At 42.6% G+C, this 125,375-nt stretch overlaps 1 protein-coding gene across 1 annotated transcript; it reads right to left on the bottom strand.

Moving 5' to 3' along the window:
* Positions 1–29,070: 29,070 nt before the first annotated feature.
* On the bottom strand, positions 29,071–101,781 carry timp2a (TIMP metallopeptidase inhibitor 2a). Its single transcript, XM_078225663.1, has 5 exons — positions 101,415–101,781; positions 50,927–51,027; positions 43,894–44,002; positions 40,852–40,976; positions 29,071–32,729 (listed from the first exon to the last, which is right to left on the bottom strand). Exons 1-5 carry the CDS (start codon positions 101,542–101,544, stop codon positions 32,532–32,534), a joined length of 663 nt encoding a protein of 220 aa, XP_078081789.1. The 5' UTR covers positions 101,545–101,781; the 3' UTR covers positions 29,071–32,531.
* Positions 101,782–125,375: the final 23,594 nt, after the last annotated feature.

Below are 125,375 nucleotides of genomic sequence, written 5' to 3'. Positions count from 1 at the left end.
CTACAAATTCTGGCCTTTTGTGCATCTCCAATTTTTCATGGCTCCACCATTCGTGCTGTATGATGCACAGATCCCAAGCTCTGGAATTCCATCCTTACACCTGAGAACCTGAAAGTATCCCCCTTCATGATGTTTACACCATCCAATATTTCAGACTTCCTCCTCAACTATGTCTGCATGGTCCCTCTCTTTTATGATTTTGTCATTAATAACCACACCCACATCCACACCTAAATAGACTTTTTGGATCTTCAATCACCCCTACTCTTTCCTTCATTATCCTCTTGTTTCTTCTGAATTGTTACAGACAGGAGAGAAGTTAATTTAAACAATCCTGATGTCTCCTTTTGCCACCTGTCTGTAAACAGAAAGGTGCTTTAATTTCCTTCCCCCTTTATAAGCAGTGGCATATTTCACAGCTCCTCAGTTTTGGTGCGATCCCATTTTCTATGAATAATTTCATAGCAAACTTGAGACAGGATGAATGCAAAGAGTTAGTTTATTTGCATACACTGAAACACAAGAGTGTTGCAACAGCCACTGTGCACTCATACAGTAAAGAGGGATGGAGAAAAGAAAGATTTACAGGGCAAAAACCACAGAGAAAGAAATTATTGTTTCATATGAATCCAGAGTTTGGAATCAAAGTCCAATCCTTCATGGATGCTGGCAGGTTAAAAACCGATGCTGTATAATTCACTTTTCCGGTGGAGTTGACTTCACATGAGGAGATAGGCATGCTTAGATGGATTAGTCTTGTTGGCAATAGTACAGAGGCTCTAGTTGAAAAATGTAAATGGGGCCAGGTATTCGATCTGGGCACTGCTCCCTTTTCTGTGCTGCCACATGTAGATGTCAAAATGGCAGACTGCGTTTTGCAGTATAACAAGGCAATATAACAGGTTCTACCAGCCAGAGGTTCATGTCACATGACTCCCACCTCTTCACAGTGTCTTTGACAAAGGGTGTGTATGTCCCGTCTGGGTTTCTGAGATGGTTAAATGTTCCAAACATTAGGACTTGAAAGGAAGGTTGCGGAGTACTTTATTCTCGCATACAAATAGGCTCCAGTTGGCCAAGCCTTACTTATGAAATGTAGATGGCCTTTGTAAAGTTCTCATTGAATTTGGTCACTGCAGCCCAGTGGGATCATTATGTCTAAGAGATAATGAGGTGCAATTTTCTGTGATACTGTCACGGTAGCTCCTTTTGTTCAAGGGTCACAGACAGGCATAGCTTCAGCTAGTTTAAAAGGTCTTTGGCCATTTTTTAAAAATAGTTAAAATATCTATGAAGGTATCTTTCTATATATATTTTATAAAAATATATAGTGTGGGGTCTTAGGCCCCTGACATTAATTATAATTAATCTTTTCTTAATTTTACCTGCCAATATTTTTTCAAGCCCACTCTTTGCTCTCTTAACTTCCTTTTCAATTTCACTCTTGCATGTTCTAAACTTCTCTAGACTTTCTGTATTTCTCCATTTGACCTTTTTTGCCTTATCCTACTCTGTATGCTCTTCAACTTCGGTGGGGGTGTTCATTTAGAATTTCATTCTTTTTCTTCCTGGGAACATGATTATTCTGAACCCTCTATTTTCAGCTCGAAGACCTTCTACTGCTCCGACACTGATTTACTTCAAAGTGATAGATGATAGAATCCCTACAGTACAGAAAGAGATCATTCGGCCCATCGCGTCTGCACTGACCACAATCCCACCCAGGCCCTACCCCTATTTCCCTACAGATTTAACCGCTAATCCCTCTAACCTACGCATCTCAGGACACTAAGGGGCAATTTTAGCATGGCCAATCGACCTAACCCGCACATCTTTGGACTGTGGGAGGAAACCGGAGCACCCGGAGGAAACCCACGCAGACACGAGGAGAATGTGCAAACTCCACACAGACAGTGTGGGAATCGAACCCAGGTCCCTGGAGCTGTGAAGCAGCAGTGCTAACCACTGTGCTACCGTGCCGCCCAGTAGCTGCTTCTCATCTCCTTTTGCTAAATAACATCTCACCTTAGTAAAATTGTCCTTGTCACAATATTCTTTCATTAAAAGTGAAATACTGCAGATGCTTGGAGATCAGAAGTAACAACAGATATTGCTGGTAAAAATTCAGCAGGTCTGGCATCTGTGGAGAGAGGAAGAGAGTTAATGCTTCAACTCCAATTGATTCTTCTTTGGAACTGAAGGGTGCTAGAAATGTGATGGGTTTTATAATGTTTTAAAAGGTGGGGAAGCGGTGTCGGTGGAACAAAATAGAAAGTCAGGTTAGAGGATAGAGGAGGTTAAATACTAAAGATGTTGTGGAACAAAAGGCAAAGAGAGTAGTAATAGTGGTAGTGTCACAATGTCAGCTGATATTACTACTTGACGAGAAGTTCCCAGAATGGAACCCTGTCTCAATAGATTATAACTTTTTTTTCAGAAACGTGGACAATCAGAGTCACAGGACAGCTGATTAGCTTTTTACAAAATAATAAAATATTTATTAAACATGAAGAATGGTCATAATACAATACAACTTCACCCCACCTATATCATCACAGATGTACACAGATTTTTAAGAATTACAGAAGTCACAGAATATATCCTATACTATATTGTTTTCGGTAAGTACACAGGTCAACTGTAGTCAGGCACACCCCAATTTAAAACTAAGTGGCAGACGCCACCCAGTGCAACTTTGGTGGATTTCCCATCAAATCTCCCCAGATGTTTCTCACACTGTGAGCCAACTGGTCTCACTGGAACCCACTGGATTTCACACGAGCGTTTCCAAACTCCACTCTTGACAACTGGGACATTCCATACCAACCATCCTCTCCTTCATTTTCTCCAGTTTGCTTTGAAGTTCAAGAACCTCATTGTTCTTTTCTTGACAACGTTCCAACAGTTAATTCGTTTTGCTTTTCAATTCCACGTTCAATCCATTATTCTGATTTACCAGCAATTCCTTTTCCTGTTCAAGTCATTTTCCACAATATGTCATAGATACTTCTGATGCTTTAAGTTCGTCAATTTTTTACTGAAGATCAACCTTTGCTAAGTTTGCTTTTACAAGTTTTTCATTTAGACATTTCAAGTCTTCAGTCAAGTGTTCCACTTTCTATGATTGATTCTCAATTGTCTCACTAATTCTCTTTTCTCATTAGCAAATTTCTCTTTCATACATGAAATTGAAGATTTTCCTTCAATTGCTTGTTATGTGCAATAAGTGTCTCATTTTTGTCAACAGTAGTTTTCAAAAGTTGGTTAAGAGCAAAATGATCAACTGTCTGCTGCAATACAGTTGTCCCCACATTACTGCCCCCACATACCAAATCATTATCCAGAATGAGATCTACGCTCAATAGGTGATTTAGGAATAATTCCCACCGTAAAAATTCCATTCACAAGTTTACTTATGAAATCAATTTGACATAAAGAAACAGGTTCATCCTTTTCATTAATATCATGTATTAATAGTTTTATGAAAGCAAAAAAGTATCTGGAATACAAATTGTATCAGCCACCATCAATGGCTGATCTGCTCACGAATCTCTCAAAATTTTAATTTGTTTACTTATTTTGTTGGATGAGTAAGAGGACACTTGCCCCTTTGAAACAAAATGTCCAGAGTATCTAACAACCTGACTTCCTTCACCAGTACTCAGAGCTACCTTGAGATGTAACCCCTTTCTCACAGATTATGAGGAAGCACTTTTCATCTATACCACGGCTACAGTTTTAACATTTCCTTTCCTGATGCTACCTTTCCTGCTACTGCAATTATCTCCCATTTAATATGTCCCACCTTGTAACAATGGAAACACTTAGGCCTCTGAATGTCACTTCCACCTTCAGCACTTTCCTTTCTGATCTGAGATGACATTTCTTCACCAATTCCTATTTTCCCTGACTACTTATTTTCCTTTCACCTTCCCACCTTCTATCCTTCTCCAATTTATAAGAATGAAAAAGGTATGGTTTTATGGATCAGTTCATAATTACCTGCCAGTTTTGCAGCCTGTCTAGCGGTTTTAACTTTATGTTCCTCAACATGAGGTCTAATAATCGAAGGAAGTGAATCTTTAAATTCTCCTACAAAAATCACCTCTCTTAGGGCTTTGTATGTTCCCTCTATCTTTACCCCTGTATCCAATGATCAAAATTATTTTGCTTTGCCCTCTCAAATTCGATATAGGTTTGTCCACACTGTTTTCTTGCATTTTGAAATTTCTGCCTGTAATCTCAGAAACCAACTCATATGCACTAAGGATATTATTTACTTCACCATACTTTACTGATACCTCTTCTACCAACAACGCATACATTTCACTAGCCCTACCTACCAGTCTACTTTATAATAGCAATATCCAAATTCTTTCTGGCCAGTTCATCTGTTAATCACCTTTTCAAAATAAATAAAGAATACTTCCACATCACTTTCCTCAAATTTTGGGAGAGCTTGTATGAATTTAAACATGTCCCCACTGGGTTCTTCTCTAGAAATAAGTCCTTCCTAAACTTCCGTGTCTCTTCCTTAACTGCCAGCATTTTAAGCTGAATCATATCAATCTGAAAGATGGAATTTCTCTGCGAGGAATCCAGAACAACAGCATCCACTCAATCGCCAGGCAGGAATGGTCCCTTCCTATTGGGGAACACTTCAGCAGTCAAGGGCATTCAGCCTCCGATCTTCATGTAAACATTCTCCAAGGTGGCCTTCAAGACATATGACAAAACAGAATCACCAAGCAGAAACAGATAGCCAAGTTCCGCATGCATGAGGATGGCCTCAACTGGGATCTTGGGTTCATGTCACACTACATGTAACCCCCACCATTTGGCCTGGGCTTGCAAAATCCTACTAACTGTCCTGGCTTGAGACAATTCACACCTCTTTAACCTGTGATTATCCCTCTTTCCACATGCACTGTCTGTACTTGGAAAGACTTGATTACCTGTAAAGACTCACATTCTAATCATTATCTTGCAATTGTGTATTTGCCTATATATGCGATGTTTGTGAACTTACCTCTCCACTCACCTGATGAAGGAGCAGTGCTCCGAAAGCTCGTGTTTCCAAGTAAACCTGTTGGGCTTTAACCTGTTGTGTGTTAGACCTCTTAGTGTGCCTACCCCAGTCCATCGGCGGCATCTCCACATCATATCTACTAACCAGCTTTTGATCCTCTCTTCTTTCTCTCACTTTTCTTTTTCCTCCATTCCAGTTTCGTCATTTCTATTTCTTTCTGAAAAGTGTTCTCTTTTTCCTTTTCCTCTCCCTTTCTTTTTCCCTTGCTTCCATCACAAGTTTTTCATTTGCAACTGGAGTCCAGCCAATTCATTTGCCTCAGCTTTTGGAGAACGTGAGTCTCTCTGGTATCCCTTGCAATTTCAAATGTTTCACTGCACTTTGAATGTCAACTTTCCTTTCCCCTGCAGGTAATCGTAATTGCAAATTATCTGCCAATTCCATTTACTGACTCTTGATTTCTTTCTGTAAACCAGTCGGAGTTACATCTTCCATCTTTAGGAAACACTTAGCAATTTCCAATGGCATTTTTGATTCTAAACTGTACAATATATCTCACTGCACCTCTAATTCTTATGTCCAGCACTTCAGAGCTGCCACATACTCATTTTCTTTTAAGGATTCACAGATCCCAATTTATAACAATAAATCCCTAGCCAGTTTTTACTATTTGACATCCAGTAACTTGCTTTCCACTTTTAAAAATTTCCCAATTAATTATTCCTACTCAGTGTCCAATAACCCGTTCTCCATGTTTTGAATCCACTGGTTCAAGAGACCATAACTTTTACTTTTTGTTTCAGAAACATGGATGACCAGAGTCACAGGACGGCAAATTAGTTTTTACAAAAGAATAAAACATTTATTGAAAATGAAAGGAATGACTATAATACAATACTCCTCTATCCCACCCATATCTTCATAAATGTACACAGATGTTTCAAGGATAACACCAGTTACATAATATACCTTGTACCATATTGTTCTTGGGAAGTACACAATCCCTGTAAACCAATGGACCAATTGTGGTCAGGCAAACCCCACTCTGAAAACAAGTGGCAGGCGTAACCCCAAAACAACTTCAGTGGATTTCTCCCAAATACTTTTCATCCTGTGAGCCAACAGGTCACACTGTAACCCTGGCTTCCACACAAGTGCTACTCTCAAAAAGACACAGCTTAGAATCTTCTTCAAAACAACACTTTCTCTTGGATGTTTCACCATGGATCCACTTCCACAATTTCAATCCCCTTTCTGTGTTCCTCTGCCTTCAATTGCCACATATGTTCAAGCTTCCATACAATCTCAGCCATGCCAACAGAACACCGCTGCTTCACAGGCCGTATCAAGGTCACCAACCATAGGATTCTTTCTGATCTCCGCCCTCTCCACTTTAAAACTGATTACTGCAGCTGTCTCTTTGACTCTCTACTGTTTACATGAACTTCACCCACCAGGACTCTGTTCAAATTCTTGTTCTGTGTTGCGTTGACCTCAATCTTCCTAAGACATTCTTTTTGTCTCAATTCCCTGGTTTCCAGAACTATCTGTTCTTTCACTTTTTGTACTGGCTTTCTGCATCTTACTCCATTATTCTGCCTCTGCAGTTCTTTGAGAGATGTTTCCTCTCCAGCTACCTGGCTCCAACTGCCTTGGTTCCAGTTTAAAATTAAACTCAAAAGGACTTCCTAACTTCAAGTGGTCCCTGGTTGCTAAGCAACTGTCTACTCTTTCTTTAAGCTCTGTTTACTTTCACATCGTAAACTCCCTAATCACAATACAGGCACAGTTTGAAATGAAACCCAAACCCACAGATGTGCAAGCACCTTTGCTTAACATGAACCTAACTAAAGTTTTAACCCATTGAGCCATACCTCATTTCTAATATACAAATTAGAATATAGATTACTTAAAACTATTTCTGTTACCTGGCAATTGTAAAGAAACAAAGCATTGATCTATAATAGATGTTACAGGTCAGCAATGTCTGAAAATAAAAACGTAGAAACCATCACAAACTCAGACTTGCAGGGGGTAATGAAAATAGGGGACAGAGTTCATGGTCTGAAGTTGTTGAACTCAATATTTAGTCCAAAAGTACCTAAATAGAAGATGAGGTGTTGTTCCTCCAGTTTGCATAGGCAGCGGGTAGAAATTTGAGTATGAGAGTAAGATGGTGAATTGAAGTGGCAAACTGGAGGAAGGTCAGGGTCATGCTTGCAGAATGAGCAGAGGTGTTCCATATAGTGGTCACCCAGTCTGTGTTTGGTCTCCCCAATGTAGAGGAGACTGCATTGTGAATAGCAAATACAATAGACTAAATTGAAAGTACAAATAAATTGCTGCATGAGCCCTAGTGATGGCTGTGGTTTTGTGGGGTATGTAGAGCATTCTTTGTTCCACTTCTACTCAGGCCCCTCTCCACAACTTTTGTTCTGGTGTGTGGATGACTGTATCAGTGCCACTTCCTTCTCTCAGCCAGAACTGGAAAATTAATCAATTCTGCTTCCAAATTCACCCCTTCCCTCACTTTCACATGGTCCATCTCCAACACTTTGCTTCCATTCCTTGACTTCTCAGTCTCCAACTTGAGATAGAAAATTTACCAATATTCATTACAAGCCCACCGACTCCTGCAGTTAACTCGGCTACACTTCCTTGCATCCTGCTTCCTGCAAGGACTCCATTCTATTTCTCCCAGTTTCTCTGTCACCTCTGTTCTGGTGATGATACCTTCCATCACAGCATTTACAACATGTCTTCCTTCCATTCTGCCCCTTCCCCACCGTGATTGTAAGGGTCCTCAACCATGTCTGGCCAATTTCCCATACTTCTGCCCTCATCCTTATCCCTCCATGCCAGAACCACAGTAGGGTTGGGCCTTGTCCTCACCCTCCACCTATGAGCCTCTGTGTTCAAGGGATCACCTTCTACCATTTCTGCCACTCCGGTATGATGCCACTATCAAACATCTTCCCCTCCCCATCAGCATTCTGAAGATACTATTCCCTCCAATGATACCCTGGTCCATTCCTCTATGAACTGTCTCCTTACTGTCCAAAACCCAAAACACTCATCCCAAGTGAATCAATGATATACGCCTTTCAAACTAGTCTGCCGTATTTGCTGCTCACAATGTTGTCTCCTCTACGTTGGGGAGACCAAAGACAGGATTGGGTGACTACTTTGGGAACACCTGTGCTCAGGCCACAAACATGACCCCACCTTCAGGTCGCTTGTAATTAATTTCACCATTCTCCTTTCATGCTCTCATTTCTGTTCTCAGCCTACTGTAATGTTCCAGTGAAGTCCAATGCAAGCTGGAGGAATAATACCTCATCTTCCATTAGGACTCAACACTAAGTTGAACAAATTCAGACCAGGAACTCTGTCCTACATTTTAAATTTACATTACCCCCTGTGATGATACCGTATTATTGATATATTTTATGTTTCTATAGAATGTTTATGGTTGTGTTTTTTTCCTCAAGGCAGTCGGTATGTCTGGGAGAATGCAGCAGATTCTGGGAAACAGGATAACAACCCTGTTGTGTTTACTTAGAATAGTGCGAATTGCATTTTGTTCATAAATGAGCAAAGATCCCTGGGGTATTTTTTTTAATTAAAGGAGTGGCTTTAGGTATACAGGGTCATGTGATGTAGTTAATGGGAGGATCTAGGTTGTAGAAGAGGAAAACATCTTTCTGTGTTCAGCTGCTGGAGGGGGCTGTTAAAGGTAGAAGCCTACAAGCTGCTCTCACTCTCTGTAAAAATTCTCTGGAAACTTTACGGTTGTTACCCAAGTTGTGATTGCCAACTATATTTAAAATGTGCTTTAAGTCTATAAGAAAAATATTGTCTAATTGGAACTGGAGGGGAGGCGATGGCCTAGTGGCATTATCACCAGACCATTAATCCAGAAACTCAGCTACTGTTCTGGAGACCCGGGTTCAAATCCCACCACAGCAGTTGGTGGAATTTGAATTCAATAAAGAAAATCTGGAATTAAGAATCTACTGATGACCATGAAACCATTGTCGATTGTTGGAAAAACCCATCTGGTTCACTAATGTCCTTTAGGGAAGGAAATCTGCCGTCCTTACCTGATCTGGCCTACATGCGTCTCCAGAGCCACAGCATTTAACTGCCTGCCTAGGGCAACTAGGGATGGGCAATAAATGCTGGCCAGCCAGTGACGCTCGTGTTTCATTCAAATAAAGAAAAAAAATAGTAACAAGTTAGAAATTATAATTGTTTCCTTTCATCTTAAGTATTGTCCAATTGTTAAAAATTAAGCTACTTCATTTTGTTGCAGTTATTTGTACACTGTCATGAATAAAGCTTGTTTTGATAAAAATCAACCTAATTTGTCAGTGGAATCACACCTGGAGTGAAGCATCCTATCCTCATAGTTATGTCAAAATAGAAAAATTGTAGGGGTCTAGTTTGGCTTCATTATATACCTTGAGGTTCTGGCCTGGCACTCTAACAGCCCACCCTGACCCACATTCTGTCACTGCCCCCACCCCCAAGTCCCAGTTTGTATCTAGTCACCTTTTAGCTTTCAGACAGTGCTACCTTTTTTCGACTATTAACACCTATTGTAGACCAATACTTTGTTTCTTTACTACTACCATTACCATTCCCATTGCCTTGTATTCCATTGATATCTTTGGTATTTAATCTCTCTCCCGCTCTAAACTATCCTGGCCTCCCACATTGTTCTGTCTGACATTCCTACCCCCTTTTTCAACAGCAGAAAACCCATCACATTTTTACTCCTCTTTAATTCTGAAGAGTCATATTGGACTCGAAACATTAACTCTGTTTCTCCCTCCGCAGATACTAACTGACCTGCTGAGTTTTTCCAGCACTTTGTTTCTAAATTATATAAATTTTTAAATTGTCTTTGTCCTTTCCCATAATTATAATTATAATTGAATTACGATCACTATCACCACAAAAATATTTTCTCACTGATAGCCCTTCTATCCGTCCAGCTTCCTTTCCTAAAACTAAATCCAGAACTGCTCCTTCAAAAAAATGTTCTCCTGAATGGAGTTTAAGAAGTTCACACTATATTTATAGAAACACATTTTTAATTCATTCATGGGATGTGTGCCTGGCTGGCTAGGCCAAACAACATTTATTGCCCATCCCTAATTGTCCTCAAGAAAGTGGTGGTGAGATGCCAGGCTTTAGAGCTACTGGCCCTCTGGTTGGACTGGCAGAATTTCCATCCCATCCACCGTCCTTTATTGGACGGTGAGACCAGAAGCAGCTAAATAGGAGGTCACCTCTGGAAAAATGGCTGTGTCAGCTCCACTGCCAGCAAGTGGGCTTTCCTAAAGTCCTGTTTAAAAGATTTCTATAAAGTCCTGTCCAATAAGTTCCTGACAGAAGAACGCATTTCCGGTTATAAAAGGCCAGTTGCTACTGGGGTTGGGTTTATGAGAAGTTGTAAGCTACTATACTCTCCTGACAGCTTGCTTGGATTATTTAACGATAATCAGGTAACAGCTTCCCAGGATTTTCCATGCATTGAAGGTTTTTCTCTGTTTTCCAGGAGAAGATGCAGTTTGTGGAATGCATTGTACGTCAAAACTTGTTCTTTCTGGTTTAACATGTCATATCTAGCTACCACTCAGCAATGTGATGAGATCAGGAGGTAAATAAATCCAAAACTGATTGTTGAATATTTATTACTATAATAAGTGTTTGTGTTTTTGCTTCATACTATGCAAATATAAAGCAAAATCACCACCCGATGCATGCAAATTCTGGAAAGTATTTTTCCATGCTGATGAACACCAATAATCAGCCTGCCTCGAATCATCACATCTTGGACTACATTTGTACAGTGCCTTTACCACATGTACAAGGTATTGTACATGTGTTAAAGGCACTTAACCTATAACACATCGTTAATATGTTAAACCATTAACCATGGTGCTTCATGGCACCATGAAGCACCATGGTGCTTCACAAATACAAGTAAGGGAACGAACACAATGACAGGAGGAGAGACATTAAGAGGGTGACTGAAAGTCTGCTCAAACAGATGGATAGCGAGAAGACTCTCAAGATGGAAAGGAAGATGACAAAGTTTAGATTGGAAGTTCAAAATGGTAGCTGAAACCTCTGTTGCCAATGAGGGGAGATAAACAGGCCATAATCAGAGGCTATCAAGTGGGAGGGAGATTTGGGAAGTGTGTACGATTAGAGGAGATTGTAAAGATAAGGTGGAGTACAGTGAAATGGAGTTGGAGACCAGGGCAAGAATTTTAATTTAACATGAAGAACCAGTGCTGACCAAAGAGGCACAGGGATAGGGTTTGGGTGGGATTGTTGTCGGTGCAGACTCGATGGGCCGAATGGCCTCCTTCGGCACTGTAGGGTTTCTATGGTTAATGGGTGAACATTCCGTATTCCATCTAAAGTGCTAAGTAGCAGAACTTTGGACAAAGTGAAGTTTATGGAGTGTGGAATGGGAGGTCAGAGTCAAATCTAGAGAGCCAACAGTAACCACCTATAAAATGTCTTTATTATAGTAAAGGTGCTTGAGAAAGTTGGGTCTAACAGTCCCAGCAGTGGAAGAGTTAAGGTACAGGTTGAAGTGGATGGTGTTGCAGATGTGGAAGTAAGCAATCTTCATAATTAGTGGAAGGATTAAAACAAAGCAGGAAATAGATTAAAGGTAATTGGCAAAAGAAGCGATGGAGACAGGAGGAAAATCATTTTCGTGCAGCAAGTGGTTGGCATTTGGAATGCACTGCCTGAGAGTGTGGTGGAAGCAGGTTCAATCGAGGCGTTCAAGAGGGAATTGGATTATCTAAAAAAGAATGTGCAGGACTATGGGAAGAAGGCCAGGGAGTAGTACTAGGTAAATTGCTCTCTCAAAGCCAGCGCAGACACAACAGACTAATGGCCTCCTTCTATACTATAACCACTCCATTATTGATACATGAGGTTTAAAGCTCTGCTCAGGGTTCAAATGCATGTTGAAATTCTGAATGGACAGGTTCAGCATGAGAAAATGGCCATGGAGAAGGATGTACTCAGTAGTAAAGGAGCAGACTTTCTGATATGTGCCTCAGACAATGGATTCAATCTTCCCAATGCTGGAATTTTCAAACTAGAAGCCTGTGACCAGCGATGTGCCTCAGGTATTGGTGCTGGGTCCACTGTTATTTGTCATTTATATTAATGATTTGGATGAGAATTTAGGAGGCACAGTTAATAAGTTTGCAGATGACACCAAGATTGGTGGCAAAGTGGATTGTGAAGAAGGTTATCTAGAGTTGTAAAGGGATCTTTATCAATTGGGCCAGTGGGCCGATGAATAGCAGATGGAGTTTAATTTAGATAAGTGTGAGGTGATGCATTTTGGTAGATTGAATCAGGGCAGGACCTGCTCAGTTAATGGTAGGGCACTGGGGAGAGTTACAGAACAAAGAAATCAGGTTCATGGCTCCTTGAAAGTGGAGTCACAGATGGACAGGATGATGAAGAAGGCATTTGGTATGCTTGGTTCCATTGGTCAGAGCATTGAATACAGGAATTGGGACATCTTGTTGAAGTAGTAAGGCCACACTTGGAATACTGTACAGTTTTGGTCACCCTAAGAAAGGATATTATTAAACTAGGAAGAGTGCAGAAAAGATTTACTAGGATGCTACCGGGACATGATGGTTTGAGTTATAAGGAGAGGCTAGATAAACTGGGACTTTTTTCCCTGGAGCATAGGAGGCTTAGGGGTGATCTTATAGAGGTCTATAAAATAGTGAGGGGCATAGATCAGCTAGATAGTCAACATCTTTTCACAAAGGTAGGGAAGTCTAAAACTAGAGGCTATAGGTTTAAGGAGAGAGGGGAGAGATACAAAAGGGCCCAGAGGGGCACTTTTTTCACACAGAGGCTGGTGAGTGTCTGGAACAAGCTGCCAGACGCAGTAGTAGAGGCGGGTACAATTTTGTCTTTTAAAAAGCATTTAGACACTTACATGGGTAAGATGGGTATAGAGGGATATGGGCCAAATGCGGATAATTGGGACTAACTTAGTGAAAAAAACTGGGCGGCATGGACAAGTTGAGCCGAAGGGCCTGTTTCCATGTTGTAAACCTCTATGACTCTATGAAGTGCAGAAAGTAGTGAATCATCCATAGTTTGATGCAAGTTGAGCAGTCTGACAACATGGGTGCAGTCAAAAATGCAGAGAAGCATTAGAAAAGTAGAACTGGGTATTATCATCGTGCCAACAGATTATATTACTCAGTGGCAGCTGTGTATACAAGAAATCCAAGGGATGTTGGAGGTGACACTACCCGGGACACAGGAGAAGTCAGTGCTGGTAATGCATTGCTGGATTTGGCGTTGAACAGAAAGAAAAGCAGAGGCATTGGAGGACTATGGTGTGGTCAGCAATATAGAATCATATGGAGAGGATAAGAAAAGTTAGTAAATCCATCCTTGAGTCATAGCTTATGTCATTCATGACTTTGGTTGGTACTGTCCTCAGAAGATGGAAATCAGACTTCTAAGATTCTACCAAGGAATTACAGGCGTGATAGAGACAAGGTTAATTTTGGGGATGCTGGAAATTGGACTGAAGTTGGCAATGAAGGAGGAATTTTATTGTGAAGGGTGTAATGAAAATGGTTTTGAAGGGGAGAGAGAAATGATACTGAAGCAGACTAATGATGTCCACTCATATTGGTCCCAGGAAAAGGAACTGAGTAGGTGTTGTGTGGAGAGCAGGATGGAGATTTTATGTATGAGATGAATTTGGAGGGCACAGCAGGAACATGGGGAGGAGCTGTAGCAAGACTAGGATCAGAGCTTTTCATCGGTTAAATACAGCGAGAAAGCTGAGTGAAGTGGGTTGAGAGTAGAAAGCAGAGGCAGCTACAAAGATAACCCAATCTACAGATTTATTTTATATGTAATGAGACTGAAAGGTTGGAAGGTGTCAAGACCTTACAAAGAACACAGAGGTAATTGGTGCAAGGAAGCAGAGTAGTTTTAAGTGACCTATGCTTGTATTGTTGGATATTATTAGATATTAGAAATAAGTTTAATAATAGAAGTAAGTTTAATTTAGTATTTCTGTGTAAGAAAAGGTAAAACTCTATTTATTCATTTGCGGGATGTTGGCCTCACTGGCTTGCCTGCATTTATCGTCCATCCCTACCTGCCCTTGAAACTGAGTAGTTTATTAGGCCATTTCAGAGGGCAGTTGAAAGCCGGCCACATTGCCGTGGCTCTGGAGTCATGTAGGCCAGACAAGGTAAGGCAGCTGAAAAGGTGGTGGAAGCACATTGAGTAACATCTTTTAAAGGGGACTTGGAGATATATTTGAAAAAGGAAAGATTTGGAGGGCTCTGGGCAAAGAGGGACTGATTGGATCATTCTATCAAAGAGTCAGTGTAGGCTCAATGGGCTGAATAGCCCCAACAAAAACAGCTTTTATTTATATAACACCTTCATTGTATTTAAATGCCCCAAGGCATTCATAGGAGCACTAACAAATTGACACTGAGCCACATAAAGAGATATTAGGGCAGAGCATCAAGATGAGCACTTGAAACGCCATAGCATGCAAGGCTAAGGAACAAGGAAAATGGGATTAGATTAGATAGATGCTTGATTCCCCGCGCAGACATATTGAGCTGAAGAGCCTCCTTCTGAGCTGTAAAACTCGATGACCGAAAGCTTGGTTAAAGAGGTAGGTTTTAAGGAGCATCAAAGGAGGAAAGAGAGGTAGAGAAGTGAATAGATTTAAAGAGGAAATTCCACAACTTTATTCCAAGACATGGCCACGAATGGCAGAGCAACTAAAATCGGAGCTGCTCAAGCAGCCAAATTTAACAGAGCACCAATAATTCATGGCTGTGGGGCTAGAGGAGATTAGAGAGATGGAGAGGACCAACATGGAGGGATCTAAAAAAAAGGATGAGAATTTTAACATTAAGATGTGGTTAAATGGGAGTCAATGTAGTTCCACAAGCACAGGGGTGATGGTGAACAAGACTTGGTGTAGGTTAAGACAGAGTTTTGAATAACATCAAGTTTACAGAGGGTCAAGCTACCCTCTATTCTGTATGAAACTACAAAAAGACATCTAAGACATACTCTCTTCCACTTTCTTCTGTCGGGGAAAAAGGTACAAAAGTCCTAGGTCATGTGCCAACCGACTCAAGAACAGCTTCTTCCCTGCTGGCATCAGATTTTTGAATGGACCTATCTTATATTAAGTTGATCTTTCTCTACACCCTAGCTATGCCTTTTTGAGGTGGCACTGTAGCATAGTGGTTAGCACTGCTGCCTCACGGTGCCAGGGACCCAGGTTCAATTCCAGCCTCAGTCACTGTCTGTGTGGAGTTAGCACTTTCTCCCGTTTCTGTGTGGGTTTCCTCCGGGTTCTCCGGTTTTCCCCCACAGTCCAAAGGTGTGTGAGTTAGTTGATTGGCCATGCTAAATTGACCCTAGTGTCAGGGGGATTAGCAGGGTAAATGTGTGGGGTTACGGGAATAGGACCTAGGTGGGATTGTGGTCAGTACAGACTCGATGGGCCAAATGGTCTCCTTCTGTACTGTAGGGATTCAATGTCTGTAACACTACATTCTGCACCCTTTCCTTTCCTTCTCTATGAATGGTATGCGTTGTCTCTAGCATGCAAGGAACAATACATGTGACAATAATAAATCAGATCAAAAAGGAGTTGGTTGGGGAAGTGGAGGGAGTTGAGGTTTCCTTTGTATTGATCTTATTAAGTCACAAACCCTGGCACAGCTTGCCAAGATTGATCCACATCTCATTGATGCCTAAGCTAATCGTTTGCAATGTACTCAAATTTCAACCTCTCTGAAAGCGAAACTACACTGGGTCTAAGCCTGGTGAGAGGCAGCAACTCATTTAATTTCCGATGAGGAATTTAGCAGGTGGACAGTATTCACTCAAATTTTGCAATCAATAATAAACAAAATACTTCCAGACATCCTTGTTAAATTAAAGAAAGCAAGTGCTTATACTACAACCGAACAACTAGAAACAGACACAGCAGAAATATGTATTCATTTCTTGTAGGCAAAAGCTGGACATACCCAGCATGTTCCAACATCTGCAGAGAAACAGAGGTCAATCAATGGACATTTGAAGAATAGGGCAAGGGGTTTTACATTTGAAACATTGACCCATAACTGATCTACAATTCCCACAAATGTATTCCCAAACTTTCCTGTTGTTATTTTCAGAGTTCCAGAAGCTGCAGCATTATTTATTTGCATCATGTCCTTCATGTGGTCAGGTCTCAAGACCTCTTTCGACATTCATGGGTTGAAAATTTAGGAGGGAGCAACTAGAACACAGCGTGAATCAGAACAGGAAGATTGAAAACATAACCATTTATTTAACTTCGGGCCAACAAACTTGTTCCCTCAAACTTTCACCCCCGTTTCTGAACAAGCAGATTAATTTGAAAAGGGGAAAAAATAGGAGTTCAAAAATACCTGTTCTTGATTTGGCCAGGACAAGATCTATAAAAACAACTTAAACCACGTGAAAAATTACAGAATACAGCCAGCCACATGGGTGAAATCAACCATTCCCAACTCAGTCGAAGGTAGGGCGCAATGTTACATCGCCACCTTTCTTGGAGATGCAAGAAGGAGGATTCAATGCAGCTCTCAGCTTCAAAACAGGAAAATTCAAGTTTCAACAGCAATGACTCTTGGAAAGTAATTGTTATACTGACATGAATTGTACATGTGTGCAGTTTTTAATAAATTATACACATGTAGGTGGTCATATTTTAAATCACAACAATGTGTTTAGTCTTCAGAGCAAATTGAAGTGAGCATGGCATCAATGGTTGCAGCACATAATTAACAAAAAAAAACTGGCTTGAGTTCTCTGCTTTTGCAACAGAATTAGAACATAAAATCTGAATGCACTGCTCTCAAATTGCCTTCAACAACAGTTAGATCATCTTAAGTGCATTTCCCCATACCCAATTGCTTTGCACTGGCTTAGCAGAAAATTGGAATCTGCATAAAATGACTTTAAGACAGAAGGAGCCCATTCTCCCCATCTGATTTAATACTGATTCTACAAGAGCAATTCAGCTCATCTCACTTCCCTCTCCTTTCCCCGCAAATTGTGGCTTTTATTTCATATTGCCTTTGTTCTTTCTATCAAAATGTACCACTTCATGCTTCTGTGTTAAATTTTATCTGCTACTTGTCTGCCCAACCATTCCACCAGCCTGTCCATGTCCTCTTGAAGACTATTACTTTCCTCATCACAGTTCACAATACTTCGAAATTTTGTGTCAAAAAACAAAGAACAATACAGCACAGGGACAGGCCCTTTGGCCCACCAAGCCTGCGCCGATCAGGTTGTCCTATCTCAACTAACCGCTTGTATCCCTCTATTCCCCGCCTGTTCATGTGTCTAACCAGATAAATGTCACTAATGTGCCTGCCTCAACCACCTCACTTGGCAGTGCATTCCAGGCCGCCACCACCCTCTGTGTAAAAACTTTCCCCGCACATCTCCACTGAACCTTTCCCCCTTTACCTTGAACTTGTGCCCTCTTGTAATTGTCATTTCTGCCCTGGGAAAAAGCTTCCAACTGTTCCCCTTACCAATGCCCCATATAATTTTAGAAACTTCTATCAGTTTGCCCCTCAGCCTCTGTCTTTCCAGGGAGAACAACCCCAGTTTTAAATAAAGTTAATTTATTAGTCACAAGTAAGGCTTACATTAACACTGCAATGAAATCACTGTGAAATTCCCCGAGTCGCCACACTCCAACACCTGTTTGAGTCAATGCACCTAACCAGCACATCTTTCAGACTGTGGGAGGAAACCGGAGCACCTGGAGGAAACCCACACAGACACGGGGACCACGTGTAATCTCCACACACACAGTGACCCAAGCCAGGAATTGAACCTGGGTCCCTGACATTGTGAGGCAGCAGTGCTGACCATTGTACCACTGTGCCGCCCATTTATTCAATCACTCCTCACGGCTAATACCCTCCGTACCAGGCAACATCCTAGTAAACCTTTTCTGTACTCCCTCCAAAGCCTCTACATATAATCTGGAAATTTAGAAGTCATGTTATGTAGTTTTGTCAAGTTTGTTAAAGTAAGGGCAACACTAGTTATTGCAGCCTAACAAAGTAGTTGCATCTTGGGCCAGATCATCTGGTCCCAGATAGTCAGAGAGTGGATGTTTCCGAAGATACATATTGGGAACTGTAGTAGTGATCACCTTTAAGGGGTGAGATTTTGATGGGTCATGTGACCCATTTGGCCAATCGGACTGAAGCATGCGAATCCTGGGGTTGAGTGCGGGCTCTCTTAGGCAGTCTGAAGACTGGAATTGAAGTAATCAATAGCATCTTTCTCACTCTCTGTAAATACTTATTCCTGCTAGTAAATGGTTCTTTAGTTGCTCCACTTGGTTGTTGCCACTCTTTCCAAGATATTACATTTAGTGAAGAGGATTGGGGAACTTTCCATTTTTCATGGAGAACAGCAAAGCAGATCTTGTGTACCAGTCGTTGGAAGCGCATCTATTCAGCAGACAGTGAGTTATCATAATGCCTCAATTCGGAAAGCTTGAGCCATTCAACCCTAATTTGAGTCCAAAAGACATGCTGGTTAGGTGCATTGACCATGCTAAATTCTCCCTCAGTGTACCCGAACAGGTGTGGAATGTAGCAACTAGTGGATTTTCACAGTAACTTCATTGCAGTGTTAATGTAATCTTACTTGTGACACTAATAAATAAAGCTAAACTTAATACACTCTGTTGAAATAGATGCAGGATCATTAGTTTTCTGTTGGTGGCACTACTGAGCTATTCTGCGTAAGCTTTCCCCTGTCATTAATAGGAATTTTGTGTGGTGCTGCAGGAGTCACGCAAGTAGTCAGCAGATCCTGCCTCAGGAAAAATTCATTCTTTTCCACAAAAATTTGCTCTAACCCAAAATTTTTCTTTTCAGCAATTCATATTTCCTGTGGCATGCTTAACCAAAATTTATTACAGAGGATTAATGCAACCAGAGAAGCTAGGAAAGCTGAACAAACATACTACTCAATGTTAAAAACTGTTTCTAGATATCGTTTATGTATTGCAATTAAAGCTGTATTTACTTTGTTAGAGTTAGCACATTAAAATGGGTTGTATTCTTACAACAAAACTGTGTGGAGTTTTCACATTCTCCCCCTGTCTGCGTGGGTTTCCTCCGGGTGCTCCAGTTTCCTCCCACAGTCCAAAGCTGTGCGGGTTAGGTTGATTGGCCATGCTAAATTGGCCCTTAGTGTCAGGGGATTAACAGGGTAAACATGTGGGGTTACGGGAATAGGGCCTTGGTAGGATTATGGTTGGTGCAGACTTGATAGGCTGAATGACCTCCTTCTGCACTGTAGGGATTCTATGATTCTATTCTATGAAAATGAATGAAGTCTGACAGGTCTGCAACAGTTTAGTCAGCCTTTTTAAAAAGGTTCCTTTGAATTATTTTGAAGCAAGTATTGCAACTTACTTATTCTCCTTCCAATCAAAGCAACAGTGGATTATCAATAGCATTAGCCAGTCTGCTGAATTCTGTTTCATCTATTATTCAATTGTATATAACGGGTGGCACAGTGGTTAGTACTGCTGCCTCACAGCACCAGGGACCCGTGTTGAATTCCGGCCTTGGATGGCTGTGTGGAGTTTGCACATACTCCCTGTGTCTGTGTTGGTTTCCTCCGGGTGCTCCAGTTTCCTGCTACAGTCTAAAGATGTGCGGGTTCGGTTGATTGGCTATGCTCAATTGCCCCTTTGTGTCAGGGAGATTAGCGGGGTAAACACGTGAGGTTACGGGGATAGGGGATGGGTGGGATTGTTGTCGGTGCAGGTGTGATGGGCTGAATGGCCTCTTTTTGCACTGTAGGGATTCTATACGCAGCTATAAAATTATTTTCCAACTGAAAGAAGTTTGACCTTAGTCTAATTTTATACAGGTTAACAACATATCTCTGTCTCTTTCTGAAAACCTGTCATTTTCAGTCGTTCAAGCAGTTTTGCCGTTTTAGTCATCTAATTTGAACCCTCAACATACTGTACTAAAATTGAAAATGGGATTTAATGTTCAGTATAGCTGGGAGTTCCATGTTTTGAGCAAACAGCAGGAGGCTGGAAGTGAGATGTATTGTGTGTGCAGCAGTTCAGCTTTCTGGCTGTAGCTGTGCTCTGATTATTTCTGAGGCAGGATGATGAATTGTGGGCTTCAATCAAGAGGTTAAATGCTCTGTTGAAAACCTACTCTGTAGGCAAAGATTCAGGTCATACAGTAGTGAGTCATCAGAGAAATACTTATGGGGCAAGATGCACAATTACCTACAACAGACAGAGATAATATTGATAGACATTTGCCCAGTTGGCCAGGGGTATGTAATGGTACAACACTTGCATCAATGGATGGTTGAAACCATTGTATATGCACATAATCTAAGTTAAATATTTTAAACTGTAGAAAAGGATCAAAATCAAAATCCTCAATATAATCGAAGGGCTAGATCACTTTGTAGAAAGTGGAATTACCTTAGCTAGCTGTAATGGACATTTACCTTGAGGTAATTCTAGCCAAGAAAACAATCTTTGAGAATTCAAAACAATAATTTTGGAGGTGGAAAAATGACAGCTGAGTCAGGAAATCACTGAAGGGCCAAGAATTATATACATAATAAAACATGGAATTTTAATTTTAAAATCATTTTTTCAGACTACACAGTGCTGAACTGCAAATGAAGATGAAATAGTGGAGTAGAATTTTCACTCGGTTTATGTTAGTAATAACACAATCTGAGAAGAACTGCCAAACCAGTGCAAAAGAGCAAGGAGTTTTTTTTTTATTCATTCGTGGGTCGTGGGTGTTGCTGGCTGGTCAGCATTTATTGCCCATCCCTAGTTGTCCTTGTTCAGAGGGCAGTTGAGAGTCAATCACATTGCTGTGGCTGTGGAGTCACATGTAGGACAGACCAGGTAAGGAACCAGGTTAGGTTCCCTAAAGGACATTAGTGAACCAGATGGGTATTCCCAACAATCGACAATGGTTTCACGGTCATCAGTAAATTCTTAATTCCAGATTTCTTAATTGAATTCAAATTCCACCATCTGCCGTGGCAGGATTTGAACCTGGGTCCCCAGAACATGAGCTGAGTTTCTAGATTAACAGTCCAGTGATTATACCACTAGGCCATCGCAATTTGAAACATCACAAGTTACACTTAAAAACATTTCTGTTTGTGTTTTCTATGAGCTCTTACACTGCTTCAAGATTGACCACCTGGGATCAAACATCACCCACATGGCCATATCCACAGGTCAAAATTGTGAGATTTGCACTGGTTAAACATTCATTTTCTTGGACATATAGGCACATTTTAAAAGACTTTCATAAACAAGTACTTAGTTTACCAAGAAACTGTCTGGTATACACTAGTGAAACTATGAAAATAAAACTACAATGATCCATATGGGGCGGCATGGTGGCACAGTGGTTAGCACTGCTGCTTCACACTGCTAGGGATCTGGATTCGATTCCCGGCTTGGGTCACTGTTTGTGCGGAGTCTGCATGTTCTCCCTATGTCTGCATGGGTTTCCTCTGGATGCTCTGGTTACCTCCCACAGTCCAAAAAATGTGCTGGTTTGTTGCATTGCCCATGCTAAATTCTCCAAATAGGTGCCGGAGTGTGACAACTAGGGGATTTTCACAGTAACTTCATTGTAGTGTTAATGTAAGCCCACTTATGACACTAATAAATAGACTTAAAAATGTAAGGCTTTCCCAATGATTTGAAATGAGCTATGTCATGGCTCGGGGCCTGAACACACCAAGTCATCAATCGCCCAAGAATTTCAGGAGTAGGTGCCAACATAAGAAGTCAAATATTTTCCTCAGTTCCAGAATATTCTAATGTAACATGTTGAAATATAGTACTTCTTTCAGAAGCTTGGCATTTGCTTTCCTAGGAACAAAGAACTACTTCAAAGACTGTTCCAAATGTCAAGTGGTAGATTAACAAATTTAATTTTTTTTTTCGAACCATAGCAATGATGCAGCATAGAAGGGAAGCACTTGGCTCATCTTGTCCATGCTGACCCAAAGACACCCAGGTGTCCTTTCTAATCCCATCTTCTGACACATGGCTCATAGCCCTGCAACTTACAGAACTTAAAGTGCAGATCCAGGTACTTTTAGGGTCTCTGTCTCCACTACCAACTCAAGCAGCGAATTCCAGACACCCATCACCCTCTGCATAAAAATGTTATTCCTCAAGCCCCCTCTAAACCTTCTGCCACTGAGCTTGAATCTATGACCCGTGGTTTTTGAACTCTCTGCCAAGGAAAACAGGTTGATGGAAAGAATCAATTTTGCTTTACTTCACTACACAGTTGGATTGATTCCTGGAAGAGTTTGTGATGATGCAAAAGAAATTTTATTGGTGACCATGTGAAATTTCCTGATAACACCTACCCCATGGCGTTTATATTCAGGAAAACAAACAGACTTATTTTTTGATACTTTTTTTGCTGCATGGAGGGGGTTGCAAGACATTGGCTGCCATTCTCCCATCCCGCTGCGCTAATTTTTTAATGCAGCGGGCCGGGGGAATCCCACGGTGCCCGATTTGTGGGGTTTGTGCAAGTGTTCGTGCCCCACTTGCGTCTCCCAATGTTGGATTTCCGGTGTTGTCTGCTAGGTATCTCCCTGCTGGAAATTGGCAGGGAGATGCCTCGATCATTTAAATAGTCATTTTAATATTATTTGAATATGATTAGCGGGCCCTGGACTGAAGTCTCTGGATCCACGAGTGTCTCCCACCCTGCTAGATTATTTCACTCCAGCGGGGATTACACTAGCTTCCCACTTTCAGGGAGCAAGTAGCCCGACCCCGCTGGAGTGAGAGGGGGGGCAATCAGGGCCCCCTAGCGGGTCAGGCTGCAGGGGGGTTGCCCCCTGGCCATTGGCATCTTGGCAGTGTCAGCCTTTGCCCCTTGGCACATGCCCAAGGAGCAAAGTGCCAATGCCCAGGGGGTACCTTGGCACTGCCCATTGGGTGGGGCAGGGCATGGGGGGGGGGAGGGCGATCGGTTGGGGTGTGGGCGGGGGCTCTGCTGCCACCATGCATAGGGATCAATGGAGGAAGGAGGGAGGCCAGCGATCAAGTCAGGGGTCAGCATGGGGGGGCAGTCAGCCTGCTGAGGGGTGTAGGCACTGCAGGAGGGGGATAATTGTCAGCGGGGGAGGAGTGCGGGAGGAGGCTGGGGCTGGAGATCATGGCGGGCTGGGGGATTGGGGGTCGGGGCTGGGCCTGGGAATGGTCAGGGGGCCAGCCATTGGGCTGTGGGAGGGAGAATAGCCAGTGTTGCAGCGGGGGGTGCGGGGCTAGCCAGCAATTGAGCTGGCCAGCAATCGGTAGTCTGTCAGTGCGGGGCCACTGCGCATGCGCCGGTCTCAGCTCTGATAGATTGGCACATGCGCAGTAGCCCGCACATCGTGCTAATTTCAGCTTCTGCCCACTGAAATTTAATGATATTCACGCTGGTGGCCTCTGCAGTGCACCGAGTGTGGGAGATTCTTGTCTGAACTCCCACTGAAAAAACCAACATGAATTACTCCAATTTTCATGCCAATTCGACACTTAGAAATATTTTGGGGAGAATTCCACCCATTCTGTCTGAAGTTTGAATTTTGCAAGGAACATAATTTTTGTAAACTAGCAATTGTAAATAAAGTAAAGCGTAGCAGGGAATCCCTCCAATATGCCCAAGAAAATAGCCAGAGAAAGTAAAAGGACTTCAGGATATTTTCATTGATTCAAGTACTTTAAAACTGAATTTAGTTCTATTGAACAATTTGGCACTAATACAAAGCTCCCAAGAATTTAGAGAGTAGGTGCCAGAATAAGAAGTCAAAATTTTTTCTCAGTTCCAGAATATTCTAATGTAATATATCAAAATATAGTACTTCTTTCAAAAGGTTGGCATTTGCTTTCCTAGTTACAAAGAACTACTTCAAAGACTGTTCCAAATGTCAAGTGGTATATTAACAAAGGACAAAAGCAAAATGTCAACAGATGCTCCAAAAGCGGTCAACAGTGATAGAGGAAAATACAAAGAACTGCCCTGAATTTTCGGACAAGCGCAAGAAGCAGAAACTGCTGTCACAAGTTGTATAATTAGAAAAGCACAGGTTTAATATTCATAAAGTCTGAGATTAGAAATTACTTTTGGAATAATTTTGAACATTCCTGTTAATTTCTGTTAGTGATTTCACTTTGAGTGAGATTTGCACATTTGTATTTTTACAGAATCTTGTTCATTGTGAATTGATATCTCTTGAATCACTGAATAAACTAGATGAATTGTAAAAAATCCAACAAATTCTGCCATACTTTATTTCTTACCATGATGTGGAGATGCCGGTGTTGGACTGGGATGGGCACAGTAAGAAGTCTCACGACACCAGGTTGAAGTCCAAGAGGTTTATTTGGAAACACGAGCTTTCGGAGTGCTGCTCCTTCATCAGGTGAGCCACTCATCTGATGAAGGAGCAGCGCTCCGAAAGCTCATGATTCCAAATAAACCTGTTGGACTTTAACCTGGTGTTGTGTTATTTCTTACCAGGCCAAGATGTGAAACACCTACAAGGCAAAAAAGTCAACACAGCATAACAAGGAGTGTGGAATTCTCCCACTTTGGGACTTGGTCCTATGGTGGAAGCAGAAATGTGGTGTCTTTCCCACTACAGAGACCAGAGGGAAAACACATCATATTTTCCAGCCCAGACCTCATGAATTATGCACCCAGGGAGGCCTGATGGCATGTAGTCAGCCGTTGTATCTGGGTGCTATATTGAAAAGGCACCCAACATCATTGACTCACTATTGAAGAAATAAGATGGACCTCCTGAAAATGAAGATGGATCTCTAGGAACATTCTATGGTTTGAAGAAAGATCTCCTGAGAAAGAAGATGAACCTCTAAAAACATTCTGTGGCAGAAAGATGGACCTTCTCCAGGACACCAATTCTGGAAGGTGCACCTATAGACCCCTCCCCTCCCACCCCCCCCACCCACCCTCTGCTTTGGTGTTTTGGGATCCAAGGCTGCTGATGGCCTCCATCCTGAACTCTGGAAGTAGCCCTGCAAGTAGTCGGGTGAGTTCCAACATTGGCATGTCACATTGTCCCAGACATGTTTTGCACATGGGTTTGTTTTCCCACTGGCACCGTAGAAAATTAGGCATGGGTTGTTGGGCCTTCATTTGCATCCCAGAGCTGGATGCAAGTCACTTTCACGCTGACCTCCAGTGGATTTCCTGATCACGAACGGCTGGCACCCGCAGAAGATCCTGCGGGAAATTCATGCTGGTGTAAGCCTGACCCTTGGGCTTCCTGCTAAATTCCCCCTGACTGATATTGAACCCAGTGGCGGGGGCATGGGAGAATTCGCCTTTGGTAAAGTGCATAGACATCCATAAAGAAATGATAGTTTGAAATTCCAGAATGTCTGCCTGCGGAACAGAGTGAAACCCTACACACTCAAACTCCAAACTGGAAAATCTGTTCAATATTCCAAGGAAAGGGATATTTGCATTGAAAGTGCAGGCGTATCAACTCATCAGCACTTTCCTTCCAGAATCCACGTCAAAAATGAATTGAGATCCATCTAAGTGAATATTATATAAGCAATGGCATTAGTGGCTTTTGGATTCTGGTCTCACGCTGTCTACTGGTGACTCACCCAGAGGCAAATCAAAGATACTTCACATATGGGCCATGCTGGTTTTGTCTGAATGGTTTGATCTGGTATTGCTCATTTTAGGCCCGATAATTCACCATTGACGGGGACCTTTCTCTGTTGGAAGCTCAGATTAGGCAGTGGGATATACCACCCTGGACAGAAAATTGCAGGGTGGTATATCCCACTGCCTAATCTGAGCTTCCAACAGAGAAAGGTCCCCGTCAATGGTGAATTATCGGGCCTAAAATGAGCAATACCAGATCAAACCATTCAGACAAAACCAGCAGGGCCCATATGTGAAGTATCTTTGATTTGCCTCTGGGTGAGTCACCAGTAGACAGCGTGAGACCAGAATCCAAAAGCCACTAATGCCATTGCTTATATAATATTCACTTAGATGGATCTCAATTCATTTTTGACGTGGATTCTGGAAGGAAAGTGCTGATGAGTTGATACGCCTGCACTTTCAATGCAAATATCCCTTTCCTTGGAATATTGAACAGATTTTCCAGTTTGGAGTTTGAGTGTGTAGGGTTTCACTCTGTTCCGCAGGCAGACATTCTGGACAGGTGTTGTAATTAGATAAAAAACCCAACAGTACCACCAACTCAAACAGTTTCTAATATTAGAATAAGCGTAACTGCAGGGAGAGTTCTCTTGTTTGGCACTATTTGGGCAAATTTGATAGATTTGTGTAGAGCTCTAAAGCCCAAACTGCCTATTCTTCCCGTTAAAACAGCTTAGAGACAGGATACCCAAATTAGTCCCTTAATTCTGTCCTTTATCTTAAACAGAAAAGATATCGTTGCCTGCTGTATGAACACTAAACTGTCCATTATAAAATTATGATGCCAAATGTTCCATTTAATCCTATGTCCAGGGACACTTTTACAGAATACAAACAAAGAATTGTCGTGGAATATGCTGTGACAATTTTATGAGGAGTCCTATATCCTGTTAAACGTTCACCCGTGCCATTAGATTTACAGCAGTATTGACAACACGTGGCACGTTCTAGGAATCTTTAAGAATATTTGGTAGGAAACAAAACCTGTACTTGTATAAAGAAAAAAAAATGTTTCACTAATATTTTGTAATAAATCTTTATTTGATAATACTGTATTTTTCCATGAATTTGGTCCACATGGAATTTACTACATCAATTATACAGAGTAACAAATACATGCAGCAAATGTTTCTCATCATCCTTTTTTATGTGAACAGATCAAACAAATTGCAAGTCTCTGACTTTTTTTTCTAACAATCACTGCAAAACATCAAAGCCTTAAATTATGGAAGAATTTTCTGAACACATTACTTAAAAAGCATAGCTTTAAATGAATTATAAGTTAAACATTCTATTAATAAACCTTTAAAAAAGAATTACAGAAGAAATAGATCAAATCTTAGCATCTGGGCATTAAGTACAAAGATACTTCAAGAATGTAGAAAAATAACTTTTGGTATGTGGCATTCTATCCATAGTGTTAATAAAGCTAATTTTATACTCGTAATCCTAAAGAATACTAATTATGAAAGAAATATTCACGAGGTATTTACAAGGCAGTTGTACTAGTGATGAACAATGAAAATTTCAATGTTTTTAACATCAATCCAATTTTATTTTAAAAACTCTGAACTATCTGCCTGCAAATAATATCTCGAACTAAAAACTGTCATAAATCAAATTTGTGATTTATACTCCTCTAGAAGGAACTTAACCATCTCATTTCCAACACACGGTGAGCTGGATTTAATGCCGCTTTTTGCGATGGGAAACATGGCGGCCGAGCCCACTGAATTGTGGGAGAGGATGCATATCAGACTCCCCACTGCATGAAGACCTACTGCGATTAAATTGGAGATGGGATTGAGCCCATGGGGGAAACTCACCCACTCATGGCAGGATGTCAATTAGGTTCTTTTTTTGAATCAATTTACACCAATATCTCAGAATCCACCAGAATTTAGCCGTAGCTCAGGAATGAATCATAGATTAGAATCCCTCCAGTGTAGAAGGAAGTCATTCAGCCCATCAAGTTTGCACCAACTCTCCAAAGCAGCATCTTACGCAGGCCCACCCCTCCCTATCTCCATAACCCCACTCATTTATCATGTCTAATCCACCTAAACCTGCACATCTTTGGATTGTGGAGGAAACCAGAGCACTTGGAGGAAACCCACGCAGGCATGGGGAGAATGTGCAAAATCCACTAAGACAGTCACTCAAGGCTGGAACTGAACCCGAGTCCCTGGAGCTGTGAATGAGGCAGCAGTGCTAACCACTGTGCCATCATGACATGCAAGTGGCATGGATTTTCCAAACCTCCAGAAGGTTTCCCCTGTTAGGTGTGTCTTTGGTCTTCTCAGGGATCACTCTTTCAAAAGGTGCTTAGTGGCAAATCGAGAGACCTGGCATCAAGCAGGGGGGTGGTCACTGAAAACCATCCCCAAGCCCATGCTTCTGACTCATCTGCTTCCACTCCCTGCGACTCCCTACCTGCCCTCACTCTCCTGTTGGCCTGGGTCCCTTGTTGATCCTTTGCCTCTCCCTGGGTGGATTGCCAGCAGCAATCACCACTCCTGGTCGCACTGCCTATTGGAGAGCTGCCAGTTGCTGACTGATCAGCAAATCTGGGTGGGTTGGATTTCCTCACCCAGGGTCCCAAATCATGAGGAAAGCCTGATGCTGGTCAGTACTTACTCCGGGTGTGCCTCCCCCGAGATGCAATGCGAGTTTCTCACTCACCAGTTTCCAACTGCAGGATGAATACGCGTCAATTGTATTAAATCCAGCTGAGTGAGATAACCATATAATGCTGAGGACTGAATTCTACAGCAATTAAAAAGGAAGTACTTAATTTGCAATTCAAAATACATTTCTTTCCATTTCCAATCTGTTAAATAATGCTCTCACATTGTTTTTTGTAGGAACAGAAAATGTTGGAAACACTCAGTAGGCCCGGCCGTGTCTGTACAGCAAAGGTCATAGGGTCCAGGTCAGGGGATGTAATGGAACATCAAACGAACAGGAAGCCTACCTTCGTCTTCACAGAGTCAGAGGAGGCGATCTTACCAGCTCATCATGCTGGTCGATTGGCCTGGCGATCCAATAAGATTGCGAGAAAGGCAAAAAACCAGGTTCGCATCCGGTTTCTCGCCTCTGCAATCTTACCGGCCCTGATTTGCTGGAGTGGAGCGCAAGGTCGATTTAAATTCTAATTTTAATATTATTAGTGAGTCTGGGACACTATCGTTTGATTTGATTTATTATTATTGTCACATGTATTAGCATACAGTGAAAAGTATTGTTTCTTGCACGCTATACAGACAAAACATACCATTCATAGAGAAGGAAACGAGAGAGTGCAGAATGTTGTGTTACATAGCTGGGGTGTCAAGAAAGATCAACTTAATGCAAGGTAAGTCCATTCAAAAGTCTGACAGCAGCAGGGAAGAAGCTGTTCTTGAATCGGTTGGTACGTGACCTCAGACTTTTGTATATTTTTCCCGAAGGAAGAAGGTGGAAGAGAGAATGTCCAGGGTGTGTGGGGTCCTTAATTATGCTGGCTGCTTTGCCGAGGCAGTGGGAAGTGTAGACAGAGTCAATGGATGGGAGCCTGGGGGTTTGCATGATGGATTGGGCTACATTCATGACCTTTTTTAGATCCTTGCGGTCTTGGGCAGAGCAGGAGCCATACCAAGCTGTGATACAACCAGAAAGAATGCTTCCTATGGTGCATCTATTAAAGTTGGTAAGAATTGTAGCTGACATGCCAAATTTCCTTAGTCTTCTGAGAAAGTAGAGGTGTTGGTGAGCTTTCTTAACTTTGCCTTAATGGCCTCACCAGTGGAGGTCCTCACCGGGGAAGATGGCGTATGGTCCCTAGCAACGGGGACCTGAAGTGATGGCCTTGTTGGTGGGACCAGTGGCCATTGAGGCCCCCCAAGTGGTTAGAGGCGGGAGGGACAATGTCCTTCTGGCAGTGGCAGAGAGCAGGGCCCAAGGCCTAAAGGGGAGGCTGCATGTGGGAAGCTGCGCACTGTGCAGCCAGGGATCATTGGAGTGGCGTTTGTCTGTCCGGGTGGAGGGGGGGGGGGGAGTGCGCAATGGGGTATGTCTGGGGAAGTGACAATCTCCCAATGCACTGCATTTGTACTGCATTGGGAGATCAGACATATGTGCAATAGCGCACTCTGACCTCAGCAGCCGGCTTCCTGGCGTGAATAGACTTCATCCACTCCCCCTACTGGTGTGAATCATACTTTGCCTCTTCTTTTTCCTCTAGATAAGATAGCATCTGAGAGCTTGCCCAAAAAAATGGGTGCGATTCTCTCCTACGTTCATGCTCGTTCGACATTTAGAATCGTTTTGGTAATGATCCACCACAGAGAGTTTTACAGCACAAAAAGAGGTCCTTTGGCCCATTGCGTCAGTGCTGGCCATCAAGCATCTATCTATTCTAATCCCATTTTCCAGCACTTGGTCCATAGCCTTACGCTATGGCATTTCAAATGCTCATTGCCCAGCTGGTGAGTATTTCTCACATTTTCTATTTACATTTCAGATTTCCAGCACCTGCAATATTTTGCAACTTTCACATGCACCTGATCTCCCACTGTTAGGATAGTCAAAAATTCACACTAATAAAAATCTATTTAATTTTGATTATTGGCAATTCCACCAAAATATATTAGTGGTTTATTTCCCACATTTGCCATTAACACTATAATCATTTTGAGTATTGGGCTACGCAAAAAAAAAACTGGGATTTTGTAGATAAAGTCAAAGGAATATATTTCAGATAACTATTTTAAAAAATTATAATTCAGAAATTAACCTGGCAAGTAATTTATTGCATTAGGATGGAATTTAAACTTCCCAGGCAATGCTGTGCATGCGTGCGGTCAAGATGTCTGAAGGCTCCAGATACACAACAGCAGCATGCGTTTAAACATTCATTGCTGTTGGCCCGATTATTTTAAGACTATGCCCTATTCTTCTGGATCAGAAGAAAATAGCTTCACTTTAATTGAACGTACTGAATACTTCTATTGAAGAATATGTCTGCTTTCTTTGCAGATTATGCATTGGACTTTAACTCATTAACAATATTCAAGCAGTAAAATATTCAGAAATTATAAACTGCCTGCCTGTTAACAATTCCAATGGAAGAATTTCTCTCAACTGTTAATCAAGTATACAACAGACAAAGACCAATTTCCAGCATGGTAATTTTTGACAGCTAATTTTCATGAGGAAAACATATTTACGTAAAAACTAGAGGGAAAGGGGCAAATGGTAAATGTGGTGGATTAAACACTGGTTTTTGCCTCTGGGACCAGAGATCAAAGTTATTGATGGGATGCAAGTCTTTTTGTGAGGATCTTCGTTTGTGTGGTTAGAATGCGCGCTTAGCAGTCATGGGTCAAAAGAACAAAGCTGTTCTAACAATTGTGAAAATCGAAAACTTTGCTAGGAGAGGGAAGTAAAGCAAAAATGCCTCATTTGGTACAGCAAGCATTGCGCTGGAATCTTCTCCCTAAATCACTCTGCCTTGCCAGGCTCTCTCTCTCTCCTTTTTTCAAGACACTCCTCAAAAACAAATTTCCGATCAGCTGTCCTAAAATCTGCTTGTGAGATTCAGGGCAAGGTTTTATGGCCTCATCCCAAAACCATAAAATCCCACCCGAGGTCAACGGACCTTTCCATGGTCCGCCCCTCGCCTGCTCCGATTCCAGTGACGGGCGGGATGGTAAAATTCTGGCCTCACTGTTAAATTTTGATTAATAATGTTCCTTTGAAGTGCCTTGGGATGTTTTTTAGTATGTTACACATGCTATATAAATGCACATTGTTGTTGTGGGCTGGGACAAAAAAAAAGAGAAAGCTTTAATCTGGCGGCACATTACCTGCCCAGAGTGTTGGAAACAAATGCTTGGTGGCTAGAATTGGTTCCATTCCCAGTACAAACAGCTCTTGATGAACACAAAAATTTAAGAAAAAGAATTAAAGATGATCACAACACACTTTATACTTATGGCCTTAATGATAATCAATATCATGGCTCATAGTGGGTTAATATTTTACGATTGTAGATTATTGTGGCAACCATAATAAAAGAAAAAGAGTTATTACATTGCAAAAAGGAATAAATATTCAAACTCTTTCAGCATTGATTATCGTTCAGCTTGCAACATAAATTTCTATCATGCAAAGTCAAAAACTGCAATATTATGTTAAGTTATCATGGCAGACTTATTAAATCAGATCAAGAATAGAGTCTGCAATTCACAAAAACAACAGCACTTCCTAAATAAAATGGGAAAAAGTGTTATTTTTGGACATGAATGCAAATGCACTACTCTAGGCCTTCGAGGGTTAAAAATACTTAAAAATAATTGAGGAATCAATCCTCACTTTTAACACAGACTATACCAAATACTTTCAATGCTGCAGCCTTCTAAAACAAACAAAAGTGCATTTCAATTTCTAGCCAGAGAAATACACACTGTACAGCTGATGCTAAAATGCAAGATATAAGTATATGCCATGTTACATACAGGTATCACCAGACAGTAAGCAAACAGACCTGCTATATTGAGCAGAAAAAATTTGGGTTACATTTTTTCGGATTATAGACAACACTGTTTTACGTGAATTTTCTGTTGAATGGTGAGTTTGCTGTGATAAAGTTATGGATCCTCCACATCAAGGAACTCTTTCTTGGGTTGAGTAACACCTCTGTACCATGCACAGGAGTCATCACTCCTCTTAACGCAGGAATAATGCTTGGCCTGACGTCCGGAAATGCTTTTCTCGGTCACCCAGTCTGTCCACAGACATTCACTTCGAGAAGTGATGTAGCAAGGAATGGATGGACATCTGACAATCTAATGAGGAACAAAAGTAAACAGATTAGTGAGGAAATTACAGAAATCACAAAATCTTTACAAAGAATAAAGAACAAAGGTGGTGGAGGCGGGCACACTGGGAACGTTTAAGACTTATCTAGATAGCCACATGAATGGAGTGGGAATGGAGGGATACAAAAGAATGGTCTAGTTTGGACTAGGGAGCGGCGCGGGCTTGGAGGGCCGAAGGGCCTGTTCCTGGGCTGTATTGTTCTTTGTTCTTTGCTGCCTCACAGTATCAGGGACCCGGGTTCAATTCCTGGCTTGGGTCGCTGTCTGTGTGGAGTTTGCACATGCTCCCTGTGTATTTGTTTCCAGGTGCTCTGGTTTCCTCCCACAGTCCAAAGATGTGCAGGTTAGGTTCATGGACCAAGCTAAATTGTCCCTTAGTGTCCCAGGATATGTAGGTTACAGGGATTAGCAGGTAAATGTGTGGAGATCGGGCCTGGGTGGGATTGTTGTCAGTACAGACTCGATGGGCCTAATGGCTTCCTTCTGCACTGTAGGGTTTCTATGAATTCCCTTTTGAATACCTCAATTGAACCTGTCTCCAACCTGCTCTCAGGAAGGTCATTCCATATTTCAACCACCCTCGAGGTGAAAATAAATTTTTCTCACTTTACTTTTACTCTTAAAATGTAAATCAAATCCTTGGCGAAAGATTGGCAAGTTGACAATAACCTATTTATTTTATTGATGTGCATAGAGACTGGTTATATTGCTAGCAAAGGCAAATGAGGAGAAATTCCTTCTCCGAGGGTAGAGAATCTGTGGAATTCTTTACCACAGAGGGCTGTAGAGGCTGGATCATTAAGTTGAAGGCTGGGATAAACAGATTTTTAGTCAGTAAGGGAATCGAGGGTTGTGTGGATAACGCGGGAAAGCGGAATTGAGGATAATCATATCAGATGAGTGATGATCTCATTGAATAGTGGAGCAGGCTCGATGGGCCCAATGGCTTACTTCTGTTTCTACGTTTTATGGTCAATATTGAATTTAAGAAATCAGATAGATTATATGTCTCTGTGCTTGCTCTGCCATTCAATGCTATCATTGTCGATCTATATCAACTCCACTTTCCCCTACTCCTCTAGTCTTTAAACTTCTCCTGTACTGTTCACTCATTCTCTTGTCCCTTCTGGTGAAAGGACATTGATTTGAATGATCAACTTAGTTTTTCTCTCTCCACAAATACTGCTAACCCAATGCACATTTGCAACATTTTCTGCTTTTAAATGTTCTTGTTCAGAAGTGCCGCAGGGATCGGTACTGGGGCCTCAACTGTTTACCATTTACATAGATGATCTGGAGGAGGGGACTGAGTGTAGGGTATCAAAGTTTGCTGATGACACGAAGATGAGTGGGAAAGCGAATTGCGTGGAGGACGCGGAAAGTCTGCAGAGAGATTTGGATAGGCTGAGCGAGTGGGCAAGGATCTGGCAGATGGAATATAACATTGGCAAATGTGAGGTTTTCCACTTTGGAAGAAATAATAGTAAATTGGAATATTATTTAAATGGAGAAAAATTACATCATGCTACTGTGCAGAGGGACCTGGGGGTCCTTGTGCACGAATCGCAAAAACTCAGTCTGCAGGTGATCAAGAAGGCGAATGGAATGTTGGCCTTTATCGCGAAGGGGATAGTTTATAAAAGCAGGGAGGTCTTGCTGCAACTATACCATGCTCTGGTGAGGCCGCAACTGGAGTACTGTGTGCAGTTTTGGTCCCCTTATTTGTGAAAGGATATATTGGCCTTGGAGGGAGTTCAGAGAAGGTTCACCAGGTTGATACCAGAGGTGAGGGGTGTAGTTTATGAGGAGAGATTGAACAGATTGGGTCTGTACTCGTTGGAGTTTAGAAGGCTGAGGGGTGATCTTATAGAGACATATAAGATAATGAAAGGGCTGAATAGGGTAGAGGTAGAGAGATTCTTTCCACTTAGAAGGGAAACCAGAACTAGAGGGCACAGCCTCAAAATAAGTGGGGGCCGGTTCAGAACAGAGTTGAGGGGGAACTTCTTCTCTGAGGGTAGTGAATCTCTGGAATTCTCTGCCCATTGAAGTGGTGGAGGCTACCTTGTTGAATATGTTTAAATCACGGGTAGATAGATTTCTGATCGATAAGGGAATTAAGGGATATGGGGAGCAGGTGGGTAAGTGGAACTGATTCGCTTCAGATCAGCCATGATCTTGTTGAATGGCGGGGCAGGCTTGAGGGGCTAGATGGCCTACTCCTGCTCCTATTTCTTATGTTCTTATGGTTGTGTCAAGGTAAGAATTGTGAGGTCTTTGGGTTATAATAGACAGGCTGCCTATTGGACATGCTTACCACCCCTCACAATCATCAACCCACTGTAGGGGTCCTATATTCAGCAAAAGCTCTTAGGAGTAGGCCCCATAGACCTATATAATAGTGCACCCATGTTGAAATTTAGGCCACGCTACTGCTTATGACCTTTAAAAGGTAACTTTTATTGGTGCTGGTGGTGAGACTACAGGATCGCTGACCTTCAAACTTGTATGATTTGCAGAAGATGGACAGAACAAATCAAGCAGGATCTTCCAGGATAAATGTTAACTTGCATCAATCTATCATCCTTCATGCACTCAATATTTCATAGTCAATTAAAAAACTTCAGATATTAGTAAATTGTCAATCGACAAATACAGCACAGTAACACGAAAAATGGCCACAATATCATTTTTGATGGTGTTGGTGTTAAATGCTGGTTAGGATACTAGGAAAAGATGCCTGATGTCTGAATGTATAGGGCCTCCATTTAATAACTCATCAGGACCCCTGACAGTACAACACTGCTCTAAGTATTGTACCCAAGTGTCAGTTAAGATTAAGTACTCACCATCTGGTGCGAGGTTTGAACCTACAACCTTCTGATTCTGGTAAGAGTACTCCCACTGTGCCCATTAGAATGTCAGTAGCCCTAAAGGTTTATAACTTGACATTTAATAAGATGCGGGCACTTTAATGGCAGATGGAGAATAAAAAGCTTTCCAAAGATTGTAATGGGAATTAATGGGCATGAAAAATTTGTCAACCTTCCCAAAGACTGTGCGTGATAAATAAAATGCAGCTGGGAAAAAAAGTAAATAACAAAGTAAAAGAAGAAAAAATGAAATCTTCAGACCACTGGCATACTTGACATCCTAACCAGGGCCATACAGAGTAACACACCATAAATTCAACACAGGGGCTCATTAATACTTGGGTCTAAGGAGCCTGTGTCTTCGGGATCCATCCAAATATGGGCCTCCTGCCATCTTGAAGGGTATGGAGGGTTGTCATGTCTAACTGCCATTCACACAATAAATAATTCTAGCAGTTTTAACTGCAGAATGCATGGTCCATTCCTGACGCACAGGATGGACTACATGTTGTCTGTTACTACCATGCTCCAAATTACATGAGAAGATGGCATATAATACGATGTGTGACAGAAAATGTGTTTGAGTTTTTTTAAAATATAAGGTTTGCGGGGTTGGAGGGAGATTTTATGGAGCCTACAAGAGCAGGAAACATGGCATGTGGGGTGACTTAATTAGGCAGGACATGAAATCTTAATTTCCCGATGGTGGGTTGAGATGCAGAGATAGTCAGCGGTGTGTTTGCGACATGTCAAGCCACATTCCAGCCTATCGCTGTTCATTCTTCCAATACATTTGCATTCCATCAATACTCATTAGCTTAAAACTATTTTTAATTATGTGCCAACTTCAGGATTGGCACATGAGGATCTCATAGCACTCGGTTGACGTTTGTTTGAAGGTGGTTCTCACCAGTTGATGTTGTGCAGCCGTGTGTAAAGTCAGTGGTATTCCTTGTTCAACTCTATGGTACAAGACAAGGGAGAGGAGAATGACTCCTAACCAGCAAGGGTGAGTCAGTGATGAGGGGAGTTGTGGGGCTGAGCAGCGACGTCAGGGCAAAGATGAGTGAAGTGCCTGGTGTCCAGAATGTGGTGGGAACAGTCAGGCAAGGTCAGAAAATGAGGGGACCAGAGGGTGTTGTCAAGCTGTCCAAATGCATATCCATCTCAGGGTGCTGGCTGGCAGAGTCCTTACAGGGCTTTGAGTTCACCCACACCCATGGGGCAGCATGGTGGCTTAGCAGTGTTTAGCATTGCTGCCTTACAGCGCCAGGGACCCAGGTTCGATTCCTGGCTTGGATCAGTGTGGAGCTTGCACAGTTTCCCGTTCGTAGTAGGTTTCTTCCGGGTGCTCTGGTTTCTTCCTGCAGTCCAAGGATGTTGTGGGTAGGTGGATTGGCCATGATTTTACCCTTAGTGTCAGGGGGACTAGCTAGGATAAATGCATGGGGTTAAGGAGACAGGGCCAGGGTGGAATTGTGGTCAGTGCAGACATAAAGGGCCAAATGACCTTCTTCTGCACTGTAGGATTCTATGATTCTATTTCAATTATCCGCGCTGGCAGCAATCTCAGACAATGTCCTTCACAATGCATAGAAGGGAGGGCCAATTGAGCCTGCAAGTTCAGCCAAGCTCCATAAGACAATAAGACCATCAGACATTGGAGCAGAATTAGGCCACTCGGCCCATTGCGTCTGTTCCGCCATTCAATCATGGTTGATATTTTTCTCATACCCATTCTCCTGCCTTTTCCCCATATCCCCTGACCCCCTTATTAATCAAGAACCTATTTATCTCTGTCTTAAGAACACTCAATGACCTGGCCTCCACAGCCTTCTGTGGCAAAGAGTTCCACAGATTCACCATTCTGGCTGAAGAAATTCCTCCTCATCTCGGTTTTAAAGGATCGTCCCTTTAGTCTGAGGTTGTGCCCTCTGGTTCTAGTTTTTCCTACTAGTGGAAACATCCTCTCCATGTCCACTCTATCCAGGCCTTACAGCATCCTGTAAGTTTCAATAAGATCCCCCCTCATCCTTCTAAACTCCAACGAATACAGACCCAGAGTCCTCAACCGTTCCTCATACGACAAGCTCTTCATTCCAGGGATCATTCTTATGAACCTCCTCTGGACCCTTTCCAAGGCCAGCACATCCTTCCTTAGAAATGGGGCCCAAAGCTGCTCACAATATTCCAAATGGGGTCTGACCAGAGCTTTATATAGCCTCAGAGGTACATCCCTGCTCTTGTATTCTCGCCCTCTCGACATGAGTGCTAACATTACATTTGCCTTCCTAACTGCCAACTGAACCTACAAGTTAACCTTAAGAGAATCTTGAACAATGACTCCCAAGTACCTTTGTGTTTCTGATTTCCTAAGTATTTTCCCATTTAGAAAAGTCTATGCCTCCATTCCTCCTTCCAAAGTGCATAACCTCACACTTTTTCACATTGTATTCCATCTGCCACTTCTTTGCCCACTCTCCTAACCTGTCCAAGTCCTTCCGCATCCCCCCCCACTTCCTCAATACTACCTGTCCCTCTACATATCTTTGTATCATCTGCAAACTTAGCAACAGTGCCTTCAGTTCCTTCCTCCAAATCGTAATGTATACTGTGAAAAGTTGTGGTCCCAGCACTGACCCCTGAGGCACACCATTAGTCACCCGCTGCCATCCTGAGAAAGACCCTTTTATCCCCACTCTCTGCCTTCTGCCAGTCAACTAATCCTCTATCCATGCCAGGATCTTACCCTTAACACCATGGGCACTTAGCTTATTTAACAGTCTGATATGCGGCATCTTATCAAAGGCCTTCTGGAAATCTAAATAAATCACGTCCACTGGTTCTCCTTTATCTAACTTCTTTGTTACCTCCTCAAAGAACTCTAACAGATTTGTCAGACATGACCTCCCCTGCTCTTGTATTATCCAGACTGGCGAGTGCGAGACCTGACATTAGCATGAACATTCACTAAACAGAAATCACAAGATTGTTCCTTCCACAATCTAAGGTCATGTCTTGAATTGCCCTATAACCATCAATGTGTGCCAACACGAGGCATGCCAGTACATTTGGTTCTTTGACTAAGTTGGTCTCAACAATAGGAGATGCTCAGGAGAATATACAATGTAAATTACTTACAAGTGAAACTTAATTTTGGCAAATACCCGTGCCACCATTGTGCTCTCAAGTAATGGCAATGGAGTTGGGTAGGAAAGTTTTGGCTGCGATACACAGCCTCTCAGTTTCGCCAAGAAGTTGTTTTATAGTCCACTGGTAGCAGCAGCATCGTCAGCTGCCTGCGGATAAAAAACTTTAACTGTAATCTCCTGGGAAATGGCGAGAAAGAGAGCAAATGGCATACACTTTCAGTTGCGAGTGAATGGGAACAGCACACTGTTGACAAACCACCCCCCCTGCTCTAGGTGAACCTGTTTCTGTTGCCAGACTGCAATGATACTGAATTAACATTTCACATTGAGGCTTTGCAAATTGGCAGATGAGGGCAACAAGATTAATACATTCTGGTTATTCTAATAGGCTAAAAGGGCTGGGAGACCATACTTTAGAGAAGCATAGATTTGGAGGTGATCTGATTGAGATTTATAAGATGATTAGGAACATAGGAACAGGAGTAGGCCATTCAGCCCTTCAAGCCCGCTACACCATTCATTGAATCCCGGCAGTGCAGAAGGAGGCCATTCAGCCCATTAAGCCTGCACTGACAACAATCCCACCCAGGCCTCATCCCCGTAACCCCACACATTTACCCCGCTAATCCCCCAACACCAAGGGTCAATTTAGCATGGCCAATCAACCTAACCTGCACATCTTTGAAGCATCAATGATGCTGTTTCTCTCTCCACAGAAGCTGACAGATCTGCTGAGCATTTTCAGCACCTTTATTTTTATTTCACAATTTGGAGTTGTTCCTACACTGCACCCAATTAGCACTTATTCCAAAACAGTGATAGGGCAGGCAAAATTCTCCAGGTAGTGAATAATACATAAAACGCAACAAACTGGGTTTCAAGGATTAGCATGTTAGCACATTCTAAGAACCATTTCTGTTGCTTTTGATATTCTATACATATCATGCATAAAAGTCCTAAACCGAGGATTGTTTGGATGTAGTTGGCGCTTATATCAAGTATGTATCACAATTTCCTCTTTTTAGTCTTACTCTCCCAAAGTTGACAACCCCTCCTGGGATTTTCCAATTGGCAGGACCTGGCCTATCACATCTGACTGGCTATTCTAAATGGAATTTTCTCAGGTGTTACTGAAAAATAAGCAACAGTGGAAGTCCTGGATATTTCACCTTCTCTAAGCCAGGGATGCTGACGCTAATTGTAGCTTGATCTCAGCACTGGATCCGGTGAAAATTAACTGATTGCAGGTTATGGATTGAAGTTACAACCTGCCAGATTCATAAAGCTATTTTTGAAACCAAAAAAAGAAATCACTAAAGGGAAAGAGAATAGTGTGGAGAAAATATGGCTTTTGTTTCAACAAAAAGTAGGAAGATCCTACTTTTGATTCACAGTTTGTGTTGAATTAGCTGATGCCAGCATTGGAATGAATGACATTACTACAATCTACATTGCATTGTTCAAGTTACCCACCGAGTAACCAAGTAGCTACAGAACCCTGCTCATACTTCGTTACCAACCATTCTAATTTTAATGATGTGAGTTGCCGGCATTGGACTGGGGTAAGCACAGTAAGTAGTCTCACAACACCAGGTTAAAGTCCAACAGGTTTATTTGGTAGCACAAGCTTTCGGAGCGCTCCTCCTTTATCAGATGAGTGCAGGATTTGTATTAAGTCATCTTCACTTGTGGACATAGCATACAATTATCTTGCATTTTGCAATGATTTACAGTTTAGGTTTTTGAAAACTTGCACCAGGATTATTCACTGTCCCAGTGTACAATTCCATTTATCTGAACATATAAAGAATTATAGCCACTTACACATTTTCCACTTTACAGCAGGACAACTGAAGACAATGAGGCAATTAAGGCACCAATCTAACTGAAGACATACCAACTTTAAACTTGTTGCTTCATGATTCAATTCTCACCCAAATAATACTCATCTCAGCCCATATTCTTGATTATTATATAATTTAGAAACGTAGAAGATAGGAGCAGGAGGAAGCCATTTGGTCCTTCGAGCCTGCTCCACTATTCATCACGATTGTTTTCTCTTACCTTGCAATCACATCCCATTTGGTATCTCTGGTTCAAACTTTTCTTCTGTGTTGGAGTTAGCATGTCCCATTGCATAATAAAATCACAGAGTGTGATTAACATCTTTCCGTCTGTGCCTAGTTTGCCTGTGAATATACAAAAATAAACTTCTTCTTCACTGTTTACAATTTGTACAAACTATAAAATAATCAAGAAAAGATTGTTGAAAGGTTTTGAACTGGTCATGTTGCAAGAAACAGCTTGTTTTATGCACATTTAAACAAACAAGGCCTTGAATTGTTGATTATTTTTAAAATATTGAACACTGACTTCTTCATTCCTTTTTTCTTTTGCTTAACAAAGTCAGGGATCTCAATACTCGCGTCTCCACTTTTGCATCCTGTGTCTACATCAAGCTCTCGTGGGGACTCAGTGATCAATTCTAGATTAAGTTTAAGTTTATCTTCAATCCGCTCCACCAATTTGTCTCAAATTCAATTTCAGAACTGTACTCCCCACCATATGTTTTTAGCTGCTCTGAATACAAATGCTAATTTATCGACCTGCACTCAACCTTAACTGAACGGAGACTGGCCTGAATCATTTTACTCTTCCCAGCTGCAAGAAAGAAGGAACTTTTATCTCGTCAGTCTGGGATAAATTCAACCTAAAGTTTCAAAAGCGGAGCAATCCGCCTATTAAAAAGTAAAAAATCATGTTGCATAATTGAGATTTGGTACTATGGGATCAATCTCTTCCTCCCACTGAGTCCTATCTTTCACTTCCCGATGTCCAATGGAAAAGGTGATGAATGTAGGCATCAGTCATGTTGCATCTATACAAAACCTTGATTAGGCCACATTTGGAATATTGCGTGCAGTTCTGGTTGACACACTACCAGAAGGATGTGGAAGCTTTGGAGAGAGTGTAGAGAAGGTTCACCAGGATGTTGCCTGGTCTTGAGGGTGTTGGCTATGAGGAGAGGTTGAATAAACTAGGAACCAGAGTGGTGGGTGCCTGGATAACACTGCCAGAGGTGGTGGTGGAAGCAGGCACATTAGCAACATTTAAGAGGCATTTGGATGGGTCCCTGAATGGGAAGGGAATAGAGGGATACGGCCCGAGTAAGACAAAAGGTTTTGTTTTTAGTTTAGTTAGGACATCATGATTGGCACAGCCTTGGAGGGCCAAAGGCCCTGTTTCTGTGCTGTACTTTTCTTTGTTTAGTCACTTGCTTAATACAAGTATTGATTGCAGATTAAGTGATGCTGATGATGCTCCATGTGGGAGGATCTAGAAGTAAAGAAGTTCAGGGCTGTAGTGACCTTGAGTGTATGAGGCAATTTTGTGTCAAGCTATTGCAGTTGGTTGCTCATCTTCTTGAAGGATTTGAACATCACCTCCAGGTAATATACCAATTCTGACTTTGCTATATATCACCATTGTAACGATCCCTCAGACTAATCCTGGATCCAATAGCATTGTGGAAATATTTCAGTGATTCAAGAAGGGTCACTGCCATCTTTGAGGATGACTGGAGGTATTGGTCTTGCCATTGATATAGCTCGAGAGCAGCTGAGGATCCTGTTGAATGTGATGTTTGAGCAGTGACTTGAGGACTTATATTGCTATGGTTGGTGGCTGGATGCAGAAAGGGATGACATGGTAGTCAAAAATGGGGTTGACATTAAAGTGATACCAGGTGAATATATTCAGGAGCCTCATGCCAGTTTCTTACAGTCATTCTGTTTACCAGGAATTATGACTCCAGGAAAATTAGACGCATGGTAAATAGCAACAGTAACAGGGCAGAAGAAAAAAACATTTTATCTGAGTGCAAGAGGGGCAGTAATAGATATGAGACAAATGAGCATGACATACCTTGATGGCAGACCTCCTCATAGGAGTAATTGCAAGCAGAGAGAGAGAATGAGGGCATGAAAGACAGAGAGAGAGAGACAGAGGGGCATGGGAGACAGAAAGAAAGGGAATGAGAGACAGAGAGAGAGAGCCCCAAGAGTGAGAGGGGGGGCGTGGGAGAGAGTGAGAGCGGGAGGTGTGGGAGAGAGAGAGCGGGAGGTGTGGGAGAGAGAGAGGGAGAGAGAGAGAGGTGGGGGTGGAGGCGCGACAGAGAGAGAGAGAGGGAGAGGGATTTTACAGCCTCGCTCAACCAGAGACCAGAAAATCCCACCTGAGGTCAACAGACATTTCCATTTTCCGCCCCTTGCCCGCTCCAAATTCAATGGGGGCGGGGTGGTAGAAAGCCGGCGGGGAGGGGGCGTGGCAGAGCGAGCAAGAGGGCCGCGGCAGAGTGAGCGAGGGGGCCGCGGCAGAGCCCAGAGCGAGTAGATGGAGGCAGCAAATTTCCAATATTCAGTGTGCAGGGACATGGGTAGAAACTCAAGCTCAAATTTTTGAAAATTTAAAACAACACTTGAAGATTTGCCCAAGATGAGCAAGAGGGGGAACCTTCAGAGAAAGTCTCACCATCAAAGACAGTTCTGTTGTTAAGTTGCCAGGCTGGGAAAAGAAAAGAACGGAAGTAAACTTTGGTTCCAAAATCACTTTGGACTGGTTCTGGGATAAATTGAATGTTTACTTTTACTTTAGAGCCAAAGAACAACTTGACTCGAGATTTATGGTAATTTTAAATGTGAGATCTTCTGTAGTTTAAAGCATAAATTCCCTACTGAAATGGTGTTCCGTCAGTGATGCTTTTTGTTACATCGGAAATCATAAAACTTGAAATCTTATCATGTCATCTTTTCAGCTATTTCTCTTTAAAAGTGATCGTTCTCTATGAGATCATAACTACTTCCATTACCTTGCACCATTAAGACTAGAAAATTGCAACTGAGAGAACCGCAAATTAGAACACACAACCTACTTTCTTGGAGTCTCTAGTTAGGAGCAGGGTTCATTTATTCAAATACCTTAAAAAGAATTTTCAAAGTAAGGAGGCAGCTCACCACCACCTTCTCAAGGGCAACTATGGATGGGCATTAAATGCAGGCCAGCCAGCGACGCCCATGTCCCACAAATGAATAAAAAAACACACTATACCTGTAATTAGGTATTCTTTTTTTCCACTTGTTTCAAGCATGACTCCACATACTGCTGATGAAGTGGCAGTGAAAATATATTCAATATTGTGTTCTGGCCCTTTGAACATCTGTGAACAATAGAAGGGTCCTGTTAAAAATCAGTGTAACTCAAAATATTAAGAGGGCAAAATATGTTAGAACGTAGGCTACATCTTGTAAATAGTGGTGATAGGCTGTTTTTCCATTAAAAACACATCAGTTTAGATACTCAATGGATTATGGTTTAAATCAACAGTGAAATATTGTAGATGCTGGAAATACTCAGCAGGTCAGACAGCATCTGGGGAGAGAGAAACAGAGGCTTTCAGGTCAATAACCCTGATGAAAGGTTATTGACTTGAAACATTGGGTGAGATCTTCTGGTCCCGCCCACCACAGGAATTGTAACAAGCAGGACAGAAAATTCAGCAAACCATTTAAAGGTCTATTGAACTCGGGTGGGAATTTCCGGTCTTGGGGCACGCACAACGGAAAATCCTGCCCATTAACTTAATTTTTCTATCCAGAAATACTGCTTGACCTGCTGAGTATTTCCAAGATTTCAGTTTTTATTTTACAAAATGCTTTCTTCTTCCATTGACTTAAGTCACAAAAGGGGCAGAATTCTTCCCCAAAATTCTGAATTTGTGGGAAAACTGGAGTAATTCACCCTGTTTTTTTTTCAGTGGGAGTTCACACTAGAATCTCCCACACACTGTGCAATCCAGAGGCCCCCAGCGTGAATATCATTAGATTTCAGGGGGCCTAAAATATCATTTAAATACTAGTCCCACCTTCCTGTCAATTTCTGACACGGAGCAGACCACGCCAGAAAGACACTAGAGGGAACACTGCAAATTGCCCACCGTGCGATTCTCCCAGCCCACTGCGCTAATTTGTTAGCGCAACAGGATGGGAGAGTTGCCCCCAAGGTTTGTTGGTTGTGGTACTTAGTCTTCTGAACACTTCAAAATGTTAACTGAAGATTAATTTGTAATTTGAATTACAAATTGCCCATCCAGGTAAGCATTTTAAAAGATGGCCTGGGTGAATCGTTTCAATGGGGAATGAACTTCAATTGAGATTTTTATTGTTGATGTACCTCTAATGAATGCATTCAATTCAATGAGGTATAATAAAGCATTTGTGGACCATCAGTTAAGCTTATGTGCATGAAAACATGTATGACACACGGGCAGAATTTAAACAACTGGGAACAACTATTCAAGTAATTACGAAGAATATCTCTGCCAGTTTTAGAACAAATGGGGGAATGATCCATTTTATTAGTTGGGAACGAAACTAGGGTTGCAAAATGTGATTTTCTTTAATATCCATTTTCTAATGTTAGTGAGTCCTGTGTATCATCTTAATTATTACTGCCCATCTTAATGCTTTTGTTTTAGCCCTGAATATCCAGCATCACTAGGACAATTCCCACTATTAGATTAAGTTACAGGTATCAAAATGTATTAACTCCAGACTCTGCCATATGTGAATGATGGGTCTCTTGGTCATTCTCCAATGGAAATTACAAATTTCAGATGTAGTGGTACTCCAGAAGCTTTCTACACAGTACATTAGATTGAATTGAGTGAATAATCACCTTCAGATTAATCTCCATTATTGGTTGATATTCTGACCTCTAATTCCTTTCATTAAACTTTCCTCCTTGTTAATGAACTGCAACAGTGGCAAGTCAAATATTATTAACTTTCTATGGTTTCTGACCACAGGTTTTGCATAGAGGATGCAAGAAAAGACAAGTGAAATAATCGCCTAAATCGCAGGTATTTTAAATAATTAAATTTCAGGGAGACAACATGTCCTGCAGCAATAAAAATAAGTCAGTCCCATTAGAGATTTTGAGCATGGCATATACCCATCTTCTCATGACTGGCAAAGCATTAGTTCCAAATCAAAGATGATGGTTGTTTCTTCTGCAGCGATCCAAGAGGACTCAAATAAATTGCATCTGCTTCTCCTACTGTTTCAGGCACCTTCCAGATCATTGGTAGGACAATTATCTTTGCTATAAAGCACTTTGGAATGTCCTGGGTATGTGCAAAGAACTTCATTGATTATGTATTCATCAATTTATTTTTTAACTTCACGAATTGCTCCTGTACAGATATATAGCCCAAGATGGTAGGGATGTTTGATTGTGATCCAAGCACTTCTCCCCCATCCCCTTCCAAAGCTCATGCTTTCTTTTAGCCTTATAGGGCCCAATTAGGCAGCATGGTGACAGTGGTTAGCACTGTTGCCTCAGTGCCAGGGACCAGTGTTCAATTCTGGTCTCGGGTGACTGTCTGTGTGGAGTTTGCCTGTGTCTGTGTGGGTTTCCTCCGGGTGCTCCGGTTCCTCCCACAGTCCAAAGATGTGTGGATTTAGGTTGATTGGCCATGGTAAATTGCCCCATAATGTCAGGAGGACTAGCAGGGGAAATACATGGGGTTGGGGGGGGATAGGGCCTGGGTGGGATTGTGGTCGGTGCAGACGCGATGGGCCAAATGGCCTCCTTTTCCACTGTTGGGATTCTATGATAAAGAGATCGTAAATTGATGCTTGGGTGGCTCCTCTAGGTCTACTTGCTAGATAAGTAAAATTGTTAGAGACATGGGAACCATAAACTCAGATTGTACAGAGTGTTATTCACATTGATTGAAACAATGATCCAAATTGGGAAATCCAGTGCATATCAGGACACCACAACTTTTAATGGTACTGAACTCTGCCTAAAAGTGTTAGATGTAGATACAGCAGTGGCTTAGCACAACCTCTGTATTGTATGAAACCACAGCATTTTGCTTCAAAACAGAAATACACTTGAATTTTATTAACTACAACTGTCCCCATGTCCGTGCAGTGGTACAGTGAAAGCAAGGTGCCCTATGGAGACATAGGCCGGAATTCTCCAGCCGTTCACGCTGGTGGATTCTCTGGTCCCAGTGTCAATTTCTCCGTCCTCACTTAGTGGTGGCAGGGCTTGAACGGCAGGTAAATTCTGGCCATAGTATTTGGTGTGGCTAAGATCTCACAATTTAGTGCACGTCACCTATATCAGGCAGGTTAACATAACAAGGGCATTACATTCATCCGTACTGACTATTGGATTTCTTTCATTGGTAAAAAGATCGAGAATGTCCAAACGTGATTAACTTTGAGGCAGAATTGAGGCTGGGGAGAAGTCACCATTCTCATTAAAAGACATTCAGGAGTGTCTGCACATTGTTTTCAAAAGTACGGGAAGTGGGAAGTGCAGTTAATTTTTACATTCAAAATAGTGTCAATTAATTCCCTCATGATTCATTATTCAGTTGCACAACTCTCATGTCAGAAAGTAATAGAATTAGCAGGTAGGGCATCACGGAAATGTCAGGAGGACTAGCAGGGGAAATACATGGGGTTGGGGGGGATAGGGCCTGGGTGGGATTGGGGTCGGTGTATTCGTTGTGGTATAATAGCATTGTAAAGGTGCTGTGAGCTCTCAGTTGTCTCAGTAGAACCTTGAATACGACTGTATGCATCACCCAGACAAGCCATCCTCGGATACAGTTGTTCTCAGAATGCCAGCGAGTGCAGTGAAGTTGACGTGTTGAGGCTGCTGTTGACAGGATCTTCTGGTTTTCAATAGAAGCATTGTGAATTACCTGTAGTGAATTGAATCTTTGCCTGTTCATGAATGTTAGATGATTCAGACATCTAGAGTAGAATGCAGATGACATGTATGCCTCCCTGAGAAATCCAGTCATTTGGTAGAACTTTCTGATGATTTCCCGTTGCTGTCTGGATGTGATGGAAAAATGGATGATCTCTGTATCTCCACTAAAGTGCATACTGCTGACCTGTTGAATGGCTTTCATGCCTGTTCCTTGGCGGATGTTGCACAGCTCCCTTGTGCACCTTGAAATGTGCCAAAAAAATCAGATCATTTGATTAGACAGCCTTTCTGGCAGTGCAGCAAGCAGAAGATATTTGTAAAGGTTGTTGCAGAAATAGGCAATGGCAGCATTGGGAGTTCTTCCAAGAGGTCCTCAAAAGGACCCAGGCTGCATTTAGACACGTGATCAATGAGTAACTGAGCTGGATCCTCTGCAATATTGGCTTATTCTCCTTAGCATCACCTCCTTCTGTTGCTCATGCTCCTTCATAATGATGACATAGCGAGGTGTGCACAAAGGAAATCTCATATCTGCCTCGATTAAAGTTGTTGTGTCCATAGGGAAGGCTGGAGGCCAGAACCTGTGGAGGTCGAGTGGTATATGGTACTGTAGGGATGCAAATTCCAAAGGATGCCAGAATCAGCAAAGAAAGTCTGTGGACTCCAAAGTCCAATTTGCCCAGGTTGTTATTCAAAGCACCATTAGCTGATTGGTGCTTCTATGCAAAGTAGCCCTATAGGAGTTGGGCACTTGGGGTCTTAGCACTTCCAGGAAGAAAGCGGAAATTGGTGTTTGCACTATAACGTGTTGCTTTATTAAGCTAAAATGGTATAAATAGCGTTGGTCAAAGACTATGAAGAATTTCCATCCGGCTCCCTATTTGGTTTCACTGGAGAAGTTGATTTATGTTGACTCCATGAACATTGGACTCATTTCGATTGAGAATAGCTCAAATTATTGGAGTTGGGCTGTCAGATATGCAACATCACTTACCAAGTGTACAGTCTTCTAAGAACAAAATCCAAGTGTGAATTCCATTTGGAGAATTATTGGCTGGGGTTTTCTCCAATATTGGCAAAGCCTGATGTCAAGCAGGAAAGTGGTGTTAAGGCTGCTGGTGGCAATGGTGGCTTCCTCCACCATATAGTGTGGCACTTAGAAAGAAAAAAAAACCTGAAGTCACAGGTTCCATGACGCATCGCTGGGGGTGGCCTCCGATTTGCCACCCAGAGGGACATGTAAATCAAACATGTGGGGTGGGATTTTCTGGCCACGCTCACCCCGAAATTGGAAAATCCCGCCTGAGGTCAACGGACATTTGCATGGCCCGTGTCCTGCCTGCTACAATTCCCATGGCGGGTGGGACAGGAAAATTCCGCAGCCGATGTCTGATGGTAAAAGGCTACTCCAGCACTCAGCTAGCAAGCCAGGAAATAATCTTCACTTAGATGTACCCTTGGCACCCCCTGGCATCACCCAAGCACTACCCCTCTGAGCAATCACCTCCGAGTTCCCCTGGGAGTACTGCTTTCCAGGTGCAAGCCTTCAGAGACTGGATGTGCTTCAAACCGTTCTGATATCACGCCACCAAGGATGGAGTTTGATGTGGGGGGAGGGAGTCGATTCCGGTGTATAGTCCTGATAATTATATGTTCATTTATTATAATGAGGTTCCCAATGATAAATGTCAAGTAACATGGCCTGCCACTGATGAAGGAAGGGGATGATTGCTTCCTGATTTAACAGCATTGTGAAATGCGACTTTGGTCTTTGTGATATTTTCCACTTTGTGATATTTGCCCGAACTTGCCCCTGTGTGAACTGGAGTAGAAAATCCCAGCCATTTTTAAATTCTAATTAAATCAGAATATGCATCATTAGCCATTATGCAAAGTTTCTTTGGCTGTTTTATTCTTTCCTGTAAGAGCTGTTGCAAATATTGTGATTCATATGTTTCAGAATGTAAATTTTAGTTTCAAGAATATGACTGTTAGTTTGGACATTAAAGTGTTAAATGTAAAATAAATGAAAAATCCTGATTGGGAAACTGGTAATAACACAATTCAAACAAGCTGGAAGTTAATTACAATGAAAAGCTACACTGTGTTCATCTTATAACGTCAGAGCGTTATGGGCAGCATGGTAGCACAGTGGTTAGAACTGCTGCCTCAGTGCCAGGGACCAGAGTACGATTCTGGGCTTGGGTCACTGTCCCTGTGGAGTCTGCAAGTTCTCCCTGTGTGTTTCCTCTGGGTGCTCCGGTTTCCCCGCACAGTCTGAAAGACGTGCTGGTTAGGTGCATTAGCCGTGCTAAATTCTCCCTCAGTGCACCTGAACAGGCGCCAGAGTGTGGCGATTAGGGGATTTCCACAGTAACTTCATTGCAGTGTTAATGTAAGCCTACTTGTGACACTAATAAAATAAACTTTAAACCCAGAGGGACATGTAAACAGTTAATGCTGAATAAGTGATTTCTGGACCTCTTGGTAGAGCCAATAATTACAGGTCATGGTCACTTTCATTCAAACTTCTGGCAATGGAGCAAGACTATTGTTATATTCTGGAAAAAAACTCAATTCGAGGTAGAAATTATTTATATGGGTTGCAGAATCAAAGAGTTATGTTGAAGGTAAAATAATTCCTTTGCATTTCTGGTTGAATCATCCTAAAGCATGCCACACAGCCATTGAGATAGTGATTCAGGGTGGTGCCTTGGTGAGAAGGTTCTTTTGATTGCTGACGGAAGAAGCCAGTTCTATTAGGGAACAGGCAGAGGCAGTTACAACTTAGCTTTGGGAAAGACTGCATCTCACCGGATTGAAAGAGCCATCAGGATGTGACAGTCAGTTAAGCCTGCATGTCAAAGCTGTGGGAAGGTAGCTGGGTCTACCAGAAACTTGAGCAAGCAGCTAAGGCATCCAGACCCGTGAGGAGTGTTGCATAGCCAAAACACTAATGAAAGGACTTGCATGGAATCTTGCCTTGAGACATAGCTGGAATATGAAGGAGAAGTAAAGTAAATTCCAGAGGACTCGGTCATATCTTTGGGTTGGTCCCAGGAAAAGGGAATGAACCTTCAAGATTTGAGAGATCAGGGAACTCTTGCTGGAGTGGGGGGGAAGATAATGAGGTTCAGTCATAAAAGAACTGAGCTAATAGCACAAGTCTTTATAAGCTTTAGCATCAAGTTAATAGTGATTGCTTTGTTTCATTTCACTTTTTATACTGAATCAAGTTTCTTTGCTAAAAAATGTGATGTCTTGCGGCATAGTTCTGTCAGTTTATTCTTGGGTGTTTGGATTTCTTCTTTAAATGTTAATAGAATCTCTGAAAGGATTGTAACAATACCTTTATCTGTTTGATCTCATACTGGATCTTCTGGATGGGATTTCCATAGATGTCATTCCCAGAATTCACTTCTTTATTTGCAACCACTTTCGCCCTTATCACTGGTTTGAAACAAAAGAGATAAATGAATTAATTTCCAATAAAACAGCAAGTAGGAATATAGTTTAAATAATTGTAGAGTCAAAAGGAGCAATTTTCCACTTCTAATGATCAAGTAGAATTCATGGAAGAACTTTGAGAAAAACACTTTCATCTCAAGGGATAAGTATTGACATAATAAAAGGTGTAATTACACATGCACACAGTTCATGCCCATAATAGGCTCAAGTGGGGGGGGGGGTATTAATTTAGATTTGGCTGTGGGCCATGAGCGGATGGAGGAGCAGGGGATGCTGGATGCCAGCTCTGAATTGGTTGTGGATGGGGGGTGGGTGCAAGAGAAGTGCTGACTTCAATGGGCGTGGGGAGCGGAGCCCCTGAGACCTCTGTAGAGGGCTGGTGGGGGGAGGTTTATTCCTGTTATGATTGGGGCACCCTTTAAAGATGGTGCCCTGATCTCAATGCAGCCAGGCATTGCCAGCATGCTGCGGCCCCCCCAACTCCTTCATGCTGGTGTGAAACACACCCCCTTAAATTTTTTTTGGCAGAGTGTCTTAATAATTGGAGAGAAAACTGACTGGTTTCTCTGGAGAGAAACACATCAGCTTTCTCACCGGAAACGCTGACATTTTTTTGGCAGGATTCCCCCCAGTGACAGTGAATGAATGATGACTTAATTCTAAATCAGGATGGGCGCAGTATGCGGAACAAGGTAAATGAGCCTGTTGCGCACAATGAAATTGGCTGGTGCGATGTTGTGGGCATCACAGAGACGTGGCTGCAAGAGGGCGAGGGCTGGGATCTAAATATCCAAGGATATGTGACCTATTGGAAGGACAGGCAGGTGGGCAAAGGGGGCAGGGTTGCATTGTTAGTAAGGAAGTTAAATCGATAGCAAGAAGTGATATAGGATCAGAAAGCATAGAATCTCTATGGGTAGAGTGGAGGAGTCGTAAAGGTAAAAAGATCCCGATGGGAGTTATGTACAGGCCCCCTAGCAGTAGTCAGGATGTAGGGCAGAAAATAAATGGGATATGGGGGTGGGGCCTGGGTGGGATTGTGGTCGGTGCAGGCTTGATGGGCCGAATGGCCTCTTTCTGTACTGTAGGGTTGCTATGATTTCTATGATTTCTAAATCAGGAGATAGAAAAGGTGTATAAAAAAGGCAATATTACAATAATCATAGGGGATTTCAATATGCAGGTGGACTGGGAAAATCAGGTAGGTAGTGGATCCCAAGAAAAGGAATTTGTGGAATGTCTAAGAGATGGTTTTTTGGAGCAGCTTGTGACAGAGCCTACTAGGGAACAGGCTATCCTGGATTTGGTGATTTGTAATGAGGCAGACTTGATTAGTGAGCTTAAGGTGAAGGAACCCCTCGGGAGCAGTGACCACAATGATAGAATTTACCCTGCAGTTTGAGAGGGAGAAGCTGGAGTCAGATGTAACGGTATTACAATTAAATAAAGGTAACTACAAAGATATGGAGGAGCTGGCCAGAGTTGATTGGAAAGGGAGCCTAGCAGGGAAGACAGTGGAACAGCAATGGCAGGAGTTTGAAAGTTATTTCGGGAGACACAACAGAAATTCATCCCAAGGAGGAGGAAACATGCTAAGGGGAGGATGAGGCAAGTTAAAGACAGCATAAAAGCAAAAGAAAAAGCATACAAAGTGGCAAGGATTAGTGGGAAGCCTTTAAAATATGAGTGTAAGCTAGCTAGTAATATAAAAGATAGGAAGAGTTTTTTTCAATATATAAAAAAAAGGTAAGAGAGGCAAAAATAGCCATTGGACCACTGGAAAATGAGGCTGGAGAAGTAATAACAGGAAACAAAGCAATGGCAGAGGAACTGAATAGTTACTTTGCATCAGTCTTCACGGTGGAAGACACCAGTGGGATGCCAGAGCTCCAGGAGAGTCAGGGGGCACAGGTGAGTGTAGTGGCGATCACTAAAGGGAGAAGGTTCTGGGGAAACTGAAAGGTCTGAAGGTGGATAAATCACCTGGATCGGATGGACTACACCCCAGGGTTCTAAAAGAGATAGCTGAGGAAATTATAGAGGCATTGGTGGTGATCTTTCAGGAATCACCGGAGGCAGGGAGGGTACCAGAGGATTGGAAAGTAGCTAATGTAACACTGCTGTTTAAGGAGGGAGGGAGGCAGCAGATGGGAAATTATAGGCCGGTTAGCCTGACTTTGGTCATTGGCAAGATTTTAGAGTACATTATTAAAAATGAGATTGCAGAGTACTTGGAAGTGCATGATAAAGTAGGACTGAGCATGGCTTTGTCAAGGGGAGGTCATATCTGACAAATCTGTTAGAGTTCTTTGAGGTGGTAACAAGGAAGTTAGATAAAGGAGAGCCAGTGGACGTGATTTATTTAGATTTCCAGAAGGCCTTTGACAAAGTGCCACATAGGAGACTGTTAAATAAATTAAGTGCCCATGGTGTTAAGGGTAAGATTCTGGCATGGATAGAGGATTGGCTGACTGGCAGAAGGCAGAGAGTGGGATAAAGGGGTCTTTCTCAGGATGGCAGCCAGTGACTAGTGGTGTGCCTCAGGGGTCAGTGCTGGGACTGCAACTTTTCACAATATACATTAACAATTTGGAGGAAGGAACTGAAGGCACTGTTGCTAAGTTTGCAGATGACACAAAGATATGTCGAGGGACAGGTAGTATTGAGGAAGTGGGGGGGGCTGCAGAAGGACTTGGACAGGCTCGGAGAGGGGGCAAAGAAGTGGCAGATGGAATACAATGTGGAAAGGTGTGAGGCTATGAACTTTGGAAGGAGGAATGGAGGCAGAGACTATTTTCTAAATGGGAAAATGCTTAGGAAATCAGAAACAAAGGGACTTGGGAGTAATTGTTCAAGAGTCTCTTAAGGTTAACGTGCAGGTTCAGTTGGCAGTTAGGAAGGCAAATGCAATGTTGGCATTCATGTTGAGAGGGCTAGAATACAAGAGCAGGGATGTACTTCTGAGGCTGTACAAGGCTCTGGTTAGATCCCATCTGGAATATTGTGAGCAGTTTTGGACCCCATACCTAAGGAAGGATGTGGTGGCCTTGGAAAGAAGAGTTTGTCGTATGAGGAACTGTTGAGGACTCTGGGTCTGTACTCGGAGTTTAGAAGGATGAGGGGGGATCTTATTGAAACTTACAGGATACTGCAAGGCCTGGATAGAGTGGACATGGAGAGGATGCTTCCACTAGTAGGAAAAACTAGAACCAGAGGGCACAACCTCAGGCTAAAGGGACAATCCTTTAAAACCGAGATGAGGAAGAATTTCTTCAGCCAGAGAGTGGCGAATCTATGGAACTCTTTGCCGCGGAAGGCTGTGGAAGCCAGGTCATTGAGTGTCTTTAAGACAGACAGAGATAGATAGGTTCTTGATGAATAAGGGGATCAGGGGTTATGGGGAAAAGGCAGGAGAATGGGGATGAGAAAAAAAAAATCAGCCATGATTGAATGGCGGAGCAGACGCGATGGACTGAGTGGCCTAATTCTGCTCCTATGTGTGTGGCCTGGAGGGAATCTTGCAGGCGGTTGTGTTCCAATGTGTCTCCTACCCTTTCCTCCTAGGTGGTACAGGTCATGGGTTGGAAGTTGCTGTCAAAGAAGCCTTGGTGAGTGGCTGAAGGGCATTTTGCAGGTGGTGCACACTGTTGCCACTGTGTGTCAGTGGTGGATGGGGTGCTAATCAAGCAGGTTGCTTTGTCTTGGATGGCGTCGAGCTTCTTGAGTGTTGTTGGAGCTGCATTCATCCAAGCAAGTGGAGGGTATTCCATCCCACTCCTGATTTGTGATTTGGGTGGCATGGTGACAGTGGTTAGCATTGCTGCCTCACAGCGCCAGGGATCTGGGTTCAATTCTGGACTCAGGTCACTGTCTGTGTGGAGTTTACACATTCTCTATGTGTCTGCGTGGGTTTCCTCCGGGTGCTCCGGTTTCCTCCCACAGTTTAAAGATGTGCAGGTTAGTTTGATTGGCCATGCTAAATTGCCACTTATATCAGGGGAACTAGCCGGGCAAATACAGAGTTACGGAGATAGGGTCTGGTTGGGATTGTTGTCGGTGCAGGCTCGATGGGCTAAATAGGATCCCTACAGTGCAGAAGGAGGCTATGATTCGTTTCCGAAACCTGAAAACAAGCAGTTTACTGGGATTTTCTTCAGAAGTCTATTAAATGAATCTCTGTACCATTGTAATCTTGTCCAACACTTACGGCAGAGCTGATTTAAAAATCATAACTCCTGACAGACTACACAAGAGGAATTAAATTTTCCCTTTCAGTAGACAGCTGAATTGGATTGGTTAATAGCATCAACCAACAAGCAGGAATTGTCACAAACAAATATGTCCTTGAACTACTTACAGCAAACACTTTGACTCAGAGTAGAAAAAGGGAAAGCAACAGGAGTAGTGTAGGAACTGCTTGGAAATTTCTCAGAATCAAAGTATACTGTTCATCAAGGAAGGCTTTTGAAATACAGGAAAGACAGGAAGATAATAGAATCGCACTGTTCCACTTGGTAAAAGATTCTGCTGATCCATTGGCCTTCAGGGTCCTGAGATGTACCCATGCATATAACATTATGCATTGTTGTATTATGTGTATTCTATGATGAGCGTAGCACTGGTAGGAGTACAGAACTTCGGTGAAACCATTCTTCGAGATTATCGCATTTTACTGTTATTTTTATAGCCAGCTTTCTCCTCATACAAAGTAATTGGCTTTGCTCAAGTTTAAGATTTTTGTTTTAAATTGCAGTTTGTCACTCTCAAACAAACACAGTATGTAATTTAATTGCATTATTATAATTATTACAATTGTAAATCTCATTAGATTTTGTTAAACTATGCAATTACTGTTCAATTCTGCCTCATTACACAATACAAGATGCAAAACAGGTTGGTTCCACACACACTATTCTAGGAAACTGCAAAAAGCATTGTTAGAAAACTGAAAGTTCACTGAAAACAATAGCTGGAATTCTCCAATCTTGTATTCCCGCCACGACTGCCAGCAAGAACGGAGAATTTGGCGCTCAGCCAACTCTCCATTCACAGCAGCGGAACCGGAGAATCCCAGCCGCGGGTGAGAAACCATAGAAACCCTACAGTGCAGAAGGAGGCCATTCGGCCCATCGAGTCTGCACCGACCACAATCCCACCCAGGCCCTACCCCCACATATTTTACCCACTAATCCCTCTAACCTACGCATCCCAGGACTCTAAGGGGCAATTTTTTTAACCTGGCCAATCAACCTAACCCGCACATCTTTGGACTGTGGGAGGAAACCGGAGCACCCGGAGGAAACCCACGCAGACACGAGGAGAATGTGCAAACTCCACACAGTTAGAGAATCCCGGCCAATTTTTCAAATGAACCACTTTGAATGTTGAATACATCTTTCTGAAAGATAGAGTTTGTCAAGTTTCTCTCCTGCCTAATAATCCATTAAACTATTTTATTATTAAAAATGAAGCAACTCAGTAGCCTTCATGGGATAGATTTCATTGTTGCCAGGAAGGTGGTAAGCATTGTCTGGGCAAGTTTAGAGAGGAAAATCTGATGGTGTATGTCTCAAAGCCCTTACATTCATTTGATGAAAGGCAAATCTGGTAGATTGTGTTACTGTTGTACTAACCTCACCTTAGATTTGCCTATATGCCTAGGCAATGGTTATCCAACACTTGATGGCAATAATGAAAATCTACCCACTGTTACGATTCCAGCTGATGTCATTACTGAACAGTTAGGTCCCAGAAAGAAATCCTGGCTCAATAGACCATAACATTTTTAAGAGGCGTGGATGAACTGAGTCACAGGACTACCAAATAACTTAACAAAATAATAAAACATTTATTAAACATGAAAATATTGACTATGATACAATCCTCCTTCACTCCACCCATATCTTCACAGATCTTTTAAAGATAACAAAAGTTACAAAATATCTGACACTAATATTCTCAGTAAATACACAGTCCACGTAAACCTACAGGCCAACTATGGTCAGACACACCCTACCCTGAAACCAAGTGGCAAATTTCACCCAATATAACTGTTGTAGATTTCTCAAACCCTCCCAAGTACTTTTCACACTGAGTCAACTGGTCTCACTTCCGAATGAATGTTTCCAAACTCCATTCTCGAAAAACATGTCTTAGAGTCTTCCCCCAAACACTTTCTCTTGGATGCCTTTACCAAGAATCCACTTCCAAAGATTTCAGTCTCTCCTTTCAGTCTTCTTTATCTTGGATTGCCACATGTATTCAAGCTTCCACACAATCTCCCAGGTACACAGCCATGCCAACAGAAACCGCTGCTTCACAGACTGTATTAAGGGGTTACCCATGTTAGAATTGTTTTAGATATCTGGCTTTCGGTAGCCAGCTTCACCAAGTCTGCACCTTTCAGCTCTCTCTCTAACTAGAGGCCTCTCTCTGCCCCTTTAGGTTCATTACCTTATTCAGATTCCATTCTTCGTCCCTTTGACTTCAGTCTTCCTGGGAGTCTTACTTTCATCCCCTAGTATCTAGAACTATCGGTTCTTTAGCTTCTGGGGCTTGCTTTCTGCCCCTTACTCCTGCCTCGGTTTGAGAAAGCTGCTTTCTTCTCAGGTACCTGGTTCCACCTGAACCACAAGTGCTTATGCTTTTCAGTGTGGGCTCCTGGTTGTTAAGCAACAACCTAGCCTCTCTTTAAACCCTGTTCATTTTGAATGAAACAAAATCCTACAATCATTCAGACACCTGGAGGCAACTTTTACCATCCTGCCCACCACGAGAATTGGAGCAGGCGAGGGAGCAGACCATGGAAAGGTCTGTTGACCTCGGGTGGGATTTTCCGGTTCTGGGGTGAGCGAGGCTGGAAAATCCTGCCCCCTTTGTTTAACATGAGCTAACTGAAGTTTTAATCCTTTCTTATACAGAAACACAAATTAACCTTTCTTAAAACTATACCATATTTCTAATACCCACAAATATATGTATAGATTATTTAATCTACCTTTGTTTCCCGAGACCACCATGTCCCTGCCAAAAATATATCACACCAATATCATCTAATTAAATTGGTTTCCAGTTAATTGTCATTGGGCTCAATGGAGAATTAGCAATCTTCTTAACGCTGGGTGCCACTTCTAAATCTTAGCTCTATATATTGACTTTTATCATAGTAACATGTGGATTTATAAATAAAGGATGTCTTACAAAAGGTAACTATCAAATCATAGCGCAGGAGAAGATCATCACTGTAACACTAACTATTGCATAATTAAATTTGATTTTTTTTCAAAAGAAAGGCAAGGAATCTCTTGGCAAAATTCAAGCATATTAAGAATCATGCAAATTAAGAGAGATGTTCAGAAGATACAACAGCAAATTTCTTTAAGATGTGTCCCTAGTCTGATACTTCACAGGAGACTTAAATAAATTATGTAGAAGCAGGGTAGGAGGAGAAGGCTCTGTAGAATGTAATTCGATCTGTTGGGTTGAATGGCTAACTTCTGTGCTGTAAACTCCACGTCAAACTGGTTAACAAAATTTGTAAATTACACCGTGGGATTAAACGGAAAGATCACTGAAGGTATTTGTCTGAAACTGTTGTCTGCTATTTCAGTCAAGACAATAATTGATTTATCTCATCTGGATACTGCTGCCAGTAGATTGAGAAATTTCAGACCTCAAGTGTTCCAGTCTGGAATTTATGACTTATGAAGTATTGCATTCTGGAGAAGGAATAAATGAACAGTAATATAAACTGTGTTCACCAGTGAATAAAATGTAGATTTTTTAAACAATGCTATTCTGGCAGAAAGTGGCACTTGGGAAGCCATTTTTCATCTTTCTCCTCCTCCTTCTCCCCCCACCCCCAAAAAGGAACCACTATGACTCAATTTTTCACAATAACAGATTTGTTAAGTACGTGTTTCTGGGCAGCACTCCATGTAGCAGGATGGAGGCTACAAGATCTTGCTGCTGATATACTGTACACATATGTACCCATGGGGTTTTCCTCAACCTTTCCATAGGGCAGTACCTGAATTTTCCATTACAGTTTTTGGACAAGATCCAGACAACTGCTGATTTTACTAACTCTTTGTCCAACATCTAAATGCTGGAAAAATTCTAGTTTTTAAATTCTGCCCAATAAGAAGTAAAGCAACGTGATGACCTACTCGTACAAACATGAAGAGCGAAATGCAAGTCAGATTGCATTTCAAGGCCTCCTCACTATATTTTTTTCTATATCCCAACCAGTATTGATCTTCATTTAAAGGTCTAGTAAGTCACAATTTGAAGTTACAATCAGTTTTTGGAAACCAGAGTTTGAAGGTTTATCGCTTTAAAAACTGACTACATCGGGGACACAAATTGATCGATAGAGTTCATGTTGAAGAAGAAATTATTCAAAGGCTGGTGGATTAAATTAATTCGTCACTTTGCAGATTTTTCTGAGAATAGCATCTCTTGAAACCTTTTTAAATGCACTTAATTAAAATGATGTAATGCCTTTCATTTAATGGGTGCAATCTTACCAAAACAAAATCAGAAAAGTCTGAAAATCGCAGACGCACCAGTCTCCCACTCACCACCCCCCCCCCCCCCCCCCCCCCCCGCCCATTGAAAACACAGGTTGTCAGCATCAGGATCCTCCTGATGAGTCCCCCATCATGACCTCCTCCATGTCCCACCCTCTCCATAGCCCCCACTATGCCGATCACCCCATCCTTGCAGACCACCCCCCTGCAGAGCTCCCCCCTCTTGCATACCCCCTGTCATAGCCCCACACCCACTCTTGTCCCCCGTTTGGCACTGCCCTGGAACAGTTATGGTACTTGGTGGGCACTGACAAGGTGACAATGCTATGCCCAATGGGCACTACCCAGCCATGCCCCCGACCACTCAGGAGCTTCAATAGCCTCTGATCCCCTGGCATGGCCATGATGCCTAGTCTCCGTTTGTGGGGACCATGAGTGATTCCCATCAGCGAGAATCGTCTGTGAGGCCGGGAGCGGGCATGTGGGATGTGTTATCAGCTTCCCAATGGCAAAATAGGGCCGGGAAGATGGCGTTCTGCACTAGACTGGTTTGAGCCCGAAGTGAACCAAATTTTTGATCTCTTCCTGGCTCGCCATGCCAATTGACCAGTGCAGTGGGTCAGTAAGATCGCGCCCAATAATTTGGATGCTAGAGAGAAAATATAATTGTTTCACGTGTAAAGTGATGGAAACTTCACTAAACGATCGATTGGATCTTAACTTCAACCACCTGAGGTAATGAGTGTAACAGCATCACAAGAGAAGGCTGAGTGTAACCTTTCCATCGACATATTTTGTGCTATCTTCAAAAGGCTGGGCAACTGATGTCTGCCCAATTCAGTCTGCAGATCCTTTTAGTATGTAACACAAGATGTCTGGAGGCAGCCTGAGGGGCCTGCAAGGCTTCCTGTGATTCCCTGCCATTACTGGAGCCATGAACACTTGTGTGTTGGGGCTCCTGCTCCACAATGATAACTTGGAGGGCACCACCATAATTTATTTTTGAAGTCTTCAGAGGGTGCCCTCATGATGTCCCACCTCCAATGGCAGTGCTGACCTCCCTTGGTGGAGTTTACGGCCACCCAAGTCTCAGGCAGCGCAATTGGCTCTCCATCTTGGGCAACCTGCCCGTTATTCCTAATTGGACTGGGGCCCAAGAGGGGCAGGGTTAATCAGCTACCTCCAGGAAAATTGCGCAGGTGGGTGGAACAACTTGGCTGCCATCAGAGTTGTGACCTACAAATGGCCCTGATGTCCAACAACATTGAAGTTGAGAAGATTCCATGCAAAGTTTCTCAGATGTCCCATCTACAAATGGAATAGCATCTGAGCAAATTAATCCAGTTTGATGGCAACTTAAAAGTTAAGGTAAAGCATTATGATCTTTTCATTTTAGTAAATAAAGTATGTGCCTGTAATTCAAAAGGAATCCTGAGACTTCTGTTGGAAGTCAATTTAAAAAAGGTCCAATTTATTGAGCTGACATAGGGGGGCCAAAAATGGCAGAGTGTTGGTTCCAGCGATAGAAATGGCATATTGTGATATTACCACACTCTGCCACAAACAAAAACGGGTAGGTGTATTTCAACATGCCAACAAAGCCCGGCTGCACTGAGATCGGGACGCTGTGTTTAAAGGGTGCCCCGATTAAAGCAAAAAGTAACCATCACCCACCCCACCACAAGAGGTCTCAGGGGCTCCTCTCCAGGTTGGCACAGTGCCAATCTGTGCCAAGGAGCATTGCAAGGCCACTGCCTGGCTATGTTCCTCTCCCCTGGTGGCTATATTCAACTTTACATCCCCAGGGATATCCTCACGACAAGTTCACGTCACGTCAGCGCAGTTTCAACATTTGGCGGGCGGGAGGGGGGTGGTCAATATACAGCAAGTGTGGGGTTAATTGTTAGAATGTAACCCGTGACAACTTTGTATTGGATGTAATGTGATCAATGGCAACAAGATGTAAGGGTCAGCTGACCCAGTAAACCATAGAACCAATTACAGAATGATGTAATAGTCAGCTGACTCACTATAAATAAGAACCTGTGTAGAATTGTGTGAAGCTTGGCTTGGCCCAGGGCAAGGCCCCAAGTTTGGAGTAAAGATGTTTCTTTATTAAGCCCTCTTTGATTTATAAGTTGGAATAAGTTGCTCTATTGTTATTGTCTGCATTTGAAGAGTTACTTCTGATGTAACATTAATAACATGCAAATACATTGAAATGTATGTAAATCATATTCATGACCATAGTACAGCAGGTCATTGATGCAAAGCCTATTAATCTATCTCATGTGGAGAGAGAGAAATAGAGTTAACCTTTCAAATCCAATATGATTCTCCTTTGGAACAATTAGTTGTTCCTTTGTGTGACAGAAGTCTTACTTATGAAACTTGCTACTGGTAAAGTTGTCATGAAGAGGCAGTCTGTCATCGTGCAGTATGTTCAGACACGATTCCAGCATTTATTTGTGGTCTGATCTTTATAGTCTAGAAAATTGCTGCTGGTTACAGAGAACATTGAAATAGAAACTATCCCCATGCACCAATTTGACAGCAAGATTCTTACTGAGATTAAATTTTGGGTTAATGTTATTCTTGCTCTCTGGAATTCACTATATAAACTTGGAACCGTTAAAATATATAATGAGATTATGCCTCAGAAGTATCTTACTGGAAGCTGCTGCATCCATGTATTTTCTGGAATAATAATTAATTGGTTCCTGGCAGATGTGCTGTATGAGTTACATAGAATCTGCTGTATCATATTAGAAAATTAAATAGCAGCCTTATCTGGTAACTATGAAAATCAAATGGAGTCGTATGCTTTATTTCATAAGAATCATAAGATCCAGGAGTAGGCAATTTAGCCCCTAGCGCCTACTCTGCCATTTTATACGATCATGGCTAATATCATCTTGGCCTCAGCTTCACTTTGCCCATTCACCAAAAGCCCTTCAAACCCATTGTCATTAAAAACCTGTCTACACTCTGGGGTAGTGAATTCCAGATTCACGACCCTTTGAGAGAAGCAATTTCTCTTCATCGGTTTTAAATCTATCACCCCTTATCTTAAAACTATGACCTCTTGTTCTAGATTGCCCTGTAAGAGGAAATATCCCCTCCACATCTACTTTGTCAATCCGCCTTACTGTCTTGTACACCTCAATTAGATCTCCTCTCATTCTTCTAACCTCCAGGGAGCATAGACCTAAACTGCCCAATTTCTCTTTGTAAGTCAAACCCATCATCTCTGGAATCAATCTCTGAATTGCCTGCAGTGAAACTACATCCCTTCTCAAGTAAGGGGACCAAAACTGTACACAATATTCCAAGTGTATTTGTATTAAGATTTTTCAACATATACATGCATAACTTCTACTACTGAATTAATAACTCAGGTTGTATAGGGAATATTATAAAACAGGATATAATGCTAAGAGAATTATCAGCCACTGTTCACCATTCATAGCAAATGTTAGGAATATCTGGGGAGGCGAGGGTGGGGTGATTTTCTCTCGGGGGGGGGGGGGGATGGTGGAGAATGTGGAGGAACCAGTGGGAATTCCAAATGGCTTTTACACGGGTAGGATTTCCTACTGAGATTGCCCCCCTCCCCCCACCAATGAGATAATGGGGTTCCCATCATGAAAGATCAGGAATCCCATTATCAAACATTTACATACATTTAGATAGGATGGACGTAGGGAAATTGTTTCCATTAACAGGGGAGACTAGGACGCGGGGGCACAGCCTTAGAATAAAAGGGAGTCACTTTAGAACAGAGATGAGGAGAAATTTCTTCAGCCAGAGAGTGGTGGGTCTGTGGAATTCATTGCCACAGAGGGCTGTGGAGGCCGAGACGTTGAGCGTCTTCAAGACAGAAATTGATAAATTCTTGATTTCTCGAGGAATTAAGGGCTATGGGGAGAGAGCGGGTAAATGGAGTTGAAATCAACCATGATTGAATGGTGGAGTGGACTCGATGGGCCGAATGGCCTTACTTCCGCTCCTATGTCTTATGGTCTTATGGTCTTATACACTCAGTGGGCCTCCCCACTGTATCAACCTCCACGTAGGAAACTTCCCACTCCCCCACCCAACCCTGCCAGCTTGGTGTCACATCAGTAGGGTTTGCAACAGGTGAACAGGACCCACTGGGGGCGCTCAGGTAAGTTGAACCCCAGTGGGGAGATGGTCATACCCAGGCAGTATCCTGGCACTGCCCAGAAGAGGTTTCCATTGAGGGGGGGTCCCATGGGTGTTAGTACTTTTTTTAAAAAATGGAGTTCCAATCTTTCTGCAACCAAAGTCGCTGGCGAAGTGTGCTACCCCAGCATGACGTTGTGAGACTTATGCCTTCTTTTATTTCCCCAAAGTGCTTAAAAAAAAGTGGGGAATCCAGCAAGGTAGCTCGTGGGTTGCTCTCCACTTTTCCTACTGGAGCCAACACTCGAAGAATTCCACCTGTCATATCTGAACCTGCAGGAGCTCGGACCATTCGCTGAAGCACTGATAAAAAGTAGAATATTAACTCGAAGGTCACTTCAGACGACAATTACTGCAGCACTAGTCAAAATTAAAGTATTTGTAGGCATTTATGTTAGATTATTCATGCACTCGGCACTCTCTCGTTTCCTTCTCTCTGAACAGTACGCCTTGTCAATATAGCGCACAAGAAACAATACTTTTCACTGTATACTAATACATGTGACAATAATAAATCAAATTTGGATTAAGTTCAGAGAAATTATATCCAGCCAAAGTTTGTCTAGTTTTGAATTCTGATGATCTGTGCCTTACAACGTGGTCCCATGGATGGAGGGATAATTGTAATTTAGTGCAAGCTCTCTTCTCTGCTCAGTATTTCAGTGGTGTCCCTGCTGGCATAATAAAGGGGTGGGAATTCAATTCCTACGGGACTCCGAGTGAACAGGCATCTGAATCTCCAGCAACCCAATGGTCAATATCTAATTTTCTAATATGGAGGCCTCCTGGGTCCCCATTAATCACAATGATGAAGCATCTTAGTCACAAATAGTTTGGCGGTAAGTCGTTTTTCGAGTTCCTGTTGTCTGAGCTATAAATTTGCCCCTATCCTGGCATTCTGATGAGGAGATAAGTTCAGAGTCCCTCGGGGTCAGTAGGCATTTGAAGCCCTGATGACTGATGTGGAGGCAATTAGGCTTCTGAATTTCTCAGTGTATTGATGAAAGAAAGTTCAAAAAGATGCATAAGCTCTCATCAACCACCGATTAACTGCTGATGTGGAATCCTTAATCTTTTAATTTTCTTACCTCACCCCCAACTCCTACTGCCTCTCTCCCCCGCTTTTTACTATTCCCCAGCAAGCATATTCCTTGCTCTGATGGATTGTCATTACATATTGATGAGCAAACACCTTTACCCTGGCAGATGAATAAAGAGTTGTGTTGCTATTGATCTAATGGCAAGTGGGAATCCAAAGTCCCTGGAAAGCACGATTCACATTTAAACCTCCTACCAAACATCCAACTTTAAAGCTTAAATACTCAAGCACATTCACAGAAATCACAAGTAGAAATAATCCTGTACTGAATAAATTCCTTTAAGAGTTGAACAAGAGATTGCTTACTTTCTCTGCAAGGCCTTTTTACTCAGTTTGAAATGTAACTTTAGGGTGTTATTACTGATTAGGTTCTTCAATTGCAGACAAGCCTTTGAAAATAATTTGTTGAGCGGCATCTTTTGTTTAATTATGCACTGAGATTACACTGAATGACTATAATTCCATTCAGATTTCAACGTTTCAGCTAAACAAAGAATTCTATTTCGTCTAAAGGCATAATTACATTAAATTTGTGCCAGAGCAATTATTTTTGTTCCAAATCCATTTGTATAATTCACAACCACCACTCGATTGGCCACAAATCCCTAAATAGTTGACTCAAATTAGTTTGCCACATAGAAACTGGTGGCATCTTGGAAAGTGGACATGCAAAATTAGAGCAATATGGTTTCCAATTATCAGTTTATAAGAGATATAAATGGATGTTTTTATATAAAACTATCCATCTTGCTGCTCAGTAAACATAAAGTCATTTATGCGAGATTTTTAATGTCATTAAGCCTTGTCATAGATCCGAAAAACACAGATCATAACCAATGCTGTATAATAGTCTAAATGCATTTACTGTAGGAGTTCCATCATGGTACCTAATCCTGTGCCAGACTCAAAAGTTTCAATCCCCAAATGGATAGGATTAAAGCCAGAAATAGCTGTTACTTTATAAAATATCACGAATGCAAATCTTTCAACTTTTGTAAACAACGGATTGAAAATTATTTGACTTGATGTATATCTACTGTGACCTTACATAGTTCATTTCCAGAGTTCTGTAATAAACCAATTTCTTGCAGTAAGTACTTATCAACTTCTTGGAATGGTCTCCACTAAAAGGAAAGGCAGGCTGATTAATTCTTGACATCATGAATAGTGCTTTGACTCTAATCTAGGAAGGTGTCCAAGTGGGCCTTATGGTCATACACCATCTGATATTTCTTCTGTCCCACACAACACATCCTGGCAGCTGACAAGAAGTTTGTAATTCACAATTCATACCTTCAGCTCCAATTTAACGACAGCCACTTTGTGGCTATAGAACAGATTGTGCTCTGGCATGTAGCATCATCACCTTACCATCCAGAGACTCAAGTGACATTTAACATTATTTTCATTCTCATTGCCAATTCCCTCCTCCTTATCTAATTGCATTCCACCATTCATTGATAACAAAACAAAAAGAGTTACTGTCACAGGTATTCAAGTTGGAAGTTGTATAAGAAACAATTAAACATGCCATTTTCAAATTCCTAAATTGTCCAAATATTGATTTTTACTGGATTTTTCCAATTTCAGAATGACAATTTTTATTTCCTATCGATTCCACCAGAGTCAGAGCCTGGAGACTATAGATTCATAGATAGAACAGTACAGCACAGAACAGGCCCTTCGGCCCACGATGTTGTGCCGAGCTTTATCTGAAACCAAGATCAAGCTATCCCACTCCCTATCATCCTGGTGTGCTCCATGTGCCTATCCAATAACCGCTTAAATGTTTCTAAAGTGTCTGACTCCACTATCACTGCAGGCAGTCCATTCCACACCCCAACCACTCTCTGCGTAAAGAACCTACCTCTGATATCCGTCCTGTATCTCCCACCACGAACCCTATAGTTATGCCCCCTTGTAATAGCTCCATCCACCCGAGGAAATAGTCTATAGAATAAAGGTTCCCACACACAAGCTTTTAAAACTAAATCCATTCTTTGGCTTTGCAGATGCTTCACTTTTAGGGTTTCCAATATTAGTGGTAAATTTATCTCCTCCTATTATCTGCCTGCATTTAGGACCATTGGGTACATTGGTTTTAGAATTAACTTAGCTCTTATTAACTTATTTACAAGGGCAGGAGTCTCATGGCTGTCTTAGAGGAGTACATGGGATTTGAGATAAATTGTCCAGGAAGCAAAAGTCAGTCCAAACACTGGACTGGATCCACAGTGTATCAATGCCTAGGAGTTGTTCATATTTACAATGGGCAAAAATCCTCTTTGTTCTTGACCAAAACAACCTAATATTCTGGTTAAACATGGAATAAACAGAGACGCTGCGTGCAATAATAATGACGTAGAACAAATGATTTTACAATGCAAGGTTTATTTACTAGAATACATTTTCATTAGACAATTCACTAGTGGATTGAATCTTGTGTGTTCACAGTATTAGCACAGGGCATCAAGGGCTGAAGTTCAGATTTCCCTTCTTTCAGGTTCAGAACTCTACCACATTGTGACTTTGATGAGACAACAAGATGAGCCCACATATTTCAATCAATGCTTGTTAACAGCACACTCAAGATTGTATGAGAGGTATTTAGAAATGAAGTTCATTGCTTTTACATGACAAGTTTTAGCAAAATTAGCTCTCATTTGATGGGCATGTATCCAACACACTCTTCTCAAGTCTGTTGACTCTGCTTAAAGGCTTCATTGCAAACACCAGAGTTACATGGAAAGGAATGTTAATGGAGCAAAATGGTTGAAAATGAAACATTTAAATGCATAACTTGTGATGTTAGTGTCCCTTTAAGAAATGTTTTTTTAAAATCATGATCTCTGCGGCTCTCAGTCAGTGTATCACACTCACTGCCTTAGGTGATGTCATTGTTGTGAGGAGAAAAAAAAACTGTGCAGCTCAGGTGACAGGGATTTCATTTTCAGTTTTGAGCTGCAGGTTGAGTTTTAGAAGGGACAGCAAGCTAAAAAAAAAAGTGTTTTCCCTCTCTCCCTGTTTTGAAAATTCTGTTGGTTAGCTGAAAGCAAGATCTTGTTTTCCTGAAGGGTGTAAACCTGCTATTCTTGGGGGCTGGACCAGAGTCTCTCTGATGCTTTGAAAAACTGTCTGGTCTTCAAACTGTTTGGAGTGAATCCAGAGAAGTGCAGACTTCAATCAAGGGACTCAAAGTTCCATTATCACGTGAGCCTGTGCTGTGTTAAACCTGTGAAAAGGGCTTTTGTTGTCTGTGGGTTTTAATTGGAATACATTAGAGATATTCATTAAGTGTTATACATTATAGTGGTTATTTTGCTTAGTTTGTAATTAAAAGCTCTTGCTAATTTTCTTATTGTACATGTTAACTATATTCTTAAATAAACTTTGCTTGATAAAAGCTCCCCACTGGGTCATTTGAATCACACCTGAAGTGAAACATCTCATGCTTATGCAAGCCAAATTCAAGATGCAAAACTTATGGTTCAGGCGGGCTTCATAAAACACTTGAGTTTCTAACCTGAACCATAACAAACCAAATATCCCATTCTGGAATCTGAATGCACAATTTAATTGAAATAATAAGTGGCCATGGTAGAGAAAAAACACTTACTTTCATTTTTTAAAACATCTTTTAAAATTCTGCACTGGAGTCAAAGTAAGAGCTTTCAGCAATTTCCAAAACAATGATCAAAAGAACATCAGACAAGATGTTGTATATCTTCTTCTAGACAATCCCTTGGGGTCAAGGATGACTATCCTTCTGTTACATGCAAACCACAAACGAATCATTTTTTTGCAGCACAAATAACATTCTGCTAATGTCTACAAATCAACATTTATTGAATACTCAAGAGCCAACATTACATGAAAGATTGCTTTGTTGTAGTAAAGTGACAATCTTCAATACACTGCAAATCCTAAGAACAGAGGCCGGACTTTTCCAGCCCTTCATGCCGGATGCAGCTTCCAGTCCCACCAATGTGAATGGAGATTTCAATCGCTTGCTGGCCCTGTGATGAGAAAACCTGCAGTTGTGGGGGACGGGAGTGATGGAAAATTCCAACCCAGTGTATTATTGTTATGACTATTTGTCGGATTTTCAAGTAACTTCATTGCAGTGCTAATGTAAGCCTACTTGTGGCAGCACCTCCTCCTCCCCCACCACAATTCTGAGACCCTTGCTTACCCTTCCAGAACCCGTATCCACACCCCCCAGAATAGCGCTACTCCCTTCCCCCCTCCGAGTGTCTCACTGACATCACACCAGGGTGATGGGTCTGGGTTGGCTGTATCAGCATGTGACATCAGTGCGGGAGGGTGATGATGACTCGCTGCGAGGCGAGCTGTGATGCTGCACTGGTGCTATCCAAGTCTGACTCCAGCCTGAATTCTGACTGCACACAGACTTCCAGGGTCTTCCAGACAAGGATTCAGTGAGTGACGAGACTATTGTTCCAGGATATCTGTCACCATGGGTCTCGCTGTTGGGATTGCTTGGGGGCTAATAGGGGATTCTGAGTACAGATGTGGAGATACGTCCCTGTGGGAAATGGGAAAAGACTGAGGAGTTGCGGCTTTGACACAATATTCCTTAATGCTAATTACCCTTTCCCTAACTACAGTATCTGCCTTCACCTATACCCACTTGGTGCTCCTAAATCTTCTTCATCTTGCCTGGCCTACCGCTACGTCCAAGTGACTCCACAGATACAGAGGTGGAAGCAGCCCGCTGTTTTCCGTGCCCAGTGGCCTTTGTGCCCTTGGCAGGCATCCTCTGGAGGGCTAGGAGGCCCTGGCTGACTTTTAGGTGTCACGGATGTGCTGCCATTCCTGGAAGCCCAACATTGTCTGCACCATGGTGTCAGAGCCTTCAGCAATGGACCTCTGTATCCGCACCATGCTCTGGAGCCCCTCTGCAATTACACTGACTAGGCCATGTTCTCAAAGCCCACAGCCATTGCCCTCTGTGTCTGGAGTATGCTTCCGAGGCTCTCAGAGACTCAGCCATGCTTAGGACCCTGCCACCCATAGCTACAAATTCTTGCCCAGGCTTTCCACTGTGGTTGCCACCCTTGCAGGGTTGGCCTGGGTGCGACTCAATGCCGGCATCCCCTGAAGGCTGTGGGACTCCAAGTGAGAGCCCAGTGCATCACGCGAACCAGCCTCCCATTCATTGACTCCGTCTATACTTCCCGCTGCCTCAGAAAAGCAGCCAGCATAATTAAGGACCCCACACACCCTGGCCATTCTCTCTTCCATCTTCTTCCGTCAGAAAAAAGATACTAAAGTCTGAGATCATGTGGCAACTGACTCAAGAACAGTTTCTTCCCTGCTGCCTTCAGACATTTGAATGGACCTGCCAAATATTAAGCTGATCTTTCTCTTCACTCTATGACTGCAACATTATATTCTGCACCCTATCCTTTCCTCTCCCCTATGAACGGTATGTTTTTATCTGTATGCATGCTGGAAACAATACTTTTCACTGTATCCCAATACATGTGATAATAGTAGATCAAATCAAAGTCATTCATTTTCTTGCGGCATTGGATAGCAGTCCTTAAGTCTCAGGCCACTGGCAATGACTGCCACAATCACCACATCCCAGGATGTATTTGCTTCCATGGTTTTGGAGAACACTCGGGGGTACAGGGTGACCTACTTCTCCTCCACTGTGTCCAGAAGCCTTCTGAGATCTGCCTCCATGAAGCGTGGAATTGTTTTCTGCACTGCCATCCTCCCGGCTTGACTGGCTGGGAGTGCCGAGGGAATGTTGCGAGCCAGTTCAGGCAAGTCACATGCCTGGGGCATCCATGCCAGTGTGTTTCATGTGGGGGTTCTTTCAGTGCGCTAAGGGTGGGACAATTGTGATTGGATTCACACCGGATATACCGGCGTGGATTGCGCAGTTTTCTCGCCCAAAATAACATTCATTTTTTAGGAACATTCCATTCAATATTTTATTTCAATTGGTAGCTTTGAGGTATACTTTTTAAAAAAAATGATGGTCTATTGTTTCCTTAAATTTCTTCAGAAAGCTTTCCAAAGTACAATATTGTTAAATTACTCTTTCTGAACCTGCACGAGAAATGTAGAACTTCAACTAGTGACTTAATAAGATTTAGTTAGTAGAGTGAAGATGTAATCTTTCCACATTTGCCATCAGGTTGCAGAACACTCATTCCCACTCACACGATACTGCTTAGCCTTTGGACTTATATCCAAATACTACTACAAAAATGCAAATTAAAACAAACCTTTGAATCATTTGCTCATTAATGCAGGGGTGCAGCTAACGATGTTCCCAATGGACTCCTAGATTGTAAAGCATTCTTGTGCAAATTAACAAAAGTTTAAACTTTGAGGCACGGTGGTTAGCACTGCTGCCTCACAGCACCAGCAACCCGGGTTCAATTCCCGACTTGGGTCACTGTCTGTGTGAAGTTTGCACGTTCTGTGTAGGTTTTCTCCAGGTGTTCCGGGTTTCCTCCCACAATCAGAAAGATGTGCTGGTTAGGTGCATTGACCCGAACAGGCGCTGGAGTATGGTGACATGGGGAATTTCACAGTAACTTCATTGCAGTGTTAATGTAAGCCTTACTTGTCACGAATAAATAAATAAACTTTAGAATGCATTGGCAGAACATGCATCATAGAGGATATTTCAAAGATATTCCACACTACACACATGGCTAAGACATTTAAACTGATTATTGTAGTTCAGTTTGCTCTGGCATTAAGAGCATATTGAAAATCTACCCAAATCTCAATTCACAAATATTCCAAGGCAGTCCCTTTAAACTACAAATACAGACATAAGGATGGGCATCAGACAATAGAATTAGGCAAGGCTTCATTGTCTCTTTATCAGCCCGTTTCCCAGCTACACAATTCTGCAGCTGAAAGAGAAAGACAAGATCACACCACAGGTTTCGACATGGTTGCTGTCATTGCCAATCACACAATGAGGGGTGCAATTTAAAATAACGCAAGCCAAATTATGTCAGCCTTACCTAACTTGAAGATGGGCTGCCTAGCTATTGTGTAGTGTTAGTCTGGCAACCCTGCTAAAAACTAAAAACTCATGAAACCACTCTGTTCTCAATCTAATCAACTAATTTGTCAGTTTGATGTCCCAACACCAACACCATTTACGAATTTCCAATAAAATCCAGTGCTAAATAAAATCTAAGCTTACTTAGAAATTACAGAGAAATGACACCTATAACAAAATGTTCATTGCTTTAAGTCATACAATTCCCTTTGTCAAAATATAGAGTTTTGTGAATTCATGTAACATTTACAGAAATGACAGACAGAGATAGAGACAGATAAATACAGGAAACACTCAGCAGTCTGACAGTATCTAGGGAGACTGAAACAGAGAGAATGTTTCATCAGAATTGAGAAAACGTTTGAACAATTGTAAGAGAGGAGAAAAGATGTGTCTCGAGGAGGTTCGAATGGCAGCCATCTGAATGCATAGGGGTTAGGAAACCTGCAAAACAAACCGGAAATTGAATGGGGGAAGAAGTTATGATCCAAAATTGTTCAACTCAGTGAGTCCAGAAAACTGTGAGGTGCCCAGTTGAAAGATGCTCTTTAAATTTGTGGGTTTGACAGGAACATTGCAGCAGGCCAAGGACAGAATAGGTCAAAGTGGAAGCAAAGCCAAGATAGAAAACTCAGGGTCAAGCTGGCAGACTCAATGGGGCTGTTCTGCACCCAGTCTGTGTTTGGTCTCCCCAAAGTAGAGGAAACGACATTGTTCACAATGTATGCAGTATACCAACTTGTAAAAAGTATAAGTAAATCACCGTTTCACTTGGAAGGCATGTTTGGGGCTTTGGAGGGGAGAAGGAAGGTGTTGCATCTCTTATACTTGCATAGAAAGGTGCTGTTGGAAAGCAAAGAGGTGTTGGGCTGACTGAGGAGTGGACCTGAGTGCACAGAGGGAGTGGGGAAGGGAGAGAAAGGTGTGTTTGGTGGTGGCATCAGTGGAACTGGAGGAAGATGATCCATTGATTACAGAGATCGGTGGGTGGAAGATGATAACAAGGGGATCCCCATTGTGGTTCTGCGAAGGAGGGGAAAGGGTAAGAGTAGAAGTGCATGAAATGAAAGTGCATACAGTGGGAGGAATCCTCAGTTGAGGAAAATGGAAGAAATATCAGAAGCACTGGTATGTAACATTCCTAGCAGATGTGATGGAGAAACTGGGAAAAATGAAAGAGTCCTTACAGGAAGAAGGTGTGAGGAAGTTCTTGGGTTTATTAGTGAATATTCATTGATAGCCTAATAGCAGAAATGGAGACCAGCAAGTCGAGCAAAGGATGGAAGATGGATCCTCCTCATAGGATTCTAACAAGGAATGTTCTACATATCCCACAAAAGGCTGGCATTGCTTGGACCCATGTGGGTAGCCATAGCAACACCTTTTATTTGGAGGCTCTCTCAACTAAAAGTAGCTGAGCACTTCATGCTTGAAAAGGTTAAAATTGCTGGTGGAGCACATATTTCAAGAAGCTGTAAGCCTCAGGGTGGCTGTGCTCGTGTTAGAACAGCAAGATCAATTAACATGGAAAATTGTATGCAGGCAAGAAAGCAAGAAGTATTTTTTAAAAATAAATAAACATTTGTATACATGTTGATCTTCCAGATGGTTCTAAGCTGTAACAATAGACAGGGCTGCCTTCCTTGCAAATTAGAAAAGAAAATTTAATTTTCTTCTACGTTGAATGAATTATTTGACCTAAAGCCTTTAAAACCCGCTGATATTCCTTCTGCAATGTGGGAGTGATAAAAGCATCAAATAGATTGAAAACTACAAAAGCAATCAGCAGCCCTCTGAAAAATCACAGGTAAAAAACCTGCTGCAGTTCAGTCGCTGCTGCGTCTCCTGCTAAGACTAAATGCTTTCATGCTATGATAAAGCAAAAACCAAATGTGCTTTGTACAAAATGAGAAATGTTATGTGTTATGAATTAACTCATGCTCAACCGCAGCTAGCCCATGAGCCCAAATGATCGCCAGCACAGAAGTTGACAAAGCCATATTCCACACTAATCCATTCAAACAAACATCAGCAGATTGAACAGATCATCTGAGGTCGGAGTAATGGTATTCAGACATGCAACTCATAATTCTTGTTTCAAACAGATTAGGGCAATTAGGGATAAATGGCCACACTCACATTGCAAGAATTTTTTTTTTAAGCCATGAATATTTCAGGAAGCAGTGTGTATGGACCAGGCGAAAAGCAAACATAAAAGGACTTGATATTCATCCTAATTTCTGCCATCTCATTCCAGGGCATGGTTCCAGTTTTCTAGTGCACATACCAAAGGGAAGAACATACTGGTTTTTAAAAAAAAGCATACTTTCACACATTCCTTTTTTTCCTTTGGGGAATCGTGAGGAGGTGGTGGAAGGATTCCCGGGCTGATAATCAGCTCAATGCAATGTGTCATGAACACTCCCTCTGTGGCCAACAAGTCCTGGCAAGAGACTAGAAGTGGAGATGCCGGCGTTGGACTGGGGTGAACACAGTAAGAAGTCTAACAACACCAGGTTTATTTGGTAGCAAAAGCCACTAGCTTTCGGAACACGCTGCCCCTTCATCAGATTACAAACAGGGCACAAAGACACAAACTCAATTTGCATGAATAATGATTGGAATGTGAGTCTTTACAGCTAATCAAGTCTTAAAGGTACAGACAATGTGAGTGGAGGGAGCATTAAGCACAGGTTAAAGAGATGTGTATTGTCTCCAGACAGGACAGCTAGTGAGAATTTGCACATCCAGGTAGGTTGTGGGGGTTACAGATAGTGACATGAACCCAATATCCCGGTTGAGGCTGTCCTCATGTGTGCGGAACCTGGCTATCAGTCTCTGCTCAGCGACTCTGCACTATCATGTGTCGTGAAGGCTGCCTTGGAGAACGCTTACCCAGAGATCAGAGGCTGAATGCCCGTGACCGCTGAAGTGCTCCCCAACAGGAAGAGAACAGTCTTGCCTGGTGATTGTCGAGCGGTGTTCATTCATCCGTTGTCGTAGCGTCTGCATGGTTTCCCCAATGATAGCCAGATTCCGCACACATGAGGACGGCCTCAACCGGGATATTGGGTTCATGTCACACTATCTGTAACCCCTGGATGTGCAAAATCTCACTAGCTGTCCTGTCTGGAGACAATATACATCTCTTTAACCTGTGCTTAATGCTCCCTCCACACATTGTCTGTACCTTTAAGACTTGATTAGTTGTAAAGACTCACATTCCAATCATTATTCATGTAAATTGAGTTTGTGTCTTTGTGCCCTGTTTGTAATCAGAACTCCCACCCACCTGTCGAAGGGACAGCCTGTTCCGAAAGCTAGTGGATTTTGCTACCAAATAAACCTGTTGGACTTTAACCTGGTGTTGTTAGACTTCTTACTAAGAGACTAGAACGCAGAGCTTCTGGCTTAGAGGTAGGGTTGCTACTATTGTGTCACAAGAACTCCGACAAACCGGGTAGCATTCTGCATACAAGATGGAAATTCAGGGCTCAGGTTTAGTGAAAACTTTTGCCAAGGAAGTTATTCTCCCAATTTCTTCTCTTGCAAGCAGTTCACCATTGTCTAACCGCCAAAAACAAAGAGTCAGTTTGGCTACACACTTCTACATTTGGTGCATCAATTAAAATATTGAAAAAAAGATGTGAGAAAGTACTTAGATTTCTGGTAGTTTGTCTACTACCTAATTTTCCTGGACTAATGTCTAAGTGACTAGATCTGTATGGTAGCTTAAGTTGGCTTTGCTAACTAGTTTAAATTGTCTTAAAATCCAATGTGGTTTAATCCCATAGGTCAGAGCAAACATTAATGTGCAGTAAGTTTTTGGCATTACAATTTTACAGATCAGGAGTGCATTTTTTGTCTGGTGTTCCAAAATTCTTCAAGCCTGAAGCTGTTTAACACATGTTAATATTCAAAATCTTTGTTGAAAGCCACCATGAATATTTCTATTGGTTCATCTGCCGACCAGAAGGTATTTAGGATGTTTCAATGAATGTATCCTATTTCAAATCACACAATTGCAGTATTATGTTCTTCCCTTTCCCCGCACCCCAAATCACGCTTAGGCATCAGTGAACGATTTCCTTAACTAACTTGCAGTAAAATGGAAATTGAGAACTTCAGTTGAAAATAAAGCGAACCAGTTAGTAAACTGATAATTTAATCCACTAAAAGGAGCTATCTGAATGGTGAATTCAAGCATATCAACATTTCCTAACCTGGTCGAATAGAAAAAAAAATTACAGCACAGGAACAGGCCCTTCGGCCCTCCAAGCCTGTACCAACCATGCTGCCTGACTGAACTAAAACCTCTTATCCTTCCGGGGACCATATCCCTCTATTCCCGTATTTGTCAAGACGCCCCTTAAAAGTCACTATTGTATCTGCTTCGACTATCTTCCCCGGCAGCAAGTTCCAGGCACCCACCACCCTCTGTAAAAAAAACTTGCCTCGTACATCTCCTTTAAACCTTGCCCCTCGCACCTTAAACCTATGCCCCTAGGAATTGACTCTTCCACCCTGGGAAAAAGCTTCTGACTATCCACTCTGTCCATGCCCCTCAATCTTGTAGACTTCTATCAGGTCGCCCCTCAACCTCCACTGTTCCAGTGAGAACAAACCAAGTTTCTCCAACCTCTCTTCATAGCTAATGCTAATGCTACCAGGCAACATCCTGGTAAATCTTTTCTGTAGCCTCTCCAAAGCCTCCACATCCTTCTGGTAGTGTGACAACCAGAATTGAACACTATATTCTAAGTGAGGCCTAACTAAGGTACTATAAAGCTGCAACATGACTTGCCAATTGTTAAACTCAATGCCCCGGCCGATGAAGGCAAGCATGCTGAATACCTTCTTGACTACCTTCTCCACCTGCGTTGCAACTTTGTGACCTGTGTACCTGTACACCCAGATCCCTCTGCCTATCAATACTCCTAAGGGTTCTGCCATTTACTGTGCATTTCCTATCTGTATTAGACCTTCCAAAATGCATTACCTCAAATTTGTCTGGATTAAACTCCATCTGCCATGTCTCCGCTCAAGTCTCCAACTGATCTATATCCTGCTGTATCCTCTGATGGTCCTCATCGCTATCCGCAAATCAACCAACCTTTATGTCATCCACAAATTTACTAATCTAACAAGTTACATTTTCCTCCAAATCATTTATATATATTACAAACAGCAAAGGTCCCAGCGCTGATCTCTGAGGAACTTCACTTTTCACACTCTTCATTCAGAAACACACCCTTCCACTGCTACCCTCTGTCTTCCATGACCGAGTAAGAGTTTTAACAACACCAGGTTAAAGTCCAACAGGTTTATTTGGTAGCAAATGCCATTAGCTTTCGGAGCCCTGCTCCTTCGTCAGATGGCGCAGATATCCACTCCATCTGAGGAAGGAGCAGGGCTCCGAAAGCTAATAGCATTTGCTATCAAATAAACCTGTTGGACTTTAACCTGGTGTTGTTAAAACTCTTACTGTGTTCACCCCAGTCCAACGCCGGCATCTCCACATCATGACTTCCACGACAGAGCCAGTTCTGTATCCATCTTGCCAGTTCATCTCTGATCCCATGTGACTTCACCTTCTGTACCAGTCTGCCATGAGACCTTGTCAAAGGCCTTACTGAAGTCCATGTAGACAACATCCACTGCTCTATCCTCAATCATCTTCGTCACTTCCTCAAAAGACTCGATCAAGTTAGTGAGACACGGCCTATCTTTCACAAAACCATATTGCCTCTCGCTAATACATCCAGTTATTTCCAAGTGGGAGTAAATCCTGTCTCAAAGAATCCTCTCCAATAATTTCCCTACAACTGATGTAAGGCTCATCGGCCTGTAATTACCTGGATTATTCTTGCTACCTTTCTTAAACAAAAGGAACAACATTGGCTATTCTCTAATCCTCTGGGTCCTCTCCTGTAGCCAGTGAGGATACAAAGATTTCTCTCAAGGCCCCAGCAATTTCCTCCCTTGCCTCAGTATTTTTCCATCAGGTCCTGGGAACTTGTTTACCTTAATGTTTCTCAAGAACCCCAATACCTCCTCCTTTTTGATCTCAACATGACTCAAACGATCTACACACTCTTTCCCAGACTTATCATCCACCAAGTCTTTCTCTTTGGTGAATACTGACGCAAAGTACTCCTTTAATACCTCGCCCATTTCCTCTGGGTCCACGCATAGATTCCCTCCCCTGTCCTTCAGTGGGCCAACCCTCTTGCTCTTTACATATGTATAAAAAGCCTTGCAATTTTCCTTAATCCTGCCGGCCAATGAATTTTTGTGACCCCCTTTTAGCCCTCCTTACTCCTTGCTTAAGTTTCTTTCTACTTTCCTTGTATTCCACACTTGCTTCGTGTGTTCCCAGCCTCCTAGCTTTGACAAATGCTTCCTTTTTCTCTTTGATTAAGCTCACAATATCTCTCGTTATCCAAGGTTCCCAAAACTTGCCATACTTATCCTTCATCCTGACAGGAATGTGCTGGTCCTGAATCCCCATCAACTTCTACTTGAAAGCATCCCACATGCCAGATGTTGATTTGCCCTCAAACATCTGCCCCAATCTACATTCTTCAGTTCCTGCCTAATATTTGTTGTAATTAGCCTTTCCCCAATTTAACTCAACTTGAGGACTACACTTTTCTTTATTCATCAGTACCTTAAAGCTTACTGAATTGTGGTCACTGTTCCCGAACTCCTTCCCTTCTGAAACGTCAACCACCTGGCTGGGCTCATTCCCCAATACCAGATCCAGTATGGCCTCTTCCCTATTTGGACTATCTACACATACTGTTTAAAAAACCCTCCTGGATGCTCCTTACAAACTCTGCCCCATCCACGCCCCTAGCACTAAGTGAGTCCCAGTCAATATAGGGGAAGTTAAAACCTCCCACCACAACAACCCTGTTACTTCTACACCTTGCCAAAATCTGCCTACATATCTGTTTCTCTATCTCCCGCTGGCAGTTGGGCAGCCTATAGTAAACCCCCAACATTGTGACTACACCCTTCCTATTCCTGAGCTCTACCCATATTGACTCACTGTATGAGCTCTCCAAGATGTGCTCCCGCAGTACAGCTGTGATATTCTCCTTAACCGTGGTGCAACTCCTGCACCCCTTTTACAACCCCCTCCATCCCGCCTGAAACATCTGTATCCTGGGATGTTAAGCTGCCAATCCTGTCCTTCCCTTAACCAAGTCTCTATAATAGCAGCAACATTATAGTTCCAACTACTAATCCAAGCTCCAAGTTCATCTGCCTTATCTGTTACACTTCTCGCATTGAAACAAATGCACTTCAGTCCAGCAGACCCTCTGATTAGGAACCACACCCTACTTGCTCTTCCTCTGAGTCTTACTGGCCCTACTCTCTGGTTCCCCTTCAGTTAATTCACCTTTGCTTTGGTTCCCACCCCTCCTGTCTAGTACTGGTTATTAAGATGGGAATCTACCATTGTGCCTTTTGCCATGAGTTTGATCGACAGTTCTGTAGCCTGAACTTGTATGAATCTGGGAATACGTGCGACAGTTGCTGATGATTACTTTATTTCATATAATTCCAAGGTTTACCTGTACGTTTGTAGTGATGAGCCAGACATCTGTAGTACCTGGAAGCTCATGTATAAATTATAGGAGCCCGCTTAGTTCTGCAGGCACAAAGGAGAGACAGCGCAGGGTGGAGATAAAGACCAACAGCATCCATGGAAGTGATTTTGTGTCACCAAATCACCTGCCTCATGAACCACCTCCACAAGTTTGTAGCAGATGCCCATTTTGTGGTGTGCCAGACATTAGTACTGGACCTTACATCTGTCCAAGATTGGAGATCAGAAGGGGACATTTGAAATGGAAAGTCCGAAAGGACAACTAATTACCCCCTCCTTTGTTTTTTTTAAAATCATGGATGTGAGCATTGCTAACTAGGTCAGCATTTGTTGCCATCCTTAATTGCCCTGGAAGTGAGTGGCTTGTCAGGCCATTTCAATGAGCAGTTAAGAGTCAACCACATTGCTGTTCATCTCATAAAATCCTGACAGTGCAGAAGAGGTCATTCTGACCATCAAGTCTACACTGACTCACTGACAAAGCATCATACCCAGGTCCTTTCCCCCACCCTATCTCTGTAAACACACACATTTCCCATGGCTAATCCATTTAACCTGCACATCTTGGGGCACTGAAGGGCAATTTAGCATGGCCAATTTACCGACACATCTTTGGACTGTGGGAGGAAACTGGAGCATCTGGAGGAAACCCACACAGACACAGGGAGAACATGCAAACTCCACATAGACAGGCACCCCAAGCCTGGAATCGAACCCGGCTCCCTGGAGCTGTGACGCAGCAGTGCTAACCATTGTACTGCCCTGATGTGATCTGGAGTCACATTTATGCTAGATAAGGTAAGGATGGCAGATTTCCTTCCCTAAAAAAGGACATTAATGAACCAGACATTTTTTTTAAAAACACAATTGACAATGCTTTCCTGATCACCATTAGACTTTTAACTTCAGATTTTTATTGAATTCAAAATTTCACCATCTGCTATGGTGGGATTCGAACCAGAGTCCCCAGAGCACTACCCTGGATATCTAGATTCCCAGTCTAGTGACAATTCTACGAGCCCATCACCTCCCCCAAATTATGGTCTTCTTATCTTGCATAATGGCTCTATGAGTTTTCCCATAAGCAATAATACATTAGTTGGTCAATAGTTGCCCTGTGCTTGAACCAAACAGTGTTACATAGACTACTTATCACAACATACATGTACTACACATTTGCTATAATGGTGACGTAAAGCCATTAGCAGAGAGGTTGTAAAAAGTTGAGTTGATCATGGATCCAGCAGCATGTCTTATTTTGCTGGATGCATTGAAGTGGGATAACTAGGTCTTAGCCTCAATCCATTATGAAGCCAAGTAACAACAGTGCTACCTCCACTTAACTGATAAGTGATTTGTATAAAAGTCTATGTCTTGAAGAAACCTGTTCAATTTTGAATTAACCACGTCTCAAACACAGGTCAGCCAGGTCGCAGGAACAATGTTAATGAAAACATGCACCATTTCCAAGATGCCCACGGTGTCAATGTTGCTATGCAAATAATTGTTCAATAACTCAAAAATGAAAGGTTACCATTGCAAAGAAAGTAAACATGGTTGTTTTTCATTAACAAGTGGTTCTACTTTTGAATGAATGAATGGTTTTCAAGGTGCCCAATGATATCGAACAAAGGCTTTTCACTTACTCCAGGCCAATTGCAATTAACAATTACATTTTTAAATAGATCTCTTGACATGGTGATGCTACTGTATACCTCTAAGAAAAATATATATAACCATGCACATTTGCGAAACAGAGACATGTTTAGATATTTGACATGGTTCTGATGTTTTGGTTACATCATCTACTGAGAAAAAGATTAGCAGCATGCCAAATGCTGTATAGCATGGACATCTTATCGAAGATGAACAACAGCAGAATTACAAACAACATATTTGTCAGGTTTTTATGTTTTGAGACTGTGGAGGCATGGAGGGAGGTCATGAGACCTGTTCTTAATTGTGCTGATAACAAGCCTGGGTGCCTTGGTAGTTACAAGGTTAAGGTGGGGAGGGAGAAGATGCAAGATTCACACCTGTAAATAATAACCTGAGCAGCCATACTAAGGGTGAATAAGCTGTTAGCCTCCAAGTCCCAGGGAGGTATTAGGAACTCCATGTAATTCCAAAATGAAATAAAGTTGGGGGGGGGGGGTCAAGAGGACAAGCTAATTAAAAGTTCTACTTGGATAGGAGGCCCATGTGATTCACACTGCCATAAGAAAGATGCTTTAAGAGAAGAGTCCACGGCAAGGTTGGACACAAGAAAAGCGATAGAGGCAGCAACACTATTATTCACCACACAGGGCATGGATGGGAGTTTGCTCTAAGCTTGAAGAAACCAAGTTCATGAAGGTTTAAATGAAGCTGGAATGAGGGATCACCAATTCATCTCCCACTCGTAATCAGTTAGCTGGCTAGGAAAAGAAAGAATAGCTGTGTCTAGCCAAGAGAATGAATTGCCCATTCAAGGAACAAAGTAAACTATAACCATGGTAGGTTTTTTTTTAGCTGTTATAAAAGTTAAATGCAGGATCTTTTCTGTAGCTTAGAATATAAAAGTGGCTTACTGAAATAGTGTTCAGTCAATGTTGCTTTCAGTTTGTTAGTTACAATAAAAGTCGAATGACTTGAAATCTTGTGATGACATCCTATCAGTCATCCACTGGAAGTCTGAATTTCTTTTTGAAAGTAATTATAAGGTTCATAACAAACAAAAAAGAAAGAGGAAACAAAAGTAACTGAGGCAAAGCTGCCAGAGTCAGAAGGCATTGCAAGGACCTTCTTGTGCTGTTCTTTCATTAAGCCATTTCTTTATATGCTGCATTAGATTTTGCTCCAGAAAAATTCCTTAATAATTCTGTTTGTGTAGATCATAAATTTTGAAAGTCAACAATTATGAAATTTACGGTGATGTCCTTATTGAAGAGAAGAGAGAGAATACAATGGATTTCCTTTGTTACAGTGCTGGCTTTAACTCTTATGGTACAGAAACTAGTGCATTTTGTACGCTCCTAAAAGGCCAGCTGTAGAGCTGCTGTAATTCAGTGAGCCACTTCTGATGTGTGGTGAACCAAGAGTGTGACAGTAATCTGCTCAACAAAATATCTAACCTTTAATGGTTGGAGTTTTCCCAGATATGATGTAATTGGATAATTAATCACTAGTACCCATTTATCATCCAACAAATTATCACACGATTATAATCTTTGTTATTCCTACCCATTGAATAATCCTGATGTGGAGATGCTGGTGTTGAACTGTGGTGGGCACAGAAAGAAGTCTCAAAACACCAGATTAAAGTCCAACAGGTTTATTTGGGACCACAAGCTTTCGGAACGCTGCTCCTTCATCAGGTGAGTCTCATGAATGTTGGAATTTAATCTGGCGATGAGAGACTTGAATAACCCTGTCATGTTTTCACTGCAGTTCCATTCAGAATAGGCATTTATGCTCACCCCTTTAAAATGTCCACCTTGATATCTCCATTTCCTCACCTTTCCTAACCTCTCCCTTGTGCATAGGGTCCTTTGGTGTATTATAGCCAGCCATGTCCAGGTTCATTTCTCACCATCTCCTATTCCAATCCAATCTTCATCGATTATACAATGGTCAATATGACCAATGGCTTCACCGTGAATTCTCATTGACCTTTAGACCAACTTTGATACCAGACGACCACATTTTCCTCCATCATTCTTTCTTGGGCTATTTCTCCCCTTGTGGTTTTCTGTCTAAAAGTATTCACTGCAGGGTGTATTTCCCCATAGTGTAATCCTGGTAGCTGGAACAAGGTTAGCCTTCACATGCATGCTTTACAAAATTCCCTGTCCACCACCAATATTGATTCTAAACATATTACGTACTTTAGTCATCTTGCATCCAAGTCAACATTTCCTTCATTTCAACATCAGCAAAGTCTAAGCTATATTTTTGACTCCTGAAAGCACATTTGTGCCTCTGGCTCAAATCCCCTTAAATCCTTATTGGGGGTTGGGGGGAAAATAATACAGCAGGGAAACCCACTCGTGATATTTAAATTATGGGAATGGCATTCCTGGCTTCTCATGGCGGAAATCATAGAATCACACAGTGCAGAAGAGGCCCTGCAGCCCATCAGGTCTACACCAACACATGAGAAACACCTGATCTCCCATCTAATCCCATTTACCAGCACTTGGCCCATAGCCTTGACTGTTATGACATGCCAAGTGCTCACCCAGATACTTTTCAAAGGATGTGAGGCAACCCGCCTCTCCCAGGCAGCACATTCCAGATGGCCACCAGCTTGTGGGGAAAAAAGCTTTTCCTCACATTCCCCCCTAAACCTCCTGCCCCTCACCTTGAACTTATTATGTCTCCTTGTGACTGAGGGTAACAGCTGCTCCTTATCCATTCTGTCTATGCTCTTCATAATCTTGTACACCTCAATCAGGTCGCATCTCAGTCTTCTCTGCTCCAATGAAAACAACCCAAGCCTATCCAACTTCTCTTCATAACTTAAATGTTCCATCCCAGGCAGCATCCTGGTGAATCATCTCTGCACCCTCTCCATGCAATCCTTCCTATAAAGGTGGCGACCAGAACTGCAAACAGATTTCTGTGGTCTCACCAAAGTTCTATACAACTCCAACATGACTTCCCTAGATGTATAATCTATGCCTTGATTGATAAAGGCAAGTGACCCATATGCCTTTTTCATCACCCTAACATGCCCTTCCACTTTGAGATCTACAGACAAACACAGCAAGGTCACTTCATATCACCAAACCCCCTGCTGTCAGGTTGTTCATTGTCAAATTACTCCTTCCAAAGTGTATCACCTCACACTTTCAGGGTTAAATTCCATCTGCCACTTAACCATCCCGCCTACATCTTCTTGTAGCCTCAGACACTCAACCTCATTGTTAACCACCCAGCCAATCTTTGTGTCATCCGCAAAATTACTAATCCTACCCCTCACATATTCAATGTTGTTTATATAAATGACAAATAATAGGGGACCATGTGGTACGCCACTGGACACAGGCTACCAGTCACTAAAGCAGCCTTCTGTCATCACCCTCTGTCTCCTACAACTGAGCCAATTTTGAATCCACTTTATAAAATTACCCTGTATCCCGTGTGCATTTGCCTTCTTTACAAGTCTCCCATGTGGAATCTTGTCAAAGGCTTTGCTGGAATCCAGATAAACTACATCAACTGCACTACCCTCAACTACACACTCCTCAAAAACTTCAATCAAACTTGTTAGGCATGACTCCCTCTGACGAAGTCATGCTGACTACCCCTGATCAAGCCTTGCCTCTACAAGTGGAGATGGATGCTCTCCTTCAGAGGTTTCTCTACCACTGACGTGAGACTCACTGTTCTGTAGTTCCCTGTCTCTATGACCCTTCTTAAATAGCAGAATCACATTAGCTGTTGTCCAGTCATCTGGCACTCCACCATGGCCAAAGAGGAATTAAAGATTTGGGTCAGAGCCTCTGCAATCTCCTCCCTTGCCTCCCACAGCAGTCTGGGACATAATTCATCCGGACCTGGAGATTTGTCCCCACTTAAGCTGTCAACACCTCCAATACCTTGTCCTTCCCAATGTCAATTTACTCAAGAGCCTCTCTCTCCGAATTCCATACAAAGAACAGTACAGCACAGGAAACAGGCCCTTCATCCTCATTCTCTTGGGTGAAGATGGATGTGAAGTATTCGTTCAACACTCTACCAATGTCCTCTGGCTCCACCCACAGATTGCCCCCTAATGGACCCAACTCTTTCCCTGGTTATCCTCTGCCCATTGATATACTTATAGAATATCTTGGGTTTTTCCCTACTTTTACCAGCTAGAGCTTTCTCATATCCCCTCTTTGCATTCCTAATTGCTTTTTTAAGCTCCACCCTGCACTTTCTGTATTTCACTAATGCCTCCGCTGATTTGCTGCCCTTGTACATGTTAAAAATTTCTCTTCCTTCTCACCGTATCCTGAATATCTCTAGTCATCCATGGTTCTCTAGATCCATTATTCCTTCCTATCACCCGAGAGGGAACATGCTGGGCTTGAACACTGCCATTTCCTTTTTGAATGTTCCCCTTACTCTTCTGTCGATTGCCCCATTAGCAGCTGTTTCCAGTCTACCTTGGTCAGATCCTGCCTTATTTTACTAAAATCTGCTCTTCCCCAGTCCAGGACTTTTTTTGCAACTTATCTATTTCTTTGTCCATAACAAGTTTAAATTGTACCATGTTGTGATTGCTATCACTAAAATGCTCCCCCACTACTGCCTCAACCCCATGAATGGGCTTCATTCCCCAGAACAGCTCCTTCCCTCTACATATTGGCCTAAAACGTTTTCCTATACACAAAGAAATCCACTCCATCCAAGCCCTTAACATGATGGGCGGGATTTTATGGCCTCGCTTAACCCGAGACCGGAAAATCCCTCCGAGGACTCCTTCCCATTGTCCGCCCCTCACCCCCTCCAATTCCCGTGGATACCGATCCAATGTTAGAAAAGTTGAAATGTACTGCAATTATCCTATTGTTATTATTTTTACACACCTCTGAATTGTGCATATATTTGCTCCTCAATTTCCCACTGACCATCTGGGGGTCTAAACTAAACACTGAGCAAAATGCCTGCCCCTTTTTTAAATTCCCAAGCTCTACCCACAAAACTTTATTCGATGCCACCTCCAAGATGTCATCTCTCCATGCTGCAATAACTGACTCCTTAACTAATGATGCAATGTCTCCTCCTCTGTCTCGCTTGAAGCATCTATATCCTGGAATGTTGAGTTGCCAGCACTGCTCCTCCCTCAAATCACGTCGCTGTCATGGCTACTGTATCACAACTCCATGTCAATCATCGCCCTTAACACATCTGTTTTACTTGCAATACCCCTGCCAATAAAGTAGAGGCCAGCATTGCCTTACTCCCTTGAAATGTTATACAGCTGTACGCTGTCTGATTTGATTCTCTGTATGATGCTGTGCCCTTATTCTGCTAACAGTCTGTGTGTGTGTGTGTGTGTGTGTGTCCTTCCACCACCGAGTTAGTTTAAACTTCTCCCAACAGCACTAGAAAAACGTCCTACAAGGATGTTAGCCCTGCTCTGATTCAGATGTAGGTCATCCCATTGCAGCATTCGCAGAGTGTTGGGGTCATCCACTATATCTTGGCCTTTGGTCAGAAGTTTAACTGGCCCTGCCTCATTAACATCAGACTGCAAGCACAAGACTGAGGCTGGGCAATCCATGATCAGTGGTTCACCCTCTTATCCTTCAATGTCTCTTCATATCTTTACAAGGCTCAGTTAGGAGTGTAATGGACTATACCTATTCATCTGGATAAATGCTATCAGGAGCACAGTCAAGATACTTAACACGACTCATGTCAGAGCCTCCCAACTGCCCCCCCACTGGGCTCAGAATCCACTCCTCCATCATCAATAAACTGTGGCTGCAGTATGCATAGTTGCACAAGATGTACAGCGTTTTATGCAGATAAACAGGCATTGAAAATTGTGCATATGTATTGTACATGAATATAGTGTTGCCTATTCTAATGTTCCATTTGGAAAATAGAATATTCTCTAACTTAGAAGAGATATACTGCAAAAAATGCGTTGGTCTATATTTTCAAAAGCAATAAACAGTTACAGGAATATTAAGGCAATCCCAAGGTTCAAATTAGGTGACCTAAAGCTTAAACTATTCGATTGCATGACTAGGATTCATTCACAGCCAAGCATCTCAGTTAATACATTCAGCACTGAATTCCATCGAGATGCTATGGCACAGAAGATTACATAGCGTGTATAGCTTTGCAACAAATGCTTTCTGCAATTAAATATATCAGCTGGTATTATACTAAACATGCACGATGGTTTTGTGTTTTGATATTGTTAACACATGCATGAGAAAATACTGCCAAGGTTTCCTGTGTTAAAACTGGAAACTTGAAAATGCACCATATTCGGACGACAGTGGTTAGCACTGCTGCCTCACAGCGCCAGGGACCTGGGTTCAATGCCCAGCTTGGGTCACTGTCTGTGCGGAGTCTGCACATTCTCCCCATGCCTGCGTGGGTTTCCTCCAGGTGCTCTGGTTTCCTCCCACAGTCCGAAAGACGTGCTTTGGCCATGCTAAATTCTCCTTCAGTGTACCTGAACAGGCGCCAGAGTGTGGTGACTGGAGGATTTTCACTAACTTAATTGCTCTGTTGATGTAAGCCTACTTGTGACACTAATAAATAAACTTAGAAAATATGCAAAGTAGTTTTGTGATTAGATAACCATAAAACTGATGTTTGTATTGGCTTCATGATTTTAAAATCAGCCCCCCCCCCCACTCCCAATAGTTATAGCAATCAAATTAATAAGTTTCAAAGGACAAACAGTTCCTCCAACTGTTGAAAAGATAAACACATTAATTGAAATCCCAAATAAATAAGTTTAAGGGAGCGTAGCTAGAATTGGAAAGTGATCGGTATTAAAAAGCAAGCACAAGATAAAAAGAATGGTCATTATTCTCGGTTGGTGTAAATGTGTTTTTATAATCATTGCCCCAAGAGAATTCAAGAAGAGGGTTGAAGAATGCGACACATGTAGAGGGTTTGACAAAGATGATGGCCTGGATTTTCATTCTTAAGTCGGGTAGTGGAGAGCCAAGCTCAGCCTGCCCGTCTCGGGAGAAAGTGCCCACAAGGGCACTGCTTGGGCCAGGTTAGAGATGCAGAGGCAGCCACAAGGGTGCTGGGTGACAAAAGTGGACTGCTTAGAAGGTCTAGCACAGTGCTATGGGACCTTGGCCCAGGTAAAATAAAAACACAAGGGCCCTCCAGCCCTCACCCACCAAACATTCCCCATGCCCCACCCATGCCATCTCATGCCCCCATCCTCCATATCTCTGCGTGGTTCCAATGGCAAGCTGTGTCCTCTCATCCACCTCTTCTGGCCCTTCAACTCATGCCCCCTCTAAGACCCACCATGTCCCCTCCATAGCCACTCAACCAGTATCCACCATGGGTGGACTGCATGAATATGTGGAGCTGAAAAAAAGTCTAACAATATAACACAGCTCTCACTCCGACACACTTGATATTCAAAAGATTCTAAAATTAAGATATCCATTTAAAGTTGTTCAATTTGTTATAACAAACTCCTGTTCAGACCAAAGACAGCTAATCCTTTCATCATCTCTAAATTGTCGAACTGTGAAATAAAAACTTCCTGCTGAGATAATTGTAGCTTTTGAAACACAGACAAGCATTCATTCTGACATAATGATAACCCATGGTGAAATGTCAACAAATAACTGTAGAAACTGCATGACCATGTGGATTTTTTTCTCTAAAATACTGGTATGTCAAAGCACTTTTAAGTCTCACTGCCAGTTTTTGAAAAATCAAGTTTAAAGGATAGGATATCAAAAAAAACTTTGGATCTTGACACATACAGACCTTATCTGCCCTTCAAGGGTATTAACGTCTCATCAATTTGTGACTCTCACTGTGGGTTAAGACCGTCGCAAGAGCAAAGATGGGCTCTGTTTGAACTCAGCATTGAGTTAATACAGCCCTGCTGAGTTTGGATTTCTCTCCTGTATGAATTCTGTGCTCCTGCCAAAAAAACTACATCTATTGAAAATGGGGAGGGTCGGGAGGTGGTGGGGTATGGTGGCTGAGACTTCCACATCAAGGCCCCACCCACTATTCTTTTTTAAAAAGGGCTATGGAATCTTCCCAATTTCAAAAAAATCCAGCCCATAATCTAAGACAACACTTTAGTATAGCAAAGGTGAGTAGCACAACTACAAACACTAATTTTAAAACAAGATGTTAAATCAAGGCTATCTTTATTTAATTATTAGTCACAAGTAGGCTTGCATTAACACTGCAATGAAGTTAGTGAAAATCCCATAGTCACCACAATCGGGCGCCTGTTTGGGTACACTGAGGGAGAATTTAGCATGGCCAATGCACTTAACCAGCACATCTTTGGCGTGTGGGAGGAAACCCACGCAGACACGGCAAGAAAGTGTCCCAAGTCAGGAATTGAACCTGGGTCCCTTGAGCTGTAGGGCAGCAGTGCTAATCACTGTGCCACTCTCTACCGTGCATGTAAAATATTCCAGGAAGAACAGGAATGAAGATCTCTGATACCCATGTCAATATATATCCCTCCACCAAACACCACTAATAATTAATCTCACTGTAATTTTTGGGAAATTGCTGTGCACAGATTGTATGCTACACTTCCTTATATTCCAACAGTTACTATATTTCAGAGGTATTTCACTGGCTCTGAAATAATTTGTAGCTATCTTGAGGTTATTTAAGGGCACAGAATATGCCAGCCATTTTTGTTTCTGAACAATATTTTGGGCCATAGCGTGCAGTCAAAATAATGGTGAGATTAATGCCAGGTGCTGGTAGTTATGCACAAAAGTTAAAGAAATTTCAGGCAAGTAGGAGATGCATTGCTAAATGCAAAAGCTCCAAAAGCTGCTGCCCAAGCCCTGGCTTTGCCAAGAGGGCATCTCATACCTCACCAATAAAATAAAATGCATTGAATGGTATGAACTCTCCATATAAAGTCTTGTCTATTTCAGTCCCAGTATCCTATTAATGTGACATAGAAGAGTGCAATTAGTGCCAGTCAATCTATTAAAGCTAATTCATTAAGTCTTAATTGTTAGAGATTTTACAAATGTAAATTTTATCTTTTTAAACACCTTTTTCCCCCCTATTTTAATCTGATCTTCCTTTCCCTCACTTTCTCTTTCTGTAACTGATTGGGTATTAAATTTACCCATCTTAATTCATACCTCCTTTGTACTTCTTGCACTGTTAATTTCACAATCTTTCAGTTTAGTTGTTTGAGATACAGACCTACTTGCCCAATCCTCTCAAGCCTTAGCTGCCCAGTTTCCCTCAGATGACATTATCAGCTCGCATTTTCAGCAACTTGCCACAGAAAACATTAAAAACCAAACTATGCAATGGCAAGTCCTACCAATGCTAGACAGCATTCCCTGCCCATTGTTTTTGAAAATGTAAACGTTGTCAATACTCTAATTTTTGTCAATACTGTAATTTTTGGAAGTCTAAAATCAAGATTTTCCAACTGGATTAATTTTAAACGCCAGTTATAACCTGAATCTACCAAGTTTAAAATTTGGACCTAAATGTCATTCTTACCGCAGAATCTTCTGCTCTCACTGGTGGCTGGCTTGAAGATGGGGAGGACTTGAAATTTGGCTTCATGGTGGTGTACCAGAATCCTGACACCATCCCACCTTCACCAGAATTAAGTTCTGGGCAGGAAGGCCCGTGGTCAGCTTTCCCACCTTGCCTTTTCTTGAGGCCCTCAAGTAACCAATTACTAACCATTTAAGGGTCTTATCCTACCAGTGCTGGTATTAAACCAGCTGCGGATTGGCTTATTGATATACACAGTTAAATCTGTACAGCAAGCTGCTCACCTCCAGGAGGGGGTACACCTCAATCAAAGGCAGATTGGGAAAGCAGGGTCTGCAGAGGGCCTGCCCTTGCTGTCAAGCACCCTACACCCATCTCCCCATAAAATTTCATTCCCCCCCTCACGATGTTACTTCCTGTGGTCTGGGTTACTCCATGATCCATGGGTTCCTGTAGATGTTTTTCCTGCAGCAGCCACAGCCTCTCAACGGGAGAGACTGCTACCCCCATGGTCTAGATTTCAGCGGAAGGCCTGCTGGTGGCCATGTCATTGCCTGGTCAGTTTGGCGAACTTTCATGAAAAGAGACAGCGCGGATCTCTCACCAGCTCCCCAACCAGTAACGGAGACCCCCAATGCCACAACATGATTCCTCCCATAGCTCCTGTGTCAAATACAAATAAAAGATGCAGAATAGCATTCCCTCTCCTTTAGCAAAACCCAATGTCAGAGAGCATTTGTATCCTGACATTGTGACATTTCCATTCTTTGCACCTATTGCCCTTATGTCTGATCTGGGAGAGATGACTGAACTCAATGCCAGTTTGTACCTAATTGTGGTTGTGTTTTTTATTGCTCTGGAGCTGACTGCAGTAGAAACAGGACTGGCACCAATCATAAATCATTGCACTTACTTCTCTTACCATTAGAAGGGAAATAAAATGAGCCCCCGTAGTGTGGGCTGGATTCAATGCCAAGTTCCAGAAGTAAAGGAATCATTTTCTGGTTCATCCTTTCACAATGTTGCAATCAAAAGTTTTGCTTTTTCATCTTTTTTAAAAAAGGTTGATAATATGACAGAAAAATATTCTTGGCACACATTGGGCTGAGTTTCTCTCTGCATGGCCAATAAATTGTTTTTGATGTTTAATATCACCCCTGAATATTGTTCCATTCCCCAGTAATGAGTCAATACCTTCAAAAAAAGTCAAGGAGGAAAATGGCAGAAAAATAACTGGGGAAAACAAAACAAAGTAACCAATGGGGTTTATCAAACATATAGCTGTTGCATGGATCATATGCAATGTCTATGCTTCATAATGTACTTTTGTTCTCAGATACAAAAACTTTTTAAGCTGATGAGAAACCCTCAAATTGGTCTCACCTTCAATGCCATTGCACCTTGAACATTGTGCCAAACACTAATTCCCTAACTATTTTCCTGTGATAAGTGCAGCTGTAGCTTGATGTGCCAGCAAGATGAAAGCCCGATATAAAAAATGTTCCAAAGCCTTTTTATTTTTAAAAAGGCAAGGTTGCAAGCAGCACAGCATTTTACTACTATAGTAAAGTTGTATTAGCAAAAGCACCAACTCAAAAGTATATTCTCCTTCAATTCAGGGTGATACAGGACTCTCTTGAGGGGAATCATAGAATCCCTACAGTGCAGAAGGAGGCCATTTGACCCATCGAGTCTGCACTGACTACAATCCCACCCAGGCCCTATCTCCATGACTCTACTTTATTTACCTTACTAACCCCCTGATACTAAGGGGCAATTTAGCATAGCCAATCAACTTAACCCGCAATTCTTTGGAATGTGGGAGGAAACCCACGCAGACACAGAGAGAATGTTCAAACTTCACACAGTGACCCAAGCCAGGAATTGAACCTGGGTCCCTGGCGCTGTGAGGTAGCAGTGCTAACCACTGTGCCACCGTGCCACCCCCCCCCCCCCCCCCCCCCCCTCCGCCACTGTTAAATGGGAGTTAAAATCTCACCCACATCTTATAATTATAATCATAGTAATTCAATATTGCCATTTGGTAAGATGGTAATTTAAAATCAGGTATATTTCAATATGAAATTCAATAAGGGATTATTTAAATTGTTGTTACCTTGGGCGGAATTTTGCCGTCCCACCCACAATGGGAATTGTAGCAGGCGCGACATGGACCATGCAAAGGTCCGTTGACCTCGGTGGGATTTTCCGACCTTGGGGTGACCGCGGCTAGAAAATCATTTCTCAAATCAAAGGCCTTTCCTTTGCGATCGAAGTGTCCTTTAAACATGGTGCTCCAATCTCTGTGGAGCCAACCTTGCCAGCTCTATCAGGCTCCGGCCTGCCAGAATAACAGCGCAAAACACACCCCCTGCTTTTTTGTTGACTAAGTGTTAGAAGATCTGGATTGAAAATGTGGTTTGTTTTTGGGAGAAATACGCTAGTTTTTAGTTAGAACCTGACACTTTGCCATTTTTTTAAAATGAAAATTCCACCCAATATCTTTGGTTTTACAATTTCTGAAATTGGGTACAACCAATATAACGCCAAAGATACATTATTCTTTTTTACTGAAAGTAAAGAATTGTTAAGATTGGCTTTTGTTTTGTGACTTCAACCTTTGATACCAGCAGGAATTAATCTTTGCAACTGAAACAATGATAACGGAGGAAAATCTACATCTTGCATGACATTTTTAAGTGGAATCTACTTGAAGTTATTAAAATTAGTTCCTTGCAGGAACTGGAAATTGCAGTTTTGCATTATCCTGCTTGATTGAGTTTAGGAATTATTTAATTGGTAAATGTCAAATAGATCACTTCATGATAATAAGATTTCTGTGAAGGGACAGTGAGTAAAAGACAACATTGTCCATTCACATCTTAACAACTAACCACTAATGAAATGCTAATAGATGGGAGCACTGGTTATGGACAATCTGGTAGAACTACTAAGATTTTGAAACACAATTTTCTATATATTATTTATATTTGGTTTGTTGTCTAATCTTAACATTAACACAAGATATATTTTGGTAATCTCTGAATAAGACAGGATAAAAATTCTGTTATAGAAATCAGTGCTTCCATTGCCTCAGCATAAAAATGTTATGAAACCAATGGTTTCATTGGGGCAATCTGATCAATTCCTGCAACCGCAGATAAGGCTACCAAGTAATTCTAGACATACCCAAATTGCAAATGTAATTAATCCAATGCTCCTCATTTTTTATCCATGGATGTTAAGAACGTCAAAAGAATTTCAGAACACCACAAAGTATAAAAATTCAAGTCAAAAACATGACAACAAATACATGATGGGGCGGCACGGTGGTTAGCACTGCTGCCTCACAGCGCCAGGGACCCCGGGTTCGATTTCTGGCTTGGGTCACTGTCTGTGCAGAGTCTGCATGTTCTCCCCATGTCTGCATGGGTTTCCTCTGGGTGTTCCGGTTTCCTCCCACAGTCCGAAAGACATGCTGGTTAGGTGCATTGGCCATGCTAAATTCTCCCTCAGTGTACATGAACAGGTGCTGGAGTGTGGTGAGGAGGGGATTTTCACATTAACTTCATTGCATTGTTAATGTAAGCCGACTTGTGACACTAACCAGTAAACTAAAAACTAACCAAATGTAATATTTTATTCAGCTGGTAGGTTGCACCATCACTGATGATTCAACAAAAAGTTACTTTGCAACAATTAATCTTGCCTCTCTTAAATGATGCTGCCTAATTTATCAAGATCACAGTACTTAAATAAGATTCATTTTGTTGCAGCTCATAAACCGATTTAGATAAATTAGGCACCTAATAGGTCACTCGTTCTGTTAGGGGCAGCAATTCCATGAGAGGAGTGGTGCACATTTTCCTGAGCAGAATGTCATGCTCACACACAAAAAAAGATTTACTCAGGTTTTCTGCAGTCTCAGTCTGCTCCTTTAAATACAGCCTGTGTGTTCCTGGTAGGATTTACATCAGCACGGAGATCAAAATGTCTGGAATTTCCAGGACAGGAACAGAAACGAGCAAATAAGCACCTGCACTTCCTGTTGGAGGCAAAGTTTGAAATGCTGTTTGGCTTTGCACTGTGATGAAGCCAGAGATGGCTACTGCCCAGGAGCTGAGAGGACAACTTCTTCAGCTAAATACTTCAGTGGAGTCTGGCAGTAAACTTAAAATGAAATGAGAAGCAGCAAATAACGTTCCCATCCATAAAAAATGAATAGTGTTGCAATGCCAGGAAACCATGAGAAAAAAAAATAGGCTGAATCTCAGCAAAATGTCAGTCTGAACACTTTTAAACTGTGGGATTTTATTTTCAACTTGTTGAGCCAGATGTAAAACTAGCATTATGGTTTGACCTTTACAGCCACTACACTTTTTAAAAATTTCATTGCGATGCAGATTCTTTCTCCCCCCGTTTGGCCCAAGTTGAAAATACTCACCATTTATGTCTCATGTGCAACTTTGAAAAGCACATAGGTTTGAATTTCTCCCAACAGGGCAACACATCTGGACAGCAAGGATGTTCCTCTAACGTGCTCCGAATTAATTAATGAGGTCAGAAGCATTGACTAACACATGCCTCTTGTATACCCTTTGTAGCCCCATCAGAAAACCCAGGATAGCACAAATTGGTTCAAGAGAAGTGAAAGGCTAAAAAATTTCGGTTTTCTGAAATCTTAACAGCCCACTGTCTTTCCCCACCACTCCAACCCGTGTCTGCAGCACACCTACACAGGAGCAGAATTTAATCCTCTAAATGCCCTTTCAGCAGGCAATGAGAAAACAAGATGCCCATAAAAAACTCCTTTGGATGAGGGTACCACTCTGTTCTGCAACTGCGTTTGTAACAGCTTTGATAATTTTGTAACCAGTCATGTGCAATTTTAATCAAATGGTTCCATCTCTAGCTAGTTGGCAGAAGGAAATTGGTAATATGCACACAGTCATTATTAGGCAATTTAGAAAAGCCAAATGAAATGGAATCTGTTAAAATAGTTGGTGGTTTGGCAACCTATCAAAATATTTAGATTACAAGCGAAGTATCAGTTTTGGCAAGACTGACATACAGGGGTGGCACAGTGGTTAGCACTGCGCCTCATAGCACCGGGGACTCGTCAATTCTGGCCTCGGGTCACTGTCCGTGTGGAGTTTCCTCCGTGTCTGCGTGGGTTTCCTCCAGGTGCTCCGGTTTCCTCCCACACTCCAAAGATGTGCGGGTTAGGTTGATTGGCCATGCTAAATTGACCCTAGTATAGGGGGGAATTAGCAGGGTAAATATGTGGAGTTATGGGGATAGTGCCGAGGTGGGATTGTGGTCAGTGTAGACTCGATGGGCTGAATGGCCTCCTTCTACACTGTAGGGATTCTATGAATGTACCTTCACCTTTGGTACATTACCACAATAGCCTGGGGAATGCAGGTTATCATCATCAACAGACCGAGGTGGAGATACTGGACAACCACAATGGTATTAGAATTTTACAACTCAAAACACCTGGATTAATTCCAGCTCAGATTAAAGGGGTCAAATGTCTTATTTTTCCTCTGCCTCCTGAAAAGGCCCAAAGTGAAATGTATTCGAGCCAATTTAACCCACAACATGCATGCGATCCATAATTGGAACCAAAAATGTCAATGTCTACATCAAAGCTTGCTGATGTGGGAACGTAGATGTTCTGAGCTGGAGTTAAAGGGAATTGGTAAAAAAAATCATCCAAGCCATTCCATATATGACACAGGATGCAAATTGTAGCCAACTCCTTTCCAAAACACTAGTATATCTTGCTTTCATTGATTCAATGTCTTCCACAAAACAAATTTGAAACAGAAAAGGAAAATAATATAGAAGAATCATGAGTAAATTGAAGTCAGATAACTTCATTCCTAAATTCACAACATAAAATTCACAACTGCAATTAAAATGATAAACAGCTGTATTTTGTTGCATTCCTCCCATTTGGTATCCCTAGGTTAAATATTAAAATGATGCATAAATCAGCCTATGTGTAGGTCTGTCCTTTAATGCTCACTGTGCAACATGACCAATGTTTATTTGTGGGTTTATGAAATCAATATTTTAACTTTTCTCTTTGTAGTTCGGCACATGGCATGCATCAGGAGAGATGTTTAATTACAGTGTCCAAGAATACAACCATAGGCTATGTGTTTTAGTTTTATTGCCTGTTTTAAAGTAAAGTTTATTTATTAGTCACAAGTAAGACTTACATTAACACTGCAATGAAGTTACTGTGAAATTCCCCTCGTTACCACAGTCCAGTGCCTGTTCGGGTCAATGCACCTAACCAGCATGTCTTTCAGAATGTGGGAGGAAACCGGAGCACCCGGAAGAAACCCACGCAGACACGGGGGAGAATGTGCAGACTCCACACAGACAGTGACCCAAGCCAGGAATCAAACCTGGGTCCCTGGCGCTGTGAAGCAGCAGTGCTAACCACTGCGCTACCATGCCACCCTCCCAAGTTTATAAATATTAATATAATTTGATCACAGTTCTGATTAACCTTTTATTACAGATCCTGGTTATGCATTGTTCTCCCAGAAAGAACTCAAGTTTTCCTTTTTGGAAGAAAACAGCTGAAAAAAAAATTGGCATAATTACTTGTATAAAGGACTTGAAATCACCATCTGACGAAGTACCATTTGTAGTCATTATACGGCGGACACTGGGCTGACTTGCAGAAAGTTATATATAAAAACTCCATTGCGTAGTCCACCACAAAAGTAAACATGTAGGGCAATTCTGCTCATATGTTAAAGAAACGATATGTAATTTCCTTAAACCACCTCCATCAAGTTTTTCACTCAGACAAACAGGATGTTGGCTCTTTTGTCTATCCCCATCAGTAAATGCAGGAAGAGATCAGAGAGAGGGTTTTTTGTGATAGTTTCAGCAAAGTCAGAAATATTTTTTAAATTTGAGATTCAACTGGAAGTCTCCACTGCAGTTTAAAATATTTTTGAGCTGTCTCTCTTTGGGCTGGCTATAATTATTGCAGTCACTTGAAAAATATATTTAAATCTTTTTTGGTATCTATTCAGAGAAAGCTGAATCTACAAAATAGCCTGTGTACACAGGGACTACTGTTGGTTGATAGTAAATGTGTATAATAGATGATAATTTCAATTTCCTGTCTGAATATACTGCTTTATATATCCAGATCATGGGGAACAGCTTAGGGCTGCTTGCTTCAAAGCTACTGTAGATTTATGTGCATTAGTTCAGGAAGGAAGAAAGGTGCTTATAATCAGACATACATGTTACAGGAATGCCCATAGAAGCACAAATTAAAAATCAAGAATAATCTGAGATTTGGGAGCTATTTAGTTATGCAGTGAAACTCACAACAGTTCACTGCTGAAACCTTCCAATTCCCCAAATCATTTACAATATAATCCAAAATAAAAATAGCAGTCCTGTTATGAAATTACTGTCCATTTATGGAGGCAATCTGGAGGCTGATTTTTCACTATGTAATGCACAAGCAGCAATGGAAAGCATCCAACAGTTCCGTAGCAACTGCTGCCTCTAGTCATGAAGCACTTTTAACTTGGTCTGTACTCTCAACCGAATCTTTTAATGATCGGTTTTAAACCACTGATTCCAGTTCGGCTCCAGGAAACAGACTTTAGATTGTAATCGTTTGATGAAGTACAGGCTCAGCTTCTGGTCATCATCTGGACCCAAAACTGACTGTACAATTCATCAAAAGCTTATGAAGCCGAGAGCTAATTCTCTGTAGCTGTCAATGAAGTTGCTGCCTTCTCCCCATTGTCATCAATGTTGTTTATGACACTGTTTCATGGTAACCAAAACTGCTTTAGAAATGTGTCCACTGGAACAGCACAGTAATGGAGTTGCAATCATAGAATCCTACAGTGCAGAAGGAGGCCATTTGGCCCATCAAGTCTACTCCGAACACAATCCCACCCAGGCCCTATCACCATAACCCCATGCATTTACCCTAGCTAGTCCCCCTGACACTAAGGGGCAATTTAGCATGGCCAATCCAATCCACCTAAACTGCACATCTTTGGACAGTGGAAAGAAACCAGAGCACCCAGATGCAGACACGGGGAGAATGTACAAACTCCACACAGACAGAGAATCGAACCCAGGTCCCTGGTGCTGTGAGGCAGCAGTGCTAACCACTGTGCCACCGTGCTGCCCCATCTTCACATGATGCACTCCAATCATGTGGAGGTATGGAATGGGGGCCAAGTGATTTCCTCCCCCCCCCCCCCCCCCCCCGGCAGACATGGAAAAAGTAGTAACCAAACCGTGGCCGCTGTTGTAAATCTTACAGCAATCAGAAAGAATGACTGTTTAAAAATAAGGGATCGCTCATCTAAGATACAGATTAGGAGAATTTTGTTCTCAGAGGGTTTTAAGAGTCTCTGGAACTCACTTCCTCAAAATCAGTGGAAGCAGAATCTTTGAATATTTTTAAGGCAGAGTGATGTAGATTCTTGATGAACAAGGGGGGGGTTGAAAGGTTATCGGGGGTAGGCAAGAATGTGGGGCTGAGTTTACAATGAAATCAGCCATTGAATGGTGGAGCAGGCTCAAGGGGCAGAATAGCCTACTCCTCCTCCTAATTCATATGTTCGTATGTAATCACAGCATTGGCAGAGGCTTGAGGGCAGCTTTTCTGCCCACATGCTTGGCCCTGGATAACGCATGCTCCAGGAAAAACTAGATACACGAGAGAACAACAACACATTCAGGTGCCAGACCATAGAGAGGCCTTTGAAGATGTTGCCTTTCTGTTGTTAGATTGCTGTACTTGTTAATTTATTAGCTCATTACTTCTGTTGTTACATACAAATAATAAACATCTCCTGCAATGATAGCAATTTCCATGAAGCAGTTATAGTGCTTTTCAGTGGGTAGGTTGTAGGGCCCTTGCAACGTATCAACATTTGCACTCTCCCCAAACATAATAAAGTTTGAAAGCTCATGAACACATGGTACGATGTGAAATTCCTCGCCAGGTTTAGCCTTCCACTACCAATGTTCCGTTTCCTTCGACAGGCACATTTAGTTTAAAGTTTATTTACTTATTAGTCACAAGTAGGCTTACATTAACACTGCAACCTATTCAGGTACACTGAGGGAGAATTTAGCATGGCCAATGCATCAAACCAGCACGTCTTTCAGACTGTGGGAGGAAACCGGAGCATCCAGAGGAAACCCATGCAGACACAGGGAGAACGTGCAAACTCCGCACAGACAGTGACCCAAGCCAGGAATCAAACATGGGCTCCTGGCGCTATGAGGCAGCAGTGCTAATCACTGTGCCGCCCCTTCTGAATCAGAAGAAATAATTTTTGAATGTATGATTTCTCAGTTCCAATACTAATAAAGAATACATATTGAGGGTATATTCATAAAAGAGAGTGGGAATGTACTGCACTCTGGCTTTAAACCTTAACAGAGACTTGATTCTAAAAAACAAATCTGTGTAGTTATGTAATTTATCATTGTTTACCTATACATTGTACAATTTGCATGTACTAGATCACGGAGTTTGTCTTTTCACAAATAGGCAACAGGCACACATGCAATTAGTTTCACAACATTATGTCTCATTAATTGTGAACATATGTACTGGACATCACGTGATAAGCCAAGTAGGCATATGTTGTGCTAAAAATGGACATATATCAAATAATCCTGACTAGTTGTGCTTGAAACTATCAATTCAACCAGGCCATATAAATAAAACGATCCAAGCCAAACTAACTCAGAAACAATAGGTTCCCAAGAATACAAGCCAAACAAACAACCTCATGCCCATTTTCAGACATCACTTAACACTAGACTAATCCATGGGAATAAATCTTTGGTATTTTTTACACTCAAGCATATATGCCAGTAAGAGAGATGTAATGAAAGATTTGTTTGCTGGGATGTATTGTATCTGTGATGTGAAGTCTGAACTCAGTCATTCTGATGAATAATCTATATGATTATTTAATAATGCGTTGGTTCTAAAATGTGTTGAACTTTTTGCAAAATAGGATTTCTAAATCAAGAAAAAATAACAACTATTGAACATAAATTTGTAGACAGAAATGAATAAAATATGATCCACATGTATAAAACTCTGATCACAACATATTTTAACATGATACAGTAATGTAACTACAGTCTCACCATGAGTAAGAATTATCAGTCATTAAAAGAGCTCTGCCCGATAAACAAAGGGGCTGGACAAACAAATCGGTCTGTACGGAGGATTTGAACACACATGCTTTTTATTTTTGGAAGTTAAAATCTTAGACTGGCTGGTCAAGTATTATAAAAGGTTAAAGCTACAGGTTCCCATTTTCCAAGTAAGCCTGCCAGTCTTTGGGTAATATTTAAAATGCACCAGCAATGTTCCGCCCTGCTTTGAGAAAAAGAAATCAAATAATATCTGGAGATCGGGACTCCAATTTGTGACCTGACAGGAGAGGCTGTTTTGGGGGACACTATAACCTTATAAACTTTCCTCTCTTACTTTTGGCTGCATTTACTTCGGGCATTTGATAGGCAATTACCATATTGTACAGTGAATCCCGTATGAATGCACTCGTATTACATTTGCCATGGTACAGCTGGAAGTGCAAAAAAGATGCTTTCACTTACCTACATCTGCATTACAGAAAGCTTGCTGCGGATGGATCGGGGCACAGCTACACGCCTCGGCGATCTGTTCCACCCTCAAAGCCAGAAGCAGAAACAACGTTGCCACCAGATTGCTGACTGTAGCACTCATTTTTAAAATCTCACGGAACAAAAGCGAGGATCGCGTCTTACAGGGGTTGTTGCTGTCTCAGGCACGGCAAGTTTAGTTGTGTGGGCTCACAGAACAAGAAAAGAAATTCACAAAATGACATCTAGTTAACTGGTGCCGTTCCTCTCCCTCTGCTGTCTCTCCTGGGTGTGTTTTGCTCTGCCCTATCTGAGCTCAGCCCCATTTAATGGTTGGAACATTTCCTGCTATCCCCGCCTCTCTCAGCGAATGGACCAGTCAACAGCAAGAGCCAGTATTGATGGCCCTGTACCAAAGACGCCTGTTGTTTTTTTCATTGCTTGGGCAATTCCACACATTTTTCAGTTTAATGAGCTTCGAATCTCTCTGGAGTGCACTGTTGTGGTTCAGTTCATTAAAAAAAAGTATTTCGTATGGACTGGCAATAAACATCAAGAAAATGCAGAGATCTGACCTGATTTTCTGTCAGACATTGCCAGTACTCAGATTAAACTGTTATTAATCATACACACATTTCAGCTGAACTGATTCCTGTTACTAGATTCTAGAAGCTTCTTTTTTTTTACGAACTTGATTTAGCCACTTTTGTGTCTGTGAAAGAGATTCTACTCTAGCTGCTTTTATAAAAACTACAAGAGTTTCCAAATTTGCATCTAGTTCACTTTACACTTGCTTCTTGAAGATTACTGTAAATGGGAATATAAGTAGTTTGGGAAGCAAATCCTCTGCACATGCAAAAATATACAAACAAAACCTGCCGCCTTCACAATACTGAATTGATTAATGATTTCACTGTCTCTGTGCAATACAGTGCAGTACATCAGTTCAAGTGCTGAGTTGATTAATAAGCACCATGTGATGTTGTCTCCAAGAGGCAAATTGATTGGCTTGAGATCTTGAGATGTCTTGGACTTTCCTAGCAAAAAAGAACAACACTCAGATCACATCATTCTTTTCAGAATAAAATGGAAAAAGGATAATGTTGATTTGTGATCGTAGAATCCCTACAAAGTTTAGTTTATTTATTAGTATCACAAATCAGCTTACATTAACACTGCAATGAAGTTGATGTGAAAATCCCCTAGTTGCCACACTCTGGTGCCTATTCAGGTACACTGAAGGAGAACTCAGCATGGCCAATGCACCTAGCCAGCATGTCTTTCAGACTGTGGGAGGAAACCAGAGCATCCGGTGGAAATCCACGCAGACATAGGGAGAACATGTAGACTCCACACACAGTGACCAAAGCCAGGAATTGAACCCAGTTCCCTGAAGCTGTAAGGCAGCAGTGCTAACCACTGTGTCACCATGCCAAACTGGGTAAAGTTAGAGATACTGTGGATAGTCATTGTCCTAGTTAAGGGTCTAATTTATTTTATTGTTGTTTATCTTATTCCTTAATAAAGCTTTAGTTTATTTAAAGTCATTACAAAACATTTGGCACAACAATCTCTTGATGTCAAACCTTCCCACATGATATTGAATTGCAAAATACAGTTGAGTGTCAAGTTTCCCTTCTGGGATTTGGAATAATCTGATGTTTACCGTGTTCTTAACACCTGAGATGGGGGGACGGGGTGGGGGGGGGGGGGGTGGTTATCTGTTCTCCCTAAATATGGGGTAATGGTCAAATGTTCAGTGACTGCAACTTGAACACAATAACTTGAGACTAGTACCGATCACTGAGAAATAGTACAAAGTATAAGGTTGATCCCAAGTCCCAGGTTTGGTCTTTAATGAAAGTCTGGAGAAATTTGGGTTTTTTGGCCTGGACAGGAACCAGTTGACACAGAGGGTAGAATTGCCCCAGAGATCAGCAATGTCTGATATAGGGTGGGGAAAGCAGTGTTGGGCCTGCCAATCTAATGGTGGTTTTTTTTGCTGAATTGTGCGGCATTTAATGTAAAATAATGAACAGACCCGGATTCATGTCATGTCATTAGTGGGTCGGTCTCTAATCTGCTCGCCTTGCTGTGACATTAGAGATTCATTAGTCTGAGAGCCATATTTAATGGCCTCTCTTGTCCAGAGTTGGCACTCTCCAAGGACAAGGAAGCTGTGAGGAACTCACAACTGCTAAAGCTAAAAAAGCATGCCAACCCCAAATTTAGAGATGCTTCCTTCGAGCGCCTTTTAGATGCACTGAAGGCTCTCTGCAGTGTCCTGTACCCCTGCTCTAGGTGAGGACCAACAAGCCAGGACACCAATCCAGCATGGGAGGCGATGGTCAGCACCAATGCCCTCCAATGGAGGACAGTCATCCAGTGCTGAAAGGGGATGAATGACCTCCTCTGTTCGCCAGGATAAGTCACTCTTCTCATCACTCCAAGCTCACACGTTCACAGACCCATCACACATCCACAATGATCTCACGCAATGCCACCTCAAGGGACACCACCACTCATTTTCCCACACACACTTCATCTCCCTTTAAGTCATGTCCTTATCCCATCCATGGCCTCACTCACCAAACCAGCTTCCCATCCATTGACTCTGTCTACACTTCTCACTGCCTCGGCAAAGCAGCCAGCATAATTAAGGACCCCACGCACCCAGGACTTTCTCTCTTCCAGCTTCTTCCGTCGGGAAAAAGATACAAAAGTCTGAGGTCACGTTCCAACCGATTCAAGAACAGCTTCTTCCCTGTGCCGTCAGACTTCTAAATGGACCCACTTTGCATTAAGTTGATCTTTCTCTACGCCCTAGCTATGACTGTAACACTACATTCTGCACTCTCTCATTTCCTTCTCTATGAATGGTATGCTTTGTCTGTATAGCGCACAAGAAACAATAATTTTCACTATATGCTAATACATGTGGCAATAATAAATCAAATCAAAAATCAAAATCACACATGCCAGGTATCCTTATCATATGCCCTGGCACGCGTCCTGCTTATACTATCTCCATCTGTTTTCAGAGGGCAAACAACAAAAAGGAGGAGTTCCAGACTGGAAGGTGAGGGGTTGGGGGGGAGGGAGGGAAGGGGGGGGGGGGGGGAGAGGATTGCCTGAACTCACAGTCCTCACAGACTTTGAGGATAAAATGATTCATTTGGCCAGTGAGGATGAGAAGATGGTGGCATTCAACCAAGTGAGGATCCTGCACTATAACATTCATCAGACAATCCTGCTGTGAGTCATGTCTCCTGTTTCCTGCCCTACACTAATGATTTCTTATTTCTTTAGCAGGCACATCAGGGAAGCAGCGGAGTGAGTCCACGAGCTCTGCTGCAGACCCCAGCCTTGAGCAGCATCAATGAGCAATCTACAGACATGGACATTGAAGACTGTCACAGTGCTCGCCCACACCCTCCACCAGCGCAGAGACACTCACCAAGTTCTAGCGTAGCCTTGGGACCACAGCCTTGGGCACGCCGCACTGTCTGATGCACAGGGCAGGAACATCCCAGAGTGCTGGCACTCAGAGGATTGCTGGAGGCCAGTAATCTGCTGAGTCCAACTGTCCAAGTCAGATGTGGAGTCTCTGGAATTGGTCATGCCTCATTTGCTGAAGCTGCAAAGATAAGGTTGGGAATATTGGGAAGGGATGTCTGCTGTACTCCTCAGATTGTAAGGAGTCCATCTACCTTCAGGCTGAGGTGATAGTGCCAACAGGTTAAGGCACCAAGATTAACACTGGTACGGTGGTGGCTGCTGTGGAGACCTTAGTCCAGGACATCTTTTCTGTACTGCTGCACTGCATGGCAGGGGCACATCCTGGCATCCATAATGTGAATGTCAGAGGGGGTTAGGGCATCTCAAATTCACTCCAGCTGCCTCTCCCTCTCAAGGAAGGAGCTGGGACCCTTGGGCACCCATAGTGGGGAGATGAGCTGGTGCACAGCCCAGGGGGATTCAGATGACTCGGAGGATGTCCAGCCCATCTGAATTCCGTCTTCCTGTGAACGTTCTGCTCCAACTCCACAGGCTGGGGAGGATGACACGGCCACACAGCAGGACCCCAAAAGCAGGCCGGGGCCCCTCAGATCTCAGCGCTCCTGGGGATACCCACCAAGGTCATCACAGACAAGAGGGTGTAGCAGTCAGCAGGCTGTTTCCACCTGTGGATGTTGGGGACGCACCAACTTGTAGTGGCAGGGTAAAGGCGGTTATAGAGGCATAAAGGTTTACAGCATGGAAAGAAGCCCTTCAGCCCAATTTGTCCATGCTGCCCTTTTTTTTAAACCACTAAGCTAATTCCAATTGCCCACATTTGGCCCATATCCCTCTGTACCCATCTTACCAATGTAACTGTCTAAATGCTTTTTAAAAGACAAAATTGTACTGCTTCTACTACTACCTCTGGCAGCTTGTTTCACACACTCAACAACTTCTATGTGAAAAAATTGCCCCTCTGGACCCTCTTGTATCTTTCCCCTCTCACCTTAAACTGATGCCCTCTAGTTTTAGACTCCCTTACCTTTTGGAAAAGATGTTGACTATCTAGCTGATCTATGCCCCTCATTATTTTATAGACCTCTATAAGATCACCCCTCAGCCTCCTACGCACCAGGGAAAAAAAGTCCCAGTCTATCCAACCTCTCCTTATAACGCAAACCATCAAGTCCCAGTAGCATCCTAGTAAATGTTTTCTGCACTCTTTCTAGTTTAATAACATCCTTTCTATAATAGGGTGACCAGAACTGTACATAGTACAGGTGTCATTGTACAGCATGGGCATGGGTGTTAATCACTTGTGAATAATGTGAACTAGTGTAAATAAACTCCCACTAGTGTCACCCTGTCTATGGCTCCTTGTTATGATGAGCAGTGTTTGTCAGTCTGAAGTGAAAGCGTGCTTCCTGTGCAAGATAAAGGCGAGTGCCTCAGTCCAAGGCCTCTTCGCTGTGTTGTGTGCAATCTTCCCAGCACACTGATGGTGGACCTTCACAGTCACTGGACACGGCAGGCATACCTGCTTCTCAATGGGACTTATCATTGCTGCCAGAATGTCCTAGGCTGGCTTAACACTGTTCCATCATTCTCCCTCTGTGCTCTCTGAACTTTTGAGATGTGGCTGGTCCCCCATCTCATCAGCTTCTGTCGCCAGTAACTCTGTGGTCCTGAAGGGTTCAGTTCACGAAGGATGCCTTTGGATCAGGAGAAGTTAAAGTTTTCCTGCTGCATCCCCATGATATGATCCTGTTGATTGAGTAACAAGCAAGCTGCCATCAGCTAGACAGGAGTCAGAACTTCACAGAAGCTCTGTGAGGATCTATGGACTGTCCCCATGCACGTTGTCATCATTCCCCTGGAATATGGGGACTATGGACATCTGCTGCGTCTCCATAACAGCAACCTTATCACAGCGGGTATGTGTGCTACCATCAGACTCCAGACCAATGCTCACAGATGCCATGTGAGGATCTATAGAGTGTTCTCACTGCTTGTCATCATTACCCTCCATGAATCTAGCAGCCATGCATGCGTCCTGATTACACCTGTCCCATCTGGACATCGCAATGACCTCTTGGCTGTCATCCTTGCTTTCGAGGACCTCCTCATCCTCATCCCTGCTGATGTCCTCCTCATCGAAGGAGATGTGCAGCTCTTCCATCTTCTCGTCTCGTAGCTCCTCCCCTCGTTCCAGCACCAGGTAGTGCAGCAGCTGACAATCATGCATGGCCCGCTCTGTGGACTGGATTGCAGGGCTCCACCAGACCAGACCAGGCACCAGAACCTCATTTTCAGCATCCCTATTGGTTGCTCCACCAAAGTGCGAGTTGCAGCATGAGCCTCGTTGTAACTTCTCTCTGCTGCGCTCTGTGGCCTCTGCACGAGCATCATCAATCGAATCTTTAGTGGGAGCCCTTGTCCCTGAGGAACCAACCTGCTGTGGACTCTGGAAGGCGTCAAGGATCTGAGAGCAGTTGGGAATGTAGGAGTTATGAACATTCCCTGGGAATCATGCACAGACGACAGGATGGATTTGGCCTGCTCGCAGACCAGCTGAACATTCAGGGAGTGAAGTGCTTGCAATTGATGTAATTGACTGCTTGTTTCCATGGAGATCTGAGTGTCAGGTGAGTGCAGTCAATGGCACCCTGCACCTGTGGAAACCAGTGCTCTGTGCAATTCCTGGAGCTCTAGCTTGATCCCGGTCAAAATGCACAAAAGTTGTGTGCTTCCGCAAAGATGAGATCTGCGTGGAGGCTTGCAGGATCCCGCTGAGATAACCACCTGTGGAGCCCTAGAAGGAGTGACTGGCATAAGCATTGAGCGCTGCGGTCATTTTCATGGACATTGAATCCCCTCCAAGTACCTGTGGTACCAAGCCCTGCAATAGGTGGTAATTGTGACTAATCAGTTCCCTGGACATTTGTAATCTTTGACAACACTGGTTCTCGATCATTTGCAGGAATGATAGGCGCCATCTGTAGACCTTGGGTCTAACAGAGTGCCTACGAGCAACAGCTCTCTGGGTTCATCCTCTGCCTAAGGAGAAGCCTGGCCGCCCCCTTGCTCTCAAAAGTTCTGCTCCTGTCTTTTACGAGCCAAGGGCCATGGTCACACTCTTCTCTGTCTTCTCTCCTGCCTATAAGCAATGAGACAGACTGCGAGATCATCAGGCTCCATCTTCCTGACCATCCCCTTACTGCAGTATCAAGGAGAGAGAAGCGATGGTCACCATTTGTCTGCTAAGAACCACTCTTTGTCAAGCCATCACCTGCAGTTGCCTCTCAAGGCCCTGTTATGCAGGCTGCAGAGTCCTAACCACCACGTGGATACCCAGGGCATGATCATACCAAAAAGATTCGAAGCGCTGATGTGCGAGAAAACGGAAGAGTTTCAGACCTGTTTTTTGGGAGAATTTGAAAATGAAATCCTATGACATTCTGTCAACTTTTTGAAGTGCGATTCTCACCAGTTTGGGGGAGGAGGAGGAGCCTAAGCTCGCTAGTGAAGCCACCTGAAGACTGCTTGGGGTGCCATTGCACAGGCACCCCAATCTCCCAGGGAACTGGGAGATCTACTGCCACCCCCACTCCCCCTATGGACATTGCTTACCAACCACCCCCCCATTCCAGTCTCCCTGACCCCCGCCGATCAACCCTTTCTTGCATACCTCCCCGCAGTGCTCTCCCTTGCCTCCCAGCCTGCAGAGCTCCCCCTGCAGAACTCCCTCATTGCCTCCCCTTTCTTAGCCCCATCCCCACTCAGGCACCACCCCCTTGGGCTCTACCCCTGGCATTGTTATGGTGCCTGGTGGGTAGTGCCAGGATGGCCGATGGGCAGTGCCTGGGTGCCAGGTGGGCATAGCCAGGCTGGCACTGCCCCATGAGCACTGCCTGACCATGCCCACAACCACCTGAGGGCTTCAATGGCTTCTGATATCCCCACCGAGGCCATCACATCTGGTCTCCACTGGTGGAGACCAGCTGTGACTGTCACCGGTGTGAGGACTGACCGGCGAGGAGGTAAGTGCAAGTGAGGTCAGAGAATGCTGTGTGGGACTCATTAGTGACATGCTAAGCATGTCATTAATATTTAAATTGGCTTCACACCTTTTTGTACATGAAGCCATTCCTGCTGACAAAACAGTGCCGGTAACTCTGTGCGGCGAGAAACTGGGCGTGAACCCGATTTGCTGTTCCGCATGCAATCTTACCGGCTTGCCATGCCGAACGACCCTCCCGACCCCACTCCTGCCAAACACCATATGGCTGAGCGGCAACAGCTTTGGCCACTCAACTGCATCCTGCTGCATCCTGATCTCTCATCTCAGGCTTAGGTATTGACCTGACCTGCACTCAAATTCATTGCTTTTGCTTGAGGGGCACTTGTCAGTGTGAACTCTAACATAAAGCAAGGGATTAGGACTGCACCCCTCATGATCTGTGAGTGCTGCACTAAGTTGAATGCATTCACTTTCCCTTGGAGTTCAGCTTGCCAGGTGAATGCCTTTTGAAACCAGTCGTACATTGCGCTGTTCTGAAATCACAGTAACTTCATTACAGTGTGAATGTAAGCGTACTTGTTACTAAAAAATAAATCTTTACTTTTAAATCACGCCAATGTGGCATTTAAATTTGACACGGGGGAATGATTTTGGTGTGCGGCCTCTATAATTCGATGCAAATTTGTTATAATGCGGTTCCACAGCAGGAAATGCGGCCTGCCATTGACAGAGAAGGGGATGACCACCTCTTGCATTCACACCAGAGGGAAACACGTCAAGGGCCTTCTGGCAACATTTTTCAGTCACGACACTGAACCTGACTGGGCTTGGTAAATCCCAGCCATAATCTTTGAGAAGTATGCAAGCTTGTTAAGAGCATAAAGAACTTTAACCTGGAATATTGTTTTTATTTAACTGCAGTAGAGCAAAGGGACATATGTTTAAACTGGTAAAGAAACACTTTAAAACAGTACTAAGAAATACTTTCAAAGACTGATCAATATAATTTTATAGATAGAATAGAGGCAAAAATCTAGAATCCTTCAGAAAACAATTGTACACTAAATTCTGGAGTGGGAACTGGGTTCTTTTTGGATGGATGAACTAACATGGCCTTCCTTTATGTTCTTAGGATTGCACTGGAGGAGGTGGTCCAGGGAGTGGGCTTTCCCACATTGGAATTCACTTACTACCTGCTTCCAATCTGCTACTGACATTGGGAAGTGTTGTAGAGGTTGTTGTAGTGTTGTTGTGGTTCCCGCCCAGTACCCAGGGTAGTGTCATGGCCTGGAAGGCCCCAGAAATTATTTCAAGAAATATTTTTGATAATCCCTCCCATGAAGAACTTGATTAGTTGGGGAGCCTGCAGTAGTGGGCACAACCTGTTAGCATTAGTCCCAACAGTTCTCCAATTATCATCTCTCCCTCAAACGAGCCTGGTCTAAGAGCCTCCTGAAGTCATGGAAGTGAGATGATGCTATCTTGATCCTGGGCACTCCAACAGGGCCAGGAAAAGAACATCACTGCATTTACTGCTACTGGAGTCAGATGACTCATTGAAAAAAAGCACTATTTGCTTTCAAGTGGATATAAAAGGTCCCATGGTACTATTTCAGAGAATCCAATATTTATCCCTTAATCAGCAAAGAATCTGTCAATCTATCAATACAAAACAGTCAAACTGATTTTAAGGATCCCTTGGGATAGAATGATAGGGAATGGTAGTATCGTTAAAACACAGGTAAGTGAGTGAATAGTTAAGGGAAGCTTGTTGGCATGTACTGGAGAGAGAAATAGGCCGGGATTTTATGACCTTGCTTGGGCGAGGCTCGTAAAATCCTGCCCGAGGTCTACGGAAAATTCTGTTCTGCGAACCTTGCCCGCCCTGATTCTGGGGCGGGCTTGGCAGCAAAATTCCAGCCATAGAATTCTGCACTGATAGTCCTCAATGAAGAGCAGATACGAGGGCAGAGAGAGAGGTCCAGGGAGAGGGGGAATAGATCAGGAGGGTGAAAGGATCCATTGAACGGGGGTGGGGGGAAGTGGAGAGGACTCCTGCCCAAAAAAGTGAGCATGGAGACAAAGGCAATTGAAGGAGAGTTCAACATTGTACCAAGCCCAAAATTAATTGAGGTGAGGATGTAAGGTGTTGAAACTGAGTCCTTTGCTGAGTACAGAACATACTGCTCTTCTCTCCAATGGGATTTCCGTCTGTCTCTTTTACCATGTTCACTTTCATTGCTTTCCATTTCCCTCTTTGTGTTTGACAAGTTATTTACCAAAACTTGCTTCCACAGCCACATTTCCTTCCTCAGTGATTGTCTCCATCTCTGACACAGCCCTGTGGATTCCAGCTGAAGTTCCAACCTACACGTTTTGAATTTACCCAGGATTACACAGGCCTCTGGGATATATAACACTCCGCAGATTGCTGTTCTTGCGCACTCTAAGATTATGCTCAGTGCCATGCATTACCATATGTATACACTCACCCTCTCCCTCCAGCAGCACTGATGCAACCTCTCTTAAAATTGTCCTTGACCCAGTTTCATTTCGTTCTTCATCTCATCCGGCACCTTATCTAGAAGCCTTTCAGATGTTATGGAATGCAAACTCCAACAGCTTACCAACACCAATACCTATTTGGGATCCTCCACGCCTTCCTATTCCTTTGACACCCTTCCTTCTTCTAATCCCAGTGTATGCTCACTTCTTTGAGTTCTATTAGTCCAGAAACTCAGCTAATGTTCTGGAGATCCTGATTCGAATCCTGCCATGGCGGATAGTGGAATTTGAATTCAAAAAAAATCTCTGGAATTAAGAATCTACTGATGACCATGAAACCATTGTCGATTGTCAGAAAAACCCATCTGGTTCACTCATGTCCTCCAGGGAAGGAAATCTGCTGTCCTAACCCGGTCTGGTTTACATATCACTCCAGAGCTACAGCAATGTGGTTGACTCCCAACTGCCCTCCAAGGGCAATTAGGGATGGACAATAAATGCTGGCCAGCCAGCGACGCCCATGTCCCACGAATGAATAAAAAAAAGGATCCTTTCAAGCGACTCCAGTATTCTCCCTCTACCTGGACCCCTCCTTTTTGATTTGATTTATTATTGTCACATATATTAGTATACAGTGAAAAGTATTGTTTCTTGTGTGCTATACAGACAAAGCATACCATTCATAGCGAAGGGAATGAGAGAGTGCAGAATATAGTGTTGCAGTCATAGCTAGGGTGTAGAGAAAGATCAACTTAATGCGAGGTCCTTGATACGTGACCTCAGACTTTTGCCTCCTACCTGGTCTAGAGCTTTTCATTCAGAACTGTCCGTGGAAAACTCTTTCTCCACAGATGCTGCCAGATCTCCTGAGTTTTTCCAGCATTTTCTGCTAAAATTAACCTTATTTCTGTCATGTACTTTACTGGGCAATTCTCCCATTAGACCTTTCCCTTTGCCTGTTTTCAATGAGGATGGCCTTCAGTCATTCACTCTGGTACCAATTAGCGAGTCATTTGAAAGATATTTTTAAACTTAAAAACCGACCCCAATTATAGTGCGAAGGCAATTCTCTTTCTCCTCTCCTGATAGACACATAGATGAAATGGCTGACATAATGACAAAGTTCAACTGGCTTAACATTTAAATGTTAAATATTGTAATTAGCGCTTGGAAAAAACCCTACTGGGGGTGGAATTGCCTGATGCCCAAATCGGGAAAGCCTGCATCTAAACATGAAGAGGAAAACTCCAGGTCCTGAGATCAAAATTACACCTTAGAACTTACATTAAGCAAAATGTTAAGACAACCCAGAGAAAATTAAGCTGCAGCTGTTAATACCATAACCTACGTCACCAGGCAAGCAACAGAAACTCCTGACTGGTGGAGACCAGCGCCAAATTGCACGCACATTATTATAAAAATGTGGTTGATGAAGCCAATATGTCTGCAACTGATTCTTGAGAGAGTCTCACTTTTCTGGCTCTTGATGGTAAAAGGAACAGAATATAAACGACAAGTGATACCATAAGGCCTGGACAACAAAAACAGATTTTGTTAAGTTTGAAGTGAAAAACAGAGAGTTTGAGAAAATTGATATCCTTTTTGATAAATATTCATTGATTTCCACAAGCATCTGTGGATCACAATAAAAGGAACCACATTTTTCTTTTGGAGAAGCTCACGCATTCTCAGAACAATCACTTTGCCAACAAGATGAAAAGACAGAAAATAGTTTACATTTTAAAAATACTTTAAGGAGCACGTTGTCATGAAGGTACAGATCTTTAACTTTTTGAAAAATGATTTTTCAAAGTCTAACTGAAATTTATGGAATTTGAAATGAGAACAAACTGCTTTCAAATGCAAGGCCACCTTCCAAGGTGAGGGCAAAACAAGAACCATCAAAGGAGAATGTGAAGAGAGACATTTCACATCTCGGCAGACATCCTAATCCCATCCCCTGCTGATCGATATCTCAGAATGTGGAAATGATCTGAGTTCAAAGGAAGCTGACTCTGGGATGTGAGACATGTTGTTTGTTCCCTTTCAGAATGTGGAGATGCCGGCGTTGGACTGGGGTAAACACAGTAAGAAGTCTCACAATACCAGGTTAAAGTCCACTAGCAAAATAGTCCAATACCAGCAAAATCCACGAGCTTGCGAAGCGCTGCTTCTTCATCAGGTGAGTAAGATTTCAGTTTACAAACAGGGTATATAAAGACACAAACTCAATTTACAAAATAATGGTTGGAATGCGAGTCTTTATAGGTAATCAAGTCTTAAAGGTACAGACAAAGTGAGTGGAGAGAGGGTTAAGCAAAGGTTAAAGAGATGTGTATTGTCTCCAGACAGGACAGTTAGTGAGATTTTGCAAGCCCAGGCAAGTCGTGGGGGTTACAGATAGTGTGACATGAACCCAAGATCCCGGTTGAGGCCGTCCTCATGTGTGTGGAACTTGGCTATCAGTCTCTGCTCAGCGATTCTGCGCTGTCGGGTGTCGTGAAGGCCGCCTTGGAGAACTCTTACCTGAAGATCAGAGGCCGAATGCCCATGGCCGCTGAAGTGTTCCCCAACTGGAAGAGAACATTCTTGCCTGGTGATTGTCGAACGGTGTTCATTCATCTGTTGTCGTAGCGTCTGCATGGTTGCCCCAACGTACCATGCCTTGGGACATCCTTTCCTGCAGCGTATCAGGTAGACAACGTTGGCCGAGTTGCAAGAGTATGTACCATGTACCTGGTGGATGGTGTTCTCACGTGAGATGATGGCATCCATGTCGATGATCCGGCATGTCTTGCAGAGGTTGCTGTGGCAGGGTTGTGTGGTGTTGTAGTCACTGTCAGAATACACAGGGAACTGGGATTTAAAAAAGCCAACTGCAGGTCTGCCCGACGTGTACTGGTGCTCGGGTATCAGTACGTGTGACACAGAGACAAGAAAAGATAGCAGGCAGTCACCCCTGCAAAAAGCTTGCAGGTAGAAAAGGATCTCTCTCACTACCTGCGTATGGAGAAAGCTCAGCAAAAGCCACAGGCTAAAGGAAATCAGCAAGCTTTTCAGCCATCCTGTAGAATCCACTGTCTCCAAACCAACTGCTCATCTGCCAACGTCAGCTCTACTTGAATCACGCAACATAACGGCTGCAATGTATAACCATCAACACTCATGGACAAGACAAAGACTGATTTGTATATTTTTAAAAACTTTTAAATGGACTTTTAACTCGTTATCTGATCAGTGCGTGAATATGTGTATGTGTGTTGTGCTCTTTATTATTTTCTCTGTTTTTTTTTAGTCACTAATAAATATACTCTTTCTTTGACTCACAAAAGCCTGGTTACATTGACTGCTTCTAAAAAGTAAATACATTTACATTGGGAAGGGATTCTTTTAAATCAACCTTGTTGTGACCAACTGAGGGGAGTGTTGAATAAAGAAAGGGAGCCAGCTAATTCATCCATTGGTGAAGTTAACAAATTAGGGGACTTTGCCCATGGTCTGGTTATAACAACATATAATAATATAAAAACAAAATACTCACAGTGTCACTTATGGTCACTACTTTGTGCTCTGTTTATTGGAAATTTCTTTATCTTTGCCATAAAAGGGAATTCAGGACATAAAAACATAAGAACATAAGAACTAGGAGCAGGAGTAGGCCATTTGGCCCCTCGAGTCTGCTCCACCATTCAATAAGATCATGGCTGATCTTTTCGTGGACTCAGCTCCACTTACCCACCCACTCACCATAACCGTTAATTCCCTTACTGTTCAAAAATCTATCTATCTTTGTCTTAAAAACATTCAACGAGGTAGGACGAACTACTAATGGAAGAAGACCCCCTCTGGACTATGGAATTTATTGAGGTTTTGAGGCTTTGCAAATTGGCAGATGAGGGCAACAAGATTAATTGTAAGTTTAATACATTCTGGTTATTATGATAGGCGAAAGAGGTTGAGAGACCATACTTTAGAGAAGCATAGTTTAGGAGGTGATCTGGTTGAGATTTATAAGATGATTAGGAACATAGAAACAGGAGTAGGCCATTCAGTCCCTCAAGCCAGCTCTGCCATTCATAGAGTCATAGAATCCCTACAGTGCAGAAGGAAGCCATTCGGCTCATTGAGCCTACACCAACAACAATCCCACCCAGACCCTATTCTCGTAACCCCATGTATTTACCCTGCTAACACTAAGAGACAATTTAGCATGGCCAATCAACCTAATCTACATTTCAATAAGATCCTGGCTGATCTGTGGCCTAACTCCATGTACTTGCCCGCGGCAGAAGGTTAAGTTCACAATTTTAAGTTCTACAAGTTGAGATCCAGGTTAGGTGTCAGGGTGTGATTTCTTTCCTGTTCAATAGTGGATGTGTGGAACAGGCTATTGTGTCACGTGGTAGATGTTGACTTGCTGAATTAGTTCCAGTGAGAGTTGGACCTGTTGCTGGCTGGGCAGGATATCATCTCATTCTCGGGGGCAGGTCCTGCGAGGAATTCAGGGGTAAGGGGACCTCCTGGAGTAGTTTTGACCACCTCGATGGTCAGAGAGGCATTTCCGAATTTATTGTTTCCAAACTGGCCTGGCTTTTTTTCAGATTTATCCTGTCTTCCAGGAGATCACCTGGTTTAGGGTGGTGCGGGCTGAGGGGGAGAAAATCTAAACTGTGGTGCACAAACATTACTATTTTATGGGCAAGGTTGGATGGATCAAGGGATCTTTATCTGTCTGTCATTGCTTATATGTTCATACTGTAATCATTCAGGCTAATAACGTGTTAGCAAATATATTTTCTTCAATCATTATTTTGAGAAAAAATACCAACCCCTCCTTTTCTAAAGATTACATGATTTTTCTAGAAACAGAGAAGATTAGAAATCTTCCCACTGTGTTTATAAATCTCATTAACATATGGCATGCAGAGGCAATAGTTTCCTAATGTTTTTGATGTTAAATCTGTCACTGCCTGTCATGAGGTAAATCGTATTCACAATTAACACTTCGTTAGTATTTTACGAAGTTGACAAAAGTAGGAATGATTATCATAGAATCATAGAATCCCTACAGTGCAGAAGGAGGCCATTGAGACTGCACAGACAACATTCCCAATCAAGCCCTATTCCCATAACCCCATGTCTTTACCCTGCTAATCCCCCTGACACTAAGGGGCAATTTACCATGGCCAATTTACCTAACCTGCATATCTTTGGAGAATGGGAGGAAAGCAAAGCACCTGAAGGAAACCCACGCAGACATGGGGAGAACATGCCACAGACACAGAGAGAACGTGCAAACTCCACACCGACAGTCACCCGAGGCCGGAATTGAACCCGTGTCCCTGGCGCTGTGAGGCAGCAGTGCTAACCATGGTGCCACCGTGCCGCCCAAATCATAGATCATTTAACCCATCAAATTCATCCTTCAGTAGAAACCAATTGTCCTCCTGGACAGCACTGTAGTCTTGAGTCACAACTCTAACGTTTTAAAATTAGTACACCAATAATGCCTGGTTCCCCCTTCTGCGGCAGTTTGTGGAGCCTTATTCGGGAAAAACTTGAATCCAAACCAAACAAGAGCTGTGGAAAATATGTGTTCAAGGGCTGGAACTCTTAGGCCAGAATTTAACTAGTGGGACTTTAGGTTGAAGTGGAGGGAGTGAATTAAAGGAATGGGATTCCCTCCAGGTTCCTGTCTGCCCCAATCACACAGCGGTTTTATGCTGGGATGGGCAAGGTCTCAACAGGAAGCCCACTCTTACCCCACTTGAGGCCTTTAAGTGGTCAATTATTGAGGTCCTGCCTGCAGCGCTCATCAAAGCTTAAATTGACTATGCCGCAGTCGGAGATGACAGGGATGTTGCATGACGGGAAACAAGACTCCCCCCATTCTCTCCCCCTCAAAGATTTAGCTTTAGATTTGAGATTTCCATTTTCTTAAAATTAAATGAACATTTGCAGGTCATTGGGCATCATGGTGGCACAGTGGTTACCACTGCTGCCTCACAGCACCAGGGACCCAGGCTCGATTCTGGCCGAGGGTCACTGTCTGTGTGGAGTTGACACATTCTCCCCGTGTCTGCGTGGGTTTTCTCCGGGTGCTCCGGTTTCCACCCACATTCCAAAGATATGCAGGTTAGGTTGATTGGCCATGCTAAGTCCTTAGTGTCAGGAGTCTAGGGTAAATACCTGAGGTTACGGGGATAGGGCCTGGGTTGGATTGTTGTCGGTGCAGGCTCGATGGGCCGAAAGGCCTCCTTCTGAGCTGTAGGGTTCCTATGATTCTAGGTCAGTAACTGAAATATTGAGGAATGGCATCATGGTAGGCTGGTGAAAAAGGTTGGATCTCATGGGATAAAGGGGGAGGTGGCTAGATGGGTGGAGAACTGGCTTGGTCACAGAAGACAGAGGGTGGTAGTGGAAGGGTCTTTTTCCGGCTGGAGGCCTGTGACTAGTGGTGTTCCGCAGGGCTCTGTATTGGGACCTCTGCTGTTTGTGATTTATATAAACGATCTAGAAGAAGGTGTAACTGGGGTGATCAGTAAGTTTGCGGACGACACAAAATTGGCAGGACTTGCAGATAGTGAGGAGCATTGTCAGAAGCTACAGAAGGATATAGATAGGCTGGAAATTTGGGCAAAGAAATGGCAGATGGAGTTCAATCCTGATGAATGCGAAGTGTTGCATTTTGGTAGAAATAATGTAGGGAGGAGCTATACAATAAATGGCATAACCATAAAGGGTGTAGATACGCAGAGGGACCTGGGTGTGTGATGCGCTATCAATAAGGCGAAAGACTACCGATATGCCAATGTAAGTGTAGGCTTTTATTCACAACAGAATCAGGTGCAGATCCCAACATATAACCAATCTGGACTGAACAAGGGGGAGGAGACAGCCACCTTTATACTAGGTGCCGAGGGGAGGAACCAAACTGGAAGGGGATGTGTCCAGGTATGACAAGCACACACAACGGTGGTCCATATAGGACAAAGGCACAACTGAGGTCCACCACAGTGTGCAAGTCCACAGATCCTTGAAGGTGACGTCACAGGTGGAGAAGGTGGTGAAGAAGGCATGTGGCATGCTTGCCTTTATAGGACGGGGCATAGAGTATAAAAGTTGGGGTCTGATGTTGCAGATGTATAGAACGTTGGTTCGGCCGCATCTGGAATACTGCGTCCAGTTCTGGTCGCCACACTACCAGAAGGACGTGGAGGCTTTGGAGAGAGTACAGAGGAGGTTTACCAGGATGTTGCCTGGTATGGAGGGGCTTAGTTATGGGGAGAGATTGGGTAAACTGGGGTTGTTCTCCCTGGAAAGACGGAGGATGAGGGGAGACTTAACAGAGGTGTATAAAATTATGAAAGGCATAGATAGGGTGAACGGTGGGAAGCTTTTCCCCAGGTCGGTGGTGACGTTCACGAGGGGTCATAGGTTCAAGGTGAAGGGGGGAAGGTTTAACACAGATATCAGAAGGACATATTTTACACAGAGGGTGGTGGGGGCCTGGAATGCGCTGCCAGGCAAGGTGGTGGAGGCGGACACACTGGGACCGTTTAAGACTTATCTAGATAGCCATATGAACGGAGTGGGAATGGAGGGATACAAAAGAATGGTCTAGTTTGGACCAGGGAGCGGCACGGGCATGGAGGGCCGAAGGGTCTGTTCCTGTGCTGTATTGTTCTTTGTTCTTTGTTCTTTGGCATCAGGAAATTATACAATTTGTAGGGGTGCAGGAACAGAGAGACCTGAGATGTGTATGCAGCAAATCTTTGAAGGAGGTAGCACAAGATGAGAATACTGTTAAATAAGCAAAATGGATCTTCACTTTAGTAGTAGAGGCATAGAGTGTATAAGCAAAGAGATTATCCTAAACATTTCTAAAATAATGGTGAGTCCCCAGCTGGACTATTGTGTTCAGATCTGGGCACCATGTTTTGGGAGGAAGTCAGGGCTCTAAGAGAGAGAGTGCGGACCACCATTTACAGAAAGGTACCAGGAATGAGAGTTATATAGAGAGATTGGAGAAGGTGGGATTGTTCACTTTAGATCAGGGATAGTTAAGAGGAGATTTAACAGAGATGATTAAAATCATGAACGGTTTTCATAGAGTTGGTAAGGGAAATCTGTCCCCAATGGTAAAAGGATCAGTTAGCAGGGAGCATAGATTTAAATTGATCAGCTAAAGACCCAGAAGCAACACGAGGAAAATTTTGTTCACACAGCGAGTTGTCATGATCTGGAATGCACTGCCTGAGTGCGTGATGGGGCTGATTCAATAGTAATATTCAAATGGAACTGTATAAGGAAAACTAAAGGGAAAATTTATACGGGTGTGGAAAGTGAATAGGACATGGAACTAATTGAACAGTTCCTTCAAAGAGCTGGCACAGGCATGATAGGCTGAAGGGCAATGCTGCACATGGTCCAACAGGTCCACAAACGAACAGACGCCAGGCCTCCTAAAGATGAGGTTCGGATGTTTGGAGCGATCAGGCACAGCTCTCCAATACTCACCACAGAGAGTGTCCTGGATCATTGTTGTCTGCTGCGCCCTGCACAACCTTGTGCCAAAAGAGGGGATGCCTAGACCGAGGGACACATGGAGGTCTGAGATGTCTCCTCTGACGATGAACATGGTGAAGGGGATGGTGATGATGGACAGCAGGATGTCGCAGAGGCCCATTGCAAGGATATGATGTGGCAGAAAGGCCCATGACAATCTGATAGCTACCAGATTCCTGGCAGAGTAAGCTCGTGAGACATTTCCTTTACTATTTGGTTTACTATCCTCTGCTAGCTGACAGGTCCCAGCTCCTCTTTGGTTACAAACATTCCATACGTACTTTGATTTATGCGAGCTGAGTTTAATTGCACTACTTAACGTCTGCCCTGTTGGTGGTTTGATCCTTTGAATGCACCAAAATATGCTGACATAGAGGCACTAAATGCAGGCATTAGACCCTGCAAAGCACTCCATTCTGCCATGACTTTGGGCACCTGTAAGTGGAAATGAGATTTTTCCTATGCTCTGAAAAAGTTTCCATGGCAACTTGGAAACAATATCGGATCTAACCTCGGCAGGGACACAGTCATGTGACTAACATCCTTGCTCCCAATGCTGGGCAGACCTTGCAGAGGGCTCTTTCAGTCAGAAGCAGATATGTGGATCCACAGGGATGAGAACCTGAGAATACCATTTGACCCCTCGAGATTGATCCTCCATGCAGATTGTTCAGGGAAGATCATGTTTCTGCTCCCTGATTGCCACTCGCCCTCAGTAAATCCTTATCCCTTGACATCTCTATCATCCTGGAACATTTTGAGGTTACTTTGGAATCCACTCATTGACAGTGCCTGCACCTGCACTTTGGGTCGAGTAGCAACCATTCCAGACTCTCCAATCATAGAGATTCTTAGTCCTAGATGGTCTTAGCATCAGTGTAAGACAGTGATCCATCATTGTGGACATCCCAGCCAAGGTAAACATCGATCCCGCATGGATCCTGCAGAGGCCTGTTAGAGTGGCTGATGCTTCACATGGATAGCCTCACAGTCCAGCACACTCTCTTCCAGTTCATGGACTAAAGTAAGAAGTCTCACAACACCAGGTTAAAGTCGAACAGGTTTATTTGGTATCACGAGCTTTCGGAGTGCTGCTCCTTCATCAAGTGAGTGACTCATCAATTATTGACGTAAATTGTGCCGAATGACAAAAAATCTCATGTAATACAATCGCTGGGAAGTTCATGCGGTGTAACTTCCTTGCCTCTGAGCCAGAAGCTCCAGGTTCGAGTCCCACTCCAGGAATTGATGAACAAGAAAGGCAAGTTCATGAAGGCGTCAACAGTGTGTCAACTTGCAAATCCTTCCAAACATACCAATGGCTGGCGTAAGAGCAGGAGAGACCCCTGGTCAGCCATGCTTGAAATGGAATGGCGCACCTCAAGCTATAAGCCCCTGGCAACAGACTAGCGACCTGTTCCTGGAATTGCTAGCTATGGAAACGGACGAAAGCCTGACTTAGTGCACCACTAGGTGCCGGAAGAGAATTCCAATCGGAATGACTGTAGCTTTCTCAATTATTCATTAATTCTGTGGGAGCTAATCTATTCATTTCTTTCTTCCTAAGTGCATAGATTTGCTGTGTGTCATTTAAAGTGACTGAGTTGAATTTAACAATTTGTCAAAATTATAAATGAAATAGATAATTTAAATCTATTCATTTTGAAAAACCATGGCTTCGAATACAATTAATGTGGCTGCTATACCAACCTTGCATAATTTTTCACCTGCTTTTATTACTCATGGAGTTTTCCTAACTTACACTTTCAAGTATTATTTTGTTCAGTCATGTAATAGTTTGCTCCTCACTCAATATTTTGTCCACAGGAATGAACTCTGGAGCTTTATATTAAAATGCAGGATTTAGAATCGTACCTGACATTTATCATCACACTGTCAGGATGAAACTAACCTTTAAAAACAACGAACCATCAGCACTGTAGACTGCATCTTTGTACATTAAAAATTAAAAATTAGATTTCTCAACCACAGGGTGTTTTGGCAGGATATGAGCAAGTAGAACGTGGTTATGATACTAATTACATTTGGAAAGGCAACTCAGCCTAGCAAGCCCAGAAACATACAATCAGGCAAAATGCCCAACACCCTCTAAAACAGTGCAATACATCATCATCAATTAAATGTCACTGTGGGCTAAAACCTGTAACCCTAACAATGCTGGTTCTCCAAAGAAAATAGTGGTCGGGACTCTACAAGCCCATTAACTCCTGGCGGGCATCGCGTTGGCCCAGAGAATCAGACATCAGGCAAAAAACGAGTTTTGCGCTGGGCCCCAAACCTGTCGCGATGCTCCTGGCCTGCCATACCAGCCCCGATTGGGTTCCCAGCCAGAGTGGGCGGGAACCCGATGATTATTCAAAAATGGCTCTTTTAAATATGATTCGTGGGCTTGACACCCGATACAATTCCCATCTACTATTCACCTGCCTCCCCAGAGGGATCTATTCCAGGTGGGCTTTGGTGCTGGTAATGACCAGCATGGATCTGGCGTGTTGGACCTTGAGGGGAGGGGTCAAGGAGATAAGTCCAATGACGTTTGGCCTCTCTGAAAAATAAACCTGTTGAACTTTAACCTGGTGTTGTTAAACTTCTTACTTTCTGTCACTGCCAGGCTGCAGAGGGAGTGTTCCAAAAGTGGTTGAGTGGGCTCAGACTCGGGGCAAATGGTTGATCTCAGCATTGTTTCCTGGGATGGGCTTCCCATGGCTGGACTGCCCCTTCTAGCCTTGGCAGACCTGAAGATCAGCAAACTTGAAAATTGAGTTGGCGGGAATTTGGCCACACAGTCAAAGCTGTATAAGGAGTATAGTATGGGGCTGATGACACAGCCTTGTGATTTGATTTGATTTGATTTATTCTTGTCACATGTATTAGTATATAGTGAAAAGTATTATTTCTTGCATGCTATAAGACAAAGCATCCCATTCATAGCGAAGGAAAGAAGAGGGTGCAGAATGTAGTGTTACAGTCATAGCTAGGATGTAGAGAAAGATCAACTTAGTGCACAGTAGGTCCATTCAAAAGTCTGATGGCAGCAGGGAAAAAGCTGTTCTTGAGTCGGTTGATACGTGACCTCAGACTTGGATATCTTTCTCCCGATGGAAGAAGGTGGAAGAGAGAATGTATGGGGTGCGTGGGGTCCTTCATTATGCTGCTGCTTTTCCAATGCAGCGGGAAGTGTAGACAGAGTCAATGGATGGGAGGCTGGTTTGCATGATACACTGGGCTTCACTCGCGACCTTTTATAGTTTCTTGCGGTCTTGGGCAGAGCAGGAGCCATACCAAGCTGTGATACAACGAGAAAGAATGCTTTCTATGGTGCCTCTGTAAAAGTTGGCGATAGTTGTAACGGATATGCCAAATTTCCTTAGCCTCCTGAGAAAGTAGAGGCGTTGGTGGACTTTCTTAATTATACTGTGGCGTAATGATTGAAAGTAATTTAAGATGTGCTCCCTTAAAGGTACATGTCATCATATCACAAGTGGTGCTAGAAGAGCAGTATAGAACTTTAAAACTAAAATCAGTGAGAGAACAAATGGTATTTTTATGATTTTGGTAGCTAATAACTTTAAAACAAAGTCAGATTAGTCAACTGGGAAAAAATCCAATTTTTTCATTGTATTATATGTTTATAATTAGTATGTTTAGACAGATAAAATTGGCACATGGTACAAATTATAGACAGTATCATTAAATGCATAGGCAGACCTGTAAATACTGAAAATCCAAAATATGGACAAAAATATAGGAAATTTATACACAAGAAAAGAAATTCTGGAAAAAAATGAACTGAGGTCATGTAATGTGACTAAAAAAAAATGAAAAAAAAAGGACTCAATTGCACGTGAAGCCTGCTGTGTGTGAACAGCTGTTTGCAGACTTCCTCACCTGCCTCCCTTGGTCACCATAAAAACTCTGAAGAGAAGTCAACAGCTACAGCCAGACGTTTGATGTGGGCGTTAGTAAGCTGCTTCTAATTTGCTGATATTTCAATTCCCTAAGTTAGTCATTAACATCAAATTCCTGTCACCACTGATTTAAATATTTAACTGCCAAATTTTAAAAAAAACATGTTTTTAAGCAGGTTCACTGTGGCAAATATCATGCTATTTTTCTCATTTTCTATTGCAAGCATACAATCTGGGCAGGAAATCATTGTTGCACCCATTTCCTGAAGCTGTTGATTTCTTGCAGGAGAAAGTTTTTGCAGAGAATGATTTGGCCTTCAGTAAAAGGCAACATGTAAACATAGCTGGTATTCAATTACAGGCACCAGACAGTTATTTTTTTAATCCAATCAGGATTGTGGGCTTTGCTGGCTCGGCCAGCATTCATTGCCCATCCTGAATTTCCCTTAAGAAGGCAGTGGTGAGCTGTTTTCTTGAACCGCTGCAGTCCATGTGGTTGACACAAACACACCAGAGGAAGAAGCAGTTTCCTGGTTTGCTCATATGGGTTCAAAGATCAGGATTGATCAGCTCTCGTCTGCAGAGGTGCTCTGCATTCAGTCACCAGTGTAGTTTCCAGGGAGAACCTGTTCAACCTATTTAAATGTGAAACCAGAAATGTGAACAGACGTGACATAATGTTTAAAAATTCCAGTGTCTGCTTAAAGTAAACTGGTAATTATTGCCACCAATTTTGCACTGTTCTATACCCATGAGTCAGCAGAGACAAAATGGGTCAAATGGCCTGTCTGTGTAGTATACTTGTGTGGTTCTCGGCACACTTCATTCATGCTTTAAAATTCATCAGTAATGTTAAACAACCAGGTTAATATAGGGAAAGGAATCAAGGATAGATCTCTGTGCAAGCAACTGCAGACTGGTTTCATCATGGATTTATCTGTCCTTTGAAGAAATGGATATAAAGCAGAGAAAAAAAATCCTTTTCATACAGATGCTAATACACTTTACATTACACTACTGGGAGTGGTTCCATGAGGAGGTATGATCTCAATTTCCCCTTCAAACATAAATGTAATTATATAAATCTCATAAAATAATATTTCTATGGATTTTGTCCATCCCAGCAGCTATTTGACATCTCTCTGTGCACTTAGAGCTTTAGTTGTACCCTTCCTTTAGTTGTTTATTAAAAAATTCCCTTAAAGTAAAGTTTATTTATTAGTCACAAGTAGGCTTACATTAACACTGGAGTGAAGTTACTGTGAAAATCCCCTAGTTGCCACACTCCGGTGCCTGTTCGGGTACGCTGAGGGAGAATTTAGCATGGCCAATGCATCCAACCAACACGTCTTTCGGATTGTGGGAGGAAACCAGAGCACCCAGACAAAACCCACACAGACACAGGGAGAACGTGCAAACTCCACACAGACA

The sequence above is a fragment of the Mustelus asterias genome, chromosome 12 (assembly GCF_964213995.1).
Source record: "Mustelus asterias chromosome 12, sMusAst1.hap1.1, whole genome shotgun sequence".
Taxonomy (NCBI): Eukaryota; Metazoa; Chordata; class Chondrichthyes; order Carcharhiniformes; family Triakidae; genus Mustelus; species Mustelus asterias.
This window is presented reverse-complemented; position numbering and strand designations above follow the sequence as displayed.

Coding starts and splice junctions, on each gene's coding strand:
- timp2a (XM_078225663.1), bottom strand. CDS start 101,544: ATGAGTGCTACAGTCAGCAATCTGGTGGCAACGTTGTTTCTGCTTCTG. Junction 44,003..50,926: donor ATGAGATCAAACAGATAAAG/GTATTGTTACAA, acceptor TATTGTTCACAG/ATGTTCAAAGGGCCAGAACA. Junction 40,977..43,893: donor AAAAGAATACCTAATTACAG/GTATAGTGTGTT, acceptor GTATATTCACAG/GCAAACTAGGCACAGACGGA.